Source organism: Venustampulla echinocandica (genome assembly GCF_003357145.1).
Source record: "Venustampulla echinocandica strain BP 5553 chromosome Unknown scaffold_1, whole genome shotgun sequence".
Taxonomy (NCBI): Eukaryota; Fungi; Ascomycota; class Leotiomycetes; order Helotiales; family Pleuroascaceae; genus Venustampulla; species Venustampulla echinocandica.
In genome coordinates this window covers 5,518,120-5,657,556 of record NW_022474206.1, presented here as the reverse complement: position 1 = coordinate 5,657,556, position 139,437 = coordinate 5,518,120, and the positions used below count along the sequence as shown (strand labels likewise).

At 44.9% G+C, this 139,437-nt stretch overlaps 32 protein-coding genes across 32 annotated transcripts in view; 21 read left to right on the top strand and 11 right to left on the bottom strand.

Annotated features, from left to right (window-relative positions):
* Positions 1-1,673, top strand: part of BP5553_04347 (Uncharacterized protein) — a gene marked incomplete at both ends in the record, with an annotated part of 3,186 nt that extends 1,513 nt beyond the window's left edge. Inside the window, one exon of the mRNA XM_032012970.1 lies at positions 1-1,673. This exon is cut by the window's left edge and continues 232 nt beyond it. Within this exon, the coding sequence (XP_031872663.1) occupies positions 1-1,673 (1,673 nt within the window).
* Positions 1,674-1,902: 229 nt separating this feature from the next.
* BP5553_04346 (uncharacterized protein) lies at positions 1,903-5,822 on the bottom strand (the record flags this gene model as incomplete). Its single annotated transcript, XM_032012969.1, has 9 exons — positions 1,903-2,787; positions 2,882-3,339; positions 3,388-3,550; positions 3,610-3,754; positions 3,786-3,906; positions 3,944-3,959; positions 4,212-4,435; positions 4,485-5,021; positions 5,075-5,822. 9 exons carry the CDS (start codon positions 5,820-5,822, stop codon positions 1,903-1,905), a joined length of 3,297 nt encoding a protein of 1,098 aa, XP_031872662.1.
* A 761-nt stretch (positions 5,823-6,583) lies between these two features.
* BP5553_04345 (uncharacterized protein) lies at positions 6,584-8,917 on the top strand (the record flags this gene model as incomplete). Its single annotated transcript, XM_032012968.1, has 1 exon — positions 6,584-8,917. One exon carries the CDS (start codon positions 6,584-6,586, stop codon positions 8,915-8,917), a length of 2,334 nt encoding a protein of 777 aa, XP_031872661.1.
* A 650-nt stretch (positions 8,918-9,567) lies between these two features.
* On the top strand, positions 9,568-10,083 carry BP5553_04344 (uncharacterized protein; the record flags this gene model as incomplete). Its single annotated transcript, XM_032012967.1, has 2 exons — positions 9,568-9,690; positions 9,751-10,083. The coding sequence occupies 2 exons, from the start codon at positions 9,568-9,570 to the stop codon at positions 10,081-10,083; spliced, it is 456 nt and encodes a 151-aa protein (XP_031872660.1).
* Positions 10,084-11,736: 1,653 nt separating this feature from the next.
* BP5553_04343 (uncharacterized protein) lies at positions 11,737-14,160 on the top strand (the record flags this gene model as incomplete). Its single annotated transcript, XM_032012966.1, has 1 exon — positions 11,737-14,160. The coding sequence occupies one exon, from the start codon at positions 11,737-11,739 to the stop codon at positions 14,158-14,160; it is 2,424 nt and encodes an 807-aa protein (XP_031872659.1).
* Positions 14,161-15,357: 1,197 nt separating this feature from the next.
* BP5553_04342 (Uncharacterized protein) lies at positions 15,358-16,686 on the bottom strand (the record flags this gene model as incomplete). The annotated part of the gene is made up of 1 exon (XM_032012965.1): positions 15,358-16,686. One exon carries the CDS (start codon positions 16,684-16,686, stop codon positions 15,358-15,360), a length of 1,329 nt encoding a protein of 442 aa, XP_031872658.1.
* Positions 16,687-17,373: 687 nt separating this feature from the next.
* Positions 17,374-19,263, top strand: BP5553_04341 (uncharacterized protein; the record flags this gene model as incomplete). The annotated part of the gene is made up of 1 exon (XM_032012964.1): positions 17,374-19,263. The coding sequence occupies one exon, from the start codon at positions 17,374-17,376 to the stop codon at positions 19,261-19,263; it is 1,890 nt and encodes a 629-aa protein (XP_031872657.1).
* A 1,045-nt stretch (positions 19,264-20,308) lies between these two features.
* BP5553_04340 (Uncharacterized protein) lies at positions 20,309-22,394 on the top strand (the record flags this gene model as incomplete). Its single annotated transcript, XM_032012963.1, has 6 exons — positions 20,309-20,460; positions 20,543-20,676; positions 20,751-21,063; positions 21,165-21,503; positions 21,585-21,949; positions 22,021-22,394. 6 exons carry the CDS (start codon positions 20,309-20,311, stop codon positions 22,392-22,394), a joined length of 1,677 nt encoding a protein of 558 aa, XP_031872656.1.
* Positions 22,395-24,099: 1,705 nt separating this feature from the next.
* BP5553_04339 (uncharacterized protein) lies at positions 24,100-25,761 on the top strand (the record flags this gene model as incomplete). The annotated part of the gene is made up of 4 exons (XM_032012962.1): positions 24,100-24,224; positions 24,284-24,520; positions 24,575-25,103; positions 25,168-25,761. The coding sequence occupies 4 exons, from the start codon at positions 24,100-24,102 to the stop codon at positions 25,759-25,761; spliced, it is 1,485 nt and encodes a 494-aa protein (XP_031872655.1).
* Positions 25,762-26,781: 1,020 nt separating this feature from the next.
* On the top strand, positions 26,782-28,699 carry BP5553_04338 (Major facilitator superfamily, general substrate transporter; the record flags this gene model as incomplete). Its single annotated transcript, XM_032012961.1, has 6 exons — positions 26,782-27,112; positions 27,168-27,277; positions 27,333-27,938; positions 28,008-28,328; positions 28,380-28,452; positions 28,512-28,699. 6 exons carry the CDS (start codon positions 26,782-26,784, stop codon positions 28,697-28,699), a joined length of 1,629 nt encoding a protein of 542 aa, XP_031872654.1.
* Positions 28,700-65,592: 36,893 nt separating this feature from the next.
* On the top strand, positions 65,593-66,458 carry BP5553_04337 (Uncharacterized protein; the record flags this gene model as incomplete). The annotated part of the gene is made up of 3 exons (XM_032012960.1): positions 65,593-65,710; positions 65,768-66,259; positions 66,313-66,458. The coding sequence occupies 3 exons, from the start codon at positions 65,593-65,595 to the stop codon at positions 66,456-66,458; spliced, it is 756 nt and encodes a 251-aa protein (XP_031872653.1).
* A 2,920-nt stretch (positions 66,459-69,378) lies between these two features.
* On the top strand, positions 69,379-70,020 carry BP5553_04336 (Uncharacterized protein; the record flags this gene model as incomplete). Its single annotated transcript, XM_032012959.1, has 2 exons — positions 69,379-69,619; positions 69,680-70,020. 2 exons carry the CDS (start codon positions 69,379-69,381, stop codon positions 70,018-70,020), a joined length of 582 nt encoding a protein of 193 aa, XP_031872652.1.
* Positions 70,021-75,306: 5,286 nt separating this feature from the next.
* On the top strand, positions 75,307-78,960 carry BP5553_04335 (Uncharacterized protein; the record flags this gene model as incomplete). The annotated part of the gene is made up of 1 exon (XM_032012958.1): positions 75,307-78,960. The coding sequence occupies one exon, from the start codon at positions 75,307-75,309 to the stop codon at positions 78,958-78,960; it is 3,654 nt and encodes a 1,217-aa protein (XP_031872651.1).
* A 949-nt stretch (positions 78,961-79,909) lies between these two features.
* On the bottom strand, positions 79,910-85,800 carry BP5553_04334 (putative IML1 Vacuolar membrane protein; the record flags this gene model as incomplete). The annotated part of the gene is made up of 2 exons (XM_032012957.1): positions 79,910-85,060; positions 85,114-85,800. The coding sequence occupies 2 exons, from the start codon at positions 85,798-85,800 to the stop codon at positions 79,910-79,912; spliced, it is 5,838 nt and encodes a 1,945-aa protein (XP_031872650.1).
* A 210-nt stretch (positions 85,801-86,010) lies between these two features.
* Positions 86,011-89,496, top strand: BP5553_04333 (Uncharacterized protein; the record flags this gene model as incomplete). Its single annotated transcript, XM_032012956.1, has 2 exons — positions 86,011-86,191; positions 86,240-89,496. The coding sequence occupies 2 exons, from the start codon at positions 86,011-86,013 to the stop codon at positions 89,494-89,496; spliced, it is 3,438 nt and encodes a 1,145-aa protein (XP_031872649.1).
* Positions 89,497-90,285: 789 nt separating this feature from the next.
* Positions 90,286-92,771, top strand: BP5553_04332 (Uncharacterized protein; the record flags this gene model as incomplete). The annotated part of the gene is made up of 3 exons (XM_032012955.1): positions 90,286-90,383; positions 90,434-90,567; positions 90,616-92,771. The coding sequence occupies 3 exons, from the start codon at positions 90,286-90,288 to the stop codon at positions 92,769-92,771; spliced, it is 2,388 nt and encodes a 795-aa protein (XP_031872648.1).
* Positions 92,772-93,315: 544 nt separating this feature from the next.
* BP5553_04331 (Sec1-like protein) lies at positions 93,316-95,728 on the bottom strand (the record flags this gene model as incomplete). Its single annotated transcript, XM_032012954.1, has 5 exons — positions 93,316-95,019; positions 95,067-95,416; positions 95,465-95,552; positions 95,601-95,638; positions 95,695-95,728. 5 exons carry the CDS (start codon positions 95,726-95,728, stop codon positions 93,316-93,318), a joined length of 2,214 nt encoding a protein of 737 aa, XP_031872647.1.
* A 749-nt stretch (positions 95,729-96,477) lies between these two features.
* BP5553_04330 (uncharacterized protein) lies at positions 96,478-97,248 on the bottom strand (the record flags this gene model as incomplete). The annotated part of the gene is made up of 1 exon (XM_032012953.1): positions 96,478-97,248. The coding sequence occupies one exon, from the start codon at positions 97,246-97,248 to the stop codon at positions 96,478-96,480; it is 771 nt and encodes a 256-aa protein (XP_031872646.1).
* A 272-nt stretch (positions 97,249-97,520) lies between these two features.
* Positions 97,521-98,753, top strand: BP5553_04329 (putative retinol dehydrogenase 13; the record flags this gene model as incomplete). The annotated part of the gene is made up of 1 exon (XM_032012952.1): positions 97,521-98,753. The coding sequence occupies one exon, from the start codon at positions 97,521-97,523 to the stop codon at positions 98,751-98,753; it is 1,233 nt and encodes a 410-aa protein (XP_031872645.1).
* Positions 98,754-99,733: 980 nt separating this feature from the next.
* On the top strand, positions 99,734-102,085 carry BP5553_04328 (uncharacterized protein; the record flags this gene model as incomplete). Its single annotated transcript, XM_032012951.1, has 2 exons — positions 99,734-100,288; positions 100,349-102,085. The coding sequence occupies 2 exons, from the start codon at positions 99,734-99,736 to the stop codon at positions 102,083-102,085; spliced, it is 2,292 nt and encodes a 763-aa protein (XP_031872644.1).
* Positions 102,086-103,085: 1,000 nt separating this feature from the next.
* BP5553_04327 (putative ATP dependent RNA helicase) lies at positions 103,086-106,772 on the bottom strand (the record flags this gene model as incomplete). Its single annotated transcript, XM_032012950.1, has 1 exon — positions 103,086-106,772. The coding sequence occupies one exon, from the start codon at positions 106,770-106,772 to the stop codon at positions 103,086-103,088; it is 3,687 nt and encodes a 1,228-aa protein (XP_031872643.1).
* A 1,204-nt stretch (positions 106,773-107,976) lies between these two features.
* BP5553_04326 (Uncharacterized protein) lies at positions 107,977-108,738 on the bottom strand (the record flags this gene model as incomplete). Its single annotated transcript, XM_032012949.1, has 3 exons — positions 107,977-108,286; positions 108,339-108,449; positions 108,500-108,738. The coding sequence occupies 3 exons, from the start codon at positions 108,736-108,738 to the stop codon at positions 107,977-107,979; spliced, it is 660 nt and encodes a 219-aa protein (XP_031872642.1).
* A 276-nt stretch (positions 108,739-109,014) lies between these two features.
* Positions 109,015-109,610, top strand: BP5553_04325 (F-type H+transporting ATPase subunit F; the record flags this gene model as incomplete). Its single annotated transcript, XM_032012948.1, has 5 exons — positions 109,015-109,062; positions 109,122-109,136; positions 109,254-109,404; positions 109,467-109,532; positions 109,585-109,610. The coding sequence occupies 5 exons, from the start codon at positions 109,015-109,017 to the stop codon at positions 109,608-109,610; spliced, it is 306 nt and encodes a 101-aa protein (XP_031872641.1).
* A 921-nt stretch (positions 109,611-110,531) lies between these two features.
* BP5553_04324 (Uncharacterized protein) lies at positions 110,532-114,556 on the top strand (the record flags this gene model as incomplete). The annotated part of the gene is made up of 3 exons (XM_032012947.1): positions 110,532-110,594; positions 110,655-111,162; positions 111,216-114,556. 3 exons carry the CDS (start codon positions 110,532-110,534, stop codon positions 114,554-114,556), a joined length of 3,912 nt encoding a protein of 1,303 aa, XP_031872640.1.
* Positions 114,557-115,279: 723 nt separating this feature from the next.
* Positions 115,280-116,902, top strand: BP5553_04323 (uncharacterized protein; the record flags this gene model as incomplete). Its single annotated transcript, XM_032012946.1, has 2 exons — positions 115,280-115,771; positions 116,000-116,902. 2 exons carry the CDS (start codon positions 115,280-115,282, stop codon positions 116,900-116,902), a joined length of 1,395 nt encoding a protein of 464 aa, XP_031872639.1.
* Positions 116,903-117,645: 743 nt separating this feature from the next.
* BP5553_04322 (Uncharacterized protein) lies at positions 117,646-119,068 on the bottom strand (the record flags this gene model as incomplete). Its single annotated transcript, XM_032012945.1, has 2 exons — positions 117,646-117,889; positions 117,948-119,068. 2 exons carry the CDS (start codon positions 119,066-119,068, stop codon positions 117,646-117,648), a joined length of 1,365 nt encoding a protein of 454 aa, XP_031872638.1.
* Positions 119,069-124,629: 5,561 nt separating this feature from the next.
* On the top strand, positions 124,630-126,066 carry BP5553_04321 (uncharacterized protein; the record flags this gene model as incomplete). The annotated part of the gene is made up of 1 exon (XM_032012944.1): positions 124,630-126,066. The coding sequence occupies one exon, from the start codon at positions 124,630-124,632 to the stop codon at positions 126,064-126,066; it is 1,437 nt and encodes a 478-aa protein (XP_031872637.1).
* Positions 126,067-126,600: 534 nt separating this feature from the next.
* BP5553_04320 (uncharacterized protein) lies at positions 126,601-128,167 on the bottom strand (the record flags this gene model as incomplete). Its single annotated transcript, XM_032012943.1, has 4 exons — positions 126,601-126,720; positions 126,777-127,668; positions 127,742-127,992; positions 128,078-128,167. The coding sequence occupies 4 exons, from the start codon at positions 128,165-128,167 to the stop codon at positions 126,601-126,603; spliced, it is 1,353 nt and encodes a 450-aa protein (XP_031872636.1).
* A 737-nt stretch (positions 128,168-128,904) lies between these two features.
* Positions 128,905-130,110, top strand: BP5553_04319 (uncharacterized protein; the record flags this gene model as incomplete). The annotated part of the gene is made up of 2 exons (XM_032012942.1): positions 128,905-129,688; positions 129,752-130,110. The coding sequence occupies 2 exons, from the start codon at positions 128,905-128,907 to the stop codon at positions 130,108-130,110; spliced, it is 1,143 nt and encodes a 380-aa protein (XP_031872635.1).
* A 185-nt stretch (positions 130,111-130,295) lies between these two features.
* Positions 130,296-131,527, bottom strand: BP5553_04318 (putative Short-chain dehydrogenase; the record flags this gene model as incomplete). Its single annotated transcript, XM_032012941.1, has 4 exons — positions 130,296-130,385; positions 130,437-130,844; positions 130,902-130,963; positions 131,020-131,527. 4 exons carry the CDS (start codon positions 131,525-131,527, stop codon positions 130,296-130,298), a joined length of 1,068 nt encoding a protein of 355 aa, XP_031872634.1.
* A 1,037-nt stretch (positions 131,528-132,564) lies between these two features.
* On the bottom strand, positions 132,565-133,956 carry BP5553_04317 (uncharacterized protein; the record flags this gene model as incomplete). The annotated part of the gene is made up of 1 exon (XM_032012940.1): positions 132,565-133,956. The coding sequence occupies one exon, from the start codon at positions 133,954-133,956 to the stop codon at positions 132,565-132,567; it is 1,392 nt and encodes a 463-aa protein (XP_031872633.1).
* Positions 133,957-135,194: 1,238 nt separating this feature from the next.
* Positions 135,195-138,454, top strand: BP5553_04316 (Lon protease-like protein 2, peroxisomal; the record flags this gene model as incomplete). The annotated part of the gene is made up of 10 exons (XM_032012939.1): positions 135,195-135,666; positions 135,715-136,843; positions 136,897-137,156; positions 137,204-137,368; positions 137,426-137,513; positions 137,646-137,910; positions 137,958-138,044; positions 138,096-138,211; positions 138,261-138,314; positions 138,367-138,454. The coding sequence occupies 10 exons, from the start codon at positions 135,195-135,197 to the stop codon at positions 138,452-138,454; spliced, it is 2,724 nt and encodes a 907-aa protein (XP_031872632.1).
* Positions 138,455-139,437: the final 983 nt, after the last annotated feature.

Here is a 139,437-nt window from a genome sequence, read left to right as displayed (position 1 = left end):
ATAATCTTTTCGAAAGATACGGTGCTCCGGTATACGTTCTAAATCTGGTGAAATCCCGCGAGCGGATTCCTCGAGAATCAAAGCTCTTGCATGAATTCACAACTGCTATTAATTACCTCAATCAATTTCTTCCAGACGACAAAAAGATCATTCATAAAGCGTGGGACATGAGTCGCGCTTCGAAGAGCCGAGACCAAGATGTTATTGGCACCCTTGAGAGCATCGCCGAAGAAGTTGTTACCACGACGGGGTTCTTCCACAACGGGGACGGGATCACCAGTATGCCGAAAGTTCAAAATGGGATTGCGAGGACGAATTGCATTGACTGTTTGGACCGGACGAACGCCGCCCAATTCGTCATTGGTAAAAGGGCTTTGGGCCACCAACTCCATGCTTTAGGTATCATTTCAAATACCCAGATTGAATATGACTCCGATGCTATCAATCTTTTCACTCATATGTATCATGACCACGGAGATACCATCGCGATCCAGTATGGAGGCTCCCAGCTTGTTAATACGATGGAGACCTACCGGAAGATAAACCAGTGGACGAGCCACTCGAGGGATATGGTGGAGAGTTTCAAACGATACTACAACAATTCTTTCCTTGATGGGCAGCGCCAGGAAGCATATAATCTTTTTCTGGGCAACTACATCTTCGCCAAAGGCCAACCCATGTTGTGGGATCTCTCAACCGATTATTACCTCCACCATGCCGACCCACGAGGGTGGTCTCGGACAAGTCGTCGAAGCTACATAAACTGGTACACGCTATCATTCCTTCAAAAGCGTACTCTTCCCAAATATCTTGAACCCCACGGATTTGCCACCGCAAAACCCCTAGGTTTCTTTGACGACTATTGGCTCGAATATTACAAACCCTACACTGTCTCCTCACTTGGAAAGATATTCTCATACATGGGAAAGATGAACTCCACGCTCCGCTACATCGCTCTCCGATCTGCCCAAGACGGCCGCTACGATCTCTCGCCATTTAAAGTCCGCACCGAGCTCGACCAAGACGTACCAGAGAAGAAAAAGCCCAGAAAAGAAGTAACGATTGTAGATCCCACCGAAGAAAACGAGCACCTACAAGACGATGATACCGCATCAATAATGTCCGGTACAACCACAAAACGCATCTCAATACAAAGATGGCTCCAGCCTAGCCACGAAAGGGGCCATCCTAGCCATGGCGGGATCATGCGAGAACCTCAACAATTCGACACGGAACCCCAAAAGCAAAAGCTCACTCCGCTAGACAAGAGCAAAGCGGCGCAATGGACATTTACACAGGTCGTCCACGAATCCCTCAACCCCTCCGTAAGCCAAGAAGACTGCGACGACTACGCTCGCTACATATCACATCCGCAACGTTTGCCACTTGTAGTATCCACCGAGGTCCCAGCGCAATTTGATTCCGAATACCTTAATTACGTTAATGGGAGTTGGCAGGATATTGGGATCGTAGGGGCAAGATCGGGGTCCGATGATGGTGCGGAAGGCGTAGACGGGATTAGGAAAGAGGATTTGGAGGAATATCGGGACTTCTTCGTTTTGAGTGAGAATCCACTAGCGATTGCGGAGGAGGATTTTGGGAAGAAGAGGTATAAGGCTTATAGGAAGTGGTTGATGGGGAAGAGCTTGTTTAAGCAGCAGCCTGTTGATTAGGGTTGTACTGTAGAGTTTATATGAATGAGATGGATGGCGTTGGTGTTAAGGGTGAGTATTTCACGTGGAGTTGAGGCGTGGCATGAACTTTGGTTTGGGAAAGCGTGCATAGCATAGCATAGTAATCGTGAAGATACCACCTATTATCAAAATTTGATTCTCTCAACAAAAAATAGTACTCCTACGAGACCTTTGCCCTGGGCCGCTCTCTCAACTTCCCTCTCTACTATCAAACACCAAACAGCTCCTCCATCCCCATTCCTTGCACCTCAGCTACCAACGTCGCCACCTCCCCATTAACCTCTTCCCCTCCATCGCCCGCTTCCACAGCTTTAACAAACAACCTCCCCAGTACTTTCAGCTCCTTCTTCACCGTCTCCAACCCCTCTTTCCTTACTCCATCCTTTTCATCCACTACTGCATCAGTAGTATTCTTCCAACCAACCGCAATCACTTTAATAACCTCCATCCTATACTTCTCAACCCCAAGCCTAGGCCAAGTGTTCAAAACCGTTGTTTGCAGCGCTAAAATGCAAGACAGTAGTAAGGAAGGACTAGATGATGGGGTGAACGGGTCGGATAGCGATGGGAGTATTATGGGTAAGATGTCCTTGAGATGCTTCACAGTATGGATACCCAATCTCGAAATCAAGACTCGGAGTTGCCGGATTAATTCCTCGACGATGGGAATGTGTTCGCATGAATGCGCGTATCCTGCAAATATTCCTTTTCGGAGTATGCGGTCTAATAGCTTGACTTTTTCTTTCTCGAGCTGTGCTTGCTGTTCGTCCGTTGTTTCTGTTTGGGGAGTAGCATGTGAAGGAGGTGGGGGATACCGTACATCACACAATACCCCCAGTGCCCCATATGCCGCAGGTAATAATTGCAGAGATTCTTCGGGAGGCGTGAGATTTGGTAGGTAGAGTAGTATGGGCATGAGTGCATCTTCAAAGACCTGGTCTAGTCCGGATTGGGAGAGCAGTTTTGGTGTTAGGTAAGGGAGGAGGTGTGTAAGTATATGGATGCCCGAGAGGCGAATATGTGTGCTTTGGTCGTCGAGGAGGGTTAGGAGAGGTGGGATGAAGAGGTGCCATGATGAGGATATCAGTGTGGACTGGTTGGGCTATGTTAATGTTTTGTTTGTATTTCTTGCGGCAATCGGGGCAGAATTGGACGAGAGGGTAGATCAGAGAGAGAGAGAGGCTTACGGGAATATTCTCTACCGCCCATTTAAATATAGTAATACTGTACACTACCTCGTATTTCCAAGGCTTAGATGAACGATCTAAATCCGCGGCTTCAAATCTCTTCGGCGGTGCAGACGAGGGCATAGCTTTTCGGCCAGCCGAGGTGATGCTTGTCGGTTTGGACTTGGAGTACAAAGGGCGAATGAAAGATTGAAGAAGGAATGAGATGATAAAGTCTGAGGTGAGGGTTTGGGCGGTGTATTTTGAGAGGAGTGAGTGTGCCGTGTCTGATGCAGCTTGGGTTGTCCAGGGATCACTAGGATTGGTAAAGGCGATGAGCGAGAGCAGGATTTGGGGATCGAGCGTCTTCTGGGGCGAAGATGGGATTTGGGTGATTAGAAGATTAAGACTTTGGAGGCCTAAGGTAGATGCGTGCTGTGTGAGGATTAAGGCGCGCTGCCGTGACGCCGGCTCGTTGTCTATGAAAATGTGAGAAGATGGTAGGCATTTCGGGGTCCGATACTTACCTTCCGGCATTTCATCTTGACGAATCAAACCACTATCTGGTAGAATTACCTTAGAAACCCACAATAACAGTTTATTGATGGCATCTTCCTCCGCGCTCTCTCTCATAATCCGGTCGGGGTTGCCGAGACAGCTGGTTAGGATAAGAACGTTTTCGAGCGTATCCTTGATGAGATCTAGTTAGGATATTTACCCCTTGGGTTAGAAAACTTATATGGGCTCACCTTTTTGCTGCTCTTCTGGTCCCTGGGCTTCAATTCAATGTAAAGTTCGGATAGCGAGTATCGCTCCGGCAGACCTGCGACGCTGGTTAGCAAATTGGACGGGCAAAGGAAGATCGAGCCGTACATTGCGACAGCAGCGCGAGAGCTTCATCATGTTTAAAAGAGGACTTCGAAACTAGTTCTTTAGCAACTCTGTGGGTGGAGTCGAACATCTTGATTGTAGCCGCATGTCATGGACTTGGAGGGAGCGATTTTCCGAGAGTGCAGTTTGGATGTTCGCCAAATCGCCGCGACAAGCTAAATGCCACAAAGTTTGCCTTATGAGCCAACTAACCAACGATAAGGTACGTCTAAATTAAGTGAATTAGTTTAGATTGGTTATATTAATGGTTATCTTTAATCCAAGTATAGGCTCATTTCCATTGTCTCCTCATCTTAAATGGCATTGATAGTTGCTGTGCGAGTTACGATGGATGTCGTTTAAAGAGCACATGAAAACATGACTTTTAGTGCACGTTTCTTTTATGCTACAAGTATCTCTATAGGCGGATAATTCTAATCTAAGCTACGGGTATCTTTAGTTCTTCCCTCTTCGCTCTAACCTCTTCAATTGCTTTTTCAAAGTCGTCATCGCCGGGATTTCTCAACTGCCATTCAAGACAACGGTCCAGTGCCGGCTTCATCCAAATCCCGGGCTTGATCCCTCCCAAAGCTTTGGTGAGCATGTTTCCATTGACAAGAGGCTTTATCGAAGGCGCATCCATAAGATCCATTTCTTCCAAGTGAATGACAAACATTTGCCATTCACTAATGAGCTCATTATACGCTAGTTCAATGTTAGCAGGCATTACAAAATCGAGGAATGTAGCACCTACATGATTGACCATCCCCATTCAAGGCTTCCACAAAAATGGCTAACAGAACTTGGAGTCGCCAATTTTTACCTTGTGAATCCCACCGTCGAATCGACATCCCTAGCTTATCACGCTCTTGACTGTATGGGTCTTTCAACTTGATTGCATCTCTGAGACTTGTAATCTCGCCACAATTCCTGAAAGCTCCAGTGACAATGTCGCAAATTTTGCTATTTGCTTTGATTCCTTCTCTGGCGATCAGTGCCGCCACAGGTGGTGGCAGTTTGCCAGTTGCGCTCCGTTCGGGAAGTGGTACAGACGACCAGGGAGTGAGTGCAGCAAGTATCCAAGCAATATATTTCGCATCATCTGATCGGACCAATGAGTGGTAGATGGATCCAGGAGTCTCATTAACTTTCAAAACCTGTAAAAGTCCATATACAAAGTTCCAGCTAACGGTACTGGGGACTGGGAAGTCTGGGGCAGTAGGGTCTGTGAAGATGAAAGGGTAGAGACCAAGTCTATCAATGAGATAAAGAGCACCTTGGGGGTCATTGCCTAGTATGATGGTTAGTATGCATTAACATGGATGCAGAGGTATTTATATTAACCTGTCAACATCTTCTCCAGCTCCACCCCTACCCGCTCTCTACTAATCTTTAGTTTGAGAGCTTCATTAACAGAAGGATCGGTCATGGCCACCTCAACATCCGGATCGATAGTAAACCCCAGGCGGCTAGCGAATCTAATGAGTCTCAAAACTCGTAATGGGTCGTCCGTGAATGTAGTAAGTGGCTCAAGGGGCGTTCTGATGCATTTCGCACGGAGGCTTTCAAGGCCGCCACAAAGATCCTCGACTTGATCGGAGTGAAGATTGTAGAAGAGGGCATTGATAGTAGCATCTCGCCGCAAAGAATCTTCCTCTGCCGTTCCAAAATCCATTTGAGGGGTTCGACTGTCGTCCGCGTAAACCTCCTTGCGCAAATTGACAAAATCAACATCGAAGCCAAAAATTCGGGTGGTGACGGTTTCAAGATGCTTAGACTTCTCGGGATTTGCTGCAATCTTGTGGAGACTGCCCAAATCGGCCTTCTGTAAGGCATGCTTCTGGATATTTTTGGGGTTGTCTAGGTACTTTTGCATCTGCTCGCAAAAGGCAAAACCGGTCATGGAATTGATTGCTGTATCGATATCATGACTTGGGATGCTGAGTAGCTTATCACGAACCCAACCTCCCGCAAACCGTAGTTCAATCTTCTCCTGGATCAGTTTGGCCTCATCGATAAAATGGGCCACGTCCAGGAGGAGGAGACGGAGTCTCTGCTCTTGAGGCGTAAGTAGGATCTGCGTAGTCGCCATAGTTGAACGGAATTTTTTGTGCTTGGGGAGAGCTGAAGTATCAAGCTCTGTGTCTTTCCTTTTCATAAGGGCACTAGCGCATGAAGTTGACGAGAACTTATGTTGCGAGTCGATTGCTGTGACTCGAACTGTGACTCGTAAAAATTGTCCGGTGCGTAGAAATAACCGGGAGGGAAGATGTGCCAGTGCAGTCATCAGCTCCAGCTTGTCATTGTCATAAAACCCCCAGTGTACATGTATACCCGCCTGAGCCTTCAAAAAACATGTAATCTGTGCAGAATGTGTGTGTAAGTAAACAAAGAATCATGATATTGAACACCACTTCCGATGATGTTCCGGCAGAAAGTCGGCTGCACGGCTCTAATCACGTGGAAACCCTGGTGAACCTTGAAGCGCAAGTTGTTAAGCAACGGGCCTTCGATCTACTTCGTACATAAAAACCGTCCTCCTTCGATGCGCGGCTGGTGTTTTAAGGTGTATTACCGCACAGTTACAGCGAAGTCCTGAAGTTATTGCATCCAGACACTACTATACATGCATGAGACACATGTAGGCGACCACGATTCCATTTGAACTACAGCGTAGTTTGTCTGTAGCCAACCCAAGGCCACATGCATGTTTCCACTGTTTGCTGACCTTCATTTGCGCTGTAGCACTGTGCTCTGCGATTTACATATGCAATCTTCCGTCCAACGCCCACGGTTGGCCGAACGATCAGATAGACTGACTCTGTTCCACCGGAGGAGCTCCGATTGCTCTTCATGACATCTCCGGACAATGTCTCGCCCCCCGAACCAGCGGCGTCTCCGCTGAGGATGTCATTGCCAAAGACCCGAGGCTCCGCAGAAACCCAATCGATGGCATCTTCAGCGTCGACACTACCATACCGAGTATCGAATCCTTCCGTCTCGTCCCTTTTTGCATCCACATCGACGCCGACTGGATCACGACCGTCCTCTCCTAGTGGAGGCCTGGGTCGATCGATAAGCCTTTCAGGCTCTGTATTTGGGGGCATTCCTGGGGATTCCCAGCAGCTACCACCAGCAGAACGACCGGAAGATCCCCGGAATCTTATTATACAAGCCTTTATCCCCCATGTCGCTGTCCACACATCGCAGGACACCCATGACCTAGTGAAAGACAAAGGTTTCAATGGAGGACTTTGGGAATTGTTACGCCCCTTTGGGGAGCGGGTTCAGGGGAAGGTGATAGTTCGAGACAGTATAGGGGCTGGGCGGTCCTATGATAATTTTGCTGTGCGGTTTGTTCAACTAGGTGATGGTCTTGAGATACCGGAGGGGGTACCAGGTTCACGAAAAAGCGAAGAAGGCAAAGGGCCATCATTAAATGGTGGTATAAATGAATCGAAGTCATTCCCTGCTCAAAGCTCAAGGACCGGAGGGAGTATTTCCCAAATCGAAACCTTGGTAGATCGGCACTTGACCCACGCAGAAGATTTTCCGAATATGACCGGAGAGGATTACCTGACATTCAAGGAGAATCGAGATGTTGATACCGCATCCCCATTTTATACTCTCTACCTACGGAGGTTACTCTCGGGCATACCTCTGACGCCCCATGAGAGTTTTGCACATCCAGTTGCTTGTGTAATTGCAATCAGCTCAAGGAACACCAACCCAATCGAGACGCTACGGAATCTTTATCAAGAATCATCTGTGGGACTGAAAAGGCTGCCTCTTTGGGTAAGCAACGAATATCTACGCTATTATGTCTTAGTTCACGATGAGGAACGAGATGATATCGCCAAATCAATGACAATGTTTGACCAGATGAAGAGACATTTTGGTCTTCACTGTCATCTCCTTCGATTAAGGAGTAGTAACTGTGTGGCAACAGACGACGATAGCGTACAGTTTCCTCGATCTGAGTGGGTCACGGCCTCGGAAGAAATCGCAGATATCCAGGAGCGTGAAATGCAGGAGGATATCGACGGCTCTTTTCCCTGCATCTACGAATCAGACATGACTGCTATCAAAACCTTCATCCGGGGAATGGTTACCCAATCGGTTGTTCCATCCATGGAAAGATGTATCTCGACGTGGAATGACCAGGTGGCATCACGGCGAAGAGGGATAAGCGGGCGGTTTATTAGTCTATCCAAGAAATGGACTGGGTTTGGAAGTAGTTCGCGGAACTCTTCTTCAAATGGCGCCGGTTCTGGATCCAACTACGACGCTCTGCAGGGATTTTACAGACCAGATTCTCCTGAGGCGGTGATGCGAAAGCTTGCGGACTATGCGTTCATGCTTCGAGATTGGAAGTTAGCGCAATCGACATATGAATTGCTTCGTTCAGACTTCATGAACGATAAAGCATGGAAATACCATGCTGCGACAAATGAGATGGCTGCCATTAGCACGCTGTTGATTCCGCAAGCGCTCAGCTCAAAAGTTCGATTAGAGACTGTCGATCAAATGCTAGAAAGCGCCTGTTATTCATACATCACTCGATGCGGAGCATCTTATGGCGCGTTGCGCTCATTGCTCCTGGGGACGGAGCTATTAAGGCTTCGAGGGGGGTCAGCCACCGAGGATGCAGCTAAGTGGGGTACCAAGCTCTTGGAATACAAAGTAGTAGGCGTCATTGGGGATGCTCTGATAAAAGAACGCATTTCAGCTTGCTATGCATCCAAGAAAGGAGCTGGCTCCGGACTCTGGGGCCACCGACTTCGAAAATCTGCCGTATGGAGTATTCTTGCGGCTGATGCGTGGCTCACCCTGGGAAAACCCCAACAATCCAAGCAACGTCTGGACGAAGCTAGTGCCAAGTATTCTTCATTAGCCAACAAGGACAGCTTATCGCATTTCAAGATGGCGAATGACTTTTCACAAGGCTTAGGAAACGAAGTGCAGTTAGCCCTCTACCCCGAATCTTCCGTTGAGGAGTCGGGGGCTATAGGGGATTTAACGGAGACCCGGATCGCGGAGGAGAGTGAAGACTTTGATTCGCGGCCCCACCGAAGGAGCTTGATGGGAGCAACCGTGCCGGCGCTGGCAACTCTTGGGTCTGCACCTTTACATGGGACAGTGATGGAGGGCGAGGGTGACTTGAAGCCGCCCGACCACTTTGAATGAAGCGTTTGATTAGTGTGGCATAGCAAACTGGATATCTGCACATACCATTTCTTGAGCGTTACCTTGTACAGGATCGGAAGATGCATTGGGATGGTGTTGGGTGTTTAGATGGGAATGTGGAACTTATACAGGAAATATATGGATTGAGCATTGTATCGGATCTTATCTCAGGAACAAGAAATGGGGAAGTCTGCAATACAAACGCAGAGTTTGCCAATTAGTATAAAATCGTTACAAGTACTCTCACTGTCATTGTAGAAATAAATGTTTCTTGTATAAATACCTTCAAGTTATATAAAATACCACGCTCTCCCCGACCATCCCGATGTCGTCAGAGCCGAGGTTCCCGAGTTGTCCCCGAGGCGGAGTGGAGCTTCCTCGTCGAGCTACTGTACCCCACACGCTTCAGTTAACAATAAGCTACAAATAGCACCTAAAGTAACCCTATATACGGTAGGACCTAGCGAGGTAGTAGTATATCAACATCTCCCTACTTTATCTACCTATATACTTCATAGACATTCATTGAAACCTTCCAAGCCCTTCCCTGAGACCACACGACGTCCGACTTGAAATTGATTCTACTTCAATTCCCAAATTACATGTGAGCACCGAGGTAGCAACCTTCAAGAGCTACAAATACCGGCACAATGCTCCGCCGCTCAATCAGCCAGATCTTCCCCTCCGCCACGCCACAACAGAACCAACAACACCGCGCACAAGCAGAGGAAGCCGACAGAATGTTTTCGTCGATGCGGAATTCGAGACCAATGGTATGTCCGACAGCTCCTAAAAGGAACCCAATTGCAGGAATGCTAACTTACCTGCTGTAGAATCCTCTTCCTAGACAGCAAACTCCCATAAACCAGTCTACCACCGCATACACGACACACTCCCCCTCGTCCTTTGATATGCCAGGATCACAATTCGGAGCTCTCCCATTACCAGTAGAGTTAGCGGTACGACAGAGACAACCCCTGATGGCTTCGGCGCAACGAAGAGAGGTGGTCCTTGATGCTGCGATGAGACATCCTGTGTTCTTTACTGAAAGGCTGAAGAAACCGCCTAATGGCGTTTTGGCTGGGGGATCAATTAGTCCTGTTGCTGAAGGATATGTTTTTAATGATGGGGGGAGGAAGTGGGGCGACGTGGAGGTTAAGCTGTGAGAGCGATGGCCTGGACAGAGTGGGGCTGGGGATAAACACGAGAAGGGAGCTTTGGATTGGGGATGGATTGAAAGAAGAACACGGATGGGGACGGTATGATAGGAGATCCGAATGTATACCCATTGAAGGGGCTGGGAATCTCTAGCCGTTACGTTAGTACACGGCATCAGCATACGATAACTATGCAATACTCGAGTAAGAGTGACGACCGAAAGTCACGGTGATTTTGCTTTGTTTTATCCACCATGAGGAAAGATCGAATGTATTCGAGGAGCGATTTTTTAGCTCTATGTGCTATATAAGGAACCCAGTGTCCTCGTGTATTCCCGAGGCCTCCAAACTCCGCTTGGTATATAAAGGATCGCCCCGTTTTCGGATAGCCATCCTACAAATCTAGTCGAAAGCACCTTCTAGCAACTCCATGACCTCCTCTCATTTTCCACTACCAACACACTTCGACCACCCAGGCAACCCACATCCAAACCCAACAAATAAATAAATCAAGAATATAACCACGACAATAAGTAGGGCCATAAGCTTAACGTTCTTCCACCACATCTGCCTCCTTAGGCCTCGACTCCGAATCCTAAACTCATGGGCGCTCCCGCCCAGCCGGTCCGTTTTATCGACCAACAAATCAATCCTCTCCCCCCTTTCCAGCAAACTCTCAATATTCTGGCTCATTATCCCTCTAACGTTATCAATCTCTCCCTGGACATTGGATATCGCATCGTGCTTCCCTGCCTGCGTGGTCCCGTACTCAACCATCAGCCCCTTCAGCTCGCTATTAAAGCTTCCCGCGCCATAATTCGGTAGGCTGGCAAAGTCGGTGCTTTCAGGGGGGAAGCGTGAAAGGAACCGTTTCTTGATCTCGACGAGGAAGCCGAAGGGGATGCGGCGGCCGAGAGAGGCGTCGGCGATTACGAGGTAGGTAATTCCGCCGGCGGACGGGGAGGATGGGTATTCTGATGGGGCGTCGGCGATGTAGTGGATGAAGTTATTATTGTGGGTGTAGGATAGCTTTTGAGCTGTGTCATGCTTGATTTTTGGGAGAACGAGGGAGGCGAGAGAAGATGTTTGGGAGGAGGCGGAGGTAGTATGTTCACTGAGGATCGTAGTATTGTGTGCAATGCACGAGCTAGAGGTGGTGAGTCCCAGTTTGCTTTCTATAGGAGCGGTGGAAGAGAGGGAGGAGGGACTTACTAGAGGAGTGGTGTGGGGGGGGTTGATGACGAAGCCATCGCGCTGGGTTGTCTAGGCTATTGTTATTAGCATGCACTGGATCATTGTTCTCTTTGAGCGGGAGACAGCAATGGTTTGGCGGTGGACCAGGCTGATATAGTGTGGTGTTGTGTTGTGTTGTGTTTGTTGCAGTTAATAAGTTGCCGAATAAGTAGACGGCAAGTTGGCTGACAGGTTGGCCATGCACGTGGAAACAGCTCAATTAGGTTAACTCCGAAGCTCCGATGGCTCCAGGGCCAAGGCACCATTGTTGTCGCCTTGTCGCCTTGTCGCGTCGTCCCCTTATCGCCTTCTCGAAAATTTATTATTGTACTAAAGTACTGCGTACAGCTTCAAACATCATCCTTCACCCTGAATGAGACATCCCGGTCTCTTTCTGCCCCCAACACCCCCTCCTACCTCACTACGATAATGCGACGGGCATTACGAAAACCTGGGAAATGTACTCTCTGTGTCCCTAAGTCTTCAAACTCGATATGGTCCTCTCCGTCAATACAACCACCATGGCAAGCCCGCGCCAGTCTTCACACATCCGCAATCAGATATCGCGCTAAGGATACGCAGAATGAACCCAAGGGAGTTGGAAGACGAGTTCGCTCGTCAAGGGGAGACGAGATTCGAGCACCACCATTGGGTGAGAATAGGAGCAATACCGCGTACGGTCTGTTCGCGGAGGTTGTGTGGGAGCAGTGCAAAGTGCTGAAGCGCACGATATATACTCGAGATGTGAACAGAGCAGCTGCTTGGGGCCTCCGCAAGCGTGCCGACCTTGATCCCCTTCTCAAGAGTTTCACGATAACGGTCCAGCATGCTACAAATAAAGCTCTCAGACAGCTGCTGATCAGCAAAGAAGAGAATCCGCTCTTCTACCATCTCCGGCAGGCATTTATCAGAGGGCACATAGCAGGGCTGCATGCGGAGTTGACATACAGATTTCTCACCTCGACGCTTAAGAAGGAACATTCCAGTAGGGACACGACGGATCTACAGCAAAAGCTGGCGGACTTCAGTCATCCTATCGAGTGGTATCCAGGAACAAGGGCATTGCAACGAACAATACACCTGCATGTTGGGCCTACTAATTCCGGCAAAACATATCATGCTTTAAAAAGGCTCGAGGAGGCGAAAAGTGGGATATATGCTGGCCCGTTGCGACTGCTAGCACATGAGGTCTATACACGATTCAATGCCAAGGGGAAGGCATGTGCCTTGATAACAGGAGAGGAATTCCGCATCCCTCAAGGTGGCGATGTCCAGATGCGCAGCTGTACAGTTGAAATGGTGCCACTGAACATCGACGTTGAGGTTGCCGTCATCGATGAGATCCAGATGATGGGAGATTACTCGCGCGGCTGGGCTTGGACGCAGGCATTCCTCGGAGTCAAGGCAAAAGAAGTGCATCTATGTGGTGAATCTCGAACTGTGCAAATTATCAAAAAGCTTTGTGCTACGATGGGAGACAAGCTTGTCATCCACAACTACGAGCGACTTGGCCCCCTTCAACCAGAAACGGTTTCCCTCAAGGATGATCTAAACAAACTCAGGAAAGGGGATGCTATCATTCTATTTTCCCGCGTGCAGATCCACTCTATGAAGAGGAGGATCGAGAAGCACACTGGGAAGCGCTGTGCTGTGGTCTACGGTTCTCTGCCGCCGGAGACCCGTGCTCAACAAGCCAACCTTTTCAACGACCCTAATAACGACTACGACTATCTTGTGGCAAGTAATGCTGTTGGTATGGGCCTGAACCTCAGTATCAAACGAATTATTTTCGAGAGCGTTAGTAAACATGATGGGCTGCTTCATCGACGCCTTGAAATTCCGGAAATCAACCAAATCGCCGGCAGGGCCGGCAGATTCAAAACTTTACGCCAAGCCGTACAGCATGGCTCTACCGATGTTTCCAATACCGGCCCTCCATTAAAGTCTCTCGAGTCGAACGAGCCTAATGTCGGGTATGTGACTACGCTTCATCCAGGGGATTTACACGTCATCGAGAAAGCTATGTCAGCGAAAGTTGCACCCCTCATGACGGCCGGCATTTTCCCACCAGGGGAAACCATCGCCAGAATGGCCTCATTATTCCCTCCCGAAACACCATTCAGCTACATCGTCCTCCGCCTGCAGGAACTAGCCACCGTCAACCCTCTCTTTCATGTCTGCGAGTTCCGCACACATATCGGGATTCTTGACCTGATCCAGCCCTACAAGATGCAAGTCACGGATCGTATTATATTTATGAATGCACCTGTCACCCTGCGGTCCCCGGGAGCACATGCGGTTGTTATTGAGCTAGCCAAGTGTATCTCGACCCAATCTGGCGGCGAACTGGTGGGCCTTCGATCCTTCAACCTCGAACTGATAGATACCGATATCAATGACCATCCCGATGGTGCCAAAGGGTACTTGCGGGCGGCTGAGACTCTGCACAATAGTTTGACGGTATATCTCTGGCTAAGTTATCGGTTTGCTGGCATCTTCAGAAGCCAAGCACTGGCTTTCCATGTGAAAACCTTGGTGGAAGAAAAGATCGATCAGTGCTTAGCTCAGGGCGTGTGGAGTTTTGGCACTGGAAACAAGCATGGAGATTTGGCTCAACAATACAAGCGTGCCAAGGAGTTGGAAGAAAGCGGCTTTGGAAGTGATCAGGTTGATGATGTGGAAGATGAAGATGAGGAAAATGAGGAAGATGAAGATGTGGACGATGTGAAAGCTAAAGCTGATGAACATGATTCGGAGGATTCACCCGCATCTGATGCAAATTCCCCCACCACTCCGGAGTGGGATGATCTGCAGCATGAAAAAGCTGCTGCTGCTGCTGCTGCTTCTGTATGATATAATGGTTGTAAGATGTGATGTTGTACTACACGTTGGCTGTATAGTATACTAGGCGTTCTTGCATAGATGGGTTGGGAATTGTAAAAATATATATCAAGTGGCAAGTAGCATCTTAGCTAGCTACATCCGCTTCTCGTATCGCTTATGATACCAAATCTTCACAAAATATACCTATTTTTCATGATCTTCACACCTTGCGCATAGTGGGGAAAATTGTCCGAAAAGGAAATACCCAACTCTCAGTTTCAGATGGGATATTGAGAAAAGTCAAGTTTTAGAGCCCCTAAGTGTACTGCTCACTTTGTTGTGTCTGGAAGGGCATATGGGGTCCGCCAAGGATTGAATTGATTGTACAACGTATCATTTTTAGCGGGGGGGTGCTTTTATCAATGTACTACCATATATAATCGCGTATCTCTCCATGAAGTCCCGTGGTGTGAGCTAAGAAACCACTTCGACCATTCAATCTTGGTTCGAGGATATCAGTTCAAAGGCGCCATAATCTACTTGTGCTCCAAGTTATCGATGTACGCTCATAAAAGGGCCTTATTAACTCATTTTTCTCTCTTACGGAATAAGTTCTACCTAGGAAGCTCCACATTCCTCGTTGGGCTAGCGACTGCCCATCTACCGCCTAGGTTTCTTATACTCCACTGACTGCTTCTTCTCCCGAGCGGAACGTATTTGTCCGTCTTGAGATTCTCCCAAAATATGAACCTTCCGGGCAACCAAAGAAGTCAGCATAATCTCCCGCAGTAGAAACCATAGTCGAAAGGTCGGGGTTTTGCGGAGGGAGTCGGACTCTGATGGGACACCGTAGGAACGTCGGCTAGGAAGTGGCCGATTTGGCCGCGCCACCGCTTAGTCTTCAAACCATTTCTAGCCTAACCAGTTGACGACAGGAATACGGTGCGCAGAAAAAGCTTCCTTTACGGTGGCATACCACCAAAAGACAATCGAATGCCTCTATGTGTCGACGCAATCTTGAGGCTATGCTTTGCGCGAGGCGGAAGCTCCAAAGCATGGACATGTCACGATTCCCAAGACGATGAACCCGAATGTGGAAAGTCTGCCCACTTTGGTGTATAGAACTATCTTCAACCGTGGATAGAATGCGAGGCTGCTTCTTTCTTGTCTTGAGATACAAGTGTTTCCCATAGTCTGAGATGATATTTCGCTGGCTTGATTAAAGTATCAAGGCCATAAACATGCAGCGTACTCAGGGTATCCTCTGGGGGTGCCGTAGATCTGGCTCAGCTCGTCACTCAACATCTGCGGCCCATCCAGATGGTTCGTCTGCTGGGCATATTGGTGTCTTTTCAGGGCTATGTTCCAAGCAAAACTTGAGTGACCAACCCCGGCAAAATCCGAAGCCTTCAGCATAACCATATAATCTACCAAGGCTTGTTGGTCCCAGGCTAGTTTTTCAAACTCTACTCTATCGTCTTCTGTCAGGAGATCGTACTTCGTCGTCACAGCCATGTTAATAGCTTTCGCATCAGCAGTGAACTTAGCCACCTCTGTGGGATCACCTGAGGCAACATAGATGATGCTAGTATTGGACCGAGGTGCCTGCTCCAGATATAACTTGGACTGCGTTGCATATCGCGAAAAGATCCAGTCAGGTGCTGGCCAGCCTTCCTGGGCATCTTTCTCTGTGCGGAGATGTGCCCCAAAGAACGCATTGAGTAAAATAGGCTCGGATAAATTGATGGCCAGCGAGTGCGCCTCCGCCAACCTGATCAGTGTCGTGGTGGCTAGGCGTCGAGTGTCCGAACGAAGTTTGAGGATACCACCAAAGCTCATGGCAAACCCTTCGCCGTCCGAGTATATTGGATAGTGCAAGTATGACCTCCCGAGCCCAACAACCATAGCACCTGTCCTGTTAGGTGACCTGTAGTCTTCAAGCCAGGAGTAGAAGAGTTCCCGCCATTTTTCGGGGTTTTTGAGTCCATTTGCTGGAACGGAAGCGAAAAGACTTTCGGGGATGAGGGAAAGGGCATCTTGGCCCTGGAATTGTGGGATGTCGACGGCAGACTTGTAAACTGGAAGAGAGGGGCAAGAGAGTCGAAGAGAGTCAATGAAATGCTGCGTATCGAACAAATAATCCATGGTGGTTGTTACGCCAGTGCGTATTTGCGATATGTCCGAGGCATTTCGGAGGACAATGCTAGGTATAACTAGGCCACCACCGGCTGAGATTGCATATCGCACGCAGTGGAGGATTGAGTTTCGAATATTGCCTATTCCACCCACAGATTCATCACATCTGAATACGACTTCTGGGTTCCATTCTGTCTCGCCGCATATGCTTTTGATAGATTCGGATTCTATAGGGGGGAAGTCAAAGGCGTCTGTCACTGACAGAGACGGCGGACTCTCTGGGTAAAAATGCGATTGTATATGCGAGAACGAGATCCTCCACGGTCGAGCGAAGAGTACCCAAACCCACAAGACAACAAGAACGAAGATAGCGAGCGGAACCGATCTTCGGCTTGTTCCTGGCGGGAGTCGGATGATCATCGCAACGTGTAAACAAATTGAGTAGAATGACAACTCCAAAGGAGGTACTTTGGGGAGCAAATATAGCTGCTATATGTGTGTTTTGGTGACTCCTAAGAAGGATTGAAAGTATTAAAGGGAAACATCCTACAGCTATAAACTGCGTACAAGCACAATTAAGGGGGACCGTAACGAGTGAAAGCTTATTACTAGGTAGAGATCCAGCAAGCCTGCGATATTATAATGAGCCATTCGGCCATGAAACTGCGAGACTTCACGGGTGTGATATTGGGGCCAGTCGGAGACTTTACAATTCCAACAAATATGGAACTGTGAAAAGCAGCCCCCTCCGGTCAGCGCTAACTCCGTTACACAACGTCCGCCATAATACTAATGGCATCGTCTAATAATCTAATAATAAGCTCAACCTTTTCGTCGCCGTGCTAGACGCGCCGGGCGGTATCCGGAGGTTCCCGGAGGCTCCATAATACGAGTACTGTTGGAGTTTCCTTCAGGCTCAAATCCCAACTGAAGTTTGACGGGTTACGAAGTAGATGGCAGTGATGGACCCGACAGTTTGGTTCTCGTTAGAACCTTGTGTTTCTCTTCACCCCGAGTCCCCCCTCTCTCATTATCTCATGGCAATCATGTGTACTCCTGTTACGTCTTTCCTTCCATCTTTGGGCGTTGCTTCTGAAACCCGCTGTGATGTTTACGAGCAACTCTTTCGCCATCCACTTCCTACTTCTACCGCTGATAGCTTTTTCGGTGCTCTCCGCTGGAAAATCTCTTCCTCCGCAGGTACTAAGTTGGTCATCAAAAACCTACGGCCCAAATGGACCGTGGAACGCAATCACAATATCCATTGGGTCTTCACCGTCTTCTCCTCCCCAGGCAGTTGATCTTCTCCCAGGAGGTCAATGGATGACAAATGTTATATCCCCCTCTGTTTGTGCTGCCAACACTGATGCTTGCGGGATCCCGAAATCAGCTGGATTTTACGACCAGAATTCGTCCGATTCAGTCACCTCCATCAGCAACACTGGTCAAATTTATCCGAATACGCAAATGGCTAGTGTAACGGGTGCTCTACCGTCGCTGACTGGGGAAGCTTTTTGGATGTTCGACACGATTGCCTTTTCTGCAAGACCGGGCACCGGAGGAGAACCCGGCGCTGTGGTCATCGCCAATTTCGACCTCCTGGTGCTCGCCGAAGCATTAGAAGAGCTTCCTGACGGAACAAAGTATCCTGTGCAGGTTGGGAAACTAGCATTGGGAGCACCACATTTCAATCAAACCTGGTCCCACATCCCTGATCCAGTTCCATGGAACGGAACCCTTCTAACAAGCGCATTGTTCGGGTCAGGTCGAACTTCCTCAAACTCTTATGGGATGCATTTGGGATCAGCAGCATTGGGCATACCAGGATCATTGAATCTAGGCGGTTACGATCAGAATCGAGTTTTGGGACCGGTCTCAAGTCAACCATATACACTGGATCACTTCCCGATCGACTTACTTGATATTGGGATCGGGGTAGCCGAAGGGGAATCGCCATACAGTTTCACAAAACAATCTGGACTGCTAGCCGCTGGGAACTCGTCCATTGGCGTTGCAATGACTGTGTTTGTCGAAGCAACCGTGCCTTACATTTACTTGCCCCAAAGTGCGTGTGATGCCATAACGAAGAACCTCCCCGTCATCTTCAAGCCGAACTTGGGGCTATACCTTTGGGATACAACTAGTCCCAGATACCAGTCAATTGTATCATCACCAGCTTTTCTCTCTTTTACATTTCGTCTCAGCAATAGCGTATCCCAAAATCTCACCATCAACGTTCCTTTCGCACTTCTCAACTTGACTTTGACGGCTCCGATACTCAGTCAACCAGCACCTTACTTTCCTTTGCGGCCAGACCAGGGCCCAAGCTCGAGTTTCACGCTGGGGAGAGCATTTATGCAAGCGGCTTTTGTTGGAGTTAATTGGCAAGATGATGTCGAAGGCAACGGCCTCTGGTTTCTTGCTCAAGCCCCTGGACCAAACACCCCATCGAATCCCACGCCCGTGGCCATATCTCCTACGGATAATACTATTACGGCGTCTACGGTAGATTGGAAAGATACGTGGAAAGGGACATGGAAGTTGGTGGAATCGCCCAGTAACACGACAACCAGCGGTAACTCGACATCGGGTAGCAGTAGCGAATCACCTTCGAGTACTCCAAGTGCGCCTAAGAGTCCAAGACTTTCGAAGGGAGCTATTGCTGGTATAGCAATCGCTGTCGTTTTGGGGTTAGCGGGAGCTGTCGGGGTGGCTTTTTTCATTTGGAGACGTCAACGCAAGAACTCTAAACCAAAACCGCAGTTATCAACTAACGGACCAGACCCATTGGGAGAAGCACCTCCTAGATTCCCGACATCGCGTGAGGAGTATAGATCTTCGGGGTATGGCCCTCGTGAGTTGGATGCAGGGAATGAATCTTTCCACAAACCTTACAAACCGGAGCCATCCAGTGAGTCGGATTTGGGCAATGGAGCGCATCAGCAAAGTCTACGGGCTACTACTCCCGGGAGTTTCCCAATTGAAATGGCTGGATGACAAGTAGTAAGAAGAAGGCACAGTAACAATATTATTTAGAAGCAGTAATAGGTACTAAATCTATATTATACTTATTCCTTTTCCCTTTTTATAGTTACTTTATTAGTTTTAAGTTTTATTTAGAGCTAGTTCTTAAATTATCTGTATAATACTTAATTTACTTTATTAATATATTAAACTTATTAATATTAAGAAGTTCTGGCTTTTTAAGTTTAATAAAGTTTTTAAGGTAATCCCAACATCTGCAGATTGTGCGCGTTGCATTAAGAAGATGTAGGATTATATTAAACTGCTGTGTTGTACCTCTTGCAAAGTACTCTCGTGGCCTGACTTACTATATCCCCCCGCACAGCCCAAGAAACCAACGCAACGGACCAACGGTCGGACAGACCTTGCTAAGAAACATGCAACGAAAACTAACACCAGGATACCAAAGCGGGCGCAGTGTTGGGAGCATAGTACAAGTACAAGTTTTTGAAATACTTCCCAGTTGAATGTCAAGCAGTTTCCCCACATCCAGGTACTTTGCTGAACCTCAATGACATCAACCCTCGGCTACGTGCACACACCGACATGGTTCACAGCAAACCGCCGTTTGTAAGTTCGCTTTTCTTCATAGCGTCCTAATAATGTTGAAGATCTTTCTCCTGCTCGCGCATGTTGGTTGCAGAATGAGAAGGAGCCAGTCAGAACTCATGAGTATATTGGATATTGGCGTGTCGTTCAAGCTTTGTTTCGTATTCTGACGAACCACGCAACCTACCCCACACACACGCACATATATAGTAGGTATTGATTTCAGCCTGGCGCTTTCCAACCGCATTGCATTTCTGTATCACCTTCTAATCTAATTGTGTTACTTTTCCCATCTTCCAACTAGCAGCAGATTGGGGGCTAGGCAGCCAAACCAACATTAGCATCATGTTCAACAACACCAAGCATCTGGCACAGCTCTTCCAAAGTGATCTCTTCCAAACTATACCACAAAGCCCCTTGAGCCCTTGGGACGACAATCTCGACGACGAGATAGATCATTTCGCCCACCATGGCCAGCGAGAAACCCGAGAATGTAGAGCGCCAGGCGCCATCGGAACCGGAACGTCCAGAGGACAATATATCGTCAGATGGGCAGGTGGACAACGCCATGGTTAAGCGCGAGCCTATGACCACATGGAGGCTGACTCTGGTGCTTGCGTGGTATGAAGAGATCCTTCCTCCCAATTAAGAAACAACTATAAGAAGTAGTGGATGAAGCGCAAGCTAACTACAAGGTCGTTAGTATTGGCGTAGGCTTGTTCCTGTCGCTGCTAGATACCACGGTGGTTGCGACCATGCTTACCGCCATTTCCGAGGACTTTGGCGGGTTTCGCGATGCGCCTTGGATTATTCTTGCCTATACTCTATCATACGTCGGTAAGCAAGCTGCAAATAATGTCTCCAGCGCCATCTGTGTGTCTCCCTTTACTGAGGAGTTGCTCTTATCGCAGGATTTGCCGTTGCCCTTGCCAGAGTGTCCGATGTCGTGGGCCGGAAAGCGGTGGTGTGCGTGTCCTTCTTCATCTTTCTAGTTGCGTCCCTGGCCTGCGGCTTTGCGACCAGCCTCGAACAGCTCATCGGATTTCGAGCTGTGCAGGGAATTGGGGGCGCTGGTTTGTACGCGATGGCCATGATCATCTATCCCGAAGTCACACCTCCGGGGTTGGTGCCTGCGATATCCGCAGTAATTGGCCTAATTGTAGCTCTTGCGGGCGTGAGTGGACCTATTATCGGCGGCCTTCTCACCACCTACTCGAGCTGGCGGTGGGTGTTCTGGATGAAGTAAGCTAGCTGGCGGTCTCATATCATTCATTTATTCTTCTATCATTCTATATGCTATTTGGCAGCTAGCTTATCATCAACAGCGGGCCTTGTGCTCTTATTCCCGGAGTGGTTTTCTACTTCTGCTGGCCAAACAACTTCCAGGCTCTCGACAAAGTGCAGTTCAGGCATCTCGACTACGTGGGCATCGTCCTCGTCATGCTCGGAACGGTACTGCCCGTCTTCATTGCCAACCAGGCTGCTGTGAGGGAATACGCCTGGAATAGCGCGACCTCTATCTGCATCCTGGTCCTCTCTGGCCTTACGTGGGTTATTCTCCTGCTATGGCAATGGCAGCTCTCGAGGAATCCTCGCTTCCGCCTCATACGTCCACAGCTACCATTCAGACTAATCACAGATCCTGTCATGGCCTCTGTGTTTGTGTAAGTATTCCACCACAGTGATGATTCAGTATATATATCCTGTCATTAGCTTGAGGGCTGATTTCGGTGTCTCATAAACAGCTGCACATTCCTCGCCGGTTTTATTATCCACCTTTCGATCATCAGTATTCCACTGCGTGCTCAGATTGTCAATGTATATGACGCTGTCAAATCAGGCATTCTGCTGCTACCGCTTATGGGGGGGATGGCAGTTGGATCAGCCCTCGGAGGCGCCGTGTCGGCCAAAAGGAACCTAACATTCTGGACTTTAAACCTGGCGAGCATATTCATGCTGATTGGCAGTGCGCTCATGTCAACGATTCCAGGTACACTCAGCCCAGCAGCCAGGCAGTGGGCATTTGAGGCCATCCTTGGCCTGGGTCTTGGTTTGAATCTCTCTAGCTCAACACTTATGACATCTCTACAAGCCGAGTTTGAGGACTACTGTAAGTAAACGAGGCACTTACCCCTCGTATATGCGACAATGCACTGTAACTAAATAGAAGGAATAATACAGCAATTGCACAAGGCCTCACTGCTCAGATGCGTCTCTTTGGTGGCAGTGCTGGCGTGGCCGCCAGCTTTACTGTCCTGAACACCAAGATCCACAATACTCTAGGCAGTGTTTTGTCGCCAGAACAGCTCAACGACTTCTACAAATCACCCGTCGCCATTCTCTCTTTCACCATCGCTGAAAAACTAGAAGTCAGGGAAACATATATAGAAGCATTCGCCATCGACATGCGCATATGCATCGGGATATCCGTTGCAAGTTTACTAGTCTCGATTTGTACGTATCAGCGCGACCCGCCGTCTATTAAGAAGCGTTTAGGCGATCTTGAAAAATTTCACGCGCGAGGCGTAGATATACCTGTGACAGAGGCGGTTTAGGGCTACTGGTTGACAAGGATTTCCATACGTCTGAAGGCATAATGCGCATCCCAGAGCATGCCGAAGATTAAAGTCCTCTCCCGCCGCTGTCACGCTTGTATTGAGGTAAGTATCGATACAAATTTGGTAGAGTGAAATGATTAGGGTGCGTTTGTTGCAGTAGGTGCGGCAAGGTAGGAAACGACCTTCAGCGTTATAATCATACAAGTATAGCATCAAATATCATTTCGTTACCTTGCGAAAATGTCCGATCAGGTTCGGATATAGAAACGATTAAAATAAAGAATTAAAAGACAGTTGAATGTAGCCAGTAGCATAGTAAAATTGAGAAGGTGGTATGTTAGAATATATTAGATCGCTGTGAATTTGTAGCTGGAAAAAAATGAGAATGATAAATACGGTATATGGCCCTTGTATAGAAACAGTGTTGGCATTGATTAAATTAGAGTAGAATAGAGTATTACTAGCTACTCATACTCATACTCAAAAATTCTAAATCTGATCTAATCTAATCTAATTCTACTTAAAGTATACTTGAGTTTTTTTAGATTATTTTACCAACACTGTTACAGAAATCTACTCTGCACTTACACTCCTATTAACCTCTGAACCTTATTGAAATTCTGAAATGCTTGAAGCGGATTCTAGAGATTGAGGCAATCTCGGGGCTAAGTGTAAATATGTGTGCTCATCGGTCTAGGATCAAAATATGATTCGACAGTGTGTTTACCCAACTAGGTAAGTCAGCGAAGAATGCGACGATGAGCTTCACAGCGAGTGCGGAAAACCATCCCCGAAGCAGCTACATGTACCGGGAATAATAAGCTCCAGCAGCTAACAACAGTCCTGCTGATAGCAGCGCTGCAGTTCTAATAGCTGACGCCTAAACTAATAAGATACTAGGTAGGTAAGCATAGGTACCTTTATATTAGTCAGCCCCAACCCCAACCACTGGTGCAAGAGTCGGTGACAAAATTCGCGGGACATCACAACTTTTCACATACTTACAACTTTACTACACAACACAGTTAAGAAAATCAAACGAGAGCATGAGAATCTGTGCACATAGCTGTATATCTAGATATATTTTTCTTACATATAAACATTGTGTGGGACTCGAAAAATCCGTTGCGTTCTTTTCGGTCGCCCACGAGCTCTGTCACCCCCTAGTGAGTCAACATTTCACAGGTAGTCTGATAGGTGGGCCTCGAAAGATGCTGCCTCACCAAGCATCTCTCTGGATGCGAATCCACTTCGCCAGTGGGTGTTGGCAATTGACGAGTCCTATTCGTTTACGGGAGAATCTTTCATCATATCTAACCCCGCCTGTGGTTCAGGTTTTTTATTGACTTGAGAGCCACAATGGCATCTCTCGGTCCCGACACCCAAATTCTTCATCGAAGGCATGTGACCCAATCTCAAGCGAAACGATCGACCTGCAATATTTGTCGTGAGCGCAAGGTACGCTGTGATAGGCAAAAGCCACAGTGCCAGCGCTGTCGGAAGTCAGGTCATCAATGCCACTATCCATTAGACAGCACAGACAGCGACGAGATCAAGTCAGCGTTGAGTTTGATTCACTCCCGCCTATGTAAGATATCCCTGATACTATCTCGATCACGGTCCTCGCTCAATAATCGCAAAATCAGTACAAGCGGAAACAAAACTACAAGAACAAGGATGTCAGATCACAACAACAGAGTCCATGACACCATGTTCCGCGTTATCCTCCAGTGTGATATCCAAAAGTTCCCAGCTTGTGTACGATCCAGTACTGCAAGGCGAAGAAATGGACTTCTCTAATGTTGACTTTGCGGAGTTTGGCCATAGGTACGTTTTTGGGTGTATATAAACCTAAGGAACTATTGGTGGACTTATAAGTAGTTTAGCAGCTACTACCAACTACCAACCCCAGTCGATCATGCGAATGGATCCAGTCCAGATGTTACCCAGCTAGAGCTAGATCTGAATATGAACGACCCCCGAATTGAGGTTTTCAGCGTCTCGGACCTTAATGCCGCGTCCTACTCGTGGCCTTCATCTACAATGGTCATAGAAAAACCACTAGATCCTAGCCTTGACAAACGATTTGAGCGAGCTACCCCCGTAGTGGGAATTGAGCGACAGTAGGTACTCCCGTTCGATAAAAAGTAACAGCCTGTCTAATGTCTATCATTTAGATGCCAGCCGTATTTCGAGATTGTTCGGAAACACATAATGATCATTGACCAGCAAGAGTTTTTGCAATCTATCATCTCTGTAGAGAAACATCAATGCATGGCGCTAAAACATGCAGTTGCCATGTCCGGGTCGAATGCTTGTGGAGAGTCAGAATTAGCAATGGAGTCCTACCTGGCTGCCCGCTTCCACCTCGAAAGGGCCGAGAACCTAGCAGACAGCTCTTCTTTCTTAAACATTGAGACAGTTCAAGCTTTGATTCTTGTTGCCAGATTTGAATGTACTCACGTCAGCGGACCGAAAGCGCTTCTAACCATAGCACGTCTTATGCAATTGATAGGTCTGCTTGGATACGACAGGTTAGATCAAAGCTCGCCCGAAGACGATGACGATAGCTCTCATATCCTAGTACCCAATCCCCACAGCTCTGGAAGTCTTCAGAAGATACGGCAAACTTATTGGGTCGCATTCTCGATACATTGCAATGCAGCTGCAAGCTTTCCCTCCTGTCTGCCTGTCAAAGATAAAGACGTAAGCTCGTCTTTGATTACAACCTAATCCTGTCTTTTATTCGTAGCTGACAAGCCACTTTTAGATTTTTACTACAATGCCAGCCCCCAACTCAGCGATAGATTCTGCTGCAGACCAGGTTGTGTATCTTCCTGAAGAAATCACAGCAAGCACGGCAAGTAGGCTCAGCGTCTTTTCACTCTTTATCATTGCCATGAAGCTTGTCGTATGCGGAGACCGCCATCGCCAGATGACCAAGAAATATGTATCGGACGCCGCATCTGATTATAATTTCTGTATTGTCCATGAGAAAATAAGGGGACAGGCTTCAATCGCGTTCAACTCTCTATCGACACCGGAGTTTCTAGATCGGCCAGATCCCGAACTCCGAGTACTCACCTTTATTGTTATCTTGGGCGTTCGCATAGATTGGTACAAAACCGCCATTATTGGGTCCCGGAAAGCCGAGTTCTTAACTTCTGCCGCCAGAGAATACCGAAATTCAGCACTCGCTGTTGCGAACGCTATGTGCGATTTGGTTTTACAAGCTGATATTACCGATGCCAAACAAGTTATGTGCCCCCAAATGATATTAAGCTTCCGCGAAGTTGGAGAACATAACGGGCTCACTCATGAATACCTTTATTTGCCAAACATAAGAGAACGTACGCTAACGTAAATCTGGCTCGAAGATCACAGCCTACAAGGAGATGTCCCTTTTTATAATGCGACCGCTGGCATTAGCCGCCGAAGTCCTGCTCGACATTCTGAGAAACCCGCGGGATGTGGGTTCTACCGAGTTATCAACGACACGCGAGATACGTCAGAACCTACAAACGATATGCAGTGTAATGAGTATGTGCAAGCCTGCGACTGGGGAGTATGACTGCAGAATCCAAGCGTGTCTGTCGTTTTTGGATAAGACGAAGTTTGAGAGAGTATTCAGCACAACCTTTTCAAGAAAGGCTACCGATAAGAATAAGTAAGAGGTTATCATGATATACGAGGCTGTTATGGAACGGTTCCTAACCAAGTTCAAGCGATCCAGTAAGGACAAAGGCGTAGATGATAAAGTCTAGAGGCCCTGGGGAAGTAAAGCTTACATACAGAGTCTCTTTTTGACTAGGTTTCTCTTATTGAAGTTTCTGCACCTACATACAAGTACCGAAGGCAGCGCAAATTACATTGTGCTCGGCAACGTCCCGAGAGCACTGCCCGACGAGTCACTCACTGGGCGAGTAAACATCAAGATTGGGTAAAGTGTTCCATTGTTCGGGGGGGGGAGGTGTTCTCGGGGCGTTGCCGAGCACACCAAAAAGACTCGGGTGCTCGGCCGATCGGCCGAGATACAGTACAAGTTCAAACTTCGCGGGTTACAGCACTCTAGCCAGCGAAGACTCTTGTGCAAACGCCCAAGTATGTTGCTTGTCTTGATATGTCCTTAATTGCTGCACCAGGGCAGATTAATGCCGCTTTGAGTATAGCTCTTATTACTTCACCTACTTTCTTTCGGATATGGAGACATGTGAGAACCGAACTGGAGGTGACCTAAAAGTCGCTCTGTCCTCTAAGTCTCCTTCTTTCCAATACTTCACTTGCATTCTTTACTCTATCGCTCTATCGCTTTTATTACTCTGTGTTTTCTATTACAACCAGCTCGCAAGATATCCTTTTGTGCCTCGTGGCCTCTCTCTCCAATATGCCTGGAATTTTTCGCGATGCACCATTCGGCCAGATCTGTCGGATGGTGTTAGGCCCTCAAGTCTTTCCATATCCTGACGAGAAAGAGGGTTTCCAGTTTCCAGTGCCGGAGTCCGAAAAGAAGAAGAGCGTCTCAATACATGGGGATGTGGAGAGAGCCGAGCCGGACGAGAATTCGCTTTCCCCTCCATCCGGGTCTGAGTCCGAGTCTAAGTCTGATCACCAGAGCGTGAGCTGGTACAGCGACGGCGACCTCGAAAATCCTCAGATGTGGTCGACGGCAAAAAAAACATTTACGTTTTTCCAGATCTGTCTCCTAACTTTCTCAGGTCAGTTTAAGCCGATGTTGTTTGCATCCTCACCCTGCTCACTCAGAGATTATAGTATATTCCGGATCGGCAATCATCACTCCAGCCCAGCCCGTCTTTATCCATATTTTTGGTGTCTCGGCTCAGGAATCATCGTTGATGCTATCGATGTATGTTTTGGGATATGTAAGCTACTGCGTACCTGTATCAAACTCCTAAATACTCATATCTTGGCTCTCAGGGAGTAGGGCCGTTATTCTTCAGTCCGATGTCAGAAGTCCCGCGCTTGGGACGGAATATTCCCTACTTTGCATCATTTACCCTATTTATAATCATCACTGCGGTCACGTCCCGGGTGTCCAACTTTCCCGGGCTCGTCGTACTCCGGTTCCTGCAGGGTTTTCTCGGCGGCCCAGTTCTCGCAACGGGGGGAGCATCAGCCGCAGATATCTTCTCATTCCCGAAGATCTCATACGGTCTGATCTTCTGGGGTGGTGCTGCACTTGCCGGGCCAGCGCTTGGTCCGCTTTTGGCTGGGTTCTCGGTGCCACTGACCACTTGGAGGTGGTCGATGTATGAGCTACTTATTCTGTGTGGCTTCAGTTGGCTTCTACTATTCTTTTGCTTGCCGGAAACCAACGCTGATTTCATTCTCCTGAAACGCGCCCAGCGCCTACGGAGGTCAACCGGTAATGAGAAGCTGAGATCAGAATCGGAAATCAAGCAAGGGAACCTGCAGTTTCTGAATCTGCTGGGTGGGTATCTGACTACGCCGTTTTTGGTCATGCTACGGGATCCGTCCATCGCTTTTATCAATCTCTATACCGGTCTGATTTATGGTATTTTCGTAAGTAACTTGGTCTCATTGGTTGTCGGGGTTAGTGAGAACCAGTTTGAGTTTGCTAATAATGCCTAGTACTCTTTCTTCGAATCGTTCCCCATTGTTTATACGCAGATTTATGGCTTTTCTGTTGGAATAACGGGGGTTATATTCCTCTGCGTGATTATTGCCTTCATATTTGGTGGTTCTACATACCTTTGCCTCACCAAGTTCCATTACGAGCCATATACCCTAAAATATTTCGTTGGTTCTCCAGAGCATCGACTTCTACCCGGGGTCTTTGCAGCGTTCATTGCACCATTTGGAATCTTTATTTTTGCCTGGACTTCACGGGAGGACATAACTTGGGTTGCACCTACCATTGGGATCGTTCTTTACTTGTCATGTGTCTTCATAGTAAGTTGTTTGTCCAGCACTAAAACGTTTCACGCACTAAACAATTACTAGCTCACCATGTGTATCTTCATTTATCTCCCTATGAGCTATCCCCGCTACGCTGCAAGCCTCTTTGCTGCAAATAGTAAGTTAGCAATCTCACTTGACTTTGAGAGTGGACTCGTCTGACAAATAACGTAACAGCTTTCCTTCGTAGTGCCGTGGCATGCGGAGCTATACACTTCTCGCAACCTCTTTTTAACAATCTCGGTATTGGAAAGGGGTGTAGTGTTCTCGGCGGGTTGACTTTTGGCTGCTTTTTCGGTATTTTTGCGATCTGGAAGTACGGTGACAAATTGAGAGCCAGAAGCACTTTCGCTCAAGTCTATTGAGTCGTTCGCTCTGGCATTGTCTAAGAATGGTACATTTCGGGGTATAATGGCTTCAAAAGATTCATTAGTTGTGTGGTCGGAGAGCTGGACTGTGCTCGATTGCAAGGAGAGCGTTAAAAGCCAGCAAGGATAACCTGGAATCCATTTAGACTAGGTGCTGTATTTGATAGGTAACATACAAAATCTATTAGTTTGCTGAGGAAGAACAATTCCACATCTAAAGGCCAATACCCTTGACTCAAACCCATCATACCAAAGCCCTAGCAATCGCCACTCTTCCGTCGTGGTATAGGCCGTGCTAGCTGCCTCTGAAGTTGCCGAAACTATCCGTGAAAGCACCGCTACTGAACATGTCAAAAGTCCACGTCAAGTTGGCGGCCTATCATCATGTCTGATCTTGGAAGTTGGTGAGATTCCTGCTTTTTCCGACCATCGAAGCAGACGCTGGGTTCACGGTGAAGCAATTGCTGTCATAAAGTATTCGCTCTCGTTCAGACCGTCTCGGACACGGCCAAGTACTTGTCTCGACGAATTCCGCCATGTTTTCTGGCTTTTCTCGTAGGATAGTATGATCAGTCTCACTGCCCAAAAATCTTCCCTCCTCTCCCCTCAATCGTTCATACCCCTTCTTAAGTCCCAAGCCAAATCCCGCTACGCTCACTCTTCCATCCATTTCACGTAAAGAGGAAGGAAGAATGAATGAATGAATGAAAACCAAAAAAGACAGGAAAATGAAAAGAAAAATTCAAACACCCAATCGCTTAACTTGTAAAATCTTTCTAGCTCCTCAAATTTGTCCCTCGCTATCCTCATACAAATACCCACCTTCCTCGCCCTGCTCACCTACTCACCTTGCTCACCTGCAGTGCGGGCATCTAATGTCGCAGTATAACGCGTCGTAAATACAAGACCTATATTCCAGATATCGAGATAGTGAAGGCTGGTCGAGATAGTCGCTATCACAATATAGAAGGTAAGGGCAGCGAGGGTTCCCTACTAGGCCGGATAGTACTAATTGAACTATTAAACTAAAGATAACTTTAATATTAGTAAGTTAGTCTTAATATAAAGTATATAATCTATAGATATTAGAATTACCTCTTAGCCTTTTATAAGAGATCTAATATAGTAGTTCTAAAACGATATATAGCTCTTCAAGTTGTAGCTTTACTCGATATATACTCTTATCTAACTTCCGGTTGAAGCTAGTTCGGTCCTACTTAGGCCGCCGACTTCTAAGGATTAGTAGACACTACCTGTACTAGCTGAAGAGAAACCACGAAGTAGGAAAGTTAACTACTATATTAATATTTTAAATAATAACTACCTTTAGGCTGTAAACAGGTTGTAGGTCGGCTAACTTACTATCTGTTAGAATATAGGAGTTATGGGAGTTCCCCTGGCCGGCTGGTCAAGCCACTTAAGCACCCCACTTGGCACTTCTCCACCACAAAGGAGAAATGAGATATGTGTACTCGCGATGAGCCGAATACACGGATATCATCGCATCCCATACTAATTAGTATGGCATATGATGATGGAGGCCCTGGGAAGCTATTCGGATACTATCGGTATTATTTCCTTGAATTACTTGATTGATCACCTGACTCTATATATTCATTTGCCTATATATGTGAAACTTTCACCCTATAGTATTAGACTTTAGAATCAATTCAATTACCCCATTCTATAACCTATTCTGACTAATCAATTACTTGTATTAAATATACTAATTTGGGTCCTATTAATCAACAGTTATAAGCCCAGGCTACTAAAGTATTACGTAGTAAACAAATTGTTTGAGTGTTCTTCATATTTATTTAGAATCTTATTAATTCTACTACTAATTCTTCAATACTTTCAAATCTCTTACAATCTACACTTCTTACTACTTTATACTTTTCATATCTACTAATATATCGACAGAGTATTCAATTCCAACTATATCTAGACCACCTTTAGTTCTTGATAAGCCCAGAGACTGGGAACTCTAACTTGAGACAGTTAGATCAATAACTTCAGGAGAAGACTAGTATACCTGGGAATATATTGTAACAGTTCTGTTATTCTTCCGACAGGGAATCCTAACAAAAGTGTTCTGTTTCGTTTACGTAGCAAAGTAATACAGTGATCTCTTCTAATGATCTGTAAATGATATCAGAGTAAGTGAATCACAGAAGGAGTCAAGTGTAATCAAAGTAAACTATTATGATTGATATTCAAGTTGAGTACGAAGCTCCTATCTAGTAAGGAAATTACATTGTTTATATAGAACCTTCCTGCTCCTAGATCCAAGTGAACTTCTAGAATCCCTATAAATCCCTAATAATTCAACGGATCGCTTAGCGGGACCCTGATCCGGCTGTCACATGACCTCGTCACATGCTTCTATAGTTCTCTGTAGTAGTAAGTCATATTTACCCGAGCTTCAGACTATAAAGTTGGCGTTCGTAACACTATCCCCTATATAGCTTAGCGTAGTCTCTTAGCTTTAAAAGTTATATCGAAAACATCGAACGTTAAATATAGCCTTCTTCTTTCTTCATTATACTACTTGATCGTTCCAAAAAGATTAAAGAAAATCACTAGAACTTCTACTCCCGGATTCTACGAGATAGTATCAACATGCTTTCTTACTCCTGTTGCTGAAAAGACCCTCGTTGTGTCTGTGTCGTATCTGTAGAATCCGATCGCTGTTCGAACTACGTCCTAGTAAGTAGTTCGGCGAAGTGCGACGTCTGGGGGCCTTCACAAAGTGAATAGCTGATACTGGAACGAGAGGAGAAGAAGTTAGTAGACGAGTAGTGTACGACCTAAGAAGCGTAGTAGTTCCTTCTCGAGGAATAACAACGAATGTTTGAGCGCTTAGCTACGTCCTAGGCCAAGTTGCTCCGGCTGGACAAGTAGCGAGAAACTTTCCGGAGTTGTGCTGCCGAAATACTTCGTCGGAGCTACGAGTCCCTGGATACTCTAGATAAAGCGGAGGAGAAAGAAAAGGAGGAAAAGGAAACGGAAGCTCGTCGTGAAGCAGAGTCGCAGCAGCTAGCTGCTACGACCGGCAGCTTAGGCAGCGACCTTCCTTTCGACTTTGGTTTTCTACTAAGCCCCGATAACTCTGTTTAGGAAACCTTTAGTTTTAGTAGAACTCCTCAAGTATCCGGTAGTAGTTGAGATAAGTCCGGGGTTCTTATATGTTTTCCGAATATAAGTAGTCCAACTATTTGATCAAATACTTGACTGTACCCTTGACTTGTCTATAGTCTAATATTTGTTCGACTTCGTATTCAGCGTTTAAGTTGACTAGTTCTATTTCAGTTATTGGCATTAGTAGTATACTTAGTAGTACTAGTTCAAAGAAAGAAATATAGAAAACTGGAAAGATATTCATTGACTTTAGTAGAGTAAGTTTATAATTTAAATATCTTTTGAACTTCTTAATTCTAAATAATCCTAATTTCTTGTAATCTAGTTTATCGCTTAGTCGTTTAGTTTTGATATTTTTTCTGAGTAAGTAAACTCTGTCCCCCTCCTTCAACGTTAGCTCCTGACTACGTTTCGAATTATAGTACAAAGTACTTTTCTCTATAATAAACTGAAGTTCGCTACTTAGTTCTTTATATAAGTCTTTGATTTCGTTTATCTAGACTTGTACTAACTAATTATCGATATCTGATATCTGAACTTCGTGATAAACATTGACGTTGTAACTATAATTAGCAAAGAATAACAATATTTTTGTTGTGTCTGTGATTGTACTATTATATATAAATACAGCAAATAGGAATAACGATATCTAATTATCCTATTTATAATTAATATAACAACGTAAATATATTTCGATTATCTGATTTATTCTTTCTATTCTATTATTTGTCTGTACATAGAAAACAGTTGATAACTTTCTTTTAACTTCTAAGTAAGTAGTTAAAGTAGTCTAAAACTTAGATATAAAGAACTTATCTCGATCAGAGATAATCTTTTCTAACATCTTATATCTTGCTACAACTTCTTGCAAGAAAGCGAACGCAAGTTCTTCGGCTATACTAGATTCCAAATATAGAATAACGATTATATATTTTGTAAACTATTTAATAATAACTAAGATTAAGTCGTATATTACTCCTGTCATTGGATCTTTGGAAAGCGGGAGTTTAACAATAAAGTTTTACTAGATTAACTTCTATAGTTATTCCGGAATAAAAGTAGTTCCTATTTTTCTGTATAGTATATATTATATACTCTTATTACGAATGTAAATGTCGTACTCTCCTACTACTTGTTTGACTAAAGTGTTAATTTTGTCAATATAATAGTGTTATTTTATTCGCTAAAAAGTCCTACTGATTCTTTGATATCTATAAGCTAGTACTATATAGTACTTGAGGATAAATTCCTTTGCGAATATATCTAGAACTCGTAATTTCCTATTAATATAGTCTGCGTGTTCTAAACCTTTCCCTTAAACTTAGATAATCTCATCATCCTATAGTTCTTTAGTTCTACTGAAGGCGGCGATCTCCTTCGTATTAAGAATGAGATTCCTGTCTTTATTTTCCCGAAAGATAGCTACTTTCTTGTAGACTTTGTCTCCTTCGTACCCAAACTACTTACTCAGTACGTCAGCTCTAGGGTTGTCAATTCCCTTGATATATTTGATTCTCAAATCAAACTGAGAGAGTTCCTCTATTTATCGTACTATTCGTCGATTATCTAAGACTTTAGTAGTTATAAAAGTTCTGAGATTCGCGTAGTCAGTATATATAGTAATTAGAAACTTTACACTTTGGAGATATATCTTCTAGTACTTCAGAGCTTTGACTATAGCTATAAGTTCTTTCTCATAAATGTTGTAGTTCTACTCAGTTAGCGAGTGTTTCTCGGAATAGTAAACTACAAAGTATAGTTTTCTGTTCTCGTCTAGCTGAAAGTGTACAACGTCTACAGCTATATCTAAAATATCAGTTTCGACTATATTCGGCCGATCTTCGTGAAAGTTTAATATAATAGGTTTTTCGGTATACTTATTTTTTAGTTCCTACATAGCTACTTTCTCTTTATCTCCTATAATGAATAGTATGTCCTTTTTTGTAAGATATATAAATAGCACAGAGATGTTTGAGTAATCTCTGATAAATTGTCTTAAGAAATTCCCGAATCCTAAGAATAATTGGATATCTTTAACGTTCTGAAATTCAAACTAATCCCTGATTCGTTAGACTTTCCCTAGATCAATACTCATTTCTCTTAGTCGGATTATATATCCTAAAAACAAAGTCTCTGTAACTCCGAATTCGCACTTTTCTAGTTTTAGTCTAGAATCAACTCTTGCAAGAACTTCTAGTACTAATCGGACATATTTCTCATATTCCTAGATATTCTCGGAATAGATTAAGATGTCGTCTAGATAACAGATAACAAACTTATCTAAATATTCTTATAGAATATTGTCGTTCTAGTACTAATATATTACTAATATATTAGTCAACCCGAACAATATAACTGTGTATTCGTATAGTCCTGAAAGTACGAGGAAAGCTGTTTTCTATTCGTGTCCTTCCTTGATCCTGATTAAGTTAAAAGCGTTCTGCTGATCGATCTTCGTAAATATCTTTACTTTAGCTAGTCTGTCCCGCAAATACTGGACGTTAAGTAATAGATATTAGTCTCTTATCGTAGCATCGTTAAGTTTACGAAAATCGCTACAAAGTCTCCTTTTCGGATCTTTTAGTTTACTAGCGATTAGTATATTCGATACTACTAATAATTTAGATAATCGGATCCATCCTTTCTTTAGTACTACTATAATATATTCCTCCAACATCTTAGTAATATCGTAGCGATATCGTTGTAATCTCTCAGAAAGCAGCTATTACTCTTCTTTCAGATTGATTTCGTAGTCCTATAGTTGATATTCGGGTAAAGCACATATATCTTCCGAGTTCTCGAACAATTTCTCAAATTCTTTATACTGTACAGAGATCTTCTTATTACTCTTACTAACATCTTGTAGAGAACTTTCGGCTAAACGTTTTAGTATATTAGAAGAAGTAGCGCTAACTTCCTTCCAGCTTTCTAGTTATTATGAACTCTCACAATAATATCGACTAAATATAATAGTCTCCGTAACTTAGTCGATTTCAAAGTTATATTCTCGGATCTAAGATATTCTTAAAATAACTTAATATCTTCCGATTAGTACGATATAAAACTGCACATCTACTGTATATCCGTCCTTCGTTGTCAGTTTTGAAGAGACAGTTCCCTAGTTGATCACTCTGTTGTTGTAATTTATTTGCGATCTATCTACTACTATTAATTCGTAAAGTAATATTCCTGTAATTGGAATATTGAGTCTAGCGACAGTTGTAAGAGAAATATAGTTACTGTTAGTTCTAGAGTCAATTATTATTCTAAACTTCTTTCCCCTAAATGTTACTTCAACGTTCATATATCCCTAATTCCTAGCTACGTTCAGTTTAAAGAAGTTCTTTATTAGTTCATATATTTCAGTATTCTTGAACTAGTCGTTCTATATTCGGTAGTTGTTCTCTTACACGAATAGTCGATAAAGAGTATTGAGCTTAAATATACTAGTCGTGTATTAGTAGAGTTTCTGTTAAATATACTAGTGACGTCCTTCTAGTACGAATATTACTCTCCTCCAAATTCTCTTATAGAGTCCGGTCGTTAGAACTTCCCAAATATCTCCAGGTTCCAAAAGATCTACTAAGTCGGGTAGTTCGTCCTTTAAGTCAATACTCTCGATAGTAACTCTCTCTGTCCCAGTTTCTTTGAAAGTAACTTTCTCCACGTCAATATAAATGACTAAGTATATATAATACTTTATTAGTTTATCGTCTATAATTACTCTTGAAAACATGAAAACTTCACTGCTGTTTTCTTTTCTCTATATATTACTATGTTCAGTAATTTCTAACAACGACTACTTTTCCTTTTCTTGTAATATTGTCTTTATTTCCGCGTTCACGTCAGATGTCGTCTACTTACTAAGTTCCTCGAGTTCTTCCTGAAAGTCGGATAAAGTCAAATCCTCTAAACTAGTAACTTCTACTCGTAGTACTAAGTCTTCTACTGTCTAGTATAATAGGGAATTACTAGCTTACTGAACTTCTATAACTCTAAGTTAGTTATAAATGTCTATAGACTCAAAGTCTTCTTCAGTTAGATCCCTTCGTCCAATTACATTCACTTGTCGGTAGTTAATAGTATTAACTTGTCGAGACTTTCCTTTCTAAGTTTGTTTATTCCTTTGTAGTCTTCCTTTATAGTAGGAGGAAGTTTGATGTCCTGGAAGTCTGCACTCAAAGTATAAGCTTTTCTCCCGACGTTTGTCTCGTTCTTTATTCGAGACGAATTTCTTTCTTCTATATTGAATCGCGCTAATTGTTCTAGTTTTCTTCTACTAATATCTTTATCTAGACTAGTAGTTTCCCTTTTAGCTTTCTCGTAGAACGTAGTTCTTCTTGAATTCCTATAAACGATTATCTAACTAGATAACACTTTCAATTATACTAATAATGTCGTTATAGACTATATTTTGTCGTATTATTTCTTTACAGATATATTCTTTCAATCTTCGACAGAACAATTCTATCAAAACAAAGTTATCTTATCCTATCTTAGTACTATATTTCTAGAACTCTGTTATATAAATAAGAGTTGTCCTAGTTTAGCGAAGATCTAGTATTTTTCGTACTACTACTTAAATAATATCGATATCTCCAAATATTCGTTGTATTTCTTTTTTCATCTTATTCTATAACTTGAAGATAGTTTTCGTAACTACTATCTTTCCGTCCTCTGATTCATTTCTGAAGAAGTCCTCAAAGAATAGTTAGACTTATTCTAAAACTAGTCTTCGTAAATAAAAAGTTACCCAAAAACTTTATTGATTGTAGTTAGCTTCGAATTTCTCGTAGTTGAAGTTGAAGTAGATCTCTATCTGAAAGATGAAAGTCTCAAGATCCTTTCAGTTACTATTATATTTATCGGGGAAAGTAATATAGATTAATTCATTAACTTCGACTTTAAATTCATAAAATAAGTCGGACATTTCGATATCTTCTTGGAGTCTACTAGTCGACAGTGTGAGGTTCACCTGACTAGTACTCGGGTTGGCGACAGCTAGCTACTTCGCAGCAAGCAGCTTCGCAGCTAGTAGAGTTACTAGAACTATAGTGATTTGCTTATTTCGGCAAAGAGGTACTCAAAGTATAACAGTTCTATTATTCTTCCGACAAGGAATCTTAACAGAGGTATTCTGTTTCGTTTACGTAGCGAAGTAATATAGTGATTTCTTCTAATAATCTGTAAGTGATATCAAGGTGAGTAAATCACGGAAAGAGTCAAGTGTAATCAAAATAAACTGTTATGATTGATATTCAAGTTGAACACGAAGCTCCTATCTAGTAAGGAAATTACATTGCTTATATAGAACCTTCCTACTCCTAGATCCAAGTGAACTCCTAGAATCTTTATGAATCCCTAATAATTCAGCGGATCGCTCAGCAGGACCTTGATCCAGCTGTCATATGACCTCGTCACATGCCTCTATAGTTCTCTGTAGTAGTAAATCATACTTACCCGAGCCTCAAACTATAAAGTTGGCGTTCGTAACATATATCAATCCTAATTCGGAAACTACTCCTGAAAAACGTCAAAAGCTAACTAAACCTACTTTCAAAAATATCAACCCTGAAGCTAACTCACTTAGTAAACTCTCAGCTAATAAGATAGAGCTATTACGTTTATAGTACTTCGACTATTAGATCGAATATAAAGAATACTAGGAGATTTCCAGACTAATCAACTCAGTACAAGAGTATATCTTCAAGTCTGTCTCGATTAAGAATAGAGTATATTTCTAGGATCAAGCTACTATATACGATATACTAGTAGTACTTAAAAAACGTCTAGTTTCTACCGACTATACGACTAAATTAGATTTGTCGGCGGAATATGCCAAATTGAGAAAGTATAACAAAGGAGAAAATATTGAACAATTCCTCCAAAAGTAAGAAACTACTTATAGAAAAGTTGTAAAACTTAATCTATCGGAAGTCTAGAGTAACAAACCTCTCCTTAACTTTATATAAGTTATAAAACTAATTGAACTCAACTTTTCGGCAATGTAGGATTATCACTTAACTAAAAATATCAGGAATAAGTCCTTATTACCAACTTTATATAATCTTGTAGTAGATTTCAAAGATATATACTGGAGAAATATCGCTGCTTCTAGTTATTCAAAAATATACGTATCTTTTACTATATTCCAGAATTAGGAGTAGCTAAAGAACTTCCCGAAAGATGAAACAGTAAAATCCAAGAAAACCCTAAAACTAAAATACTTATATAAATTTACTTATAAATAGGAATAATACTAGTACTTGAATCTATCAAAAAAGCTTACAGATTAGAAGTTTAATCCGGAAAGAATTGACTAATTAAACAAACTATTAGACTATCTAGACTAATTAAAGACAAAAGAATAGTAGATATAAAAAAAGTACAACTTAGCAAATAACTAAAGTTCTATTACTACTCTAGCTTCTACTTCGAGCTTTATTCCTGAAAGAATATTAGCAGTTTATACTACTTCCTTCGCCGGAATATATACACTTAGTAGTCAAACTAGTATATATCGCTTAGTAAACTACTGGACATTTAATAGTACCTCTAATATACATTTATATAACAACAGAAAGAGGAGCTAATTCAAAAAGACTAAAGATATCTATAACAGTAATAAACTTACTTCTAGTAAAACAACTTATCTAATTGAAACTTAGAGAACTATAATCCTGAATATAGATACTCCAAAAAGCTCTGACTAAATTAAATTAGTCAATATAACCTTAGTACTAGGATATATAACTAACTTTGTAGTTATAGATATCATCAATGAAAAAAGACTTTACTAGAATTCACAATAACTATTAGAACTATACTAAAATACAAAGGAAACTATATATTACTTCAAAAAGATCGACAGATACTTAGTTATCGACTAAACTACTGAAATTGAACATTTATCATTTACTACTTCAACTCAATCACTAATAGCTAAGCTGACAAAACAAGAACTCCATTTAGTACTTAGCTACCCAAGATTACAAGTTATCGACTATATACCCAATTCAGTAGAGAACTTGATAGTTCTTGATCTAGAAAGTCCGACACCCAAAACGATAGATTATAAAGATTACAACGTCTCCAAAGCCTACAGAATAATCTCTAGGAGAACCGAAGTCGACGATCGCTCAAATAAGAAGCTCTTCGACTATATAGCCTAAGACTTAATCTAAGAAGATATAAGTGTAACAGTTCTATTATTCTTCCGACAAAGAATCCTAACAGAGATATTCTATTTCGTTTACGTAGCGAAGTAATACAGTGATCTTTTTTAATGATCTGTAAGTGATGTCAGAGTGAGTAAATCACAGAAAAAGTCAAGTGTAATCAAAGTAAACTGTTATAATTGATATTTAAGAATCAAGTTGAGTACGAAGCTCCTATCTAGTAAGGAAATTACATTGCTTATATAGAACCTTCCTGCTCCTAGATTATAGTAAATCGATAATCCCTATGATTCTCTATACAAATAGATTATTAATCTTTCTTGATCTATTTACTATTACGTGACTTCGTCATATGATTTTCTGCTGTCACATAACCTCGTCACATACTTTCATAGTTCTCTGTAGTAATACAACGTATTACCCGAACTTCAAGCTATAAAGTTGGCGTTCGTAACACTATCCCCTATATAGCTTAGCGTAGTCCTTTAGCTTTAAAAAGTCATATCGAAAACATCGAATGTCAAGTATAACCTTCTTCCTTCTTTATTATACTACTCCAATATACTTTGAAATATAAAGAGAGAATTATTCTCTATAACAAAATAAATTCCGACAATATCGAAATGCTGCTCTATACGAGTTGCGAGAAGTATAAGTAGTCTTATATTATTTTGAACGAGACGTCGAAAAAGTATAGTAAATACATTTGTCGTAGTGTGAAATATAACGTAAAGGGGATTTCGTTCTCCAACTTGGAGTCCCTTCAACGCGAAGAAGCCTGTCTCTAGTTCGAGCGAGACACAGTCTTTGCTACAGCTATAGAAGGCTTTACTCGAGTACAACAGCTCGAGAAACAACAGACTCTCGTCAAGAGACAGGGTGCTGAGTTAGTCTAGCGCAAGCTTCGCGACTTAGACGAGCTAGATAAAGCAGAAGAAAGGGAAAAGGAAGAAAAAGAAACGGAAGTCTGTCGTGAAGCGGAGTCGAGATAGCTAGCTACTACAGCTAGCAGCTTAAACAGCGACCTTTCTTTCGACTTTGGTCTTTTGCTAAGTCCTGATAACCTGACTTAGGCAACTTTTGATTTTAGCAGTAGAACTCTTCAAATATCTAGTAGTAGTTGAGATAAGTCCTAGGTTCCTATATATTTTCCGAATATAAGTAATCTAACTATTTAATCAAATATTTAATCGTATTTCTGACTTATTTATAGTCCAATATCTGTTCAACTTCGTACTCGGCGTTTAAGTTGACTAGTTCTATTTCGGTTATTAGTACTAGTAGTATATTTAGTAGTACTAGTTCGAGGAGAGAAATATAGAAAACCGGAAAGATATTCATTATTTTTAGTAAAATAAACTTATAATTCAAACGTTTTTTGAACTTCTTAATTTTGAATAGTCCTAATTTTTTATAATCTAGTTTATTATTTAATCGTTTAGTTTTAATATTTTTTCTGAATAAATAAACTCTGTCCCCTTTCTTCAGCGTTAACTTCTAACTACACTTCGAATTGTAGTACAAAGCGCTTTTCTCTATAATAAACTGAAACTCGCTACTTAGTTCTCTATATAAGTCTTTGATTTCGTTCGTTTAGACTCGTACTAACTAGTTATCGATATCTGATATCTGAGCTTCGTAATAAATACTGACGTTATAACTGTAATTAGCAAAGAATAGTAATACTTTCGTTGTATCTGTAATTGTATTATTATATATAAATACAGTAAGTAGGAGTAATAATACCCAGTTGTCCTACTTGTAATTGATATAACAACGTAAATATATTTCGATTATCTAATTCATTCTTTCTGTTCTACTATTTGTTTGTATATAGAAAGTAGTCGATAGTTTCTTCTTAACTCTTAAATAAGCAGTTAAAGTAGTCTAAAACTTAGATATAAAAAGTTTATCCTAGTCGGATATAATCTCTTCTAATATCTTATATCTTATTACGACTTCTCGCAAGAAAGCGAATATAAATTCTTCGGCTATACTAGATTCTAGATATAGAATAACGATTATATATTTCGTAAACTATTCGATAATAACTAAGATTGAATTATATACTATTCCTGTTATTAGATTTTTAGAAAACAAAAGTTTAATAATAAAATCTTATTAGATTGATTTCTATAGTTACTCCGGAATAAAAGTAGTTCCTATCTTTCTGTATAATATATATCGTACACTTTTGTTGCGAATATAAATATCGCACTCTTTTACTATTTACTTGACTAAAGTATTAATCTTGTCAATATAATAATGTTGTCTAATTCGCCAAAAAGTCCTGCTAATTCTTTGATATCTATAAACTAGTATTATATAGTACTTGAAGATGAATTCCTTTGCGAATATATCTGGGACTTGTAGTTTCTTATTAGTATAGTTTACACATTCTAAACTTTTCTCTTAAGTTTAGATGATCTCATTATTCTATAGTCTTTTAGTCTTATTGAAAACGGCAATCTCCTTCGTATTAAGAACGAGGTTTCTGTCTTTATCCTCTCGAAAGATTACTACTTTCTTGTAGACTTTGTCTCTTTCGTACTTAGGCTGCTTACTTAATATGTCGGCTCTAAAGTTGTCAATTCTTTTAATATACTTAATTCTTAAATCAAACTGAGAAAGTTCTTCTACTTATTATACTATTCGTCGATTATCTAAGACTTTAGTAGTTATAAAAGTTCTAAGATTCGCGTAGTCGGTATATATAGTAACTAGAAACTTTATACTTTGGAGATATATCTTCTAGTACTTCAAAGCTTTGACTATAGTTATAAGTTCTTTTTCATAAATGTCGTAGTTCTACTCAGCTAGCAAGTGTTTCTCGGAATAATAAACTACAAAGTGTAGTTTTCCGTTCTCGTCTAGCTGAAAGTGTACAGCGTCTATAGTAGTATCTGAAGTATCGGTTTCGATTATACTCGGCTGATTCTCGTAAAAGCTTAATATAACAAGTTCCTCAGTATACTTATCTTTAAGTTCCTGTATAACTGCTTTCTCTTCGTCTCCTATAATGAATAGTGTGTTTTTCTTCGTAAAACGTGTAAATAACGCAGAAATGTTTAAGTAATCTCTAATGAATTATCTTAAGAAGTTCCCGAATCTTAAGAATAATTAGATATCTTTAACGTTCTGAAGTTCAAGCCAATCCTTGATTCGCTGGACTTTTTCTAGATCAATACTCATTTCTCTTAGTTGGATTATATATCTTAAAAACATAGTCTCTATAATTCCGAATTCGCACTTTTCTATTTTTAGTCTAGAGTCAACTCTCGCAAGAACTTCTAATATTAATCGGATATATTTCTCATGTTTATAGATATTCTCGGAATAGATCAGGATATCGTTTAAATAACAGATAACGAACTTATCTAAATACTCCTACAGAATATTGTCGTTCTAGCGTTAACACGTTACTAGTACATTAGTCAACCCAAATAACATGACTGTGTACTCGTACAGTCCCGAAAGTACGAGGAAAGCTGTTTTCTACTCGTGCCCCTCCTTGATCCTAATCAAGTTAAAAGCGTTTCGTTAATCGATCTTCGTAAATATCTTCGTTTTAGCTAGTCTGTCCTGCAAATACTAAACATTAAATAACAGATATTAGTCTTTTATTGTAATATTGTTAAACTTACGAAAATTACTACAAAGTCTTCTGTTAGGATCTCCTTTCTTTCCAGCTATTAATATATTTAATACTACTAGTAATTTAGATAGTCGAATCTATCTTTTCTTTAATGTTTTTCGTATATACTCCTCTAACATCTTAGTAGTATTATAGCAATATCGTCGTAATCTCTCAGAAAGCAGCTGTTGCCTTTCTTTCAGATTAATTTCGTAGTCCTATAGTTAATATTCAGGTAAAGTACATATATCTTCTAAGTTCTCGAACAATTTCTCGAATTCTCTATACTATACAAAGATCTTTTTACTACTTTTACTAATATCTTGTAGAAGATCCTCAGCTAAATATCCTAGTGTATTGGAAGAAGTAACGTTAACTTCCTTCTAGCTTTTTAGTTATTACAAATTTTCGTAATAACATCGACTAAATGTAATAGTCTCTGTGACTTAGTCGATCTCAGAGTTATATTCGTAGATCTAAGACATTCTTAAAATAGCTTAGTATTTTCCTATAAATATAATATAAAACTATATATCCGCTATATATCTGTCTTTCGTTGTTAGTCTTAAAAGGACAGTTCTTTAGCTAATCACTCCGTTGTTATAATCTATTTACGAACTGTCTACTACTGTTAATTCGTAAAGTAGTATTCTTGTAATTAGAATATTGAGTCTAGCGACAATCGCAGGAGAAATATAGTTACTATTAGCTCTAGAGTTAATTATTACTCTGAGTTTCTTTCCTCTAAACGTTACTTCGACGTTCATATATCCCTATCCTCCAGCTACGTTCAGTTCGAAGAAGTTCTTTAACGTTTCCACGACTTCATTATTTCTGTAAAAGTCGGTCTATATTCTATAGTTATTCTCTTATACTAATAGTCGATAAAGATTCTCAGTCCTGAATATACTAGTTGTAAACTAGTAAAGTTTTTGCTAAACGTACTAATAACGTCCTTCTAGCATAAATACTACTCTCTTCCAAATTCTTTTGTGAAGTCCAGTCGTCAGGACTTCCCAAATATCTCCGGGTTCTAAGAAATCTACTAAATCAAGTAGTTTATCTCTTAAGTCAATATTTTCGATAGTAACTCTTTCTGTCCCAGTTTCTTTGAAAGTAATTTTCTTTATATCAATATAAATAACTAAGTAGATATAATACTTTACTAACTTATCGTTTATAGTTATTCCTAAGAATATGAAAACTTCACTACTGTTTTCCTTTCTTTATATATTACTATATTCAGTGATCTCTAATAGTAACTACTTTTCCCCTTCTTATAATATTATCTTTATTTCTGTGTTCACATCAGATGTTGTCTACCTGCTAAGTTCCTCGAGTTCTTTTTAAAAGTCGGGTAAAGTCAAATCCTCTAAACTAATAGCTTCTACTCGTAGTACTAAATCCTCTACTATTTAGTATAATAGGAAGTTATTAGTTTACTGAGTTTCTATAACTCCAAACTAGCTGTGAATACTTATAGACTCAAAGTCTTCCTCAGTTAGATCTCTTCGTCTAGTTATATTTACTTGTCGGTAGCTAGTAGTATTAACTTGCTGAGATTTCTCTTTCTAAGTTAGTTTATTTCCTTGTAACTTTCCTTTATAGTAGGAAGTAGCTTAATATCCTAGAAGTCCGTACTCAAAGTATAAACCTTTTTCCCGACACTTATCTCGTTCTTCGTTCGAGACGAACTTCTTTCCTCTATATTAAGTTACGCCAATTATTCTAGTCCTCTTCTACTAGTATCTTTGTCCGGACTAGTAGTTTCCCTTTTAGCTTTCTCGCGGAACGTAGCTTTTCTTGAATTCCTATAAACGATTATCTAACTAGATAACGCTTTCAATTATACTAACAATATCGTTGTAGACTATATTTTGTCGTACTATTTCTTTACAGATATATTCCTTTAATCTTCGATAGAATAATTCTATCAAAGTAAGACTGTTTTATCTTGTCTTAATACTATACTTCTAGAACTCTGTTATATAAATAAGAGCTGTTCTAGTTTAGCGAAAATCAAGTATCTTTCGTATTACTATTTGAGTAGTATCGATATCTCCAAATATTCGTCGTATTTCTTTCTTTATTCCGTTCTATAATTTGAAAATAGTTTTCGTAACTATTATCTTTCTATTCTCCGATTCATTTCTGAAGAAGTTCTCAAAGAATAGTTGGATTTATTCCAAAACTAGTCTTCGTAAATAAGAAGTTACCCAAAAGTTTTATTGATTATAATTAGCTTCAAACTTCTTGTAGTTGAAATTGAAGTAGATTTCTACTTGAAAGATAAAAGTCTCGAGATCTTTTCGGTTACTGTTATATTTATCGGAGAAAGTAATACGAATTAATTCATTAGCTTCGACTTTGAACTTATAGAATAAGTCGGATATCTCGATATCCTCCTAGAGTCTACTAGTCGATAGTGTAAAGTTCACCTAACTAGTACTCGGGTTAGCGACAACTAGCTACTTCGCAGTAAGTAGCTTCGCAGCTAGTAAAGTTGCTGGAACTATAGTGATTTATTTACTTCGGCAAAGAAATACTCAAAGTATAACAGTTCTGTTATTCTTCCGATAGGGAATCTTAACAGAAGTATTCTATTTCGTTTACGTAACAAAGTAATATAATAATCTCTTTTAATAATCTGTAAATAATGTCAGAGTAAGTGAATCACAGAAAGAGTCAAGTGTAATCAAAGTAAACTATTATAATTAATATTCAAGAATTAAGTTGAACACGAAGCTCCTATCTAGTAAAGAAATTACATTGTTTATATAGAACCTTCCTACTTTTAGATTATAGTAAATCGATAATCCCTATAATTCTCTATACAAATAGATTATTGATCTTTCCCGATCTATTTACTATCACATGACCTCGTCATATGATTTTCTGCCGTCACGTGACCTCGTCATATACCTTCATAGTTCTCTGTAGTAATACAACGTATTACCCGAACTTCAAGCTATAAAGTTAGCGTTCGTAACAATAAGTTATAATAAATACAAATAAATAAACTATTTTTACTATCTAGACTACTGATATCACTTTGTATTTACTTATTACTCGAAATCCGACTCTTTTACTTTTATAATATAAGTTATAATATAAGTCAAAGTTTAATTCAAATACAACGTTCGATTTATTCGTCTTAATAGAAAAACTACTTTAGACACCGAATTCGCTATATTTGTTAATTCAAAGAATATCAAATAAAAGAGAACAGCTCCTGACTCTCCTGAGTAAAATAGAAACTCTGAGTATACTAATAAGATCTTTACTTAAATCGTTAGAATAATAATTATATTGTAATAGTTCTAATAGTTCCTCCGGCAGAGAGTTGTATTAGAAGTATTCTGTTTCGTTTATGTAGCGAAGTAATATAGTGATCTCTTTTAATAATCTGTAAATAATATCAAAGTGAGTAAATTATAGAGAGAATCAAATATAATTAAAGTAAAATGTTATAATTAATATTCAAGAATTAAGTTGAGTACGAAACTCTTATCTAGTAAAGAAATTACATTGTTTATATAGAACTTTCTTACTCCTAGATCTAGCTAGATCTAGATCTATTCAGATCCAAAGTCTGAACGGATCTGGATTTCCCCAGATCCTCTTCATGTAATCTCGTTATATAATTTTCTACTGTCTCGTAACTTCGTTATATACTTTCATAGTTCTCTGTAATAATACAGTATATTACCCGAGTCTCAGGCTATAAAGTTGGCGTTCGTAATACTATTTTTTATATAGTCTAATATAGTCTTTTAGTTTAAAAGTTATATCGAAAATGTCGGACGTTAAGTATAACTTTCTTCTTTTTTCAATATAACTTCAAATTACGACAAATTTAAGAACTGCAAACTACTTGCTAATTTCATAAATTCTAAAAGTAACGAAATAATACTCTGCTCAAATTATGAAAAGTATAGTCGGACTTACGTAGTCCTGAATAAAAAGTCGAAGAAGTATAGTAAATGTATTCGTCGAAGTTCGAAGTACGACGTCAAAGGTGTTGTAATCAACAGCCTCGAGTTTTTTCAGTGTGCTTAGGAGAAGTTTCACTTTGAACGTGAAGTAGTTCTAGTAGTAGCGATAGAAGGCTTTGCTCGTGCCGAGTATCTAAAGAAGTAACAAGAGTTTCTTAAGTGTCGGATTTCTGATATAGTCGCCCGGGAGCTCCGTGACCTAGACGAGCTAGATGAAGTAGAGGAAAGAAAAAAAGAAGAAAAGGAAATAGAAGTTTGTCGTAAAGTAGAATCGAAGTAGTTAGTTGCTACAACTAGTAGTCCTAGCAGCGACTTTTCTTTCGACTTTAGTCTTCTACTAAGTCCTGATAACTTGATCTAAGTAATTCTTGATTTTAGTAGTAGAATTCCTCAAGTATTTAGTAGTAGTTGAGATAAATCTTAAGTTTTTATATATTTTCCGAATATAAATAGTCCAATTATTTAATCAAATATTTGACTGTGCTCCTGATTTATCTATAGTCCAATATCTGTTCGACTTCGTACTCGGCGTTTAAGTTAACTAGTTCTATTTCAGTTATTAGTACTAGTAATATATTTAGTAGTACTAGTTCAAAGAGAGAAATATAGAAAACTGGAAAGATGTTTATTATTTTTAATAGAGTAAATTTATAATTCAGATGTCTTTTGAACTTCTTAATTTTGAATAGTCCTAATTTCTTATAGTCTAGTTTATCACTTAGTCGTTTAGTTTTAATATTTTTTCTGAGTAAGTAAACTCTGTTTTCTTCCTGTAGTGTTAGCTCTTGACTACGTTTCGAATTATAGTACAAAGTACTTTTTTCTACAATAAACTGAAGCTCGCTATTTAGTTCTTTATATAAGTCTTTGATTTCGTTTGTCTAGACTCGTGCTAACTAGTTATCGATATCTAATATCTAAGCTTCGTGATAAACACTAACGTTATAACTGTAATTAGTAAAGAATAGCGATACTTTCGTTGTGTTTATGATTATACTATTGTATATAAATACAGTAAGTAGGAGTAACGATACTTAATTGTCTTGTTTATAGTTAATATAACAGTGTAAATATACTTCGATTGTCTGATTTATTCTTTCTATTCTACTATTTATTTGTATATAGAAAGTAGTCGATAGTTTTCTCTTAACTCTTAAGTAGATAGTTAAAGTAGTCTAAAACTTAGATATGAAGAGTTTATCTTAATCGGATATAATTTCTTCTAGTATTTTATATCTTACTACAACTTCTCGCAAGAAAGCGAATACAAGTTCTTCGGTTATACTAGATTCTAGATATAGAATAACGATTATATACTTCGTAAACTATTTAATAATAACTAGGATTAAGTCGTAAATTACTCCTATTATTAGATCTTTAGAAAGCAGGAGTTTAATAATAAAGTCCTATTAGATCGATTTCTATAGTTGTTCCGGAATAGAAGTAGTTCCTATCTTTCTGTATAGTGTATGTCGTACACTTTTGTTGCGAATATAAGTGTTATATTCTCTTATTACTTATTTGACTAAAGTGTTAATCTTGTCAATGTAATAGTGTTGTCTGATTCGCTAAAGAGTCCTACTGATTCCTTGATGTCTATGAGCCGGTGCTATATAGTACTTGAAGATGAATTCTTTTACGAACACGTCTAGGACTCGCAGCTTCCTATTAGTGTAGTCTACGCGTTCTAAACTTTTCTTTTGAGCTTAGATGATTTCATCGTCCTATAGTCCTTTGGTTCTGTTGAAGGCGGCGATCTCCTTCGTATTAGGAACGAGGTTCCTGTTCTTATCTTCTCGAAGAATCGCTACTTTCTTGTAGACTTTGTCTCCTTCGTACCTAGGCTGTCTACTCAGTATGTCAGCTCTGGGGTTGTCAATCTCTTTGATATATTTGATCCTCAAATCAAACTGAGAGAGTTCTTCTGTTTATCGTACTATTCGTCGATTATCTAAGATTTTAGTAGTTATAAAAGTTCTAAGATTCGCGTAGTCGGTTCGTATAGTGATCGGAAACTTTGCACTTTGGAAGTATATTTTCTAGTATTTCAAAACTTTGACTATAGCTATGAATTCCTTCTCGTAAATGTCGTAGTTCTACTTAGCTAGCGAGTGTTTCTCGGAATAGTAAACTACAGAGTGTAGTTTTCCGTTCTCGTTTAGCTGAAAGTGTGTAACGTTTACAGTTATATCTGAAGTGTCGGTTTCGACAATACTTGGCCGATCTTCGTGAAAACTCGATATAACAAGTTCTTTGGTATACTCATCTTTAAGTTCCTATATAGCTGCTCTCTCTTCGTTTCCTATAATGAATAATACGTCTTTCTTCGTAAGACGTGTAAGTGGCGCGGAGATGCTTGAGTAATCTCTGATGAATTGTCTTGAGAAGTTCCCGAATCTTAAAAATAATTGGATATCTTTAACGTTCTAAAGTTCAGACTAATCCCTAATTCGTTGGACTTTCCCTAGATTAATATTCATTTCTCTTAGTCGGATCATATATCCTAAAAACAAAGTTTCTATAACTCCGAATTCGTACTTTTCTAGTTTTAGTTTAGAGTTAACTCTTATAAAAGCTTCTAGTACTAATCGGACATGTTTCTCATATTCTTGGATATTCTCGGAATAGATTAGAATGTCGTCTAAGTAATAAATAACAAATTTATCTAAGTATTCTCGTAGAATATTATCGTTCTAGTACTAACATATTACTAGTACATTGGTCAACCTAAACAACATGACTGTATATTCGTACAGTCCCGAAAGTACGAGGAAAGTTGTTTTCTACTCGTGTCCTTCCTTGATTCTGATTAAGTTAAAAGTATTCTGTTAATCAATCTTTATAAATATCTTTACTTTAGCTAGTCTGTCCTACAGATACTAAGCGTTGGGCAATAAGTATTAGTCTTATATTATAGCGTCATTTAGTTTTCGAAAATCGCTACAAAGTCTTCTCTTCGGATCCCCTAATTTACTAGTGATCAGTATATTCGATACTACTAGTAACTTAGATAGTCGAATCTATCTTTTCTTTAATACTACTGTGATATATTCCTCTAACGTTTTAGTAATGTCGTAGCGATATCGTTGTAATCTCTCAGAAAGCAACTGTTGCCCTTCTTTTAGATTGATTTCGTAGTCCTATAGTTGATGTTCAAGTAAAGTATATATATCCTCTAAGTTCTCGAACAATTTCTCAAATTCTTTATACTACACGGGGATCTTCTTACTACTTTTACTAGTATCTTATAGAAGACTCTCAGCTAGGCGTCTTGGCGTATTAGAAGAAGTAACGCTAACTTCTTTCCGGCTTTCTAGTCATTGTGAACCTTTATAATAGTATCGACTAAATATAATAGTCTCCGTGATCTAGTCGATCTCAGAGTTGTATTTTCGGATCTAAAGTATTCCTAAAATAACTTAGTATTTTCCGATTAGTACGATATAAAACTGTATATCCGCTATATATCTGTCCTTCGTTGTTAATCTTAAAAGGATAGTTCTCTAGCTGATTACTCCGTTGTTGTAATCTATTTGCGAGCTGTCTACTACTGTTAATTCATAAAATAATATTCCTGTAATTAGAATGTTGAGTCTAGTGACAGTTATAAGAGAAATATAGTTGCTGTTAGTTCTAGAGTCAATTATTACTCTGAGCTTCTTTCCCCTAAATGTTACTTCGACGTTTATATGTCTTTATCTTCCAGCTACGTTCAACTCGGGGGGGTTCCTTATTAGTTCATATACTTCGGTATTCCTGAACTAGTCGTTCTATATTCGGTAGTTGTTCTCTTACACGAGTAGTCGATATAGTATATTGAACTTGAATATACTAGTCGTATATTAGTAGAGTTCCTACTAAATGTATTAGTAACGTCCCTCTAGTATAAACACTACTCTCCTCCAAATTCTCTTATAAAATCCGGCTGTTAGGACTTCCTATATATTTCCGGGTTCTAAGAGATCTACTAAGTCGGGTAGTTCGTCTCTCGGGTTAATACTTTCGATAGTGACTCTTTCTGTTTTAGTTTCTTTGAAAGCGATTTTCTTTATATCGACATAAATGACTAGATAGATGTGATACTTCACTAGTTTGTCGCTTGTAGTTACTCCTGAGAGTATGAAAACTTCACTACCGTTTTCCTTTCCCTATATATTACTGTGTTCAGTGATCTCTAATAGTGACTACTCTTCTCCTTCTTGTAGTATTGTTCTTATTTCTGCGTTTATGTCAAGTGTCGTCTACCTGCTAAATTCCTCGGGTTCTTCCTGAAAGTCAGGTAAAGTCAAATCCTCTAGACTAGTAACTTCTACTCGTAGTACTAAGTCTTCTACTATTTAGTATAGTAAAGAGTTACTAGCTTACTGAACTTTTATAGCTCCAAGCTAGCTGTGAATGTTTATAGACTCAAAGTCTTCTTCAGTTAAATTCTTTCGTCTAGTTATATTCATTTGTCGGTAGTTAGTAGTATTAACTTGTCGAGATTTTCCTTTCTAAACTTGTTTGTTCCTTTGGGGCTTTCCTTTATAGTAGGAGGAGGCTTGATATCCTGGAAGTCTGTACTCAAAGTATAAGTCTTTCTCCCGATATTTATCTCGTTCCTCGTTCGAGACGAATTTCTTTCTTCTATATTAAGTTGTACTAATTGTTCTAGTTTTCTTCTACTAGTATCTTTGTCTAGACTAGTAGTTTCCTTTTTAGCTTTCTCGTAGAACGTAGTTCTTCTTAAATTCCTATAAGCGATTATTTAACTAGATAACGCTTTCAATTATACTGACAATGTCGTTGTAGACTATGTTTTATTGTATTATTTCTTTATAGATATATTCCTTCAATTTTCGATAGAACAATTCTATCAAAGTAAAGCTATCTTATCTTGTCTTAGTACTATATCTCTGGAACTCTGTCGTATAAGTAAGAGCTGTCCTAGTTTAGCGAAGATCTAGTATCTTTCGTACTACTACTTGAGTAGTATCGATATCTCTAAATATTCGTCGTATTTCTTTTTTCATTTTATTCTATAATTTGAAGATAGTTTTAGTAACTACTATCTTTCTATTTTCTGATTTATTTCTGAAGAAGTCTTCAAGAAATAGTTAGATTTATTCTAAAACTAGTCTTTGTAAATAAGAAGTTATTTAAAAGCTTTGTTGATTGTAGTTAGCCTCGAACTTCTTATAGTTGAAATTGAAGTAGATCTCTACTTGAAAGATGAAGGTCTCGAAGTTTTTTCGGTTACTATTATATTTGTCGGGGAAAGTAATACGAATTGATTTATTGGCTTCGACTTTGAATTCATAAAGTAAGTCGGACATTTCGATATCTTCCTGGAGTCTACTAGTCGATAGTGTGAAGTTTATTTAACTAGTACTCAGGTTGGCGACAACTAGCTACTTCGCAGTAAGTAGTTTCGCGGCTAGTAGGGTAGTTGGAACTATAGTGATTTACTTACTTCGGTAAAGAGGTGCTCAAAGTATAACAGTTCCAATAGTTCTTCCGGCAAAGAGTCGTATTAGAAGTGTTCTGTTTCGTTTACGTAGCAAAGTAATATAGTGATCTCTTTTAATAATCTGTAAGTAATATCAAGGTGAGTAAATCATAGAAGGAATTAAATGTAATCAAAATAAAATATTATAATTGATATTCAAGAATCAAGTTGAGCACGAAGCTCCTATCTAGTAAGGAAATTACATTGTTTATATAGAACTTTCCTGCTCCTAGATCTAGCTAGATCTGGATCTATTCAGATCCAAAGTCTGAACGGATCTGGATCCTCCCAGATCCTCTTCACGTGATCTCGTCATATGATTTTCTGCTGTCTCGTGACCTCGTCACATGCCTTCATAGTTCTCTGTAGTAATACAGCACATTACCCTAGAGCGTAGTTGGTATGACCGGTCACAGCAGCTGGAATGGCCCTTAACAAGGACTAAACAGGGTCTAGCTATAGGCCATACGAGCTTTGCACCTAAACGCGCACAGTGGCTGGCCAGCCCCCTAGATTTAAACCCGGGCGCGCCTGGTCGAACCCTAACATAGTAGTCCTACTAGTAGGGGCACCCTAGTTAATGGCCGTGCAAATAAGGACCTGAGATGACCCTCTAAGAGAACATTTAAACAGCATTTGAATAATGTTTGAATAACGTTTGTCAAGTGTTTTAAAAAAGATTTGTATTCGAAGCTCGGTAATTTAAGAAAAGTGAAATTAATGTCATTTAACTTCAGAATAACTGTGCGCGATTAACGTGTGTGTTTCGCGACAAGAGCAATTAAAGCTTTGTATTAAATATGCCTTCGTCTGTTGTATATACTATTAATCTCTATTATATGACCAACTTTTCTTATATAAAGCTTTAATTTCTAGCTATGTCGAATACTGCTGCCCCTATACTTGAGGAGCTTCTCTGCAATTCAAGTCTCTCCCTAGATGATAAACAATATCTTTACCAGGAAGCTGAAACGAAGTATCCTGTTATTCCCCTCCCAGATGTTCTGTTGTTTCCAGACAATTCATTCTCTGTACGTATACACTTGCCAAATACTTGCTAAATACTTGCCAAATACTTGCCAAATACTTGCCAAATACTTATCAAATATTTGCTAATTACTTATAGGAGCCTACTACTTCTATGCAAGATAATGAAAATATCCCAAAAATCTTTACCAATCCTAGTTTGGATGGGCTACGAGTCTCTGAACTTTTCTATGGCACCCGTCTACCTTGGTATCCAAAAACATCAAAGTCCGGCGTAGGCTATTGTCTCTCTGCCCTTGGGTATCTAGAGTCACTAGATCTAACAATTAAAACATTAATGTACAATGTAAGTTACATAGAAATTGTTTACAAAATGTATAAATATTAATATTATATAGGTCCAGTATAGTTATTCATCAACATATCAACCGCATAATAAACTAACTCGATCCGAATTCCTAAATAATGTCCCATGTATTCGAACTACGTTCCGCTGCTCAGGAGTTAAAGTATGTACCYATCATCACGAGTCTCTTTTAGACCCGCATACGGAATGGGATATAGATGCTTGGGATAGAAAAGCAGAGCGAATGTCTGCTGTACAACGGCTATTTATGGAGGAATATCACCCTGTTGATATATACAAACCGACTCTTGAGTAAAGTGTTTACCTTCTACTTTGAAATTGTTTTCTAATTATGTAGTCTATATAATGCAGTTATGCGGGATTTCAAGAGTCCACACCGGAACGGCTGTCCATTTTCAAGTTACTATAATGATACTGGACTTAGTCGAYCTTGTAGCGGTTTGCCTGTTGTACGAGAGTCTGAAYATAGGGTATAGTCTTTCCAAATAATTATAAAACGTTTACTAATTATTTAATTAATAGGATTTAAATGGAAACAAAAAGTATTATATTACCTGCAATCAGGCGACATATGCAAAGAAGGCGCACCACTACTACTACTCCATCCCTACCAACGCTCATATACACCTTGCACATCTAGCCCAGCTATTAGAGTATGGCTACGATGGAGTACAAGAGAAGTGTTTTCGCACGCTCCCTCAAACATCACGAAGACGTCTTTGTGGTACGTATCTAGTATTATATAAATATTCTTCAAATGTTTTTCAAATACTTGTTAAATACTTGTTAAATAATTGCCAAATACTAACAATATTTATAGGAGTTCCGTATGATCAAAGTTCCCAGCTAATAAAGAAGATTCCATGTTCATGTCTCTTATACACATCTAGATGTGTATAAGAGACAGATTTATAGGAGTTCCGTATGATCAAAGTTCCCAGCTAATAAAGAAGATTCCATGTTCAGTCAAGTTCAACATGTTAATCCCAGTCGACTTAAAGAAGACACCGATTATTCTATTTTCCTCACATGGAATTCATTCTCATAACCCTCCTCCTCCTAATCAAACTCCCCAAGAAATTGGCGAGCTCGTTATCAAAGAGATCTAGAGGCATATTAAAGTCGGAGCTATAGCAGGTATATAATATACTTTACTTCTGTTTTTGAGACGTTTATTAACTATTTTAAGGGACTCCTGTTCATATTATTCCACCTAATGGCCATCGGCTATTTAGTCTATATATAGACCTCAAGAAGAAAGATCCACACGCTGATATTTGCACTCTTGACCCTACACTATTTAATACTAGTCGGTTTGCAGCTCTACGTCGGGCGCAGATCTACTTACAATATCCAGACGGTACTGACTGGGAAGGTTAGTCTTCTGTAAATATTTTTTTAATATTTTCTAAACGTATATAGGTGTTTGGAGTTACTATATCTCGTATCACCAAGGWCAAAGTAGGAAGATCCCATATATTCGGAATATGGTACATAACGGCGATATTGGAACTATTTCCTGCGCATTTACAAAGCAAATCGAATGTATGGCTACCTGTAATACTATACAAATCGACATGTCATATAAACGGGTTCATGGGCAGTTTAATGAAATTCTTATTGGACAGTTTATGCAAGAGTTTCAACGGTGTAAGTAAATACTCTGCAAACGTTTTACAACTATTATCTAATTATTTAAGTAATGTGTTTTGGTCGAGTTTATACCAATAAGCAGTCAATCTGGGCATACTATAAGGCGTTTATGGAGTTCTTCTCAGTAGCAGATAATATACTTTCGCAAGCCGAGCCTAGAAAAGGGCTACAGTGGCACCACATACATGGCCAGGGTATCAAGGCTATTGTAGTAGATATGTGTCCTGCCCAAGCTCATGGTAAGTTTTTTAATTACTTCTCAAACACTTATCAAGTACTTGGTAAATACTTATCAAATACTTACTAACTGTCTTAGCATTGGGTCTTTACTTTTGGACAATTGATCCTGAATTCCCAAAGAGACCTTGGCAGTGGCACGTCGAGCGGACTCTTATTTACTGTACAACTCATTTCTTCCGTGGTCTTGAAGCGCGCTTTCCATCTGGCTCTGCATGGGGCGAGGTTATGCGTGAGCTATTGAACGTTAATAGCGAAGAAATGTTTAATACAATTCTAGATGAAGTTGATAAGAATTTGTAAGTACTCTCCCTTTAAGTTATATTCGTATATAATTCGTTTTATATATTATTTCTAATTCTTATTCTTATAGCCCTAATGAAGCAGCATATACAGCTCATAAACGGGTCCCGTGGATTAAGTCAGGTCTTAATCCTCTCTTTTGGAAAGGGGATAAAGACGTTTGGAATAACTGTACTCGAACAAACCAGTCTCTTGATTCGTTAATGTCGATGTCAAATCGAACTGGGAGGGGGCAAGYACTTCTACTAGCAATTCTAAAGTATGTACTTTGTAATTGAGTTCGAATCGTTTTCTAATTATATATTAGGGGCATCAACTTAGACAAAAAGCTAGTAGAATATATTGACCAATATAAACGCTATGGTATTCAGTCTTCATATACCCCTCCAAATCCAGTAAATGCGATCTACGATAAAATCAGTAAGTGGAGTTATACTAAACGATTATTAAATCAACTTGAATTCGTTTATAAAATGACTTTAGTCTATATACTAATAAATATATAGAAAGATTAGAGAAAAGGCGGCTCAAGTTTATAACTCCTTCAACAGACCCTGATAATTCTGGTCAGGTCCCAGAAGTATATGAGCCACAGCCAGTAGTATCAAGTAGCGGAGGGACGAAGCGTGTAAAGCGTATAGGAAAGGAGCTGGCTCAGGATAGACTAACAAAGTCTAATAATTACGAAGAAGTCAATTGGGAAACGAAGAAGAAACAGGAAGAATGGGAACTTGAGAAACAGGCAAGGGTAGCACGCGAGCGTCATGAGACAAAAATGAGTAACCTTCAAGTCCAGCAACTAGAAGCGGAAGTAAGGATTAAACAGCTTCAGGCTAGAAAGCTTGAGAATGAACTACTTAATGTTGAGATATTACCTACGCCTTTTAGTAGATAGATAGAATCATCTTTTAATTAGTTGCAAAACATATATTGAATATATATATAATAATAAAAACTAAAATTCCAAATACTAGAAAAGAAAAGTACTAAAGAAATAATAATAAGACTAAACAGCTAGTCGTCCTCTGGCTGGATAAAATGTTGGATAATCTTGCAGTTAGACTTTTCCCAATTATCTGCAAGTATATCCGGACATTTACGCTCTAGTAGGATATTAATTAGAATTTGTTTTTAATTCGTTTTATATATACTTACTATCTGAGCGGCATAAATCACATCGACCATTATTTCTAATCTTATATAGGTGTTGGACCTGTACTCGCATTGCATTTATATTTGGCTTCTAAATATTATTAGTATAGTTTTAGAATTTTAGAGTTTTATATACCCCGTTTAAAAGAGGACAGTCCCGTATCTGAATAGAGTTGTCTGTATCGTCTTGCGCTTCTGGGCTAGCTGGTAAGCTATTTTGTTTTTGAATTCGGGCTTTTTTTGTAGCTTATATTAATTAGTTATAAAATGAATTATACATAGTTTATAAATAATCTTACTGGCTGTCCTTCTTTTCCTTTTGGCTGATTTGGATTTCCGTGTAAACGATCCTATAATACTATTAGTTTATAAAACTATAATATAATAGGAATATATACAATTATCCTTTGTGGTTGATTATTATCAGAAGGAAAGTCATCGTAGATACTCTATTATATAAATTAGTAAGATATTTTATATATTATAAAGATATATGCCTCAATAGGTAAATAATAGCAGTCGCGGAAAGAGGACAAATCAATAGCTTGAGACGTAGGGGACTAAAACAATAGGAGAACGCTTAGCAAACGTTTTACATACAGTTGGTCGAGTCCTATTAGATGCGCCTACTGATGAAGTTGATTGAGAAAGAAGCGTGTTTTGAGGATTAATAAAAGTCTATTAAAGAATATAAGTTATTAATATAATAAAGAGCTAGGGGATATATATACTGTGTGAAGCTGGGGTAGATACCCTTGAAGAAGGTCCCCCTGAAAAAGTTCATCTGGGCGTAGTAACTATATATTTTTAGATTAGTTAATAAATATATTATATATAATTAAACAAAAATACATACAAGTAGTTCAAGTTGCTCTGACTGTGACGAAGTAGCTATTGGCAGTTTCTATAATATAAATATTAGTATAATATTATTAGATATAATAGAGAGCTATAGTACATACTGTACGAACAGAAATAGGACTCGAACTAGAAGGAGTAGGAGTAGTTCTCTGACCGTTTTATTAGCGATTTGAAAGTGATTTCAAGGTGATTATACTTACAGCTATAGTTGCGCCAGGAGTACTAGGAGCTGCACCAGGAATTGCGCCAGGAGTTATACTAGGAGTTGCGCCAGCTATTACGCCAGAAGGAGTAGGAGCAGTTCTCTGACCGTTTTATTAGCGATTTGAAAGTGATTTCAAGGTGATCATACTTACAGCTATAGTTGCGCCAGGAGTACTAGGAGCTGCACCAGGAATTGCGCCAGGAGTTATACTAGGAGTTGCGCCAGAAGTACTAGGAGCGCCAGGAGTTGCACCAGGAATTGCGCCAGGAGTTGTACCAGGAATTGCGCCAGGAGTTATACTAGGAGTTGCGCCAGCTATTACGCCAGAAAGAGTAGGAGCAGTTCTCTGGCTGTTTTATTAGCGATTTGGAAGTGATTTCAAAGTGATCATACTTACAGTTATAGCTACGCCAGGAATTGTACTAGAAGCTGCGTTAGAAGCCTGAGCTTGGGCTAGGGTAGCAGTTAAAGCAGCAGTTAGAGCAATAAGTTGGTCGGCAGGAGCATTATTTAAAGCAGTAGTTAAAGTAGTAAGAATATCAGTAATTGGACTAGGAGTCGGGCCAGGAGTCGGGCCAGGAGTTGGACCAGGAGTCGGGCCAGGAGTTGGACCAGGAGTCGGACCAAGAGTCGGACCAGGAGTCGGACCAGGAGTCGGACCAGGAGTCGGACCAGGAGTTGAATTAGAGTTAGACGTACTCTGGACAGTTTATTAATAATTAGAAAACGTTATAAAAATACTATATGAATATATATATTATATCTCATACCTGACCTTCAATCGCCCTCCCGACTTGACGAAAATATGCTGTTGTTATTCGTGAAAATTCCTATTTTATTATTAATTACTATTATTTTTAAAATAGGAATAGACTAACAAGTGATACTCTACCACGCGGATGGGTATGTATATGCCACTCTGGATGATGCTTTGCYATATGGACTATTAAGTTTGATGTTCGAGAAAATCGGCCCTATTTAAATATTTAATATATATAAAGTAAATAGATTATAAGTTAACTTATTTACTTTAACAGGGTATAACTCAATTTCTTCTTCACTGTCTACTATAATACGACAAAAGATTTCACCAGGGTATATCTGAATACATTGCGAGTATCCACAGGTAGTATTCTAGTTATTATTAAAAAGTAATATTAGTATTTTATACTTGTTATTAAAACAAATAGAGATTGATTTATTAGCTTACCTGAAGGGTCTCAAAGGCTGGAGAGTTATCAGGCTGCTCTCGGAGATTAAGATAACGTCGATCTGCTATTATTAAAGTAAAAGGACGTATAACTTTATAATAGAAGAACTTGTCGTAAAAGAAAGAAAGTGGGGTAAGTAATTTTTCGAATTTGTAATAGTGGGATTATTAATAATCTTAGAATTATAAGCGAGCGATTACTAATATAAAAATAATATAACGAGATAGTATTTTAGGAACAGTTATTATAAAGATAAGAGACAATTAGTTTATAATTAACAAGTAGTTATAAATTAATTAATTATTATTTTACGAATATTCAATAAGTATTTAATAAATATTTAATAAAATATTTAATGAGTATTTGACAAGTATTTAATGAAGGTTTATTAAATACTTGTCAAATACTCATTAAACGTTTATTAAACGTTTAACTAATAAAGCAAAGAAATTAAAATAAAACTATAACTTATAATACTTACTTCTAGCTTATATATATATTCTATTCTATAGTACTAAATATACTATCAGCTTATACCTAAAGTAATATTAGTATATTTTTATTTTTATTCTTTTTATACTTTCTTATATATAATAAAGTATTAAATCACTTAAATTAATTTTGTTTTTTAAAAATCATTGTATTGTATTGCATAATAACCGTTATGCATATCCCATTTGGTATCATCCCACCCATAAAACACCAGCAAAGCAGAGAAAAAGCGTTCTGAAATCATTTTAAAGATGATTTCAAAACACATTCATCTATTCATCATCATCATCAGACCTATCAGATTCATCATCCGGCATCTCAAAAGCAGCTAGGATCTTACAACTAGACGAAGCCCAATTCTGTTTAGTAACATCAGGACCTTTTAGACACAGTTAGCAGACATTCAGAAAACGTTTAGAGATCAAATAGAAATCACTTACACTTCTCACCGCTTCCTTTGCAACCAGCACACTTTGCAGTAGTACGGTTAAGCAGCTTGCGCATAGCAGYAGCATTTGGAACAGCCTGTGAAGTCAGTTAGAAAACGGTTACAAAACAATACTAAAACACATACTTGACGACCACGCTCACCCTTCTTGCCAACCATTCGAACAGGGCATTCAAGTAGCTGAGTGGCCGGGTTTTGAACCTGCTGGCGAGCAGCGGATGCATCCCGAGCAATAAGAGTCTTAGAAGCCTATAAACTAGTTAGAAGACGTTTTGAAAACACTTAGAAATCACATACCTGACCAACAACCTTCTTGCCTGCAGTAGTAGTAGCCTTTAACATAGTTAGAAAACGTTTGGAAAACATATTTGAAGTGATTACCTTTTTGGGGGTAGTCTGAGCTGCTATTTCCTCAAAATGGGTTTGCAACTAGAAAGTAATTAGAAAGCAATTTCAAAACAATGAGAAATCCAGTAACATACACGAGCAGCATTGGCCATAACAGCATCGTAAGCACCAGCAAAAGCCAACTTCGAGGTGTGGCGATCAGACTAAGTAGTTAGAAAACGTTTTCAAAACATATAGAACTCGATTTGCATACGTTCTTCATTCGGCCCTTAACTCCATCCTTGACCTTAATGCCATGACCACCATTTTCAATATCGCGACGAACATGTGCCCGCAAGGCATTGGTGCTTTCATACTTATGCTGTGTAAAACAATTAGAAAACATTTAGAAAACGGTAGGGAATTGAAGGAATTTACTGTAACAGAGCACATAACACCCTCGTCATCTGCATATCTGCAGAACATCTCACCAGCCGGAATCACTGGCATGCCCTTTTAACACAGTTAGACAATACTCAGAAAACGTTTAAAAAACACTTACATCCTCAATAACCCATGCACTAACACCGGTTGGACGATCAGCTGAGTTGGTATAGGCATTGGCGCGATCGTCAACAGACAATGGTGCCATGGTGTAAAACGTTTAGAAAACGGTTGGAAAATACGTTGAAAATACGTTGAAAATAATCTAAAATCAGTCAGTAAATGCACTAAGTAGTGATGGGGACGTATCCAAARTGAGGTAAAGGTGAAAGTGAAGGGGTAGGGCAAAGGTCAGATTTGGTGAATTCGCGACAATGCGCAAAGCCACCAAAGCTGCCATTTTTGTTGTTTTTGAATCTGCGCGTTAGATATATGATATAATTGAGTAAAGATCGATAAATAATATATATTATACTCACTTTGAGGAGGTAGGGGTGGCTGGTGGTGGTGGAGGTGGACGGGATGGGAGAGGTGGAGTTGGTAGGGATGGTGGAGGTGGATTTCAGATTGATTGGAAAACGAGTTGCTGGCTAGGCTCAATTGGGCCTAGCCCTGCATTAGTCGCTAGGACCATGAATTAGGGCGCCACAAGCACTTGGTAAGCATTTGAAAAACGTTTTATAAATGTTCTATGTAGAGTCACGTGTGGTCATCGGAGCTCGGATGACCGGTCATATGAGCACTGCCTAGCATTACCCGAGCCTCAGGCTATAAGGTTGGCGTTCGTAACATATATCCGCAAAAATACTATTTAACTTATAACTAGAAGTATACTAAATAGTAGTTTATCTAGCTAATAGACGTCTAATATTAACTCTCTCCTAGAAAACACTTTTTGAGTTAATTAAAGGATATAAGTTTAAGCTAAAATACTTACACTTATTTAGCTGTAAAATATACGCTTTAATTAAAAGTATACTAAAGTCCTAAAAGATACGTCCAAAAGCTTATATTAAATATTTTATAAACTATTCGTCGACTAATATATTCCGAATTTAAGTCCTATTATTAGAGAAAGTAGTAAAGATTAGGGACGCGACGTTTAACTACAAAAGCTTTTACTAGCTAGGTAATATTGATCTAAACTTTGTATTACACTAAGAGGAGGAAGTTATTGAGAGTCTTCAGCTCTTAGACAATATAATCGCTGAAAAAGAAGTAGATATAGATTCAGATACTATTATTATTGACGTTCCATTTCTGCCGGCAGAAACAACTACTCTTAGTACTCCCGAGGATCAACTAACTAATCAGGAAGCCGAGAATACAATTACTCAGTAACCGACAGCAGAAAACAAACAAGCGAATAATCAGGCAATGTATTACCCAACCCCAGAAGTTATACTAGATCTAATTTCAATTCCAACTTTACTACTAGCAAATCCAAGCCCTGATTCCACGATTGAAGCTACCTATAATGAAGGAACTACACCCCAATTAATAGATTCATCGTCTACAAGCCAAAATACAGTACTAAACAGTACAGAGAACTCAAATACCTACAGAAATAAAATTTCGTCCTACTTGGACGAAGAAAATATTATACAAAGACTAAGGAGCAAGAGACAGAGGAACGTATATACTACAGCACTCCTTAATACCTATCACTTATCAGAGTATAATATAGCTTTTAGAACTGCTTATTCGCTAGCTTCTACTCAAATACGTCTACATTATACTTAGTTTGAAAAAGAACCCAAGAACTAATATCAAATAATTCGTCACCCAAATACTACTAAATTCAGGAAAGTAGCCGACACCGAATTTAATACACTAAAGACTATAGAGACATTTGAATTCGTTCCGAAGTAGAATTATCAAATATAGAAACTACTCCTACTTACTTAGATATTCAAATACAAGCTCAATATAAATAGATTCCTGACTAAGTACAAAGCTAAACTCTATACTAAAAGAAACTTACAAAAGCTAGAATATTAGCAAGAAACTTACGCAGCAACCCTGGCCGCTCAAACCTTCAGATTTATAATAGCTCTAGTAGCTGGATTTAGCTTAGAGACTTACTAATATAATACTATTAATATATTTATTAACTCCAAGTTAGAACCTCCATTGTTATACAAGTGCCCTGAAGAGTATGAAGCTCCTAGCAAGCTGTTGTTGCTCTACAAGACTCTGTACAAGCTCAAAGAGTCGCCTTTACTTTAGTATAAAGAACTCACATCCACTTTAATCCAGTTAGGACTTTACCTTGTTCCTAGAGTTAATTACTTATACTCAAGCTCTTAGCTTACTTTATTCTTTTACGTGGATAACATCATTACTATTTTTACCCCAAAAGATACTATCAAAATAGACTAATTTGAAGCCAAATTGATAGCTAAATACTATTTACGCTTACTTAGAGAAGCTAATCACTTTCTTGGGATCAGAATCTTTAGAGAGCGTTCTACTAAGAAACTCTAGCTTGTTCAGGACTCATATATTCAAGATATAAGCTCCAAATTCAACGTCAATATCAATGCCAAAGCCCCATCTACTCTACTGCTAACTGGAGAATTAAGCCTTTATACTAGCCAAGTTACCCTTTAACAGATCTTTGCCTACTAGTAAAAAGTAAATAGTATCAATTACACTTCCGTTATTACACGTGCCGACGTGGCCAAAGTTATTTCCAGATTAGCCGAATTTCAGCTCAATCCTAGACCAAAACACCTTGCTGCTACCGACTACTTATTATAGTACTTAGAAAATAGTAAGAGATTAGCTATTAAATTCAATAACAACGTAACTCAATCCAAAAAGCTCTTTTCGGCATAGAGCGACGCAGCTTATAGGGATAATCCAACTACTAGATATAACTCAAATAGCTTTTACTTTAAACTCTTTAGTAGAGTAATCTACTATAAAGCTACTAAGCAAAAGACTGTTACTACGTCGAGTACTAAAGCAGAGCTCCTAGCTATCTCATTAGCTGCTAAAGAACTTATTTGGTAGAATAAACTCTTCAAAACTATCTAATTCGATTTCTAAGACGACTAATTATAGACGTTATACTATAATAATCAATAGACAATACGTTTTCTTATTATAGATATTCTATAGTTGGAGACTAAACTCAAGTATATTGATATCTATTAGTACTAGTTGTACTAAGAAGTACTTTCTAGGTCAATTAAAGTGGAGTAAGTACTTACTGCCAAAATAGTAGCAGATAAATTTACTAAAAGTTTATTTGCCCAAAAATATACCGAATTCGTACAGTAACTCAATATAGTAGATATCTCCAACAAACTCGACTCCAGAAATAAGCTTAATTAAGCTTTAAATAAGTCCTAATTAAGTAGTCGATCCCTGAAGAGGAGTATTAGAATATAGGAGTTATAGGAATTCCCTTGGCTAGCTAGTCAAACTACTTAAGCACCCCACTTAGCATTTCTCTACTACAAAGGAGAAATGAGATATRTGTACTCGCGATGAGCCGAATACACGGATATCATCGCATCCCATACTAATTAGTATGGCACATGATGATRGARGCCCTRGGAAGCTATTCGGATACTATCGGTATTATTTCCTTGAGTTACCTGATTGATTACCTGACCCCATATATTCATTTGCTTATATATGTGAGGCTTTCACCCCATAGTATTAGGCTTTGGAATCAATTCAATTACCCTATTCCATGACCCATTCTGACCAATCAATTACCTGTATTAAGTATACCAATTTGGGTCCCATTAATCAACACTATCTAAGCTCGGCTAACCTATAATTTTCTTCCGCGTCCTATAATAGGGTCGCCTAAACTAGACGCTAGTACGCGAGGGTAGTTAATAAGCTCTGCAGTTATCACACACGCTCAGCTCAGAGATCCTCCTCGAAATAGATCGCTTGCGGCCGAAAGTTTATCTTGCCTCACGGATCTCGGGCCGTGACTTAAGCACAAGTCCTATAGCTTGTGCCGGGAACCTCCCCGGCCTCTGGTTAGAGACCCTTGATCTCTGACAGCTCACTGGCTTGGCTGTGACCGTGCAACGTCGATCTCTGACGTTCTTCGGTGTAGTCTCTGAACCCGCATTCACTCGCCCCCCCTCCAATTTCTTTAGCTAGTGAGCTCTTTTTTCCAAGCGTCGGATCCTTCTACTAGGAAGATCGAGCGATAGAGATAGGCGTCGCAGACTATAAGCCTAAACAAAAACATAGAATGTAACTGGCTGCCAACGCCGGTGTTAGGCCCAAGCGTCCTCTTGCTGTCTGGGGATCATGCAGCCAAGTCATACCAAGCTTTGTTTGGTTTACTAGCACTACTGTTTTTCAGAATAGCATCGAATCAGAGACTTCGCTTTTGAAACCTTCAGACACCGTTCGTTGCCTGGCGAGACTCTTGTTTACCGCAATGACCATTCTTGTCATTCTGCCGGGGGGGTCAGAAGATGCGATTGGAGCTCCTCACGATCGCAATGTTGTTTGCTTAATACTTGGCAGCATCGGATGTTGCCATTCAAACTTACCGGAGGTGAAATATCGAGGCTCTTGATGATTTGATTTTGGCTGTTCACTTGCCTCCATATCTATAAAAAGAGCCCCTATGGCCCTTATGTTCCTCTCATCAAAGCATCAGCAGCTCAACACCAACCAGCCTTCTCTGTTACCTCTTCCTCTGCTTTCTTACTTTCTTAATAATTATCTCCTACGGATCTAGTATCCTCGTTAATTGATAGCTTTTGGTCTATCTCCATAGTAATGGGTTCCTTCAATGCCTTCAAGACCCTCATTGTGGTCGGTCTTATAACCACTGCCCACTTGGTTGACGCTCACGCTGCCATCATTAGCGCTGTCGGTGATGCCGGTGGCTCCGGAAGTGAGTAGACGACCCTCTGAACTTGAGTCAACCAACATTTTCGCTAACTACTTGAAGTGGCTCTCGGTGTTGACACCTCTACGCCTCGCGATGGAACTAGACGAAACCCCTTCCAGCAGGACGCGACCCGATTCAAGGGAGACCAGAAAGACACCTTTGGCGAGACTGTCGGCGCCGGCAACAACAAGCTCGAAGCTGGTACTTCTGCCATCATGGCCGAGACAGGCGATCAGCTTCCCCAGGTCACGCAGGGTGGCGAGATTAGCATGACTCTACATCAGGTTAATGCTGATGGCGGTGGCCCTTATACTTGCATGATGAACACGGACGGCACCGGCCAGACCTGGACTAATATTCAGGTTACTCAGTCCCCTCCTGGCAAGAACTCCCGGAACCGTGAGGGAGAAGCCACAGACTTCCCCCTGAAGGCCGCTATCCCGGCCAATGCTGATTGCTCTGGTGCCGTCGCTGGTCAGGAAGGCGTTTGCTTGGTTAGGTGCCAAAACGACGCTCGCGCTGGCCCCTTCGGCGGTGTCGTCCCAGTGCAGAGTAAGTAACCTGATATACCCTTTCTTTATCTCATTACTGACTGAAGGTCTCAGTGGCTAATACAACTGCTACTGCCGCACGCCGAGCCCGTACACTTACCTTTAAGCGATCAGATGGGCTGCTAACCAGGCTGGCGAAGCGAGACACTACATTTACTACGGAAGAGGAGGAGGAGGAGGAGGAGGAGGAGGAGGAGTAGGAGTAGGAGACACTGTAACGCCTCCTGCTATAGATCAATCGCCGCTGCCGCTGGGAGGCTGCTCGATACAAGAGATAAGGGGAGAATGAAAACCTATTGCTGCGATGTTAATGTTGATAGTGCTTTCACTCCTTTTCACTCATTTTTGCTAGATAATCACTGTATCTATAAGAGACGCTTAACTAGGCTGCACCATGTTCCTGATAGCTCTTTGGTCGGCGTGGCTAGTGCGATTCTGGTATTCTTATGTATATTCCGAGACGGTAGAAGTGGAAACAGCCTCGTTGCGAGGCGTTGATACGGCATGAGCATGGGAAGAGTCGGAGGTAGCGAGAGATGCAATAGAGCTCGTAGTTTAATACAATGTTAAACTGTAGTTCACGTACCCGAAGCTCTTTGCCGCCCGATTATAATGTTCTCAGAACTCTACGTACTCTGCTCTAAACTTTGTTAGTACGAGTATAGAGCTCTCTAGCCTCGATTTCTCCTTTGTCGCTGCTAAGTCCCCCTTTGTATATTGGTAGCAAAGCTCTCTTGCATATCGAATCATAGTATTGCGTATGATCTTAGAAAGAACAAATGGAAACAATGGGAGCTAACTACAAGGAATTAATTCAACGGTGAATACTTGTCTTACAATCATTAGTGATCCTATGCCGGCCCCACTCACCGGAGGGTTTTTTAGTCTTAATCATCTTCTTGCTGTTCTCGTCCTATAGATGTTTCATTTTTACCGGCTCCGATTGGGCCATGTTAAATGGGCGTGGTGATCGCACGGTCCGCACCGAGCCGGCCATTTAGAGGAGCGAATGTTTCAAGCTTGAATTATGTTATGTGGCGAAGGTCTCAGTCAACAGACTCAGTCTATGAAAAACTCATCACTCGTGACGTTTGTATCCTTTGGAGGAGGCCTCTGGAATCTACGCTGCTATTCAGCTCAAAGATCAGGGGCACAGTGTTGCCGTCGTGGAACGAAATGACCGGTTAGGCGGACGTGCGGAAATCGTGTACCTTCCCGATAGCAGCTTCATCAATTATGGAGTTGAAGCGGTATTCAATAACCCTATCTCGAATGAGTTTTTCGACCGACTTGGCCAAGCAGGCCTCGTGTGTCCAGGACGCATCATCTATAGGTACAGACTATAGTCTCATTAACAATTTATAAGTTATCCAAATATCTATATCGACTTAATCAAAAATTGAAAACTAATCTGGGTATCACGATTAAACGTGCAATTTATTACAGTTGAAGTGAATGAGACAAAATCCTAACTCACGCATGCACACTCGTACACGCACGACGCCTCAGAGCATCCTCCCTCACCGATGGCCGATGGAGCGACCAGTCTCTCGACCAGCATCTCGACTCGCCGGCTCCCAAGTTCGAATGCGAGCAGTGCGGCCGGACCTTCAGGACCGAACAGTCTCTCACCCAGCATCGTCAGTCCTTAGCCTAAAAAATGTCAATATGCGATCATTCCTTTGAGGTGAGCAGGAGCAGCGCGTCCGCGGAATAAGGCATCTACTCTCTACCTGAGAATGCCGTAGATCGTCGGTTCCTGCAGTTGCAATAACATTCAGGCCGAGATGGCCCCCCCCCGTGTTACCTTCATGGGGGTATCGTCATCCGCTCCAATCGGTTTAAGATCGCCCTCTTACATTGTCTGTTCGCTGTATGTGAAGGTACCAGATGTAAGAATTGAGGCAGAGTCTGTATGAATAGGGAAATAATCATACTCAAAGTCAAGCTGAATAACGACGTCGGTGAGACAGGTGGTCAACCGTTCGGAGCGTAAGACACTTCTGCTCCGGAGAAGAACGTATCCCGAGGGATTTCTTGGCAGCGTATCTGTGGCTGCCTAAGTAAATGCATAAGTTCTAGAAGAGAATTGATTAGCGTGTCTGTAGGTAAGCTGAATCTGAATCGGAAAACCACAGGTGTTGTGATTTTCCATTTTCACTTCCTCTTCCGGAGCCCCACCTTCTACTCTTGCATCCTTTTCGCACCACTTTTTCAAAGACTTGCAACACATTACAACATTGGTGACATCAACCAGTATTGGGTGACTGGGAGAAATGGTGCAAGGTTTGCGGATATCCCTCCGAAGGTGGATGCCCTTTCACGATACAACGAACCTCAATATACTACTCGGTGCCTTCTATTGTCCACGGTAGCGAACAGCGGAATGGCAAAAATCTGTCCCGCCCCAATTAAGTCCTTCGATACTTACAGACACATCTCTCTAAACTTTGGTTTTCTCGCTGTGGTTCTCTCCAGCTACGACCCTAGCGAATCAAAGCTCATACTGCAGTCAATATGGTAACACAAAACAAGGCTCGGGTTTAAAACCTCCCCATTTGATTTCGTTCACGTCTTCTGTGGGTGAATCATTCTATGCACATATTCTTAAGACAGCAGAGAATGTCAGCTCATATTTCCCCCCACAGAATTTGAATGACTGAGTTCGGAACTGATCCTACAGTGTTTACAGCGCCAAAAGTATTTGCCCAGGTCCATGCTTGGTGTACGTGCATTTACTTTTCTTTAAACAATTTTTCAATTCTTCAAGACAGTTCCTAAACACGCCGATCTGTATGCGTGCATATTTCAGCAATTCCCGTGTGGCATTGGGTACGGACAGAGGCATGACGGGTCACATGTGGGTTGCTTCCCAGTGAATTCTCCCGGTTAGGTATCACCCGTCCAAAACAAACAAATAACTCAGTTGATGAGTAGTCATTGTAGACGTGCTACGCTTCAGTCGAGGGTGGTCAGGTCCAGAGACTTGTGAGCTCAGAATTTGTTTACTACGAGCTCTGAAACTATAAGTATGGGCCCAATCCGCTACCTAATTCCTTCACATCCATCATCACTTCGATCACATCATCCAGCACTTTGTTAGAACTTCTCTTGTTCATAATGCTCGTCCCTTCAGCTGTTGTTGGCCTTGTTCTCGGCCTTTCTCAGATACTTGGCGTTGCTGCTTCTCCAGTCCAGAATGGCACCTCTTCCGATCCCTCATTCGACAACAGTCGCATCATCAACTATCATGACAAGCTCTTGTTGTCGCGTATCGACAAGTACTTTGTAGCTTTTACCACTGGCGATTACGACGCAATGAACGAGATGGAGGCCGATGACTTCCATATCACTGATATCCGTAAGAGATCTTTTACCCCTCCCTTAATCGATACCATTCTAACGTATTATTCTTCTGTAGCTCTTGCTATTGTCAGGTCACCCAAAGCAGCTTGGTACCAGCAGAACAAGGGGTTTAGCTCTCTCATGACGGATGTTAGAGTCCAGGCCATTTCCATTGCGGGCAGTTCTGCACCTGACTCATTCGCGGCCATGGAGAATGTGATTTGGTTCACATTGGCGGTTGACCCTCCGGAGGCAGCCAAGCCCGGCCTTCCCCCTGGAATCAAGAAGGGCGACACATCGGGTATGATCATGATGTCTGTGATATGGTGGAATGAGGAAGGAAAGATCTATCGCGAGCTGGAGTACGGGAGGCTGCTATATCCGGACTTTGATATCGATGCCTACAAGGTGTGGTAATGCGAAAGACCGCGACGATTTCCTGACAACATATTTCTAGTAATTAGGACTCTTGGATACAGATGGGCTATTAGGAGAAGGATAGTAGCACATAACGCCTGTACAGTCAGTAAATTATTCGCCAGTTGTGGCAATAATATTAATAATTATAATATTTTTATTTAAAAATGTGAACTGGGGAATTCAAGTGTTGCTGGAGAGCTAGTTGACTGCCAAATAATCGATCACAATCACAGTGATATATCGCTACCTTAAATAATTGCTCGTTTTGTTATTGTGACCTAGCGTAGAGCTGAGATCCTTATATCTTTGTTCAGTAGTATTAGTAAGAGAGGATTATTTAACTTTACTTAATACGTCATATCGATTACATATACTTTATATAGTGAAGCCTCGCTTCTATACTAGAGCAAGCCGCTCTTCGGGGGTATAAGTCTTCGGTCCTATTATACTCGATAGCTTAAAAGAAAACAGATAAAGTCGTAGGTAGAGGTGAAAGCGGGAAACTAACCCTTTATACTATTTTCTTAGCTCAGTAGTACTCACCCTGCTCACCCACTCACCTTGCTCACCTGGAGGTATCTAATGTCGCAGTATAACGCGTTGTAAATACGAGACCTATATTCTAGACGTCGAGATAGTCGAGGGTAGTCGAGGTAATCGCTTATCATAAAATAGAGGGCAAGGGCAGCGAGGCTCACCTGCTAGGCTGTATAGCACCGGTTGAACTATTAAACTAAGGATAGGCTCAGATGGGCAGATTAGTAGTTGGGTAGGTGACCACCAGCGAATATCTGCTGTTGTATATTTGTATATATATATATATATATATTTAAGTTTTAGAATGTAGATACTAGATATATTATAAAGTACTCGTCTGGTACTCGTCTGGTACTTGTTTATTTCCTATCTTTTTTGTCTAACAGTAATAGCGATAACTACTAATCAAGATTATCCCAGAGCGTAATACTATCTAGCAAGCTAGCTAGTACCCCGGTGTGTATTGTAGTTGGACAAAACCAATATTGGACTAAAGATATTTCTTATACTATGCTCTTTTTACAGCAAATGCCACTTGGAAAGTAAATGCAGGGTTGTAAGGGTGGGCAGGTTTCTTGTGGGGCATCTAACTCGAATTCTATGAATTGCCGGCAAAGGATGGCCTGGACGTGTATCCACAAGCCGTTTCTTAGATAGCTGCAAACCAGTTTCTTTTGAGCTTGGTATCCTTGATGAAAGGTCGGGTTTGTAGCTAGCGGTGTGCTTGCTTGGTTGCTGTGCTTGCTTGGTCTATGAAAAACCACTTCGGGTTTTCAGTAGCTCCTCGATGGATTTTTCATCCATGACACATACAGTGGCATATCGGTTATTGGACATAAACTCATAATATAACTGATATAGCAGTTCTTGTTCCCCCTTTATCTAAGATTTTAATACTTTCTTGAGAGTTGTCAAGCTTACTAAAAGCTCCCGATATCACTTGACGTTTGTCAAGGGAATATGAATTTATTTTTAGACTGGACATTTTCATATCAAATGTAAGGACTAGGTTGCTCAAGCCATCATAAACTCTAGTCTGGTTAACAGCAAGAAGGTAGTGAGCAAATCATTCCCTGTGTTCAGACCTCGGCCTGGTGACCTGGTAAGCACACTTGCCTTTTGCTTTTTCCGCACACTAGCTAATGCCACTCTGTAGAACCGCCAAAGGAGCAACATAGCAACCATCTATCCGAGACCGGAAAAAAGGGACAGTTGAAACGAGGTCACTACAACCTCCACTTCTGAGCACGTTCTTAAGCCCATAATCTCGGCAAGGGAAAGGGGGACGTTGACTGGGCCAAAGAGATGTTGGGGGCGGAAAACGCGGCGGAAAGCCAAGACAGGTTGGAACAGGAGGCTTCCGGCCTCGGACAAGAGGGCGGAAAGCGGAAGCGGGCAGCACTCGGAGGATACTACTGTATCTGTTGCTGGCGGCTCTTGGTTGGTCGATGTGGGAGAAAGTGAGATATGGCAGGGGGTGGAACTGCGCGTGGCGGAATAATGGCGGAATGTCGCATACTTTATTTTGGTGTGACCGCATCGTTGTCGGTGAGGTAGGAGTAGGAGTAATAATAGATATGCACCGAGGATTTGAATGTACTTGGGAATCAAGGGGGGAGCTAGGTAGATGGTTGGGTGCATTCTGCACCAGGTGCACTGCTGAAGCTGTGACCCGATGTGATGGGATATGTTCCAGATAGCTGCAGCCTCACCGACTTTCACTCGTGTGCGAAGTAGCATTCGATCCGTTTGCGAGGTATAAGAGAGTAAAATACTGTACTAAATGATAGATTTCGTGCCTATGGGCGAGGTGCACGAGGACTAAGTATTCGACAAACTGCGAGGCTATTAGTTGTCTCTTGTCTAGTTAACTCATTTACCTCACAATACGCAGAAATAGCTCCTGCTCCAAGCCACGGGTCGCGATAATAAAAGGCCCTTCACGATGATTGATGCTCTGAAACACCTGATGTGTACTTGGAGAATGACGGCATGGCGTCTGCAGTCTCCTTACTAACACTCCACGAGGTTGACTTTGTTTGGTTGTGGCTAAAGAAGTCATCCGTAGGATCGCAACCAGATGGTAAACGCATCGGCCTTTCTGCGCTCGGATTCAGGAGCACGAGCATGCGAGAACCAGAGCGGGAATTCGAGCGAGAACGGGGCCTCGTTTCTGTTTTTTGATATCCACCCAGGTGTACAGGACAACAGGTGGCCCTTATCGGTTATCGGTCTCCAGCCAGCCCATCGCTCCAAAAACCTGGAGTCGCAAGGTTCGACCAAGCCGCTGGAACAACTAGGCTGCGCCGCGACGGCGAAATCTCGAATCCGGATTCCTGGTCCTCGCCACGGTTTTGCCTCATTCCCCATGTGTTCTTGTGTTTGCTGAGCCAACAGGCCGAGGCACCGCGAACAAACGCAGCTTGTGCTCTAGGAGAACCAGTCCATCGGGGTCCGGGGATCCGTTCGCAAGTCGAGCTGTCTGTCTGCCTGGTCGACGACGCCGCTGTCCATTATTTGAGACTCTGAGAGGCTGTTGATCCCGGCCTATACACACATATGGTATACATATGAAATGAATGATCGCGCCGGAGACGTCATCTCCACACGACGCCTGGCTCGGACGCATCTCTCACCGCATCCAACACGCGCCGGCCCGTTCAATTTGTCGCAAAGCGTCGCGTGCCCGTGAGACAGTCTGGCTGCCGGCTCGTTCGTTCCACAGGGAAGCTCCTTGTTGATGCTCGCGGGAAATAATAGTCGGGGCCCTACGAGGCCTAGGACTAGAAGGGCTGCTACTCGTGTGCCATGCAGTTCCCTGCCCTGGAACCGTGATTAATATTCCCTTCGTCCTACTTACCGGTACCTTTGGCACGAATACTTCGTAGTACCAGAACTACCGGGAGCGTCTTGCCCTCTAGCCTCTCCGACCGGGTGGTACAGTGCTGCGGCGGGTTTCATCTCCACTGCGAATTGACCCGCGCCCGGTGGCCCGCGGGGCGTCCAGCAATTATGACCAAGTCGACCGGAGAAGGCGGTGGTTCTGTGGTGTGGTGAGATACCGAACCATCAGGTTATCATGAACTCATCTTGACGGCGGACGGCGGCGGATGGGCGGACTCTGTGACGGGGTTTGGTCCGAAACCATGAGGGAGAATGAGAATGAGAATGACCATGACAATGACCATGACCATGACCATGACCGCCATGGGAGATGCCGAAGAGAATAGAGTTTGGAGATATGCGAGTTTGTTTATCGGTGGCTTTTGATTACTACACTCCGTACAGGGCAGTGGCCGTGGCGAGTCGCAAAGAGGGGGATGTAGATGCAGATGCAGATGTAGATGTATACTTGCTACTTCGTACTTGTTTACTTCGTAGTTGTTACTTACATTTACATTCCATTTACATTCCATTGTCAATACTTGGTCGTATTCCATCTGATGCACTTGCTTGAGTCGCAAGTACCCAGGTACCCAGGTACAGTACCAAAGGTAATTGCGGCCTTAGGCCTCCACGAGACCACAGCCAATCTATCATTCCCAATTGTCGTTCACATTCAGATTTCGCATTCATCTTCACATTCACATTCACATTCGCATTCACATTCCTCACGGATCTCTGTGCCTCTTCCCACATTGTTATGATATTGTCCCAGTCCCAGTCCCAGTCCCAGTCCCACAATCCGATACATATACGGCACATGGGCCCCCCCCACATGGAAGTACCGCGCTGCACCGGCACTACTACCGCTGATGTTCCCAGTGGCGACGGCTCTGACGGGTCACTTCAAAGTACTCTCTACCTACTAAATAAATAAGCTACGAGCTACGAGTTGCCAGATACGAGTTGCGTTGCGCCTCCGACTGTCCTTATTTACCCATCGTCGCCCGGGGACCACGATTAGCCCTCGGTCCGTCAAGCAGCCAGACTGCCAGTGCTTCATCCCAAGTATCTATTGATTAATCCGATTCGTCTGTGGGCGAGGAAGGAAGAGCGACGAGGCGCACTTGGAATACAAGCAAGCAGAAGCACAAGTGTCCAGCTACACCAAACCACTATCACCACCACCACCACCTCCACGACACCACAACTGCAACAACCAACAACAACGAGAAGAAGACGCGCCCTGACCAGCGGACGCTTATTTACAGGTGGCACCTTACTCGCTGCAGAAGCTGACAAGACCACGAAATCCTCCGTCAAACAGCCAAACCAAGCCCGCAGTAGTGAGAGGTAGATTCGGGTTCCTGTTACTTATTACTCGCTGGCCTTGCAAGGTCCACCCTCCATCCTTGCGCGCTTCCTCGACAAGACCGACAGACCGCCTTTTGCTCCAAGGCCCAGGCGACGGGCCATATTCACTCACATAACCCCCAGAGACACGACTCAAGAGTCGCCGACCTTTCTGGGCTTCTTCCTGTCTACGACTCTGCGAAATCTACCGTCTCGTCCCCCCTCATCCGCCGCTCGATCTTCGTCCTTTAGCCTTCGTGTTTTCTTCCGTTGTGCCCCCGAGGAGTTCCTCGTACTTAGTTGACGTTTGCGACCTGTGCATTCCTCCAATCCTAGTACCGCGCCCGCATCTCGAAGTACCACGTCCCTCTGATATACCGGCTCCCCCCTCCTCTCGTCGTGATGATGTCTTGCATGCTGGTGCAGCAAGGCCGGCGTGCCAGCTGCTAGGAAAATTGCTCAGCATCCAGCAACTGAGGACGACCTCAGCGGTCGGCCAGCACAAGCACAATGTCGCTTTTGGGGAAGTTGCTCTCGGGCATCCCTTCGCATGGCTCCTCGACATCCCGGCCGAAGAACGCGCTGGATTCCAACTTGGAGGACCAATTCACCCACAATCTACTTTTCCCAGACGCTGATGCCCTCTGCCATAATGATCAGGTCTTTCCGCTCTCGTCCGGCACAGTGCTCGCGCCCGCCGCCCTCACCAACTTCGATGTCAATGCAGAGATGGATCTCGAAATGCGTGATGTGCGAGTAATCATCATGCAGGAAGCCACTCCCACCTCAGGCTCAGCATATCTTCTCTATGATAGCCATACACCGCCACCTCCTTCTCCGGTGCTAGACCGACAACAGACGTACAATGCTGGGACCGTCTTCCCGTCGCGGACGGAGGGGCGTCGGTCAATCAGCTCACCCCGTAAAACAAGTGTAGGGCACAACTCAAGACCAGTGGTGATACAGCAAGAGCAAAGTGCCCCCCGGACGTTTGGTGCCTTTGACCGCAGATCAGCGCACCAGAGGAATCTTAGCCACACAGAAACGGAAGGGCAGCGGTCGGCACGAGAATATAGAGAAGAGGTCACGACATTTTCGAATTGCATCTTTGGAAACTCGGAGGTTCTGGCGTACAAAGGGACTGGCACCAAGGTCCATATTCTCCCGTCAGAATCCAAGTCTTCATTTACATCAAGCTCATACCAGGGAGATGGAAACGGTTCCTTGGGCAGGTCAAGCATGCGAAGCAGCAAACTGGCTCAGTCATTTACCTCGGACAATTTCATGCATGCTCCGGCATCGGCGGGGTTTACGAGTTCGAATACGGCATCAAGAAGCTGTGACAAAAGGAAAGTGCTGATCACGCGCATGTTCCCAGTTCCATTGCTCACCGAGGATACTGAGGATGCCTCACAAACCATCACGCCAACCGCTTCTATAGCCCACGGAGGTGAAGCCTCCAGCTTCCCGTTCCCGAAAGTAGGAGGCAAAGGAGCGTCGCAGCCACGAACAGAAAAGAAACTGCCACCTAAACAGAAGAGGACTCCTATGTATGCGGTCGGTCTCGTGATCCACCTGCCGTCCGCTCCTCATGTACCCTCTGCACCAATATCTAGGTCTAGCTTCCGGGGGGCTAGCTCATACAACGAGCAAGAATCGTTCCCCTCATCTTTCAATTCGACTCGCCGTGCGGGGTGGACTATGCTTGGAAATGGATTCGGCGTAGAGTCTATAGACTCCTCATACTGCAGCGATGCTGATGACCGCATTGACACTATAACCCAGCATTGGGATATCATCATGCGAACCCTATCTCACCTGCAAGCCGTTGTCACTGCATCACTGCTGCCTATGCTTAAACAAGCAGATATTAGCTCCCCCGACCCCCGAAGCAATTCGTCCCATCAGCGCGTGCCGTCTGCTAGTATATCGATATCCGGGAAACGAGTCGTGGAGGAAGTCAAGCCCTTCAAAATCCCCAAGACCAATGCAAAATTTGTCCAATTGACAGCAAACTGCCTCATGCCAGTCCAAACAATCCACAGAGAGGTCGATCTCTCTCGCCAACGCATCGTTAGCGGGATTAAGACACTCCGGGTTGTCACCGGCCAAGGTAGATGGGGCATCTGGCGCGAGGAAGCAAGACTCCTGGGCAAGTGGGCAGGCGGCAAGGATGAAGGATTCTTCTTCTTCAACCTCCTGACTGGGTTTCTTGGCAACCATACTGAGTGGCTTCAAGCACTTGGACCGAGCTGGTATCGTCGCCGCCATTATCAACATCAGCGATCGAATAAGGATGATGAGATCGTCGTCCCGGCACGTACCATCATCGTTTCCAATAACAAGTTGATGGCTCGCAGATTGATCTTCTTATTATCCGCTTTCCTACCAGCCAGTCACCAGCCAACGTTTCCTCGATTGCACCGTCCTAGCACTTCAGCTTCCTTTGGTGCATACTCCCAGTCTCCCCCAATGTATGCGGTGCCAATATTGAGGGAGGAATCTCTCCGCCGCAGAATCAACAAGCGAACTGGTATACCTCGAGGAACTCATTCACGGACTATGAGCTTCCCTACCCAGTCCGTGCATAACCCCCCGGCTCAACTACCTTTAGACATCCACCACGATCGTCGCCCCTCCGAGGCTGCATCCATCAAAACAGCAAACCTGCCAATACCCGGAAGCGATCTTGGGACACGAAAAAGCAGTGCAGCAACCACTTCCACTGCCACGCCCATCACTACAATGCCCCATTTCTCCACTAGACGACCGGTAAGAGGTACTGGCCCTGAACCACGCCCAGGAAGTAGCGGCAGTCTTGCAACCGATGATTTGATGCGTTCTCTCAAGCGCGGCGAGAGCAGCGGCCAATATAGCACCACCAGCAACGACTCTCAAGGTCATAACTCTCGCTGGGGTAGCATGATAAGCGGTTTCTGGGGGGGGAAACGGCAAGACTCCACAGCTATTACAGAGGTTGAACCCCTAACTATGGATGGGTTGGGGATAAACGATTCGGCTGGTAAAGATCAAGCTACTAGAACTGGCGGCAAATTGGCCAAAATGGTTGACGAGGCTAGCTGCTGTCCACCTAGAGATCCAAGAGACCAACGACCGCGTGAAGCCAGATCCTCCCAATCAGGCAGTGCTACAACGGCGAAACCGGGCCCGGAACAGGGCGAGGAGATTTCGGAGCAGATAATCCGGCTTGCCGAGCGGAAACCTGATCCTTCAGGAGCATATGAATCTCCAGTCAAGACGTCAATCAATGAGGACGACGGAGTTATTGACATTGATGTTCCTCTCCCAGAGTATCTCTCCTTTGAGACTGCCGTTAGCTCGCCATCTAGCAGCGGTTACCTCTCCACTCCAGGATTTGGTAATGGGATGGAAGGATTTGAGCACTACTCCCGTCCTGGTGCTGAGTTAGACACGACGATAAATGTCGGGGGCTGGCTTCCACGCTACCACCCTGATTTCTCTTTACAGGCCATTCCTGCTCAAGATGGTCTTCTTGAGGAAATCAAAGCCTCCCTTCGAGATGAACCGACACCAGCCTTCAGCACTACCCCTCTTCCCGACAATGGCCGCTTAGAGCGCTGGGTCGATGTCAGTAGCGCTATCATAGCTGACACCACCAACTTCAGTATCAAACATATCCGCTATAGACGACTCGTGAGGCCAAAGGACATAGGCCAACCGGCAACCAGCAACCAATGTATCGACTCCCGCTACGGAAACGTTTATTCCGCCGCGCAGTTGACACCTGGGATGGACTTTTGGCCATCCCATATTGAAGAAAGGTTTATTGAAGAGCCCATTATATCCATGGATGAAACTCTCATTCAAGCAGTGGAGCGTATAATTGCACAATCGGGCCACGACTCAAATGGATCTTCGGTCTGCTCTTCGCGCTCTGCATCTCGCAAGGGCGGAAATCGCGAGCGTTCAAACTCCGGTGTCAAGACTCCCGGGGCTCCAGAACACCAACTGGAGGTGCCAAGAAATGAGTGCAAAAAGATGGTCCTTGGTGCCCTAGAGGAGATTGTAAAGGAAGTGGCGGAGAGCAGGAAAGATGGCGATGGTGCGGAGGTGGAGAGAACGGAGAGTTTCTTGAGAGAAGGTGTTAGGACTTGGCTGAGTGATGTCGAGACCATGGACTAAGTTATGATCCTAACTCGGTGATGTTGGGAGCTACGAAGGATACTAGCTTTCTTTTACCTGTACCACCACACGCATGAATTTGGACGACTCGAACGAATATACCCATGTACCAACAAAACAACAACGACCAAAGAACGACGGAGAAATTTTACAAGTGGAGGGCAGGACATAGGGAATACGCTTTGTTTTAGATTTAGCGAGGGGCCGTTTTGGGCGTTGGGTTGAGGGAGGATATACCAGGATTTTTTGTGTTTGTGAATTTTTTTTTTTAAATGTGCGCCCTTTTAGGGGGGGGGGTTTCCTGGGCGGTTGGGTGGGGCTGGGGGGAAGGCAGGCATGGATAGAGGCTTTTGAAGGATATATTTTAATGATTGCTGGTAATGACAACGGAAACGGCAAATGGACACTTACTCACTTCATCGGATCTGGTTTTACACGGCATTAGAGCCCCGTCGCAGAAATAGAAATGAAATAATAATAAAGCTGTCCTAAAAATGAAAATGAGAGAGTATAAGTTCGCCTTCTATCAGTTCGCCTTGACATTCCCTGGACTCCACTAGACACTTGAAAGCAAAATGTACGGAGGTAGATATGAGACCTTGAAAGCAGCGAAATATTTGTTAGCATGTAAGATATTTGGCATTAGAGAAATAGGTAGATTATTTCCTTCTGGAGTGTTTTAACATTAGAATAAAATTCTATAATTATGCAGGAAATCTTACGCAAACCTTAAAACTAACACCGAAGAAGAGCAAGCCGCGAGCTACGAGGTGCTGCACAACTAAATCGTCTCCCGAAAGTTACATTATTTATAAGTACAATTAAATAGCTAGCTAAACCATCAACCATATCTGGCAATTCGAACTCCCATACCAGGTATATACCCACGCTACAATATAATATATATATTCCCAAAAATCCATAATCCATTTTCTTTTCGATCTGCCTTTCACGGCTCCTTCTCACCCTCCGCAATACTACCCCGAGGACTATTCTGTCCTTGCTTGGCATTATCCCCACTATAACCTGTTTGCACGCTCGGTCTCCTCCCCAGCTGTGGCATGGGGCTGCCAACGCCTGGCATATTGGAGAGGCGCATTGGGCTAGGACTTGTATCTCTAGCTAGAAGCCCTGGCGGGAGGCCTAAAGTTGGGATATTGGAATCAAGCAGGCTACCCACGAATGGGCTCCGGAAACTTGGTGGGGTGGCGCTGGGCGGGGTTGCTTTATCGTAGACTTCTTTGTAGAAGGACTCGAGGAGGGGGACGTTGTGACAGAAGGCTTCGAGCTCGGTTTTGAGGGTCTCGGGTGTGATGGTATTTACGTTTTTAGGGCTGATAAGGGTGGGCCCGAGGTTGTCGGCAGCAGGGCGCAAAATAGGAGAGCCATAACAGGTATACGGATGAACCATAGGTGAACTTGGGGGAGTTGACCTTTCCATACTGCCCCCGAAACCGTAGATCAGTGATGGGATACGGTTGGTGCGTTCATGGTCCGTTTTGACATATCTGTCTAAATCTTTTGTTGCGGCGGTCCGATTGTTATACAGTCGGTTTGCTGCGAGCAGGAAATTGCCGTCGTCTAGAATTTGTGCCAACAGGATCCCAGATCGATGGATGTACTGTGTGTATTTGAAATGAGGCTTGCCCCAAGAGTACACAGTATCAACGTTGCTCGGAAAATTCCGTGCGGCTTCGGTATCCATGACAAAATTGAACTTCCTCATGATGGCTTTCTGGTAATAGTGACGGCTTACAGATGCAGAATTGGACTGTGGGGTGAAGGAATTAACATCAAAATAGGTTGTAGGCTCCCGCTCTGGGGGTTGTACAGCAAGTTTGATGGTATATGGGCTTCGGAAAGGGTTGTCAGTTGATATGGCACAGGCTTCACCAATAGGTGCCTCAACAAGCCTTAGCCCATAGCTTTCCGCAGTTCGGGCCCAGGATTCTATCGCATCCTCAATTAACTTAGCAGTGACACTTATCCAGTCAATCCGAATGTGATAGCAACTATCGGGGTTATGCAGTCGATCATAGTGCAGATTGATCCGTTCGGGACGATATGACCGCTTTCGATGGTCGACATCATATTTCATGACTTTGCTAAGAGCAACCTTCGGTTTCTTTCCGCCAGTGGTTGTTGTCGGCGTAGTTGTCCCCGAATCAGACGACTTCCCATCTTGGATGGAGCTGGATCTTGATTGCTCTGGCCTCGGCGATTCTCTTGGCATGCTCTCTGACATTGGTGTAGCAGGGACTGAGGTCTCACGGCGCCTCGAGCCAAACCAGCCGCTTCGACTCTCCGGTCGTTGCTTTGCCAGTTCTCCTGCAATTTGATAGAAATATTGCCCATCTCTAAAGGGGTGGCGCTTCTCAACATGAACAAAAATTCCCATATCTTTGTCTTTCTCCTTTCCATTTTCCTTCTCTTTGAGCCGCTGCAATTCGTCTTTCACCATTAGCTTATTACCAAGCTCAACGGCCTCTTCTCTTGTGTCGATATCTTCAAAATTTTCGATCAACCATGTTGTCATGTCAGATCCAATAAAACAGCTGTAATGAAGCCGGAAGTGCCACCTTCTATTTTGCATTCGCACTCCTCCTCGTTCAACCGGAGCTTGCATGGCTTCGGCCAGTGCTACAATGTCAAACTTCGTTTTACGGAAGCGTTCACTTTCAAATAATTGCCCTCGTCGGGAGCCTCCTTCACCAATCTCAACAATAGGTAGTGTTTCTAGTTCCGCTGTAACAACGATAGAAGGGTCCTCAGTTTTGTAGACGATATCAAGGGGGTTTTGATCTTTAGTCTTGCGTGCTGCAAGACTCTGAAATCGGTGCTCCGATGGAGTAAGGACTCTATGTCGCTGCCAGGCCTGGGTGAGCTTTTTGATGCCCTCCAGACGAACTTCTTCCTCGTTATCCTCTCCTTGGCGCAGCTGAGATTGCATTGGCCTTGCAACAGGTATTAAAACAAAACGGGCGCGCCAGAACCGTAAGCTCTCTGACATTTCGTCATCGAATCCTGCAACGAATGAATCGACATAGTTCCAATTGTATTCATCCGTTGGCTTCCCAAGCACCACCTGGCAAGATTCATAGCGATCGGACAGTTTTGTTCGAATTGCAGGGTTATAGACTGTTGGAAGAACTGGACCAGTGCCAGTTGAAGACGCAGTAGGTTTCCGCACAAACATGTCCACCCCAACCTCCGTTTCATTGACACACGATAACTGGTGTATGATGTTTCCCATTGACATAAAAACACTTGCCCCATCTTCTGCAATATGGTCGCGATCGAACACGTTTGCAATCTTGAGAGACTTCTGGCCGAACGCCCCCGCGACCGCCGATCCAACCACAATCTGGAATCCCTGGGATAATCGCATGCCAACAAGTTCCCGAAGAAGTCGGTCTCTAGAGTTTGGCACGTTCAATTCATCTTCTGCATTCTGGGATATGCTATATGGCTTTTGTTGATATTCTGTATCGAGCTGATGCTTGGTCGGGAAGTATTCTGTGGTTAAAGGCACCGATGCTGGGGCGCAAAGCGACTTCCACTTCATTGTCCTTGTACGTACAGTTCGAGGGAAAACATGTTGCCACCGCCTATACTGGCTTGGTCCAATTACATCGTTCTCAGAAGGATTTGACGGGTTCAATACGCTGAGCCATGGCGACAGGGCTGTCGTGGGTGACAATGTCGCTGGCAATTCAGGAACCGATCCTGCAAGAAGTTTCGAGGTGTATAGCTTCTGAGCGTCGTGGGGTCTGGTGGATTGTAAAGTATGTGAATTATCTTTGTCATCGAATCCATCGCTGGCTTCTTGAAGTGAGCCTAGCATTGATCGGGACTTGAATTGATTTGTGGAATCTAGAGATTGTAGAGCGCTCTTAATGGTCATGGGGCGGCTACTTAGGTTTTCTCCTTCTCCATCTTCGGCCTGCTCTGGTGGTGGAGGGGTCCCTGGCTTCTTTCTAGATTTGTCACTATGAGCAGATGGTGGCCGGTCCTGGGAATGTCCAACCGCAGTGTTAAGCAAATGAGTTGTCATTGCACCGTTGGACGTCTTCACTTGCGGCGGCTTCATCGTAACAGTAGTCGGTCTAGTCGCATTGGCATGTTCTGCCTGTATCTGTGCGGTTGCTGCCTTCGGTGCCGCAATACCAAAGCCGAACTTTCCAAGACTAATCTGTCGTCCGGTCTTAGGTTGTCTGGCGGGAGGTGATCTTAAATTTACAGTACTGATGCTGCCCAGACTGTTTTTTCGCAGCTTCTTAGCATCATCACCGTTGCGACTGGTTTGCTTGCTCTTCCCGGAGCTGGATGGCGCCATAAAGGCCACATCTCTATATATTGCGTGATCTTGACTAGATGGTGTCCCGAGCAACTTTGAATCATCGGCGAATATTCTTCTCGGTATTTCCTCACTGCCCGGGCGAGAGTACTTTCTGCCTTCAATTATTTGTCGAGTGTCGGGCCGATCTTCTAAAAGCTCCGATACAGCCATATCGAAACTATCTATAGCTTTGTAAAGCCTTTTTTCCTCTTCCGTAGAATTTCGGTCAAATAGCAGCTTTGAAGGGCCGCTCACGAATTCTAAAAGACTTGCATAGATCTTCTCCCGTACAAGTGAATTAGAGTCCCCCCGGATATCTAACTTGCTACCGGGTATATCCCGAGGCCGAAAAGCCATTTTAGGAAAAAGTGGGTGCTGCTGCAAAGGAGTTACGGCAATCTCAGTTAAGACATTTTCCATCACACTAGCCATTTCCATCTCATACATCTTGCATCGAACCTCAAAGCCCCTTGACCGTTGAGTGTGCCCATTCTTGAGGTGTTGGTTGACAGGCTTTGCTAAAGGGCCTCCGAGATGGATGTCTTGAGTGGTTCCAGTCCAGAAAGAGACATCGAGCCAGTGAGGTATGGCATAGGACCACTCGCTCGGGGGACTGGGCGCGGAAAATGACCCTGCACGAATACTCCGATCCTGTAATGAGGCCTTCAGAGGCGATAATGACTCATTTAACGAGGAGTAACTGCTCCCAAAGATGGCCGCATTTTGACGGGGGGTGCTATCTTCGCTATGCATGGATTTCATATGTAGCGCCTCCTGGAAAGCACTATAATCTGGGTTTCGATAGCGAAATAGTGGAACTGAGTGGAGCGGCATCTTTGGAAGGCAAACAAGATCGATGCCAATACCAGTCCCAATTAGCGTTTCCGTAGTCATCCTCAACGTCTCATAATCCACCTCAAAGAGCCCAGGCGAAGGAGTAATTACCACGACCGAGATCCCAGTACGCATGAGATCTCGGTCAATGTAATCATGCGCGAATTGCGAGCAAGCCAAATTGATCGCCTCGAGAACGTTGCCATGCATGGCTAAAGACGGCTCGGCTTCTATGCGCGTGTCCGACACCCATTTGGCATTGCTCTCGGGCGTTGACGCCGCCGCCTTTGCCAGATTGATACGGTAGGTAGATATGTCCCGGCGGAAGAATTTGAATTCGCGCTTCAACTCATATAAAATGGTTGTCCATGATCCACTAGCCATCTCACTGACTACCACCCGATAAAAGTCCTTATAGGGCTTTTTGTGGCCCTCTGCTTGTATGCCTGTATGGTAGGCGCTATCATGTGTAGTTGTCGCCAGCTCAGACGTGATTCCAGTATCGTACTCCACTCTGGAGAAAAGAACAATACTCACGAGGTGCTTGGCCCTAATGGACACCCACTTTTTAAAAAGTGCCGGGAGGAAACCATTAACGACTTTGTTAAACATGATCTCGCCGGAGCCTTCCGAATCAAAATCCCACATTTCTCTCGACATCTGAATGAAGAGGACGTATCGGGCAGACTCACTCCGAAAAACGGGCTTTGTATCTGTCGTACAGAATGCAGACCGCACCTTGCGGCCAGAGACATATATAGAAGATACCTGGGCTTTAATACTTCCAATGAAAAGGATCTTCTGGCCCTTGAATACTGTCTTATTGGCCAGCTGAGCAACAGCCAGCCTCCACATGTCAGACCGAGAGAGATACTCATCCTTGAATGATAGCTCCACATGAGATGCAGAGCTGGTAGCGGGGTCGGCCTAGATATTCGGTTAACGAAGTATCTGACGGGTCGGGAGGGGACTAAACGAACTGTGATAACAAGGACCTGTGACCGAGCCTTGAGAGAAAATATATCTGCAATTTGCTTTGCCACCGAAATTTCCAGCTTTGGCTGCTTGGCCTCCATCTCCTTGGAGATGTCCTTAGCAATGAACAAACATCGCTCCTGTAAGTCGATGTCATATTGGGTGCCGCTGGCCGCGCCAGGACTATTTGGATTTGAGCTACTCCTCTCACGTTGCATAACAGTAGAAAGTGCGTCTCCATCCAGCTTCGCCGCCTGTGCAGTGTCGAGGAAGTCACGGACCCCGGAATCAGTCTTCAGTGGCACAATTGCCATAAGATCGCCTTCCTGGACACCCGGGAATAGCCCGAGATTGATGACAACTTCATCCCTGGAAATGGTTTCCTCATGGATCCAAAGAGTACATTTTCTCTCAGCACGGGACTTCAGAGGAATCGGGTTATGCTGGACCGTTCCAGTATCCGAGGCTGCAGTCACCGGTCGACTGTCGACGGAATTGGTATTTGAACTGCCATTACTGACGTGCCGAAGATGGGACGCTCGCTGAGTCTGAGTCCCGCGTCGGGGAGTCGACGGCGGGACAGCTGACATTGGAATATTCCGAGCCTCTAGGCTGAACGAGAGAGCAGTTACTTGTGCGGCATGGTTAATGACGATGTAATTCTGAGGAAGTTGGAGGAGCTCAAGAGACATTGATATCTCCAATTCTGCCGGCTTGTTGACCGCCTTTGGGGTTCCAGAATCAGCATAGCGTGCACGGCCTATCAGGGTGTCGATCGGCAGAAGTTCCAAAAAAAAGTTCCCTCACCGAAGCCTCGCGTACAAGTACAACAACAGCGAACTTGGTTGCCCCTCCAGAAAGGCAATGAACAGGCTAGAAAATCGACGACAAATCTGCTGACAATGGCGAAACGGAGCGCCGAAGATATTGGCATTGAGGATGGCGATCAGGCCTACCTCAAACGCCAGAAGATCACCAATCCGGTTAAAAGCGTAAATGTAAATGCTGCAACGGAGATAAACTCTGGGAAACAGTTGCGACAACTTGTTGCTTTTGATCAGGACCACATCCGAGCGAAACATGGTAAGTCTAGTCGCCTAGTATAAAGAGATGGTGCTAAGATAATTATAGGAATTCAATCCTTCAAAAACTTCCTCGACGGCTTCGCGAACCCAGACAAGGATATTGGCCGAGCAACTGCGATTCTAAAGGACTACCTCGATTCGCATAAACCAGAAGACGAGAACGACAAAACCGCGGCGTATTTACCGGACCTTATGCAAACATGGAGCTATGCCGCCCAATCGAATGACGAGTCGTTATTATCCGCAGTCCCGGCTGTCCTTGCATTACTGCTCAAGACACTGTCCAACGTGCTCGAGTTTTCTGAACACGGCTTGAGGCTATGCCGAACTATGCTTCAGAGAAGTCAACTGGAATTAATTTCTCGCGGTCTGACCGCGAATAAGAACAGGGAATTCTTGATCTCTCCGGTCTTGCGATTGCTCAAGGAATTAAGTACTTTCGACGGCGGAGCTCTAGCAAAGCAGGTTTTCCGTGCAAGGGATCACACCCTCAAGGGGTTGGGGCGTAACCTCAACCTACGATTCACTGGAGATGGCATAGAGGATGTCCGACGCCCATCTGTGCGAACCAATGCCCTTCGATTCATCCTTCCCATCTTCAAATTTCTCCCCGTGGAAGCAAAACGAGAACTTCTTAATCAACGAGATATCGCATCAAACTTAACGAGAGGTATCGAAGATGATCCTGCTCCCATGGTTCGTGAGATCTTGACGACATTGAAAACATATGTGCTTCAGGATGAGGCACTCCCACGAGATGCTAAAACTAAGGTTGTGAATGCTGCTTCGTTGGGCCGGATCGCCCTTTTGTACGGATATGAGCACCCAGATGGGGGAGCAGAAGTTCCTCAGACACCTGTGAATCTTGTAGCACACGAGTTCCTAGTCTCGGCATGTACCTCTCATGATTTTGGAGTTCTCAACCACCAAACAGGCTTTTACCCTCGAGGCATCGACCCTGATGATCTTGCCGAGGTTGGCGCAAATGAAGCTGTCCTTGATCTAGGCCTGGATAGTATCGAGTGGATGGAGAATTTCACGGATCAGGTCCCAATCCGAAATACAATTCTGTCTGATTTTATCCAAACCCTCCGGCCTTGGTCCAGCACCAAACAAAGAGAACTGTTAATATCTGTATTTCGAGCGGCGCCTGAACTGGTTGCGGAGTATTTTTTCAACAAGAAGTCCTTCTCATTCGATCCTAAACTGACGGCAACCTGGATTGGGTATTCGGCATTTCTCTTCTCCAGCCTGCAACTGCCTCTCCCTGAATTCTTTGGGCACTCTCAGCGATATGCACGACTCCCACCTCCTCATTCTATAGTCTTGGAGAGTATTCTACCTCAACCTCTAAGTCAGAAAGTTCTAAGAGGCTGCCTATTACAGCCCGAACCCTTGATCAAGTTCTTTGCCGTCAGGCTACTTTGCATCGCTTTCAGCAAATTCAAAGATACCCTAAGAATGTATCACAATGCAGCAGATGGATCATCGCAATTATGGACGCAAGCAGCTACGTTATTGACGGAGGCCTTTTGCAAAAGATGCCCATCAATCAAAGATGTCATCCATGGCTTCAGAAATATGACTGATGACGATTTGCTACAAAGGGAAGCGATCACGAAGTTACTCGTATTGTATTATGAAGTGGTTCCTAGCATCGCGCTGGAGGCTAAGTTCGACGTGTCTGGAGTTCTATCGCAAACACTGCACAGTGTGGATAAAACGACCTTAAAACCACAAGATCGTGCCTTGCGTGCAATGGAGTTAGAAAATCTCTTCCAATTTGCACACTTCTCACCCGGTATGCGATGGTTTGCCACGACGCCGGAACTTCCTCTTTCACCATTTATGGCCATGTTAAAGCTCTCTGCTGAGGCTCCTGAGGATGTCCCATTGCTCAAGTTGCGCTCGGTTCTTGCTTCGGTCATTGAGGAGAATCAAATACTGCAAACTCAAACCAAAATCTCGGCTTTAGACTCTTTTATTCTGAGATTAAGATCCCTTGGCGGGACGCCGAATGCACCCTCCGTATATACGTTCCTTGACGACTGTATATCAAGATGTGCTGCTAAGCCCATCAAGTACATATATGCGCTTGAGGAGATACAGGCGAAGGACCAATCGAAGGACCAGCAGCGTCCTTTCAGCCTATTAACCTTGGCTATCACGGAACAATGGCCATTTATGATCAAGTCCGCTGACGATCAGGTTATACAAGAGATTGCTCAATTTGTTGCAGGCTACTTGGCGACATGCATCAAAATAAAGGAGAACAAGGCGGCGATAAAATCAGTGATAGAGAGGCTGGCTACAGAAACACCGGTCGAATCACCCGCACGAAAGACCATCGAACGATCCCGTAAGCTTGTCGATAGTATCTCGGTCCCTGAAGCTAAGCGGATACCCCGCGAGACCTCCATAAAAGAGTCCAAGAATAATGTGCCTTCTGATACCGAGAAAGCCGCTTTGATGGCTACCATGCTTGAGGATTCCAAGCCTCATGGTGAGAACCACAACTCGCTTATCAAATGGACGACAAAAGAGGTCGATGAGGTTGTGGAAGGCGGTCATGCAGCTTCTCTGATAATGCTTATGTCGTCGGAGTACTTGAGTGTGCGGAAGGAAGCTCTCACGAATATTTCAAAATTTGCTACGAAACTAAACGAGTCATCCTTCGAAGAGAAAGAGCAGATCTGGCTACTCTTGTCTGAGGTGGTGGAAACGGCCAAGAAAATCATCGACGAGCAACCTTTACCCACTGTGATATCGGCGTTCGCTGCCCATGCCATTCCGGTGCTTAACGACCCATTGCATATTCTGTACCCGAAAATCAACAAATTCCTCTCGCAGGGTCCGACCTGGGAGTTGGAAAAGATACCTTTGATGTATAAGATCCTCGACGAGGCTCCAAGTCTAGACGACGCATATTATCCAGAGATGAGCTGGCTACTTACATACATGCTCGCGGGTCTTCGAACAGCAGCAGACATGGCTATTTATCGCAAGAGGCGAGTTTTTGAAAAGCTATTCAGTATCTGGAACAGTGCATATCTGGCTCCAGGGTTGCGGGACAAGATATTGAGGATCCTGTTCAGAGCTACGACCATAGAAGGTGGCAGCACCACACTTATCACAAGATTCAGCACAATGACTTGGCTTCAAGCGCAAGTTGCGTTGGGTTCTGGGATGTCCCTTAAGGTGCTGATGGAGAGGATCTTGGAAACCTCAGATCAGCAGCGGGTTAAGAAATGGGCAAGGACTAGGGGCGTAAATGCTATCAAAGCCGACACTTTGAATTTCTAGGAGCATATATATCGAAGTAGGTAGAAATTAAATCCAGTTAGATACCCCACAATCAACGGCTCTCGGCAGTATTCGTAGTTGATTAGTGCACATACTCAACTGTGACCGGGTGACAAGTGAATGGATAAGCAGGCAAACACTTTCTTTTCTAAATCCCTAAACCCCCAAACTACAAGTTGGGGAGCTGCCGATCTTGTACCTTATTTACTAGACACACGGGGGAGGGGATCTCTAGACAGACGCCACTGGTGTTTAGCGCAAGCGAGGCAGGCCAACCTTGCCTCCTGCGCGGTGCGACAAAATACCCATCTAAACCAAACAACGACAACTTAATCATTCCCAAATTCGATATATACTCTTGACTTTCGACCTGTGGAAGCGCTCCTTTCGCATACCTCCATCGAACTCTTCCTAATATACATCTGCCATTGAGCCCAGATCGCATCTGCTTCGAAGAATACCATCCTGCTCTTGCAAGCCCACAACATCCGTTTGCGCCTGGCGCTCTGCCAGTCTGAACACAAGTTCGTGCAAATACTCTGTCTCTGCTTTGCAGCGCGTGCAGTTTAGGACCCATAACCCCTATTGTTCAACCCTGGCCGCGATTTTGCGTTTGCAATATAGGCGTACCGCCTCCTGCCTCCTTTCCCGATCCATTATCCACCCACCTCCCTCTACCACCTTGAAAACAGCTTCAAGGACAAGACCAAAGCCCTTTCCGAAACATATATAGCTATCTTCGCTCTCGCATTCACCCAAGCCGGTTAAGCTTGCGCTTTTACCTTTACTATGGCCGTCAGATACACCCCAGATGAACTGAAGTTCCTTAAAGAGTCTCCTCTGGTAGTTAAACCTCTTGGCCTGCCTCCAGCAGAGCAATGGATGGGGTAAGCTCACCGCCAGTGATGGGCCCAAGGCTATTATTAACAACCATCAGGACACCAGCAGACCCTACTCGTAATTCAGCCAAGCTAGCGAATGAGAAGGCTAAGAATCACAGCTCTAACTTGGACCTAGATCAGCCAAATAAACGGCCTGGTGCTGAACGGCACATGTCGCGAAGCAGTGCGAGTACGGTATTTGCCATTCACCCTGATAGTATTTACTAATGTTTCACAGATCCGGAAGATATAATCTTGGGACCCCCGAAGACCTCTTTCATGTCCGCAACCTCTATTCGAAGCGCTGGTAAACCTTTCGATTCTCCAGAACGGGAGCGGGCCTCTGCTCGCGATGTGGACACTCGTGACCGATTCAACTTCCGCGGTGGCAGGACTGGCGATGGGGATAATGACCGACCACGAGAGGGCCGTAATAATCTACGAATGAGACGCAACGACGGTGATCAGGACAGCGACGGATGGAGCACGGTTAAGCCTCGCAAGAGCTTTGGGAACGAAGGAGCCGAGAGATTCAACGGGCGGATGGGTCTCGACAGACATAAGGATGATAAGAGATTCAGGGATCGAGAAGATCGAGACCATAAAGAGAGACCAGCTCGAGGCTTCGATAGCTACTCTCGGGACAAGGATACTGATGATCATGAGCGAGCCGAAGGGCGTAAGAATGGCACCGGACGCGGACGCAATGAGCCTTCGTGGTTCAAAGACAGCGCTGATGGAGCACCTGCACCGAGGGAGCGAAACAGTAATAGCAACGGGGATCGGCCTATGGATCGAAGCAGAGGCTGGAGGGACAAAGACCGCGAAGACAGAGGGGATCGAGTGCCCGATAGGGGAGATCGACGCTGGGACAGAGACCAGCGCCAGGAGCGCGAGCCTGAGTGGTTCGCTGAACCGGAAGAGGAAAAGACCCAAGCTCATACACAGGAAGAATTTCAGAAGTGGAAAGAGCAGATGCAAGGAAAAGATAGAACTTCTGCCAGCAAGGCACCTGCGGAAGTTGCGTTGCCCAGCGCTGATACTGGTAGTGGCTTTTTCGGGTTAGAGAAACCGAAGGTTGAAACTCCACTTGCAATTGATACCGGACCTGATAAGTTCTTCGGCAAGTGGGCTACTCCGACAGAAGAGAAGAGCCCAGAGGCGGGTTCTGAACTGAGAAAGGAAGGGTTGGCAAAGCCCAAGGGAGCTGGAAAAGCATCTCGATTCACGTCGTTTTTCGCTCAGGAAGAGCCTCAGGGACGGCAACCCGAGCCCTTGCCAGCCATGGCACAACCATCTCAAGGTGGGTTTGATGCACTTCTAGCAAATAGCTCGCAATCTGCTGCCGAGAAGGAGGCTTTTCAACAATTACTTCAAAAGCTTCAACGCCAAACCATTTCAGGCACAGGCACAGGCTCTGCTCGTCCAACAGGCGTACCTATTCAGCAAAAGCCATATACTTCAGAAAAGCAGCAAAGTAACCAGATCCCCAGCCAAGACAACTTCCAGCAATATCGTGCCGAGCGCCATGAGGAAGGACGACCAGCCACGCGAAACTCACAGCAGGCCCTCCAAGAACTAATGACCCAGAGGCAGGTGGCTGGTAGTCAGCCGACGATTAGACCAGAGCAGATGTTGCAAGAGTTAGTTGGCCAACGTCAAGATGCTTTGAATCGGGCTTCACGCACGCCAGATCAACAACCTGCCCGAAACGACAACACCGCATTTCTCATGGGCCTGATGCAGAGCGCCAAGGCAGCACCAGAACCCCAAAGATCAGAGCAGGCTCATATGAGAATACCACTAGGAAAACCAATTGATCGCCAGCAAATGCAACAACAACAGCAAATGCTTGAGCGAGAGGAAGCTGCGCAACGAGAAGCAGCACAACGTGAACGGAGCACATCTCAACGTGCGCGGGCTCATCCGCCACCAGGATTCTTCGACGACCCAGCTTTCCAGCGTGGACCGCCTCCTCCGCACGAGAGGCAGTCAGGCAATCCTCCGCAACCAACCCAAATCCTACAACGCCCACCACCTCCAGGGTTAGAAATGGGCTGGGACCGCGCCTCACAACTCCCTCCCCCTCAACACCGAATCAATCCAAATGTCCCGCCTCCACCAGGATTGGCCAGCGCTCCAAACCGCGGCATGCCCGTTCCCCAACAAATGTTTCCTCCCGGCTTTCCCATGGGTAGCTTCCCTCCGGACGTAATGCCAGGCCCCCCACGGAACATTCCGATGCCTCCACCACCGGGGTTCTTTAACTCTCCACCTCCAGGATTCTTGCCACCAGGTATTAGCGGATTTCAAGGACCGGAAGGTATGGCGTTCGGCGGTGCGCCTTTTGATGGAAGGGGACCACCTCCTCAGGGGGCCTTCAGGAGACAATAGTTACATGAATGAATGATGGTACAAGGCTAGGAAGGACCGGTCTTGGATTTGGACAGCGACAGCTTTTTTTGTAACCATATGTTATACTCCATAAGGGAATGATATGAGGCTGCGTCTGCCTTACTCGACAGAGCATGGGGCCAGATGGGGATACAAAATGGGAATTGTATCACTGTCACCTATTATTAATCATATTACTGGGGTGATTGCATGTTGGTGGAGGATATTGGCAGCTTAGATGCTAGTTTCCGCCACAGTCCAGGAATATGCTTAATGAGAAAAAATTCAAAGCATGCTGGGCAACGGATTATATATACAAATCCAAATGCTTTCATTGTGATCGTAATGTCATGCCTCATTGGGTATCCACGAAGTATTAGAATACCAGAAAGCTGACTATACACAAAACCCCATCCGTCATTCTTATATACCACTAAGACCTGCCCTAACGCCACCTTATCCATCCCTTCGTCCCTACTCTCGGCCGGCTAGCGTTCAACGCCATAAAATGCCTGCACAAGACAACAGCTGCTCGCTCCACCAATCACTTCTTGCTCCCAAAGAACCCTCTCTTCTTCTTCTCCTTCTCCACACCTTCAGGTTTGCTCTTCTTCTCTAGCTTATTCTTGCTGCTACCGCCATTCAGGGCGATGGGCTGACCTTTACCTCCGACGGTGTTCATGCTCATGGCTGCTAAACCGGCGGTTGGAGGGGCGGGCGAGGGTCGATCGTAGGGGTTGCCGACATTGCCATTTTGGCTTCCGGCTATGCTGGGAGGCGATGGAGCAGCTCCAGGACCGCCTCGGGCTGGCAAGCCCATACCTTGCCGGCCTCCAGGAGGGGCCATACTTGGTGGAGGCCGAGGGGGGTCGTTTCTTACGAACAGATGCGCTGGGGCTTTCGGTTTGGGTCGGTCGACGGGGAGATCTAATTTCCTTCTATCGGCGCTCAAATCTCCAACTTGCCGCACAAATAATGCTGGGGTAAGCATGTGGCTGGAGACGAGAAATGTGTCTCTGCTTCTAGAGTCGGAGACTTCGTAACAGACCCGAGACTCTGAGTATGTTGCTCCGCCGGCCATGAATACAATAGTTCTTTGCCGACTGTCTACGGTTGACATGCGGTTCCGCGCCCAAGTTGGCTTCGCGCTCCGTAGAGATGCCTGTGATTGTGCGAGGAGTTCCTCGGAATTGTCTAGAGGGGCTTTGGTGTATGGGAAGATCGATTGGTCCAGGGTGCCCTTAGCTAGCTCCTCGAGCACCAGCTTCAGGCTCGGCTCAAAGCGTGAAAGTGCGTACTCTTCGTCTTGAGCGGTTGGGCTAGTCTTCCGTGGGAATAGGGGCGCAGCGTTAAGCTTAGGTTCTTTCACGCTCTTTTTCGTAGTATGGGCACCAAGCAGATCCATATTCTGAATGACACCGATCTCGCCTTCCGGTAGAGAAGCATGCATGAGAAGGCGCTCAATATCTTCCGTTATTAATCCTTCTCGGTATAATATGTAGAGCATTGTGAGCCTCAATCGATCCGCTGGCCCAATACTATCATCATCCAGTAGTCGAACGACTTGATCGCCTACATTCTTGGGCTTCCGGAAATCCTCGTCAAGTCCTGTTGCGAGTGACTGCTCAACCGATGCGACATCTGGGAGTTTGTGGTGTTGAAAGATATTCATACACTCTTGTGCCATGCTCAGATGCAACGAGTATGCTTCTTTCAACTCCTGAAATTGCGGTAATCCCGCTAACATATCTTTGATAGCGCTCAAACTAGTAGCATCTTCGGTATTCGTAAAATGTGGATTCTCGTCAATGAACTTTTGAAAATCGCCCATTAATTTCTCGATAGTGTCCTTCATATGCCGGTGCCTATTTTCGACCCAGATCTTGTCTTTCTCACCAATCTCCACCTCCTTTTCTTGCTGGTCGCGCTGCCCTTCGTTGATAACAGTCCTGTAGACTACTTTATCACCTTCTTTTATTGGCAGCAAATCATGGGCCATCGCTTGATATGTAAACTCGTGTATCAGAGGGGCTACCAGATCCATTGATCGGTCTGTAATAATGAGGACGCCTTGTGGTCGGGAGGCTGGTGGCGGAAAGTTCTGGTTGTACTGCGCGTAGGCATCCAGCTCTTCCTGGACAAACCTCGCCAGATGGGAGCACAGAACGCTTGCTTCGTGCAAGGGATTTCGAGGTTTATAATATCGAATTTTGGGGTATTCCCCCAATGAGACACAAATTCCAGTAATCTAAATTGCATTAGTCTGCAGCTCCGCACAAGTTTCAAGAGTCCAACCTTTCTTGCAAGAAGCTGTATATGGTCCTTTACTAGAGAGCTGCATGCTGGATGGTAAAGTATCGGGAAGCTCCAGGGATCCCGGAACGTTATTAAATGCGACTCGCGGGGAAAGAAGTCTATCGACATTGTCTCAAACCCCGCCAACTGCTCCTGAGCCTGCCTGGACACATCGATACGCCGGCGCATCTGAGGTTCGAGCAGGCCAGTCCACACGAGGAAAGTTTTCCGATATCTTCGGCGCTCGAAATCTGCCATGAGACAGTCGACGATATGTGGTTGCGGGGACAAGAGGTAAATGGCGTCCATATCAGGATTCATGTCCCGCTTCTCCTCGATCCTCTCGATATCTTCTCTGTTTCAGCATACGCATTCCTGGGGTGCATCGCAGAACGTACTAGCAATGTTCTCATTGAGGATATCATCTTCCTTGACCACATTGTCTATTAACCTCTTGGCTTCTTCGTCGGTAACCAGTACCTTCCACTGCCGCAATGATTAGCAGGGCCCAAGGGCTCTGGACAGCAGACCTACGTCGCCTCGAGTGATTGCTTTGATTGTACTTAAAATGACTATTGCAACTGTCAGTCATATCTCCCTCTCCTAAATGCGGGCATGTCCTGCTCACTCTCTCGCTGCTCCTGGATTACGGACGCCCCCATCTTGGAATGAGCGAGGATCCGCCTCGAAGTCGCCGGTGTTCAGGCACAACAATGGGAATGATAAACGGTGCGAGGGGATTATGTAGCTATGGTTATAATCCGGAAGCAGGGGAGTGTAGAGTTCAGAAGTTGGTACGAAGTACGTAGTATTCGTAGGGTTCAGCGCTGTGGTTGTTCAGTGGGGGGGTTGTACCTCGTACTGCGTTTCGCGCATAAACATGTAAGAGGTTGGACTGGCGCGTGGCAGAATTCGGCGGGCGGTGAGAGAACAATGACGGCGATTTCTATTCAATTAACGAAGTCTACAACGGACACTAATACACTAAGATACTCTATCTCTATCAATACGAAAATAAGGCTGTCTTTCTCAAGGCACATAAAGGCAAGCTCTGTTGAGTAAATATTTGATCTATTATATTCCTAATCGTCTAAATCATATATTGTATATATATGACATATATACTCCGTTTACATCAAAACACGGGTTCAACACTGTCATATCCAGAGATATAAGGCTCCTTCATTCTCGAGATGCTACCAGCGCCTACAGATTTGTCATTAATCGCAACACAGGGGCTCGATTCCCCTTGTCCACATCACTTGCTTGAAAGCAGATTCATGTAGAAAAAGCATCGCTAGATAGCAACATTATAGTTGGGCCACCGCGGTCTATAAAGGGGCAGCTAAAGTAATAATAGCGACGTGTGACTGCTAATTCCAGGTACGGGTTTCGTATAGCAGTCTTGCTCTCAGTTCGTCCCTAAATATCGTTCAACGTCATCATTTCGATAGAACATCTCCCTCAAACGTTCTGATTTTCTCCTATCCTTGTAATATAATTTCTTCATCTTCTTCGCGTCCAATGTTTCTGGTTTTACTTTTTTCTTTATCTCCCCATCCTTCGGCAGCACCACGCCAATTCCCAGCTTATCGTCTTTAGGCTTCGTTTTTATCGGATATTGGATCCCTTGCCCGGATGCCCCCAAACCCAGTCGCGAATCAGGATCCCAACCATAAGAAGAGAGATATGCTAGGCCTTTCCGTTTGCGGTCTAGATGCGAGGGAGGATGCGAATGTTCTAGGCAGACTTGATGGGCAAGAGAGGCCTCGTGCGGTGTTGGCTTTGACGTTGCGAGGTTTAAACACCCCGAATTCTCTGCATTTTCTAAGTTATCCCTGGTCGTTGATGTAGAATTGTTGTCCAGCGGGGCTGAGAGGGGTAGATTGCAGATATCGCAGACATGCGACTGCAATGACTCTTCATCTTTAGATCTCCCCGTCGCTGGGGAATCCGAGACGGCCGACCGTGAGCGTACGGTCTCATTTGAGGCTGTTTTGGGGTCTTCTGGAAGGACTAGTTTAAGATATAGATCACTAATAGACTTCCCAGAGGTCTGGCTGGTAGGAACGGCTGGGGCGGTTGAAGTTGAGGGGACAAACTGTACCCGCTTGCGCTTGATTCCTGCGCCGAAGACCCTTTGGTCTTGGAGTGGTATCTCGTACGTATCTTCATCCGACATCGCGTATCGGGGACGGAGCTGAGGGCAGCTGAACGCCAGTTGTTGAGGATATATTGACCATGGAAGGGGGAGCGTGGCGTTGTGACCGTGGCGGTGGACAAGAACAACAAGAAATATAAATAGAAAGTTGAGCCGAGAATTTAAGCTTAAATCCGCCACCTCGCTTGAAGATGCCTTGGAACATTCAGGCACGGTGCCTTGTGTTTCCAGCCTTGCAGTCGTCGAAGTTCTCCTATCCTCCTACAAGAACCAGCCAGTCGCCTTTCTCCACAATGCCTTTGCCATTCATCGCCGAGTTCTTTTGGGTTGGTATACCCGGCCTTCCATCTGCCTGGACGACTCTCAAAGGCCTCGTGGCAATCGCCATAATCTCAGCGGTGAAATGGCTTTGTATCGGCGCTACAAACACCTCGGAGAGGAAGCTCCACAGCAAAGTCGTTATGATAACAGGAGGCACATCTGGAATAGGAGCAGCAATAGCCCTCGACCTGGCGAAGAGGGGCGCGCAACTAGTCCTCCTCGTCCGCCAGTCCCCTAAGGATCTCTTTCTCATCGACTACATCGAGGATTTACGAGAACGATCGGGAAACGAATTAATCTATGCTGAGCAAGTCGACTTGTCCTCCCTGCATAGTATCCGCCTGTTTGCGACGAAATGGATTGACAATGCGCCGCCACGCCGCCTAGATATGATAATACTGTGTGGTTCGACTCTTACACCACCTGGCAAGCCCCGAGTCCTCACTGAAGAGGGCTTGGAAAAATCGTGGATGGTCAATTATCTTGCCAACTTCCATCTTCTTAGCATACTAAGTCCGGCAATCCGAGCACAGCCCCCGGATCGCGATGTACGTATCATATTTGCAACCTGCTCCTCATATATCACGTCCCCTGCGATCGGAGATGGGAGCGATGCTCTGACGACGAAAGATTGGACACCGGCGAAAGCATATGCTCGAAGCAAACTGGCACTGTTGATATTTGGGCAGGCTTTTCAGAAACATTTAGACGCGTACAAGCGGCCGGATGGGATTCCTATGACTGCACGGGTCATATTCGTGGATCCAGGATACTGCAGAACGCCAGGTATGCGACGGTGGCTCACAAGGGGATCACTTTGGGGGTTGGCAGTATATTTAGTATTCTGGCAGAATATTTGGCTGCTGTTGAAGAGCCCTGAAGGTGGAGCTCAGAGCTTCCTTTATGCTACCATGGAAGCTACTCTCGGGCGTGGATCTGGTGGGAAATTAATCAAGGAATGTCGAGAATTGGAATTCGCCCGGAATGTCAAAGATGAAGATGCTGCAAAGAAGTTGTGGCAGGGCAGCGAGAAGCTTATTGAGGAAGTTGAAAAGCGAGAGGCCGTGAAAAGAGCGCTACGGAAAAAGGAGAAGGAATCAGAGAAGGCACAGCAGCCAGCGGAGGTCCCAAGCAAATCGGGTACAGCCACTAGCGACACCAAGAAGAATGCATCAAAGTCTCGGAAGCAGAGGAAAACTAAATAAATACGGATCCGTTTTTCTAAAGCATACTGTGGCGGTCATATCATAGCAACGGAGTTTACGAAGTTTGTTCTTAACATACCTCCGTTGTCAACAGAACATCGTGGGGGCCATGCTGTTTCATGTCTCTAATTCCCAGTTCACACCACCGAATTCCCTCAACCCCCGTGGCGTGTTACATATAAGTCGCCTTCAGCTGACGCCACCTTTTGAATCTGACAGACAGGAACAGAATCGTTTTATGACATCTGCTGGGAGTGACTAATACACCGGCGACTCTCCCACCATGGCATATTCGTACAGCCAAATGTAAGACTCGCTCCACATACAATGCGTTCGGCTCGCCTTCCTGGTATGTATTTTTGGAATGTTTCAACAACACTCAACTCAGTCAACTGCTCGCAAACACAACCCCTGTTTAAGCTCGCCGTCGGATAAATGCTAGGATCTCATATGGGCGTGCAGCAGTAGTGCTCCATACGAAGTATGCAATGTGCATTTTACGAAGCAGAGCTGGTCTGGAGCTGTCATCCTGGCTCGTAGTTGGAGGATCCTCAAAGGATCGCGCCTCGGCGCAGCCGCGAAGGACCCGAAGGATCACCGATGTTTTGGATGTGCAAATCCACCCTTGTACCGCAGTACGTACGGTAGTATGTCAAGCACGATGAGTTTAAATTCGATGGATCCGATATTCTGCTGCTCGTTCTCTAACCAAGAGTTTATTTCGCATAACCTGGCTGGCGCCTCCATCAGTTCCTTCCACTCCTCCTCGCGCCACAACGCAACAGGTAGAAGGACGCCACTTTCAGTGGCCACCTCGTAATGTGTTGTGTAGAACTCAAAAGTCTAAGTCGTCCTGCGATTCTAGATCTCTCCCGGCAAACCATGATCTGAATATTACATTGCCTTCACGCGCCTGGCTTCGTTTCCATACGCTTGATGTCTACTTCTCAGCGTGACCAGTCTTTGCTACAGATTGAGGTATGCCTCGAGAAAGCCAATACGACTCGGAGCAACTGAGACAACCGATTCCGATACGAACCTGGGACCGGACGAGTGAGGGTGATAGATACCAACAAGCATCTCATGTCCTTCATCGTGTTGCTGAGGATGTCTCACCTGTGTCGGCAGCCAGTCGAGACGAGATAGCTCCATCAGTGCCAGCGAAATCATTTAGCAGATCGGGACCTCATGCCAGCAGCATCTATACAAGAGCTGGTTTTGCTGAACATCAACCTCAGGTTGTGCTTCAAGTTCCAGCAATCAAACGGAAGCCAGTTAGAGCCACTACCCAACCTCTACCAGCGCCGTTATCGACCGAAAACCTGGGAATTCACGATGATATGTCTAATGAGCAACAGCACCCACCGCAACCATCCAACAATAAATCTTCTCGCTGGCCCCAACTCATCGGCAATGTTTCCTTTCTATTCATCCCTGTGTTATTCCTCACGCTAGGCTTAGTCCTCGGGAGCCTTGATGGGAAACCAACAAACGAGAGACGGCACTGGAACACCTACCAGAACTTAATGCAAATTGTATGTTAATTTTGAAACAGAAGGTTGAATTTGAACTTCTGTTTTGTTAATACCCCATAGGCAGCGACTTTATTTCCAATTACTTTCGCCCTCATTACAGGGCGGGCTGCAGTGAAAGTCGCAGCATATATTCTTCAAAATGGCACGACTCTTGGGAAACTTGAACAGATGATGGGAAGCAAGACAATTAGCGGTACAATTGGCACCCAGTTTCAGCTCCGGTCCTTCAATGCTCTTGGATTATGTCTTATATTGCTGTGGCTGCTATCGCCCATTGGCAGTCAGGCATATTTGAGGCTGGTATCTCCTGGCCTAGACTCCAGAACAAGCCCTTCGTTGGTGCCATACTTTACAACAGACACACAATCAATGTTTGCTGGTGGCGATTCTATATCGTCTGATTTAGTGCAATCTTCAGTCTTCAGATCGATGTTTGCTGCAGCGCTGCTAAGCCCATCAGATTCGAAGACTGGACCAATGGACCTTTGGGGTAATGTTAAGATTCCGTCCCTATCGTCTCTACAGCCTATTACAGGAGGTGATTGGGTGACGCTGTCGCCTAATGATTCAGTCGTCTACTCATCTTTGGTAGGAATTCCTATTGCTGCCTCAGGGATTGGGACGACGGATCTTTCTATCGAGTCGAGTTATATAAATTTGAACTGCGGAACTCCCAACAGGATGTCAGGATTTATGAATTTGCAACCCTTCTACCACGATAGCAACCCCAACAGCTCCCCCTATTCTGTGGATAACGGTACATGTCGTGGCATCGATTCCTCCGTTGCCTCCAGTGTCTATAATACCACTGCAACATGGTCGATCGGCTTAGACTCATTCGTCTCTCCCCACTTCAACGGAAATTTATCGACCAAGTCATCGTCGAAATCCTGCCAACCAGGGAGCCAAGGATATATTGCTTCTCCCTGTTCCCTGCGGAACCTCTCTCCAGCAGAGGTCAGACGAGGAACACTCCTATTCCAGTCTTTGCAAGTAGCTCCCGATGAGCGCTCTACGTCACCTAGAGTTGATGCTGCGTTTTGCCAGCTGAATCAAGTCTATGTAGAATCTCAAGTGACTTGTACCACTACAGCCACTACCCCACGAGTTTGCCGTGTCGTTGCCCAACGCAACTCTCAAGGTCACCACGCACCATCAGCCCTCACGCCACTCTCGTTTCCAGAGATATTCCAAGCAATGTCGCTCCATCTTCCCCGCTCATTTGGGACTGAAGAATCCTCATCCAGATCCGACCCATCAATCTACTACATCAGCAATCCTTCCCCAGCAGCCATAACCACTGCCACGGGCCCAGTCGACCTATCACATACCCAGCCTCAGATACTCTCTCATCATCTCGGCCAGATCATCAACACTTACTACACGCTCAGCCAGGCATATCAACTCATTACCGAGGGCTCTCCTCAACAGCTCCCGGATAACCCCACGGCTATCTCAACTATCAGGTTCTCGGAAGAATTGTACCAGGTCGCTTGGCCATGGTTCGTATTTCTCATCATCTCAATACTGGCCATGTTACTCTCCGGTCTTGCTACAGTCATTCTCTCCCTGCAAATCCGGAACCCCGATATCCTTGGGTATTGCAGCTCTCTGATCCGGGATTCCAAATACATTGATTTGCCTATCGAAGGAGGAAACGATGATGGCATGAAGCGGACGAGAATGAACTCGGACCTGAGATTGACGATGGGAGAGGTTAGGGACGCCGAGAATTCTCACATTGCTATCGTGAAGGAGGAGGACATGGTTTCAACGAGGAAGGATGGCAGGGTGTAAGGATGGCAGGAGTCTATACGTAGGCTTGCCATCTCGAAATATATTGACATGGTGCACCCTGGTTTTTTTTCTTCGGCGGTGTACTCTAAACCCATGCTTGATAGCAATGGGGAACCATACACCTTCTCAACGCCATAGCCTAGACCATTTACCTAGCAGGGCGAGGGATGCCATGCTTCCAAAAATACCATGGATTATCCACAAGTGGGTATACAGAGAATACCCTGCATTGCACAGACTGAAGTAATGCGGTTCATTGTTTATGTTGCCTCTGGATCAAGAGACGAGAACATAGCTATTTACCCGCCAGTAATCACAAGCAAGTCTGTATTCCGGACAAGCACGGGACCGCAAACTTATTAGGATTGCCTAGCCCCCAGGCCTCGGTGAATATTTTATTTTAAGTCCTACCTTGAGGAATGAGGATATTGTTTTATAGCTTTGCACCCCTTGTCCTCATAGATAAAGGCAACTATTAGTGTCTGGTGGGGCTTGGTGGAATAGGACGCCACAGCGGTCCATGTAACGGAGGGGATTTTAACAATTTGCAGGTGGTCTGGAGAGTCCTGGGTCATTGGGCATGGTTGTGGATAGCGTTTGGCATTCGCCCAGTTTTGGGCTGGTGGAATGCTCGGGGATGTTGATACTGGGTCTCAACACTCATCTATCAAATAGTTGTCGATTTTTTGGTTGTGGTTAATGTTAATAGGTTAATGTTTTGGGGGGTTTTTAGGAATATTATTGATATGACTTCAAGGGTTTGACTTTCCTGCCGTGACATACAATTGATCAATGTGAGTATCAAGCTTTCTTGTGTAAGAATAACGTACAAGGCGCCCTCTTCCCCCTACCAACCAACTATATGTCATGGGATGAATCGCTATACTAGTAGGGACGAAATATGAGATAATAATACAATCAAGATCACTTAATAGATGAGTAGCTTCCATGGATATCGAATTATAATAAAAAGCGCTAGATTGGTACACATTCACCACAACTAACCCCAAGTCCCACCTCCACCTCCTCTGCCTTGCCTCTTCTGAGCACTTAGTCTCCAATCATCCTCCGCAGCAAACTTATTATACAGTGGCTGTATCCTCTCCGCCTTCTTCCTCTTACTCAACTTATCCGTTGGAGCAACCTTGAAGAAACTCGGCGCGGCATCCACCAACCACTTCGGTTCAATCGCCGTCGTACAGTGCATATACTCCTTGCTCGTCAGCACAAGCCCATGGTATATGACCCATTCTGCCTGCTTGCCAAAGAGCGCGGAGCTAGGATGGAGATACACGGGCGTGCCTTCCAGGAGTGTTTTGTAGCCTTCTTGGGGGTCTTTGCGAGCGGAGTTGCGGAAAAGGCCAGAGCAGAGGGCTTGTCGTACTTTCTGTGTGTCGCGACCACATGAAATGACGGGGTGTTTGTAGCGTTCCATGATCTTGACGAGTTGGTCTCGGACATCTTTTGCTCGGCGCATGGAGCGGGCTTGGATGAAGTTTTCGAAACACCAGGGGTTGGCGAACTTGTTTTGCTTCCATCCATTGTAGACATTGAGGAGAGTAAGATGGTCGCCATGAGGGTCATGGAACTTTGCTTTCTTTTGATCGGCTTGGGCTTGTTTCTCTTTAGGGCGGTAGAAAATTGTTGGTAAAGATAACATAGCTATAATGCTTAATATTTCGTCTGAGCATTGCAAATCAACGGCAGCGATTAGAACTTTTGCTTGAGATGGTTCCATGGGGAAGTCGGCCATCTTGCGTCCCAGGCGAGTCAGGAGACCCTCGTCGTCTAAGGCAGATAGCGCGTATAGCTCCTCCAGGGCTGTCAACATGGTGTTCGTTGGCGGAGGGTCCATGAAATCGAAATGTAGTAAATCATTGATTCCCATAGCCTTCAGCATCAGAATAGTGTGCGAGAGATTCTGCCGTTGAATCTCCGGGATTGAAGTTGGTAACATTTCGGACTGGAATGCAGCTTCTGTATAAAGACGGAAACACTTTCCTGGGCCCGTTCTGCCTGCACGTCCAGCGCGCTGTTTTGCCTGGGCTTGTGAGATGGGCGTTATGACAAGTGAGTCCATGCCAAGCTTTGGATCATATGCGTTTTGCTTAACAAAACCGGGGTCAATAACATAGTAGATGTGATCGATCGTGATAGACGTCTCGGCAATATTGGTGGCAATAACAACTTTACGGCTTCCCGGAGGGGCAGGGTCGAAAATCTTGCTTTGCATCTCACTTGGTAAAGCTGAGTAAACCGGGAGGATAATGAGTTCGGGAACACTAGGCCCAAGCGCTTTCATACGCTCAAACAAAATTTCGCAACTGGTATCGATTTCCTCCTGTCCAGTCAAGAAGAGCAAGATATCTCCAGGGGGCTCTGTCAAATGTATTTGCATGACAGTAACTAATGCCGCATCAAGATAATCGGATTCGGGTTCCCGGGAGTACATAATTTCCACAGGGAATGTACGCCCTGGAATAGAGAAGATAGGACATTCGTTGAAGTAGGACGAAAATTTATCAGCGTCTAAAGTTGCAGATGTCACGATGACCTTTAGGTCAGGGCGACGTTTCAAAGTTTTCTTGAGCAAGGCAAACAAAACGTCGGTGGCGATAGTGCGCTCGTGAGCCTCGTCCAACATGATAACAGAGTATCTCTTTAAATTAGGGTCCATTAAGACCTCGCGCTGCAACATTCCATCGGTCATGTACTTAATTTTTGTCGCGGGAGAGGTGCAATCTTCGAAACGGATCGTGTAGCCAACTTCCTGGCCTAGCTGGCAGCCAACTTCCTCTGCCACACGCTTTGCAACTGACATAGCAGCTACACGGCGAGGTTGAGTACAGCCAATTATGCCGTTATTTGCGAAGCCACCTTCGGCCAAGTATTGCGTTAACTGCGTTGTTTTTCCTGAGCCGGTATCACCAACTACAATCAACAGTTGATTTTCATGAACAGCCTTGAGGAGCTCTGAGCGGAACCTGTAAACTGGCAATGACTCTCGTTGCTGCTTGATAGTCATGTCCGTCCTACGCCCAAATGATTGATCCTTGCTCTGCGTTGCTCGTTTCCACTCCGGTAGGGTCTCGTCAGCCGGCGGAGGTTTGATACTCCTCAAGTCACTAGCGAACTTTCTCCCATCAGGGGCGGCCATGGGATCCTGCCATTGCGCAGACAAGTCGACCTTGGAGCTTTCTTCAGTGGCTTTATCCTGGGCTTCCTGTTGCCGTATCTCCCGGCGGTCCTTTGCTAGAGTAGTTCCAGCCATGGCGGCTCGATTCATAGACCCGTCTGGCGCTTTCACAACTCTAATAGGAGACAATTCAAGAGACTGCTTTGTCTGTCCCGCAAGGAAGGGTGGCTCCTCCTCTCGGAGCTCGATATCCACATCCTCCTCAAGTTCCATCTCGCCCTCACCGTTGAGGGTGGCGTTGTAGTCTTCGTCCAGATCTGGATAGTCAGATGCTTTGACGACACCAGAAGCGATAAGTTGCCGAATCTCCCACCGTTCAGGTGATGTCATTCTCTTCTTGTTCTTTCGCATATTTTGGTAAGTATTGTCTTCAAAGACGACAGGTTTCTCATCTATCAAACCGTACTCATCCCTACTCCCTCCAAGCCTTTCCATATTCGCACCAGATTGTATCCTAGCCTGCGGAGCCAGATCTCTTCCAGTCTCCTGGTCCACATCCTTCATCGACAGTCCTATCCTTGAACCTTCAATTTTCAGAACTTTGACCTTAACCGGCTGACCTCTCGATACCAAGTCCGAAGGGTGATTGACACGTTGTCCCTCGACCAAGGCAGATACGTGGACAAGTCCATCCACCTTCCCTTTAACGCCATGAACATTCACAAAGGCCCCAAAGTCTTTAACGCCTGTGACATGCCCATCATAAACTTTGTATAATACAGGCTCATCGTCAAGTTCGGGAGTCGGAGGTCTCTGGAACTGCCTGTCATCATCTCGCCTCCGTCGTGAGGGCTTATGGTCATTCCGGGAGCGCCCAAATTCGTCTTCATCCTCGCAGCCATTCCTCCTTCGTCTCCTAGTATCTTCACCAGAGCGCGACCGGGACCGCGACTTATATCTCTCTTTCCGGCTGCGACCTCTATTATAGTCTTCATCCGGACTTCGGCTTCGTTTCCGACTCGTCTTCGTAGGCTTCTCTGTCCGGACTTTACCTTCGAGACCCTCAAGGAGAGCAAGGGTATCATCTATGGCATCTGCCCCAGGATCTTTGTCTCCATCGGTGTGTCCATCCTCTACACTCTCCTCCCATGGCACCTCTTGGTCGGGTAGTGCCAGGCCCTTGAAAACCTTAGTCTTCTCCTGTACTTTGCGCGACTCGTTTTCAGGTTCCTGCCCATTTGAGTAATTCCCCCCCTTGAACTTTGGATGCATAGTATGAACGAGGCGATCTATGCTCTCTATCAAACTTTGTGGAAAGTCCGCCCCCATCGCCTCCAGCTTCTTCTGAAATTCCTCCAGGGACTTGCATTGTGTATTTTGTGCGATCACGAACTCGGCGAGGGTCTTGTCGCTGATTCCAAGATGGTTTTGGAGCTCGGAGGTGACTTTAGAGACCAACGAGAGGATTTCAAGGGATTCGAGGTCGTCCATGGTAGCTGCGTTGGCATGTGGATATGCCGTGTATGTCCTCCAGGACTTTTTCGGTGACATGTTGAACCTTGATCTTATCGCGACGCGGCTGGACTCCTTGCATGACTAATCACCGGTTGCCCCTTCTAGTGGTCCATTCGATCTGCCAACCTAGAGCTCATACCTAAGGAAGGTGGCGAGAGTGTAATCAAAAAATGTTTTGAAACCCTTAATTGATTCCCTTACTTAACTTCGTAAATAAGGCCAAAGCACGGTAGAGTCTGTTAATATGGTTCCCGGCATCGCCGCCAGACTAGCCCGCCCGTGGCTAGAGACTCACGCTGGGACGACAGCAACTTCTGGTTATATATTACAAAGCAAGCATAGCTTTATGTCCTCCAAGTCTTCCAAATATTTACACTTTGAACGCCCCTCCATTTCTCGTTGCCGCAACACAATGGAGTTGTTCCCAGGGCAACCTATAAAAGCAAAATCGGATTCAACTGCCTAAAAGTCCCTGGCTTGGCCGTCTCTGTCGCTCCATACACAGATCTACCATCTCTCGTCTACTCCAGGGTTGACGTGGTCTCTACTAGAAGTTATCTAACCCGACCCGCCAATGAAGATCCAACTAGCCACTGGTATCTCGTATATTCTCTATTGAGCAGACAACCATACATCTTCGCCTTCACTAAGCTAGTTAAAATACATATGCCATTTATGACGACTAGTTTTGATGAGAAATACTGGGCGTCCATGTCCCTCGTACTTTACGTGCCAAAGTTTTGCCAAAAGAGTACAAAGACATGGGCAGTAGTACCTGGTCTGGTACGGTGCCTGGGTATCTTTGTGGATATTTTCATAGAAGGAGTTTTTGAGAAACAGAGGGGGGAATGAAGACCACAAAGCAACGGAAACCGTCAAGTTGTTGTAATGAAGATTTTACTCTTTGAATTGCTGTAGCCTCAAAAATGGCTTGGTGTTTCTGAAATATTTAGAGACAGTATGCCTATTAAGATCTACCTAGGTAGGTTCTGGAAAGCAGGCATTCCTCCACTTGGAGCTAGAAGTCTAGCTCACTAAGCTGAGGTACACTTGCTTTAAAACAAGTGCGAGAGATGATCAATCCCATTAGATTTCAAAGAGAGGAGCATAAAAACGATTAGTAGGCTCAACAGAATGATTGAGACAACATTAAACCAGCACAGTGATCGAGTACTGTTCTCAAAATTCGCCCCATGTGATATGAAGGCTCCTATTCAATCTTATATACAAATCTAGCCCTCTACTTCGTGCGAATCATCTTCAACTTCTTGGCAGACCATGAAAAGTTGTTTGCATAAGCCTTCGGGGTACGTTTCCGCTCGGTTGGCTCCTGGACAAAGTACTCATAGCCTTGCTTCTCCGCAAATCTAATGGCGTCCTCCTTTGAGTTGAAGGTAATGTTTGTGCCTTGCATGAAGTCCCCAGACGATTGCCAACCCATCAGAGGATTCTCCCACCGGTGACCCTTTGACAATATGTCCCAATCCATGCGCCAGTATTTAGTATGCCAGTCTCCTGATTGGGTTGCTGGCTTGGATGGTTGGTATATACTACGTCATATTAGATATTAATCACCCAGAATAAGGAGACGGAAAATCGCACCGAACGGTTCTGGCTTCAAGCTCAACTGGTGCTCCTGATAGCACAGCAGCTGGTAAAACATCGCCTTCCTCGCTGCCGTTCAGAACCCTCTTTGGAACCGGTGTAAAGAATCTACAGGGCGTAAGCTAAATCCTCCCTCCACCATCGAATAACAAACTTACGATGTAGCTTGATCTATCTCTGCAGAGTAATCAGGCAGGGCATGCTTCGGTATGTTTGCTTGTGCATCGGTGACCGGATGGGTGCCACGGGTGGTTGTCGGGGTGTTATCAGATGTCGTGAGGGGGGTTCCAAGGGCAGTGTGTGTGTCGAACCGGACAGTCCCTGGGAGAGGCCGCCGCGATGACGAGGCTCCTGCTTTTAGCAGTCCTCTGCCAATTGAAGGCCGTAATAGCGACATTTTGTGCTTCACTCGTCCTGTAGAATGGATGATCTCGGAGAGCTCTGTATGAAGTTGTTAGAGGTGAGGTCCGCGACGCTAACCAGGTTCGCTTAGCGCGGTTTACATCTCGGTCGGCCAACTTCAAGGTCTTCTCGACAGTAACAAACCCGCAAGTTCCCCCTCCACACATCATAACTACATTCGCTCGAGGTAAGGAGACCTGTTGTGCGGTTAATAATCGATCCCCGAAGCTCTAGATTGCAATTGGACTGACCCCAAATGGTAGCCATCACGATGAGTTACATCACCCGCCGTGCGCTTTCATCCCTCATTCCACCCAAGGTAGGTTACTTAGATTCCCTCACTATTGGTTTAAAGGGACACTGCTAACTTGATAATAGGTGGCATCTCCATCCGTAAGTTGATCCTCAAAGCAGCACTCGCTCAATTGAGCCCCCGAGAGATTCCCGAACGCGCCACAAAGTGCCGAGAGATGGAGTGGTTTAAGGAACCGGATGGCTGATAGGAAATAGGGCCTTGGTGCTGCACAAGATGCTGCTCGAATGCAGCGTGTAGTCAGCTTCTACGAGAAACTTCCTCGAGGCGCGGCTCCGGAGGTTAAGGCAAAGGGGCTCATCGGGAGATACCAAGCTCGTTACTTCGGAAAGAACCCGTCTGCAACACGTATGTTCAAGGCTTTCCCCTTCCTGTGTTTTACGACAGCATATTAATTATTTACCTCTTAGCGATTATTCACGCCATTGTCGCTATAGTTGCCCTTGGTTACGCTAACAACTACTATTTCCATCTTCGTAAGGCTTTCCCAGCCTCAGTACGCTGCATCATGAGACTGACAGAATACAGGTCACCACAAGAACAACGCTCACTAAATGGGAAGGGTGTCCTAAGCTAGAGATGGGCATGTTTTACTATGTTGTAAATAGGAATTAGAAGAATACCAGTCAGTTTGCAAACCGAAATGCAACCATCGTCTTGGTGATCGTGCTGGGTGGTATCGTGTCTTTAGGGACTGATCCTATTGGTGAGAGTTATGCAACACCCATCGACGAGATGAGCCATCATGCCTATTTTCCATGTAGAGAGTGACATATGAGGCGCCGTAGGAGGGTACTTCGACGCTATTAAATTTCAGATCCGGAGCACCGGGATGAACTATCCATATCTGAACTACGTTTAAACTTACGTAGGTACCTACTTGTACCATTCCGACCTCGTTGTAAACTCGCCATATGCCAGAGTGATCAAAATTCGCTTCTCTTGTTCTGGTGGAAGTTGTCTTGTAGAATTTGCCGCTCACTCATCCCTAGCGCAAGGACGGACTCCTAAAAACAAACCAAAGCGGCCCGTTATTGCTATAAAACTACAAAGTAACCAAACAATAGATTCTCGCCAGAACCTTTGACTTATACTATGAAACAGAAGCCTCAAATAGTGAACAGTGAGCTGCCCGTAACGCAGGTAGTTGACACTTTTCCTTATAAAGCGTCACACCTCAGCCTCGGATCCTAGCGCCGCGCGCTAGGCTTGATTAAGCCTTGTCGTCCCGTACCTTTCAGAGATCAATTCCACCTCTGTCACGATCTGAACAGACAAATAACCTCCCTCCCCACGAAACCAGGAGTCCCTTTACTTTTCTTCTTCTCGGCGTCTTTGGCACCGCGACTACTAATAATTATATCGCCACTAAACCTCCATACCCGCAAGCACCCCCGTCCAAGTCTACCAGTCACGGAAAACGGGCCAACGCATGCGCAGCTCCTGGACATAACAAACAACTCTGAAGACGTATGATGGCAACTGAAGCCACTCCTGGGAATCTTGCGACGTCGAATACTCCCTCTGATAATGAGCTGGTGCGTTTTACTATGGTGGCGGCTGATCTTTTCTCCCCCTTTGCTGACTTTGCGCCTCAGAACACCACCCAAACCACGAGCAACGATGTCTCCCCGACTGAACAACCTCTTGTAAATGGGAAGGCGAATACCGATAAAGATGAGACTAAGCAAGATGTTGAGCCTGTCGAAGCAGCCCTCACCTCAGCGGAGGTCAGCGTTAGTGGAGGATCGGATACTGAAGCTTCGAAAGCGGAAACCTCGAAAACCCAGGTAGATGAGAAGGGTCATCTCCGAACCGCCTCGTCTGTGAAGAAAGCCATCTCATTCAAACCAGTCTCGGTCAATAAGACTTTCCTTGCGGCCAAAAGCGCGACTGCTTCCACAACTTTGAAGCTTGGTGACAAAGGATCCCCTGGAGTTATGTCGCCCCAAAGCGGAACTTCTGCAAGCTCGACACCTAGACCTCGATTGGTTGCAAAGGCTGCGAGTGGTCTCCGTGATTCGGCTCCTCGAACCTCCAGCATTTCAAATGGTGGCAAACCTGGCGCAGCTCCAGACCCAAGCGCTGTGTGGAACAAAAACCGACGTACGTGCAGTTTCCCGATCTTGCACTGGATATCTTACTGACCATTTACATAGCTGCGCCTCCTCCAGAACCAAAACGATTTACTGACGAAGAGCTGAAGCAACGATATGGTATTCATTTAGCTACCAGACTTCAGTCGGACGATCCGGGAAGGGAGAAGAACTGGGCAGACATCGACGACGACGATGACGATTGGGCGCCAGAGACTATTGAGTGGACTGATGGTACTAAGATAACTCTACCCCACCCTGACGAGACGCCCGCTCCTACTCCAGAGCCTGCTCCAGTACCATTGGTGCAAGATACAAGACCGGTTGAAGTACCGAAGTCAAAATCGCCGGCCCCTATAGATAAATCGGGATCACCAACCGTCAAACCTAGTGGACTCGGGTCTGGTAGAGCCGGCCTTATCCTCAAAGGTGCTACGGAAAAGCCAACACTGGTTGCAAAGCCTCCTGGACCCCCTACTCCAGTCAAATCACCATGGGCATCGTTGCCACCTGTAGACAAGGTGCCGCCTATTGCGATAGACACTCCTCAAAACCAGCCCCAACAGCAGAGCCGTTTCAGCCAAAGAGATCCTCATGGCTTCCAAGGCATGCCGCCTCCCGCAAAGGAAATTGCTGCAGACGACTTTAGCCGATCATGGAGAGATGGCAGTGCGAATACAAGCAGAGAGCTATACAATTCACAATCTGGCAGATACGAGCCAGTTAATGATGGTCGAAGAGGGTCGACTCGCAATGATCCACATTCGAGGCAACCTGCGGTTCTACAGCGACCAGCACACGATGGCCCTGCGGAGCCTTCAGCTGCATTCCAGACGCATCGTGCTGGTGGCCAAGATGCTGCCTATGTCCGCCGCCGCACCTCGTCAAACGTGAGCGGTGGCAGTGGGCACTTTGCAAGACGAATGAGTCGCGGTCACGAGTTGGCCCCCCAACCTCACGAGATGTTGAATGTACGACGAGGCTCGCTGGCGGCGGTAAGCGACGCGCCTTCCTCACCCAGGGGCTTTTCACCTTCAGGTCAACAACCCCAACGCGGCTACCAAAACCAAACCTGGCAGTCTCGCACTTCACAGTCGCCTGTCATTAGCCATCCTTCGCCTCAATCGGTACATGGTCAAATTGTTCCCTCTATCTCAGGCTCAGTGGATGGCCAGAGCCAGCCATCGAGTGCCGTTCTCTCTGAAGAGCAAATCTTCGAAGACCAGAAGAAGCGCATGCAGATAGCCCGCGAGCTGGCCATCAAGCGAAGACAAGAAGAAGAAGCCAAGGAAGAGGCAGCTAAGAGAGAACGCATTCGCATCAAATTGGAAGCCATGGGTCCGCCTCCCGAAAAGCCAAAGAAGGAGACCCCCAAGCAAGAGAAGGCGGTTCCTACGCAAATCCAAGTGCGCGAATCTGCAGATACAGTCCCTGCGCAATCTAAGCAGGTCGAGTCGACGGAGGTTGGAAAGGTGAAGTCTTCAGCGCCTCCCGCCACAAGTGCTGGTGAGGTGAAGACTTCGGAGAAGGGTGCCCAAGATCATCGCGCCAACGATGTTCAGGAAGGTGAATCCGCTGCACCCGGCCGTCAAGGTTCTCAGGACGCCAGGTCTTCCCAATCCTGGCAAGGCAACTCAGCCCAAGGCTCAGATCGATATCAAGCTCAAGGCCCTTGGGCTCCTCCTGCGCAACAATCAGCTTCGCGGAGCGTTTGGGGTCCGCCCACCAGCGACAAAACGCTAGGCAACGGCACGTTCAACCCTGAACTGAGCAGAATACCCAATATGCACCCATCGTCGCTCCCAGGCCCGATTGGACCTCCAAACTCGAATCGTGGAAACGATGGCCAGTTCGCCCGCGGTCGGGGTCGCGAATTATACAACTCGAGACCAGCACCTATCGGCCCGCCGAATAGGAATGTCGATCAACATACCGAGGAACAACGCCGTCTGGTCTCACAGAGCGGCTGGGCCAATGCGGCGGAGTCGGTTCAAAAACAAGATACCCTCATTCGCCAAAAGCAGGACTTAGAGCTTGCCCAACGCCGAGAACTTGAAGAGCAAGGCGTGGCCCCAGATATCGCACAACCAGTGTACAAGGAGACCTGGCGACAAGTTACATTAAACGAAGATGGCAGTCGAAGCAAAACAGAAACCGTTCACGCCGATGTCCATGATGCATCATCGCAGTTCAATTCCGGATGGAAATCTTACCCATCTAAGGCGGAGGACGTAGCAACACGAGCCATATTCGATGAGCAAGATCCAGCTCGCCGCCGTCATCTCGATGCTATTGGCAACACGGCCCAGTCCCAATTTGCTGATCCTTGGAGACCAGCAACCATGAATGCCTCTCCTCGAGTCCGCGACTCACGATTCTTCCCAAACAATCGGGATATCCGGCATGAAGATCCAGTGGTTCCGTTTGAGCGGCCAGGGTCGCCATCTCCTCCACCCCCAACCATGGCAGGTCACCCAGCGTACGATGGAGATACCGCACACCCCCATGTCTCCCTTCCTCGCCCTGCACCTGTCGTCAAACTACCACCGGTGGTTCTTGCCCCGATCGGTCCCCCGAAACCTACATCATTCGCTGCGGCGGTCATAGCACCTACAGCCCCATCCGCAAGCCACGCTCCTGGTTATTCAGGACGACAGGACTACCCTTCTAGAAATTCTGCCTCTCATCAAGATAGTCGACGGGTACCAGAACCAACCGCTGGAGTTTGGCAGGACCGTATCAATACTTTGATTGGACGCAAACACTCACCACCTAAAACGCATGCTCTTGCTGTCGACTCGTCCAGCAAACATGCTCTGGAGCTCCCTAATTCACAGTTTGCGGCTACCGTCTCACTACCTTCGTTATCCTCTTCGGAATCAGGGTCCGATGATGCGCCAGTTGCTTCGAAACCAGCCGCCGAGGAATGTTTTGAAGAGCAAGAAATGGGATCACTTCCTGTTATCAAATTGCCATCAAACGCTCCTCCCACAGCTTGGGCCCCCGCTGGTTCACCACCAAAGTTCCTGCCTAAGAAGTTCCTAGCTGCTGATGTTACCAGCGTCGAACCAGTGGAATTCACGGACTATGTAATGAACAATAGGATCAACTTCTTGATTCGCCTTCCTGGAGAAGTAGAGGGAAGACTTGTTTACGGTCCTTTTCTGCGCCAGAAGAGCAACCCAAGACGAGGTGGTGCCCGGGGAGGAACTCCACGCCAATCTTCATCATCACATCCTCGGGGCGGCAGAGGAAGAGATGCATCCAGCGGCTTTCAGTCTCCGAAACCAGAAAACTCAACAGTGGCGTCCGGTAGTAACCCCACTAGCCGTGGCGGTGGCAGAGGTGGCAGAGGATATGGCTCGAACTGGAACCGTCACGTTTCTACCCCCGTTCAGACTTGATCATACCATATTACAATGGCGTCGACAATGACGTTTGGTCATACCTGCTCTAGGAAAACCACCTTTACGACTGTAACCATGGATACTTTTTTTCACAACAACCACTTTTCACTTTACACTTGTAACTCAATGCATGAGCGGATCGGATCGTTTGTCTCGTCAGCGGCTGTATTGCAATTGGCATACAGCGTGTACATTGTGCGTGAAGTTATGGCTTACTTAATGAAAGTTGGCTGGCATGACTGGAGCACGTTTGCAGGGGCAGACGATTCACAGGACTAGAGATAATTTTGATGGAAAGCTAGAGCCTGTGAGGATCTAGCTTGGTCGAGATACTTCATTGCAAATCTTTGGTCCCTGGCTGTAAGTTTAGTTTAAGCCTTCGAGGCCACGATGCCGCATACAACGGCTAGTTGCTCGCATAAATACATGAAGATGTTCACTTATATGACTTGATCGTGAGAACCATAACTGTAACTGTAACAATTAAATCGAATAACTGATAATAATGAAACGATGGAAGTTTGAGACTGTACAGTACGTTGTGTAGAACTCGGTAGTCATGCTTCAGACTTCCGAGTGGAGCCCGAATATCATTCCAGAGTCACCTGCAAGTTTCAATGCCCCCGTTAAAACCCCTCCTATCAACCCCACGAGCAAGCCCACTTCCTTGGGCGAATAATATATCGTTATCTCCAACCTACCTACTCTTCCTACAGAAATATGAGCTCACCCAGCCAACCAAAAACGCAGAAACAGATCAACCTCCTCCGTGGCTGGCCACACGCATCCCTCCTACCCACAGCCGCTATCACCAACGCCGCCCAAACCGCACTCACCAACCCGTCCATCTCCACGCCAGGACTCCTATATGGCCCGGACGCAGGATACGAACCTCTACGAGAGGAAATCGCTTCATGGCTCTCCGGCTTCAACTCCGGGAGCGCTGCAGCCAGCACTCCCGTTTCCGGCCCGGCTGACCCCGATAGGATCTGCATCACCGGAGGAGCAAGCCAGAATCTTGCGTGTGTCCTTCAAGTATACAGCGATCCCGGGTATACCAGAGTTTGGATGGTAGCGCCATGTTACTTTCTGGCCTGCAGAATTTTCGCTGATAGCGGGTTGAAAATGGCGGCTGTGGGAGAGGGGAAGGATGGTGTTGATTTAGAGGGCTTGGAAAAGAAGTTGCAAGAAGCTGAGGGCATAGAACGGAAGGTAAGTCAGATGTATTATTTCTTCGAGCAGTTAGTCGTTTTCTTGGGCAAGTCAACAGAGCAGAAATCCAACTCGAGGAAAGCCCATCACGTGAAGGGGATATACTCCCCCTTTTACAGATTACCCTTCAATAAATTCGCTATGGAGTTGTCTTCTATAAGAAGTCATTATATCCCTATCATTCAACGTATCCCGATATTTAGCAAAGCACTAACACCCCCAAAACAGAAACTCAAAACCCCAAAACCATGGTCAAAAACCTACCGCAACATAATCTACTGCGTGCCCACCTTCTCCAACCCCTCAGGGAAAACCATGACTCTCCCCTGCCGCAAATCCCTCGTTCAACTAGCCCGCAAATACGACGCCTTGATAATAACAGACGACGTCTACGATTTCCTACAATGGCCTACCACAGCGACATCCTCTATTCCAGCCAGCAACAAAACCACAGCACTTCTGCCCCGTCTCGTGGACGTCGATCGTACTCTTGATCCAATCCCCTCCCAGGACGGTTTTGGGAACACCGTTTCCAATGGCTCGTTCTCAAAAATCGCCGGGCCGGGAACACGCACTGGCTGGGCTGAGGCGAGTCCGAAATTCACATACGGGCTCTCGCAGTGCGGATCCTCGCGCTCGGGAGGCGCCCCGAGTCAGCTTACTGCTACTATTGTGTGTGAGTTGTTGCGGAGTGGGGAGTTGGGGAGACATATTGAGGGGGTTTTGGTGCCGGCTTATCAGAGGCGGTATGGGGCGTTGATGGATGCTATTCAGCGATGGCTCGTGCCGCTTGGAGTTACGGTGGGGGAAGTTAGTAGCGAGGGGGGTATTTTTGGAGGGTTTTTTGTCTGGGTTGAGATGCCGGCGGGTGTGGATTCTGGGGTTGTGGCGAGGAGGGCGAAGGAGAGGGAGGGGTTGGTTGTGGCTCCTGGGAGTATGTTTGAAGTTGAGGGAGATGATAGTGTTAAGTTTGATAGAGGGGTTAGATTGTGTTTTGCATGGGTTGAGGAGGAGGAACTGGCTGAGGGCGTGGAGAGGTTGGGGAGGGTTGTGAGGGAGATTACAGAGGAGGGTGTGACAGGAAGAGTTGACGAAGGGGAGTTGGGGGTGGATTTGGGTGAGTTTAGATGATGGGTTTAGATTATGGCATTTGTGTGTACCACGACTATATTACGTGTATTCCTCTTTTCTATAACTGAATATAAAACACTACAATGTTCTTATTCGAACGCTAGTTGGGAAAGGGAAACCCCCTCGCTCCCTCAATATATAAGCCTGGAAGGATATTTTCTTTATTCTAGCCTTAACCTTTATATCTACAAGTACTAAACTTTGCAGCCTTGCTTCCTCCTAGCTGAGCCATGGTTCTATGGGTTAAGACATATACCGTGTTCCGAGTGAGAGCGTTGAAAAGGGAGGGGATTGATAAATATGGACCTCGAAATTGGACAAGTGGAATTTTCCTTTTACGGGGTTTAGGGATTCAGGGGGACATGGGAAATATTAGAAGGCAGATGTAGAAACGATTTGAAAGGTTAATGGGGTATGCATGCATATGCCTTTGCAGACGAGAGTTTAGATGTGAAGTGCAGCGAGTAGATATTTGAATTTCTTTTCCTCCTTGATAACATTGAACGAACCCCAACGCCCGGATGTTATATGTCCCATATATTGCGATCCATGTTCCGTGGTCCTATTTACCTAGTACATTCCCCAACCTTAACCTTAACCTCATCCCATCATCAACTAAATTGCGCCTATCCCATATGAAGTTCGTTTCCCTCGTAGCTTCATAGTAAATTCCCCACGTGATTCCGTGGGTTTCTGTATCTTACAATAAAATGTTTTCTGTCGACGTTGAGCTCATTGAGCTTCTAGTAAGCAGTGATAGATCGTTCGAATTTCGGCCAGTTTCTCTGCTCTTTTTCTCTTCCCTTCGCTGACCCGCCGGAATTCCGGCGCTTGAACATATGCTCAACCATGGCCATTGGCTTGACGAAATCCAGCGGGGTTAGGGGTGCTGCTGCCACGCGATGGCCGTGCTTGGGTTTGTGAGGGTGGAAATGCCGCTTGATGCTGTCGTCAACTAAGGCCATGAGACCTGTAGCAATAATAACACTAAGGCGTTTTGTGTTAGAATAAAAACCCCCTTGCGAGTCTGTTTCATATAACTTACTCGGCGACATCACTGAGTTCCTCCACGATCGTCTCATCGCTGATCCACATCGAGCAAGGAGGAACCCATCCACCGGACGCTTGATCCGCCCGCATCTGGGAAGGCGATCGTAATTCAGGCACGATGTGCGCTATTGCGGGCCCTTCCCCATGATGAAGATGGTACGACACTGATTTTCCCTCGGCATACATTTCTGCTACTCGTCGCCAAGAGTAACTCTGGCCCCAGTATTCGAAATCGTACCGTTTTGATGACTTCTTCCCTCGGCGCGTGACTTCTACCTGGGCGTAGTTTGAAAATTCTAGCTTGATGCTATTTGTGGGAGCTGCATTGCTGGACTTGACGGCCAGGCCCTCATCTGCATCTTCGTCGACTGAAGCGTACCCACTATCTTGCCTCTTGATGCTTCCATTTCTGCTCTTGTGACCGCTTGTTGAGAGGCCAGAACCAGTCCTCTTGAATTCCGGCTTTCGAATACTTGCAAGAGCGCTGGACATTGATCTCGTCAGGGCAGGTCTCTGCTCTGAAGCGGGCTTTGCATATTTCCGGCTTGAATGACATAGTTCTCGCCCGGACGAACGCTCATATCGCCGTAGGGAAAATTCACGCTTCTTTAAGTCCTGCATGCGCAGATGAAATAGCTGGACGTTCCCGGTCTTGCGCAAGTAGTCCTCCGCGTCAATGCGCAAGTTCATGTTCCCATCATATGTGGTGTCGTCGTGGCGGATACTGAGGCGCTTCGTGGAGGGGAAGTAGTCGGCGAAGTTATTGGGGTTCGTCGGTCGTAGGTCCGCCTCAACGATTTCATGGTACTCGGGGACTTCATACTCGGGGTCGTATGTCTCGGGTTCCTCGCAGAGGTCTTGCTCAGAAGCGCCCGAGGCGTATGTTTCCGTTGATGATCGAGGGAAGCAAGAGTAGGGCGTCGGCGACGATGTCTCGTAGGCGTACTTGGAGCTAGGATAACGGTCTGACTCTGCGCGATAGGAGGAAGGTCGGGGGCTGTTGTGGACGGTTGTTGGAGCTGTGCTACGGGACTCATAAGAGTCGTTACTTCGACGAGAGTGAGAGCTGCGACTGCTTGCGCTGTCTTCGTGGTTTCTTCGGGTGGTTTCGTACATGTTGAAATAGAAGGTTTGCTGAGACGCTCCAAGTGATTTGGACTGCGGTAGATTTTGACTTGGAGAGGATAGTACAGGGTCATATATACAAGTAGAGATGTATTCCTCAGGTTGCAGGAGCCAGATTGATGCAACAAGAACAGTTGATAGAAATTTAGGGAGTGATCCAAAGAGTTTTAATGTGTAGATTTGGTGCCAAATTATTGAATTACTGATTCATGAGCACTGCGAGGTTACAAACGTAACATAGTCGAGGTCGGTGTGGCGGGGAGGATGGATATGGATTCTGATATGTCGATCCGATATAGACGTGGAGAGCAGGAGATGATCTGATGGGTCGGTCATGAGATCTTTATGTGGTGCGACAATTATCAAAGAATAAACAATATGGTACGGGACGGGACGGGACGGGACGATACGAAACAATTCGATTGTAGAAGAGTTTAGAGCGGGTGGATGGGGATGATAAGTCGATGTTACAGTCCAAGTAAGACGTAGGTCGGGGTCGGGTTCGGCCTTGGACGAAGCAAGCAGTGGGATGTCGATGCTTGCTTATTATTATTGCGTCCTTATTAATATTCCCGCGGTGGTCGCATGGGGGAACGACCCCCGTGTCCCGGCTCCTGAGGCCTCTCTCGTGGCTCTGGCTCTGGCTCCTCGCTCCTCGTTCATCCTCGCCACAACATCGTCGCCCTCGTCCGCCCTCTCCATCCTGATCCAGCCAGACCTCGGGGCATTTGCTGATGGCGGCAGGGTCGCTTTACAGGTCTTCGAGGTCCGAACCCAGCCGGCCATTTGCTTCGGTGGAATTGGTTGGCCGCCGTGTCGCCGTGGCGAGTGCAACGATTCCAGGGTTTCGGATGGGTGTAGGAGCGTGGAATCAGAGTGGACGCTGGACAATGAGCGTTTCCAGCTGCCAAACGGCGGCAGTGCAGGGGATCTTGATCCAGCAAGCAGAATGCTAATAACTAACTCGTCCGGAGGTACGTACGCTTTGCCTTTGCATTATTCTTCGGCTGGTCGACGGCTGCGAAGTCCTACTGCCGCGTTACTCAAGCACGCACTGCGCGTTGCAGCGCCCCGAGGTAAGGCGTTGGACAACTCGTACCACCGCAGCGGGCACCAGAGGGTTCGAGCATGTCCTAGTTTAGGTACGACGTATTCCCAAGAGAAGAATGGGTCCAGTGAGTCCCAAACATGACGAGGTCCGGAAGGGAGAATCGGCCGCGTCCGCCTTGGTGCTGCCCAAGCCCAAAACCCTTTGGCCAGCGACGGCGACGGCCCATCGGTCCCTCCAAGAGAGTCCCTATGGCTATGGATGATGGATTATGGCATGGCCACACCCAATACTCCACCATCCACCATGGCTTTTCGATATTCTGTCAGGACAAGAGAACCAGCTCCATTCCCCTCACAAGAGCCTGCCGCTGAGACACGCATGTTCAGGTGCTTGCAGGAATAACGTGCTTTAGGCGCTTTTGCTGCACGATCATCACGCTGAGGACCTATCGACATCCCCGGGCTATACTCCATATCATGATGATTATCATCCCATGGCCTGTCGCCCTGTCTCCTGTCTTTTACCCCACCACCCAGCCCCCAGCCACATCGGCCGGGGCTGCGTGCGAACTTCTATCTTGCGTCCTCGTCCGTTCATCTGCCTTGACGCGATCGTGCTCGTACACGTGCTCATGCTTGGCTGTCCTGCCTTTTACCTCGAAAAATACTAGTATCGGTGCAAATGTTTCAAATCCCCTGCTGTGGCTGGGGCTTCTCTGGCTCTGTTTCGCTCTCCCACCGCAGCTGCCCGATCTCGCGATACCTGAATAGCTTCTGCGTAGTGCGCATAGGCTGGGTTGCTGCGAACGCTTCATAGTGTCGCACCGTTTCAAACGACCGGAGCCAGAGTTGGTCAGATCGGGCGATGCCTTGCGTTATCACGACGAATTGGCGATGTTCATCTAGTTTGCCCTGCGGAGCATGTAGGCTGAGTTTGGCGGATACCACGACAGCTGCTGTGGCACGATGTGACTCGCTGCCCCATCACTGCGCTTGATCTCTGTGCGCCTACGATATATTCTAGCATACTTCGTACGGGCGCCTTAAGTCGTAAGATCACCCAGCCTCCTAGCTACTACGTACCCTCGAGGTTGGGATGGCATTTATGACTCCTAGTTTTGTTCTTTCGCATGCGACGGAACAGTGCGTCAGAATGAGAATTTCAAACCGCCCTTTTCTGGCACGATTATGAATGAGGCACTTACTCCGCTTGAATAAGACTTTTACGGCCGAATATCTCAGCTCGCAAAAGGCGACCAAACCTCGGAACAGCCCGGCGTCGCCTTACTCCGATCGTGGGATGGTTCCTGGTACATCCACGTCTTTCTGATTCGTCTAAACTCCATACCATATTGTGAGGTGGTACAATAATGACGATGATGATATGTAAGCACTTAAGGGAAGGCCGACCCGATTTCGTGGGGTGCAGAAATGGTCCCCAAATAACAACTTCGTCGGGTATTCCAGTTAGAAATTTCTCATTGGCTGGTATGATTTGATTTTCGGGTTTGATTCGCGGTTGCTGTATCCCTTAAGACAATATATGTGTCACTGGGAGCTCATCAAGTCAGCCAGTCATCTGAATGACATAATTTTCCCCAGTTTCCCGGCATGTACTTATTCACAATTTCTGTATTGACAGTATAGAATAAGTCGCCACCAGAGTGATCTTCACGAGAAAATGCCTTATTGCTGCCCAATCTCCTGAGACAGACAAGTGCACGGGAAGGCTCTCACTCGATGTCCAAATATGCACCATGGCAGTCTTTCATTTTCTTTTCCCAGCATCGCCACATCCACTCAACCCCGTGCTGGCTAATAGCCTTGACATCCACGGGAGTTTCCTACCTAACGGGAAATGCCTTGGGCAATCTCCGTAACACCTCCAAAACTGGCCAGCCATTCGACAGAACTGCCTCACTATTTCAGACTTATCTGCAGCACACCTTTACGCATACCCTAGTTGCAGGTCTAGAGGCAGATCAGGAGGTGAGGATTAAGTATTTGTTAGGCATGTTTACAGCGATCATTTCGTGGGGCCAGCCTGAAGAAGGAATTCAACGGGCTGATCAAATTCATTTGTCGGTTTTTAGGGGGTAATCAATGGGTGGGGGGTCAAAAGGGCAAGCCTAGTTCTCCTTAACATTTAGTATTATAGTTAGAAAATGCGGACACTTGCGTATTCCACAAGCAGAAGTAGCAATCTTGTCTGATAGCTTCACTCAGTCCTTGTGATAGTACCATGTGCAAGTTCAGAAGCTGATGCTCCCCGAGGTGCAAGATACTTACTACTCTAGTTCGGTATTCAATGTAAATTCTCGATGCCATTTAACAGTAATGAGCAGCTGCGAGTCGCGACGAAAATGCTGAAGTGAGTGTGATGAATTCAAGGCTGGTTAGCTTGGTCGAAAGGATAATGTTAATATTCATTCAGAAATATGAAGGCATTTAGAAGAGATTTCTGTAATTTAACACTGTGCTGTATGTAGACTGTGCTCTAGGGTTTTGGTGAAGACGGATATATTAAATACCCCCCTTTCCAAACACCCGTCCACCGAGTATCTTAATATATGGCTTGTCGAAAATCTATTAGACATCGTTTATCGATATAGACACTGAAAAGCCTATCAAATCTTTGTACCATAGCTTACGAGGCAACTGGTATTTCGTTCGCTGTAGCTAGTCAACAGAATAACTACTAACCTCCCATCATATTCCTCTCCTTCAAAACAACGCAGATAACGGCAACCAAGCAGCTTGGGGTCGGGGAGACCCAGATTTTCTACTATTTGCAGTGTAACTAGGTTATGAACTTGAAAGCTTTACTCCTTGCAATCCGGATCAAACATACTAGATTTAGTAAGTCATTCTACAGGCTTAAAAGAACATTCTGGTGTCAATGTTGCAGGAAAATATGCTTGTGGTAGGCAAGACGGTGCTTATAATTTGGATCTGAAGAGCGAGGAGTAGATAGGTATGCTTAGAGGCTTTGTCTAGAAGTTTGCTAGTATATCAGTCCTTCCTTAATAGATTGAAAACACTCCACGCGAGACAAATAAAACTACACGACAATACTAGGGTCGAGCGATCTACATCGAAGAGTGACAATGGGCCCAGTAACAGATCCATGTGTATCAATAGCCATATAAGAACACTAACTTCAGGTTCGGAGGTTGAGTAGTTATATTGCAAGGTTGGCAAGTGGACTCTTCACTGACTACTCTGACAAGACTCATGTAGAAGAATTGCTGGTGCCCCAAATTGAGATGGCACTTGGCACAAATATATACCCCCAGACCCCATATTACCGCGATCGCGCTCGGTGGTTCAAAGAACCCCTACTAAACTAGAAAATCCAGCTCCAGTTTGAGAGCACCAAAGACCCTCTCGATTCAACAGAAACGATGAGAGGCTACTCATGGAAAAATCCGACGGGATATAAAAACGCAGACATATGGGTGAATAGAGGGTGGACGAACTGTTGGGTCTACACTAGTAAACCCTACTGGGAAACAGTAGCACTTGGATAAGTGTAAGCCTTGTAGATATTATTGATACTATTCAAATAATCGAACTTAATATTACGTCTTATATTTTCTTCATCAGCGTTATTGATTGGTAACTGTACCAATTCGTAATGGTGCCTTCCATTTCATTAACAAGTCAGCCAGGCCCAATCTGCGCCCTCTTGTGGATTTCATGGCGAACTTGGCACTTAATTCTCAGCGATGGCTCAAGTTTAGCCCCTCTAAAATTGGTATATCTGATTGACTTCCTTGTTTGTTGTACTTCTGGTAGGCTGACGGGCATGCAAGACTGCAAAGTATCTCCGAAATAAGGCATCACTGGAGAAGCTTCTGACTATCGCCACAATCTAGGCGGGGAGGAGGTGGGGGGGCGGGGTTTCTTATATATAGCATCCCAAGTTGAGTAGATAATTTTAGAGAGCCTCTCGAGGTAGAAAGTGTTCTCCTGAGACCAGAAAATTAATAGGAGATGATTTGTGCCTCAAGTTTCTCTCCACGCTGCTGTTGTCCAAGGGTACCTATCGTAGGACCTCATATCTCTGGTAGAACAGATGCAAATATCATTGTGCACAGTGAAGTGAAGACCTCTAGGGATTTCAGACAAACAAGTGCAAGCACTAACAACCATGGGGTGAAGACGGTGCCAATTATTATACTAGCAGGCCTGGTGTGAAGACATGCCAATTATTGTACCAGGAGGCCTTGCTTTTAAGGCACAAGGGGTCGGGCCCTTGCTTAGCGCAAAATCTAAATTTCATGAACTTCAACACCAGGACATCAACAATCACCATCTAGCTTCGAATTGGCCTGCTACCATAGCTCCGCAATGTCTCCATGAAGGCTAGAGACGCGCTGGGGAGAGAGAAAGACTAAATACTTCAGCGAAACTCCGCCCACCTACGCAACCAGGCCCAGCCGCTCATTCACGGCCTCCCGATTCGAACAATAGTTCAAACCCCGTCCCATTAAGCAGCAATGGCATCACGAAGCGTAGCACCCGGTGCCGCTCTCCTGCGCGCGTCAAGGGTTTTTGCCATCCCTCCAGCACTACCTCGACCGACAGGCGATTATGCCGCCGCATCTGGGGGGTTCAGCTCCGATACAGCAACCCTACCGCACCCCATACATCAGTCACTCACAACTTTTCAATCATCACTTGAGCGGGGAGATTGGGGCTTGAAACGGTCATTACCCTTACGATCGACGACTAAAACGTCAACGCCGTTGATCAAAGTCGAAGCCATGGACACGTTTGAACAGATTACCGAATTCGCATCTGCGGCAGATCATACGTTGTCGTTGCAGAAATGGCAAGAAATGGGTATTCCTATCACGACGCCGAAGCCGAAGCGTGAGTCCAACTTCGAGGGGACTGGATCGGGAAGAAGCGTTTTTGAAGATGATCTCGATTCTACCACTCACGGGACGAATGCTCATGTGAAAGATACTACGAGGTGGAAATTTAAGGGCCCGTGGTTGGCGGGACAAACAGAGGGCGAATTCAATAATTATGTTCAGAAGGAGGTCCGGAAGCGGAAGACGGAGTTTCGCAAGTTCTTAAGGAGAGAATGCGCGGCTGCTATTAACAAGGAAACCCAGCAAAGAAAAAATCTTAAGAAGGATGCGGAAGCGGAAGCCACCGAAGCCCAATCGATATTGGGCCCTCAGGATATTACCGACGAGCAATTGTCGACCTACATTCAAACCCTCCGCGAAGACCGCGCAGAACTTTTCAAGCAGATTCGCACCTTTCTTGACCTCCCGCCGTCGCCAGTTAGGAAAGACGCGGGTCTCTTTAATGTAGCTGAGTTGATGTTCTCATCTTCGCTACTTCCAAACTCGGGACCGGATGGCCAGTCTGAAGCCGCCTCTATGTCACCATATGCGGAATCTGGCCCACCTAAGACACATCCCTCGGCTGGTCTCTCATATGGCCGCACATCCTCGAAACTATTCAATCACCCAGTCTACGGTCCACAGAAATACTCTCCGCCTGTCCAAGCCCGCGTCGTAACTCCCAGTCGTTCTGCCACAGGAACTCTTGGGGCAGCTTTGGGAGTTGGTGGTTTCGTCACTCGTCTCCCTGCCAGCGAGCAACTGGGGCAAGCGGGCTATTACTCTCGGGATAAAGCCATGAAGTCATCACCCCTCGTTGGACTCTCGAAAGTCGATCCGGATAACAAGGCTGGTGCTAAATTGTATGTGCAGCCTACACGTGCTACTGTCGACGCACAGGGCAAGGTGGTGTTGCAAGTTTCGTTGGCGGATCCTGTGGCCGTAGCTGTGAAGGAGGATAAGGTTGATGAGTTGCCGGTTGCTGAACCGCCGAGACGGATTAGTCCGCTTGGAGCTACGAGGAGTATAAGGATTGAGGGTCAGAATAATTCATCTGGTAGCTTGTATGGGATATGACGAAGATAGGGTATTCTTGGGAAAGGAGGTGGTAGAGCTGTAAAATAGGTCTACTTGGCCATTATATGTACGAGACTGGTTAGATGATTGTATAGATGTATCTATGATCTCCTTGAACCTATGATCTCCTTGAAATTGACCTGTTCTCAATTTATCTGTGTCTATTATCTATCCCTGTGCGTAACTTGAAGCTCCCTTGCCAAATCACAACAACCCACAGGAGGTAATATCAGCCACAATAGCCAATAACGAGGCAGCGGAATTATTATATACTCATAGGGTAGGTAGAATAGAGCATAGAGGGGTAGGAATGTGACTGCATGTCCGTATATGGCCTACACAAGTTAGAGTATCTTGTTAGGCATATTGTGTCGCAGAGATTCATATTTATTCTGGTCTTGCAAAACAAGTTCAAGCCGAACCCTCTTAAAATGTGCAACCTGTCTACCGGGTAAGGGTATATTATTCTCTCCTAGTATTTTGGGAATTGAGAACTTAGGTTTACACAGTTTAGATATGAATAATCGGCTTAGTCTAGGCTTCCTCAATCATATGGTCATGGCAATAGGCGATGGGTAGGGTTTTACGCGCGGGATTTGAATTTTGGTACCTTTTAGGTGTTCTGATTGAAGTGTTTTCAAATCTAATTTGAGTCTATATAGGGGTATCATTTGAAGACGTCTATCTCATTCCATCAAATCAACACTTACCATCTTCAATGCCTTGATCGCCCAATCCGGGTACTTAGTCTTATCCGCCCCATGATAATCGTCGAAAAACTTCTTTATAAAAGCAGGGAATCGATCCTCTATAATAGCCTCCCTCATACTCGTCATCAACGCAAGCTGATACCACACATTATGTATCGTAAGAAGATGGGCACCAACAGTCTCCTTAGACGCAAGATGATGGACGAAAGCTTTCGTGATTCCCAGCCCACCATCCTCCTTTTTCCGACAACACATACATCCGCAGCCCTCCTCCACAGGCCCGAAATCATTCGCATATCTCGCGTGCCGAATATTTAGAAGGCCGTGTGCGGTGATGGCGTTTCCGAACCGCGCTGTTCGGGTGGGCCAAACGCAATCGAACATATCTGCGCCCAGCGCAACACTAACCACCAGGTCCTCCGGATACCCAATTCCCATCACATATCTTGGTTTCATCTCCGGAAGGAGGCCTGTGCAGGTATTGACCACCCGGCAATAATCATCCTTTGCTTCGCCGCCGCTCAACCCTCCGATTGCAATCCCCGGTGTGTCTCTCGCCACCATTTCCTTGCAGCATTCTGCCCGCATCTCGAGATCAAGACCGCCTTGTATGATACAGAAAAGGTTTTGCGTGGTCGGGTTCGCGTGTGCGGTTATGCATCGGTCGAGCCAGCGGATGCTACGGTGCATTGCCTCGCGCATGCGTGCAGCATCGGGGGATGTGGTGATAACTACATCATCGAGCTGCATGATGATATCGCTGCCGATTGTGTTCTGGAGGTCGATTGAATGCTCAGGCGTCAGGAGCATAGGCGTTCCATCGTGGGGACTGAGGAACCGAACACCTTCTTCTGTGATGTTTGCGAGCTTGAGGAGACTGACCATCTGGAAACTGGAATCTCCAAATTAGCTTTATTCCACAGGGGTATAAATTCATTAGGGGTTATATGTAAGAAACCCCTTACCCTCCACTATCAGTCAAGATATTATGCTTCCATCCTTGCAGCTTGTGTGCTCCGCCAACTGCTTTTAGCACTTCTTGTCCAGGCTTCAGTCCTAAATGGTACGTGTTATTGAGGCATAATCGGCAGCCGGTAGCCTCGAGCTGATGAGGCGTCAATCCTTTGAGCGATGCTTGGGTCGCAACCGGCATGAAGAGAGGGAGTTGGACGGGGCCATGAGGAAGAGTGAGGTTGGCAGCGCGGGCTTTAGTGGTCTATGTTGGTCTTGAAGTGTTAATTGACGAGGGTTACTTTAGGCGCTCATAGGACGGAGATAGAGGGCAAAAGGGGGGGGCTTACGGAGCAACGGGCTATCAGCTCAAACGTCAGCGCCGACGGCATAGGTTTTAGCATAGGAATGGGCGTGGGTGTTGACGTGGCAGAGGCCATGATCTCAACTGATAATGGAGAGACATAACACTGTACTACTGCGTGGTGTTGGCGGGGAGAAATTAATTTTCGGTCCTAAGGCTTGCGGCGATAAGATAAGATAAGACCGGCTCAACCTCGGCACTGCCACAAGCCAAAGAAACCCTCCAAGGAATTTGCTTCCACTTGCCCGAGGTCATCTCGGTGATGTCGTCAGAGTCGTGCCATCTTGAAAATCTAGCGTATTATAAAAGCCCAATTGGTGCAATGGAGCGACTGTTAAGGCTTGTTTATCCAGTTCTATGCCTCTATTGGGGCATATTCCCCAATTATAATAAGTTGACCTTTAGCCTGGACCGCAGTCTGTGGGGAGCAACTTGAGTGGCGGCTAGACGACGATTTGGCTTGGTTCTTCTAGGCCTTCCTCCGTGTTGCTGTTGTTTTGCCATGCAATGGAATCTGGGGCTCTGGCCTAGTGGCTTGGGCTTATAATGTTCTCCTCACCTCTTGGGTTTGAATTCATCTTACATCTCCTTATCGCGGGCTTCACCATCTCGAAACATATTTCGTTACTTTGATACCCAACTTGTTCTGCCGCTGCGGTACCACCATATCAGAAGTACAGCCTACAGCCTCGCAATCACCCGGGGCATGGCGTTGAACATAGCATACGACAGCCTCAAGCTACTTCTTCGCGGTGAGGTTGAGAGACTCCCTTAAACCTCTTATTTCCTCCACTTCTGCCTCCCCAGCCCGCCATGTCGACCTCTCAAATTCCCCAAAGACTCAGTAGGTCTACTGGGCCAACAGATTTTCACCTCTTCCCTCGCCTGGCCCCAGAACTCCGTCTCAAAATCTGGAGAGAGGCTTGCTCGCCACGCACCGTCACCATCCGTTACAGCCTCGAGCAAGACCGATGTATATGTGCCTCCAAACCACCAGCCATTCTCCATACCAGCCACGAGTCACGAACCGAAGCTTTAAAAACATACAAGTTATGTTTTGGCACCCCTTCACATCCAGCACATATATATTTCAGCCCTTACCGAGACACCCTTTATCTCCCACGACACAGAGAGATGGGTTATGACGAGACGTTACGCGATTTCAAGACGTTAGTTGAAGACAGGGAAGGAGTGCTAAATGAGATTCGCCACGTAGCGATCGAGCACGTGGACCCGGGAGTCAAACGGCCGTGGGAACCATACAATAAGGCCTCTGTGCTCCGAAACTTTCCCAAACTTCAAGAAGTCACACTAGTATTGTGCAATTCCAAGGGTCAGGAGACGGTAGACTTGGATGAAGAAGTGGAATTTGTGCCGCCGAAGGAGGACCCAGGGAAACTGTTGAGGTTATGGGTGGACTTCCGGCAGAACTTCGTCATGGAGGAGAGAATGCTAGAGAATGTGTCTAGAGAGTTGGGAAAGGAGTATAAGCGCTTTACTTTGCCGCGAGTTCAAATAAAGACCAAGGTGCGCCGCATAGATGGAGGCCATCCTCCACTGAAGTGTGACCATGGGATGCAACGTAGCAACAACACCCGTATGTTGCCAAGTGTGTAATGCCCAACGCGTTTCGCTTCACAGAGCCCTGATCGTACCGCAGCAAATCCTGCATTGTGGAGTATAGAGTACTACGGCGTATTGTTTATGGTGGATCTCTATGGCATGATACATTTGGCAATCCCGCGGCCTAGGTGGGACCCATCGGTATATTCAAGGACCAACCACACATCCGAGTTCCCGTCCATGAGGCTTAACTGCCCAGACTACCAGCCGAAGTGTGTGAAATGGTTAGAAGAATCGGCTGATGATGCCGAGACGTTTGTTAGGATAATTACAGGTAATAAGGAAGGGTATAGTTCGCCGCACTTCGTTGAGTTCGAGGACAGCGTTGGGATGGAGATTCGTTGGAACTATTTGTTGGATGAAATTGGAAAAGGCGTTATCAAGCAATTGGAATGAATGTACTTAAAGTACTATACATGTAATGTAGGATTATGCGGAATTATACCCCTGTACAATACATCTTCTTCTCAAAAATATATCTCCTCCTCTGTAACACTTGTCATTAAAGAGGAAGCAAATTGTCCATCCATCTAAACCGTCCTTCTTATACTTACAGGGCCGCCCCCATAGCAGGCCAGCTCTCACCTAGCTACTCGTTTCGGGGCTTTTTTTGTTGCCTGGAGCAACTTCGTGATTTCAGGAAGTCTAAATAGCATTGGAAGGTACGTGTCCTAGATAATATTCAGGGGGAAATCTATTCAACGAAAAGAGATTTCACTTACCCAGATAGTTTCCCAGCTATGGGAAATAATCCAAACCTTCCACACGGAACCCCCCACCCAATGGTTCTTCTTCGGATTACTTGTCAGTAGATTAGCCACTACCGCCCGAGCATATTCATCAACGTCCATGCCATCCCTTTCCACTACCGCTACCACCGTCGTGGAATCCATGATGTCCTGCGCTAGTGCATATAACGAGCTTTCTGGTAATTTAGCCGATGGCATATTATCGAAAATCCTCGTCTTGACGCCCGCTGTTATAACTTGAATGACGTTGACGCCGAATGGAGAAAGCTCCATTCTAAGCTGGTCAGTAAGCATATTGGCGGCGGCTTTGGTGGCATTGTAGTATCCCTGCCACATCATAGGAAACTTTCCAGCAACAGACCCGATGTTAACGATGGTTCCCTAGGCGGAGATGAGAAGTGGTGCAAATGCTCGAGTCACTTCGATGACGGCAAATACGTTAACGTCGAATAGCTTCTTTGCTTCGGAAAGATCTGAATCGAGAAGTGGGAGACCGTATACTACCGATCTTATTATCAGGAATATTTCCAAACCCTTGGGAATATCCGCTGCATACCTCGTCCGGAGTTATTAATTAAGAAATCTAAGGATCCGCCAGTAGCCTTTTGGACACTTTCCACTGCCTGTTTGATAGACTCGCTATCCACGACATCGAGTTTCACGATTTCTAACCCAAGGGACCTCAGAGGCCCAACTTTGGCAAGATTGCGAGCCGTAGCGAAGACTCGGTGGCCATTCCTATGAAATTCCTTGGCTAGAGCTTCCCCAATTCCCCCTTCGCTACAGCCAGTGATGAAAACAGACTTCCTCGACATGGTCTTGATTGTCTTTGACGTGAAAATTTTTCGAAGAGCGTGGGACTTCAAACGTTTTGGAGCCTGATAAGGTTTGATGAAAAATGGAAGAGGGGTTTTGACGGGAGATTTGGATATTATGAAATCAGAATTAATATGAGATGGGGAGTAGAAATGTTTTGTTCTAAGAGACTTTAATTGAATCTGTAAAATGTTCCGAATCCACTTGGTATTATATTGATTTGGACCTGATACAGGATTCATCTTCATTTATGACCTGCTTTGCAACGTTTCATGGATTCCAGGATCTCCGGTCCAGCGACATCTGATAAGTGAGATACTGAAGTACCGTACCTTATTTTAGTACAGAGCAACCTTGTGGTGTGAGTTGATAAGGTTGGTCCAATCGACTAAAGCTAGTTCTTAGGCACTCTAACCTTCGACGCATCGCATCTCCCAACAACACTTACAGTTCTGTCATGATTTCCCTTTTCCTTCAACTGTAATAACACGAACAATATTATGCGCTACTCAGCACATTTTGGCACATGTGTGCGATTTGGTGCCGGGAACGTTCAGGTATACAATGGGTGATGCCATATGTACGTTGAATCATGTGGATGGGTGGAAGGTTCAGTTGGCGAGAAAACCAAGGCCAATTCCTTAAATTAGGGATTAAAAAGGTATTGATGGATGGAAAGTCGAAGATTTGTGATTAAAGGGTATGATCCACATAAGATCATCCCGATGAAGATGTCGGTTTGAGAGTTGCTAGGACTGGAATTGGGTGTATAGGGTAGCTAGGATATGATTTATAGATACTATACGGCATGGTAGTCGAAATTCATCGTATGAATACTGAAGTAGTTCTGATACGTTTTCCAGTAAGTCAAATTTTTGATTTCAGGTGAAGCGGAGAAACGATCTTGAAATACATGAATGAAACGTTGAGCAAAATGAGTCAAGATTTCACTTCTAGACGTATAAGCCATGGAAAAAGTATTTCACTACTTCCTTATTAAAGTGCCATTCTAAAATGATGCGGGTATCCACTGATAAAGTCGTTTATTTAGATCGAAAGGATCAGTATAAGTTTCAAGTTAAAAAGTAACAAAGCTCAAACATCGGCAATAAGACTAGCTTGTATAATAAAATTATTGGGATTATTAGAATTATAGTTGTTATCTCGCGCCTCATATCTATGCTATAACCAAAATATAACTTCCCCTTTATCTGATAACTGATGATGCTAGTTGCTTCAATATAATATCCAATATACAATTCAAAATCCAAGTGGAGATTTTAGATCAGCAATAATCGATCACCCTCCCATCCAGACCCTCTTCTATGCTTGCCTTAACCTCACTAGCCATGTCCTTACTCACAAACCCAACCCCAAGCTCTTGACTTGTATACCAACTCGCACGATCCATATTCCCACTCCCAAGCACCACTACTTCTCCATCCACAATTGTGAGCTTGAGATGTGTCTTAACCGGCTCATCCATCACGGCCGCAACGCCTTGCCTCGGGCAATAGTACCCAATTCTCAATATCCCCGGTTTTTGCGCCTGGGTTTCGGGATCTGAACTTAACGTCCGTTGGTATGATTTGTGGAGGTTGCGGTATTGGTGGCGTAATTTCCATACCTCGAATTCGGTGATTGTTCCTGCTGTGGCGAGTTGCTCGAGGATCATGAGTAGGCTGCTTGTCACGATGTGAACTGAAACCCCTCTTTTGAGGGCGGAGACAAGCGCTGAGAGGACCGGAGGAGATGTAAAATTAGGGCTTTGGATGAAGATATTGTGGTTTGCGGTGTTTAGGATGTGGAGGATGAAGGTATTGAGTGGCGTATGCGGAATCTCAGGTGCTGACATCCACGGAAGTCGGAATCGAGGATTGATGTGATGAGATGAGGGGAGTAGTATGGTTGGTATTGGGCTTTTGGGGGAGAACAGTGTCTCTTTTATCAAATGCAATTCTGGTATGTCGCCTGCAACTTCCGTATCCAACTCCAAAGGACTATCCGGGAACAACATAGGAGGCAGGGAAGCTCCTCCTCTAGACCAAAACGCTGACCAAAAGCCAAAAAGCCTCTCACAAATATGCCCACGCACCTCGACGCATCCCTCAAACCAGCCCTCCCAGCTGACATTAGCACTCGGAATGTATGCTAGCTGTCGATCCATAAGAATGAATTTAGGATGCATGACACTGAACGGTTTTACAAAGGTACTCTTAACAACTAGATTAATGCCTGTAAGGTCATCTGCAGACGGAAGCCCTAGGCTCGGCCATGATGGTGGAGCGTATATAGTACCATCTAATGACGAGGTATGAAATAGCTTTTGAAGAATTGAGCGAGATGAGAAGCATATCCGGACTTGAATTTTGCGGTTCTGGGCAATAGCCTTGGAAGATAATTTGAGGAGTAGTGAAGATATTGCGTCTTGAGATGGTGACTTTGCCCAGAAACAGGTTACGATTATGAGTTCGTGGTTGGTTTCCAGGCAGTCTGAGAACACTTTGGTGAGTATCTGTGAGCCTGTTCCGAGACTGAACTTTTCTGGGTGGGAGGAAGTGATGAGGGTCCGTGGACTGGATAGATGGGCGTTTGAATTATTCCAGCTCTCCTCCGTGGGGATGTTGGCATTGTTGAGCCAGCCGTCTATTACTGCGTGATTGGGTAATGAAGCCATTGTATTTGGATTTGCAAACGGGTGAGTTGTCCTCAGCAAAAGTGTAACCGATATATGTCCATATTAGAGATTTGAGAGATCGTCTTCTAATTCGCGAGAGATGATTATCGGGAGCCAAAATTGTGGTATTGTTGTAATAACGAGAGAATGAGATGTAGTTAAGGGTTACATTCTTGGTTCTGCGCGCCATTCTTGGCTTTCGTGCTCCACACTCCGCTCCGTGGAATGATCACAGCTGGCGGGGAGTATTAGGTAATCAGGAGAACCATTTGGTTAGACATCACGCTCCGGAATAGCTTACCCTATATACTTTAATATGTACGAAGTACAACTGCTCATCATTTAATGAAGGAAGCAATCAATTCAATACCTTCAATTCCATGTACCAACTTAATCTCGATAACTTAATACTTCCTCATAGGTAGCTAATAGATGCTTTACTGTTTCGATGTAATTGCTCAGGGTTAGTGGCAAGATAATGCAGGATTTGTAGGGTAGTTCGAGTCCGACATATCTACAAGGAGACTCGAAATTAATTTTATTGTTAGATAAAATAAATATGGAAAAGGAACCGTCTGCAAGTAAGTCTGTTACTAGAAGTATCAAAATTTAGAGTTATAGTTGAAGGTAAAAGGCATAGCATGAAAGCAGAGGTATTGATCTATTATTTACCAGTAAAAGAAATCTGCCATTTATAAGAATATTAGATCTTAACTCTGTATTGTGTCCGTCGTGGTTGTGCCTCAGTGGTATAATACGCCTAAAGAGTTATTACCTAGGAATATACCTAGGTACGAAGTAGTTACACGTGATCCAACCTTTACAGAGTCACGTGCATTGTCTCTCTTTCCCCTCTATCAATAGCTACGCGTCTTGCAAGAAATATTCAGATAGGTACTTGATTCTTTTGTAATTGTATTCTACTATTAACGCACAAGATATTCATAATTGCAGACCTAGAACCTTCTTTGTAGTGTTTTTCTACCCCTCTGCCCATAGAACCAGCGTGTAAGTGTATTTACCTCGGCTCAAGCACGGGCGCGTATTGTATCCCGCAACGCAATACACTTGTCGAAGCCACTGAATTGCCACTACACTTCCCCTTATTTATAACATAACCTTGCCCTGCAGTCATAACCACGCATCTACTCTAATTTCTAGTACTGGACTCACTTGGACTGTTGAACCTGCAGCTTCTTTGAACACGAGATAGTACGAGATAGTACTCATCCGATCCGATGGCGCAGACCAAGCCAGTCAGTTTACATCTGATACCCTTGGCTAAGGATACGGTTCTACTCCCAGGAATCGTCCTCAGAATTCCGGTTGCTGCAAATCGACCGGATATCCCGGCTCTACTTTCAAATATATACAGCCAGGCAGCTACGAAGACAACGACTCAGCGGCTAGATAGCATCAATGTCGCATGTGTTCCTCTGAGCTCCCCTCTGCTCAACCGGCATGGCCAGAAGATGATATCCCAGGGCGATCGGAGCCCCACACCGAAAGCACGCTTGGGCATAAACCCTTCAGATGCAACGAAGGACGATCTGTTTGGATATGGCGTGGCGGCGAAGATATCCGGCGTTGAAGGACGAGGGTCGGGGGAGTTTGCTCTGTTGGTTGAAGGAGTCGCCAGGATAAAGATTGAGAGAGTGACGCAAGAGCGTCCCTTTTTCCAGTCGGAAGTTACCTATATATATGATGACGGTAAGTGCTCTGGTCTCTGGACTGCGTGGCATATCTAACTTCCTCCAGCTGTATCCCCACAGGATCTTGCGATTCAAGAACTCTTCGCCCAACTTAAACAGCTATCTCGCGAGCTCCTCACACTATTAAGACTCTCGTCGCTCCTCCCTCGAAGTTCTGGGTCTGCAGGGCTGTCTCCAATCCTCGCCAGGCGGCTCGAACTTTATATTGCGAAGCGGGGCATACAAGACTCTGGGTTGTTAGCAGATTTTATGACCAATATTGTCGAGGCATCGCTGGAGGAAAAGTTACAGATTCTAGCTGCTCTGGATGTGAAGGACCGTTTAGAGAAGGCCATTGCCTTGTTGCAGCGACAAGTTGGAAACATCAAAAATAATGTGAGCATCACTACACTTACCAGCACTTTCCCGGCGAACACCGACTTGGACCAGATGCAGAAGACGGGCAAGCAACGGATGAGAAGGCCTGGCATTTCCGGTATGCAGCTACCAGGAATGGGAGGCATTGGGACACCTCCTGATGATGAGCAAGAACCAAACGAAATGGATGAGTTAAAAAAGAAGCTCGACGCTGCAAAGATGCCGGCCGAGGCTGCAAAGGTTGCTTTCCGAGAGCTCAAGCGACTAAAGAAGATGTCCCCGGCTCAGGCAGAATATCAAGTCACCCGAAATTATTTAGAGAATCTGGCTGAGATACCTTGGACAGTCGCCACAGAAGACCAGCTTGGTGTGGAAACCCTATCCCGAGCAAGAAAGCAATTCGATGGTGATCATTATGGTTTAGAAAAGGTCAAAAAACGCTTGCTCGAATATCTTGCAGTTCTCAAACTTAAACAGTCTATCAACCAGGATGTGAACATCCAAATTGCAAAGGCAGAGGAGGAGAAGGCTGCAGAGAAGGCCGAGATCTTGAAGAGAAAACGGATGATCGACAAGTCACCCATTCTGCTCTTAGTCGGGCCGCCGGGAGTTGGGAAAACTAGCTTAGCAAAGTCTGTTGCTACGGCTTTGGGGAGAAAATTCCACCGCATCTCCCTTGGAGGCGTACGAGATGAAGCGGAGATCAGAGGACATCGCAGAACATATGTTGCAGCTATGCCCGGGCTGATTGTCCAGGGGCTTAAAAAGGTTGGGGTCTCAAACCCGGTCTTCCTGCTCGACGAGATTGACAAAGTTGGGTAAGTGTTATTTAGATTTTTCCCGATGACTCTGGTGACTAACCCCCTCATAGAACATCTAATTTCCATGGTGACCCATCCGCAGCCATGCTGGAAGTTCTTGATCCTGAACAAAACCATTCTTTCACGGACCACTATGTCAATATTCCATTAGATCTAAGCAAGGTCCTTTTCATCGCCACTGCCAATACCCTTGATACCATTCCTCCAGCTCTCCTCGATCGTATGGAGACAATCGCGCTACCAGGCTATACTACTCTTGAGAAACGGCATATTGCTCTACAACATTTAATTCCAAAACAGATCCGAACAAGTATGTATAATACACCAATGACGTAAATGGGTGCTAACAGCTTGCAGATGGTCTCGGGGAAGGGCAGGTTGAGTTCAACCAAGATGTCGTGTCCAAGATTATTGAGTCGTACACTCGAGAATCTGGCGTTCGGAATCTCGAGCGTGAAATTGGCTCTGTATGCCGTGCAAAAGCTGTAGAATTCGCCGAGGCAATGGACTCTGGGCACCTAGGTATGCTCTTTCACTTTTATATGATATTTTACAATTGGTACTAACGTATGCTTTCAGAGAAATATAAACCTCAACTATCGGTGGAAGATATTGAAGACATTCTAGGTATCGAGAAGTTTGACGAAGAAATTGCGGAGAAGACGAGGTAACTACCCGAATCCCCTAGATTCATGTCGGATGTTTTTTGTCCAGATGTACAACACTGTACATTCTGCAAGTGCTCGGAGGAAATCATCTGCACAGATTCTATATGAAACCGTACTAATAGTCTCGGTAGTCGCCCTGGTATCGTGACTGGCCTTGTGGCATACAGTTCTGGCGGGAACGGCAGCATACTTTTCATCGAAGTTGCTGATATGCCGGGTAGCGGCAGTGTGCAGCTGACTGGCACATTGGGGGATGTGCTCAAGGAAAGTGTCGAGGTGGCACTTAGCTGGGTTAAAGCACATGCGTACGAACTTGGATTGACAAGCGACCCTTCGGAGAATATCATGAAGAATCGTAGTATCCATGTTCATTGCCCATCAGGAGCAATTCCCAAGGTAGGTACTGCTATCTGTCACAAGAAATGTTGGCTAACCATAGTCAGGATGGACCTTCTGCCGGTATGGCACACACAATTGCTCTTATATCCCTGTTCTCTGGCAAAGCTGTACCTCCTACCATGGCAATGACTGTAAGCTGCGTCTAATTGTAGTCGTGGTTTGATAGCACTAACACTAGATAGGGCGAAATCTCACTTCGGGGCCGCGTTACTGCTGTGGGAGGCATCAAGGAGAAATTAATCGGAGCTCTCCGCGCAGGCGTTAAGACCGTACTGCTACCAGCCCAGAACAGAAAAGAGTAGGCGTCTTATTCGAATCTCAAATTTCTAATACTAACGGTTAATTAGTGCCAAAGACCTGCCCCAGGAGGTTAAGGATGGTTTGGAGATCATCCACGTCAGGTAAGTGTCCCTTATAAGATATCAAATTCTCTGGTTCTAATATATATTCTAGACATATTTGGGAAGCCATGCGCCACGTTTGGCCTGATGCACACTGGCGGGGCGAGGAGAACTTTGCGGGTATCGAAAGCCAGCTGTAACTCTATTCTAGATCCCGCTCGCCCCAGCCCAATATTTACATACAGCAGTTACAGGTATATATGCTGGTTGCTAATTCCTCTATATAATCAACTGCGTTGCTTTAAGTTGTAGCGTTTGATGCATTTTGCAGCGGTGGAAATTTGATGATCAACGACGCTATACGGGGAGCGGCGTTAGACAATGTATTTACCTCTGATTGCATCAATTCGATGTAAACAAACAAATTATATATATAATTTCCCTAGCTCGCTGCCTACATACCGTGACTTATGTAAACCGTCTGCTAAGGAGTACATATTTATTCTGTCGATTTCTACATATACACTTATTTACCTGTAATTTATGTATTTCCTCTTGGAATCAATAGGCCACAACTCCTTATCAAGCCAAGTACATGAAAGTAACACCACACACCGCCCATCCACCCAGCCCAGCTCCGAGAACTACCAAGGTCCAAATCGTCACTCTGTCCTGACTTCTGACTTGGCATCGGGCACAACTTAGGCTTAGGCATGGGAACCTCCAGTACGTACCCACCGCGCTCCACCACTGCCACTTACTTAAACCCGCCTGCATATCGGAGACTTTTACTTGCTGGCAACCCAGCAACTCGCCTTGTTGCAACCCCAATTTCCCCCCCTCCCCTCCACTCCTGTGGTAGTTTCCGAAGAGCGTTCATATCTGTCGGGTGGTGGCTTGCAGAAGCAGGGTGTAGAGCAGGATTATTTCCCTATCGCCTGCGTTGCATCGCGGGGAGTTAAGCACAGAGGAGGCGGGAACGGCGGCGATTGGGTTGGCTGGGAGATCTACAAGCAAATGTACGAAGTACGGAGGATGTTACCCCGCAGATGCACGATGCACAAAGCCGAGTCGTGGACTTGGATTTGGAAGTCTAGAGGCTGGGCTGGGAGGGATGTGCCGTGGAGGCGTTTGAGACCGGTGGATGGTTTCGACATGCCTTATGCTTTGCGGGGAAGCGTTT